Genomic DNA, 144,179 nt, shown 5'->3' on the forward strand with positions numbered 1-144,179 from the left:
GTTACCTCACTCAGAATAGTGTTTTCTATTTCCATCCATTTGCATGCAAAATTCAAGATGTCATTGTATTTTACCGCTGAGTAGTGTTCTAGCATGTATATATTCCACAGTTTCTTCATCCATTCTTCCACTGAAGGGCATCTAGGTTGTTTCCAGGATCTGGCTATTACAAATAATGCTGCTATGAACATAGATGAGCAAATGCTTTTGTAGTATGATTGGGCATCTCTTGGGTAGATTCCCAATAGTGGAATTGCTGGGTCCTGGGGTAGGTTGATCCCGAATTTCCTGAGAAACCGCCACACTGCTTTCCAAAGTGGTTGCAGAAGTGTGCATTCCCACCAGCAATGGATGAGTGTACCCCTTACCCCACAACCTCTCCAGCAAAGGTTATTATTGGTGTTTTGGATTTTAGCCAATCTGACAGGTGTAAGATGATATCTCAAAGGTGTTTTGATTTGCATTTCCCTGATAGCTAGGGAGGTTGAGCATGACCTTAAGTGTCTTTTGGCCATTTGAACTTCTTCTGTTGAGAATTCTCTGTTCAGTTCAGTGCATCATTTTTTAATTGGGTTAATTGGCATTTTACCGTCTAGTCTCTTGAGTTCCTTATATATTTTAGAGATCAGACCTTTGTCAGTTGCAGGGTTGGTGAAGATCTTTTCCCAGTCAGTAGGATGCCTTTGTGTCTTAGTGACAATGTCCTTTGCTTTACAGAAGCTGCTCAGCTTTAGGAGGTCCCATTTATTCAATGTTGCCCTTAATGTCTGTGCAGCTGGGGTTATGCGTAGGAAACGGTTCCCTGTGCCCATTTGCTGTAGAGTACATCCCACTTTCTCCTCTATCAAGCTCAATGTGTTCATATTAATATTGAGGTCTTTAATCCATTTGGACTTGAGATTTGTGCATGGTGATAGATATGGATCTACTTTCATTCTTCTACAGGTTGACATCCAGTTATGCCAGCATCATTTGTTGAAGATGCCCTCTTTCTTCCATTGTGTACTTTTGGCTCCTTTATCAAAAATCAGGTGTTCATAGGTTTGTGGTTTAAGATCCGGGTCTTCTATATGATTCCATTGGTCAACTTCTCTGTTTTTATGCCAATACCAAGCTGTTTTCAATACTGTAGCTCTGTAATAGAGTTTGAAGTCAGGGATGATAATGCCTCCAGAAGTACCTTTATTGTATAAGATTTTTTTGGCTATCCTGGGTTACTTGTTTTTCCATATAAAGTTGATTATTGTCCTCTCAATCTCTGTGAAGAATTTTAATGGGACCTTGACTGGGATTGCATTGAATCTATAGATTGCTTTTGGTAGAATTGCCATTTTTACTATGTTGATCCTCCCAATTAATGAGCAGGGGAGATCCTTCCATTTTCTGGTATCCTCTTCAATTTCTTTCTTCAAAGACTTAAAGTTCTTGTCAAATAAATCCTTCACTTCCTTGGTGAGAGATACTCCCAGATATCTTATGCTATTTGTGGCTATTTTGAAAGGTGATACTTCTCTGATTTCCCTCTCTGCTTCCTTATCCTTTGTGTATAGGACGGCGACTAATATTTTGGAGTTGATCTTGTAACCTGCCATGTTACTGAAGGAGTTCATCAGCTGTAGGAGTTCTTTGGTGGAGTTTTTGGGGTCGCTTATGTACACTATCATATCATCTGCAAATAATGAAAGTTTAACTTCTTCTTTCCAAATCGAATCCCCTTGATTCCCTTATGTTGTCTTATTGCTATTGCTAGAACTTCAAGCACTATATTGAAGAGATAAGGAGAGAGTGGACAGCCTTGTCGTGGTCCTGAATTTAGTGGGATAGTGTTGAGTTTCTCTCCGTTTAATTTGATGTTAGCTGTCAGCTTGCTGTAAATAGCTTTTATTATATTTAGGAATGACCCTTGTATCCCTAATCTCTCCAAGACCTTTATCATAAAAGGGTGCTGAATTTTGTCAAATGCTTTTTCTGCATCTAATGAGATGACCATATGGTTTATCTCCTTCAGTTTATTTATATGAAGGATTACATTGATAGATTTTCGTATGTTGAACCAGCCCTGAATCTCTGGGATGAAGCCTACTTGATCGTAATGGATAATTTTTCTAATGTGTTCTTGGATTCGGTTTACCAGTAATTTATTGAGAATTTTTGCATCAATGTTCATGAGTGAGATTGGCCTGTAATTCTCTTTCTTGCTTGAGTCTTTGTGTGGTTTAGGTATCAGGGTAACTGTAGCTTCATAGAAGGAATTTGGCAGTGACTCTTGTGTTTCTATATTATGAAATACCTTAAGGAGTATAGGTATTAGGTCTTCTTGGAAGTTCTGGTAGAATTCTGCATTGAAACCATCTGGTCCTGGGCTCTTTTTGGTAGGGAGATTTCTGATAACAGTTTCTAATTCTTCGCGACTAACAGGACGATTTAGAGCATTTACCTGGTACTGGTTTAACTTTGGTATATGGTATTTATCTAAAAAACTGTCCATTTCTTTTACATTTTCCAATTTTGTGGCATACGGGCTTTTTTAGTAAGATCTAATGATTCTTTGAATTTCCTCTGTGTCTGTGGTTATGTCCCCCTTTTCATTTCTGATCTTATTAATTTGTGTGTTCTCCCTCTGCTGTTTGATTAGTTTGCCTAAGGGTTTGTCAATCTTGTTGATTTTCTCCAAGAACCAGCTTCTTGTTTCATTGATTCTTTGGATTGTTTTCTGTGTTTCTATTTTGTTGATTTCTGCCCTCAGTTTGATAATTTCCAGTCTTCCACTTCTCCTAGGTGAGTGTGCTTCTTTTTTTTCCAGAGCTTTCAGGTGTGCTGTTAAGTCACCAATGAGTGCTTTCTCCATTTTCTTTAAGTGGGCACTTAGTGCTATGAACTTTCCTCTTAGCACTGCTTTCATTGTGTCCCATTGGTTTCAGTATGTTGTGTCTTTGTTTTCATTAAATTCAAGAAAGACTTTAATTTCTTTCTTTATTTCTTCCTTGACCCAGGTGTGGTTCAGAAGTTGACTGTTCAGTTTCCATGAGTTTGTGGGCTTTCTGGTGGTAGCATTGTTTTTGAATTCTAATTTTAATCCATGGTGATCTGACAGGACACAGGTGGTTACTAATATTTTTTTGTAACTGTGGAAGTTTGCTTTGTTACCAAGTATATGGTCAGTTTTCGAAAAGGTACCATGAGCCACAGAGAAGAAGTTATATTCTTTCCTATTTGGGTGGAATGTTCTACAGATGTCTGTTAAGTCCATTTGGTTCATTACCTCCATTAAGTCTTTCAATTCTCTGTTAAGTTTCTGTCTGATTGACCTGTCCATTGGTGAGAGAGGAGTGTTGAAGTCTCCAACTATTAGCGTGTGTAGTTTGATGGCTGCCTTGAGTTCTAGAAGTGTTTCTTTTACATAAGTGGGAGCTTTTTTATTAGGGGCATAGATATTCAGGATTGAGACTTCATTCTGATGGATTTTTCCTGTTATGAGTATGAAGTGTCCCTTTCCATCTCTTCTGATTGATTTTAGTTTGAAGTCAACTTTGTTGGAAATTAGTATGGCCACACCCGCTTCTTTCTTAGGGCCATTTGCTTGATAAACCTTTTCCCAACCCTTTACTCTGAGTAGGTGTCGGTCTTTGTGGTTGAGGTGTGTTTGTTGTAAACAGCAAAATGTTTGATCCTGTTTTCGTATCCAGTCTCTTAGCCTGTGCATTTTTATAGGTGAATTGAGTCCATTGATATTAAGTGATATTAATGACCAGTGGTTGTTAACTTCAGTCATTTTTTGTAGTAGAGTTTGTGTGTTTCCCTTCTTCTAGTTGTACTGGTGAAGGGTCGCTAGATGCCTGAGTTATTGTGGGCGTTGTTGGACTCCTTGGTTTGTGATTTTCCTTCTATTACTTTCTGCAAGGCTGGATTTGTGGCTACGTATTGTTTAAATCTGTTTTTGTCCTGGAATATCTTGTTTTCTCCATCAATGGTGAATGCAAGCTTTGCTGGGTATAGTAATCTAGGCTTGCATCCATGTTCCCTTCATGTCTGTAGCACATCTATCCAAGCTCTTCTAGCTTTCATGGTTTCCATTGAGAAATCAGGTGTAATTCTGATAGGTTTCCCTTTATATGTTACTTGACCTTTTTCCTTTGCAGCTCTTAATATCTGTGGCTGTTCACTCACATTTTAAGTTTTCTCAGTATAGGAGCAAGCTGTGTTTCAGAGTTCCACCAATGTTGCAGGATGATAGGTGGGTTTGGGGAATGTTTGTGGCTAGTCGTTTGGTCAGGCTTCTTGATGGGGTTGGATTTTGGGGCAGCCTACACACAGACAACTCCCTGCTGTCTGGCTAGAGATGCCTAGGAAGTTCAGGTAGAGACCTGAAGCTAGGGCCCACTGTGGAGTTCTAGAGTGCCCCACCAGCACAGATAGAGCCAAGTCTGAGGGAAAGATGTCAGGATGAATGGACTACACACTTTGGATTTTGCAGAATCAGAAGCCTTTATTTACATGACCAAGGGAGTTTATACCAAACCCAGACAGGTGGGCCAACAGGATGAAGACCTCATTACCAGATCCTCAGGTTAGGGCCAAGGCAATGCATACTCAGGAAGCAGCATTGGTAAACAACCACGAGAGCATGAAACTTGCAAGATTCTCAGAAACCCAGAACAACAATGGCAAGAAAGGTCACCAACAGGGGAGATGAATAGGAATGCCAGGACTGCATTAGGTCCCCACATCTCCCCCTAATTATTTTATAAAAGGCAGATCCTTCTGTCTTAGGTCATATCAGGAGAGCAGTCCCTTACCCATATTTGGGAGATCTCTTTCCTGTCTTAGGCAGCCCCCCTGTAGAAGTTGCCCATCTATGAATGTATCCTCAATGTTTCTGCATTTGTAGCCAGACTTGCTACAAATCCGGATTCCCAGATGATAGTCTTATCATAACTTGCTGAGTGACCATGTTTTGTGATCTCATGGATTGCATAAATTTACAGAGAATCCAGAGACAAATGCTCATGTCTATGAAACCTAGAATAGCCAGTGAGAGAGTCTAAGACCACTGCTGGACCCAGTCTTCCAACTGGGCCATAACATTTCATCACCCTTTGGCTGAAACAGGGGGCACCCGAGTATTATTTCAAAGACTTGATGTAACAATTGCAAACTAAAATTAAGGAAAGTAGAATTCCAGGGACTCCGCAAATATGCATTAAATTGTTTTACAATTTCAGAAGCATTGGTCACAACAGAGGATGTAACACAAGCCATATGATAAAAATGTGAGCAAGACATTTGTTCAATTGTCCATAATGAGTTTTCCTGCTCTTGCAATAAGGCAGTTTGCTGATTTAAATTAAAAGTCCAAATTTGATGTGAGAGTTCAAGACATTTTGTGTTTGAAGGACCTTGGTAACTTGTCCTGTGGTATAAGAGAATTGTTTGTATTCTGTCAATCATGTTTTAAATAAATGCTGATTGGCCAGGCAGGAAGTATAGGTGGGTAAACCAGACAGGAAGTAGAGGTGGGGTGATGAGAACAGGAGTATTCTGGGAAGAAGGAAGCTCCCTCCACACTCCTGCCAAGATCACTGAAGAAGCAGTATGTGACCTGTCCTGCTGAAAAAGCTACTGAGCCATGTAGCTAACATAGATAAGGATAATGGGTTAATATAAGTTACAAGAGCTAATAAGAAGCCTGAGCTAATGGGCCAATCAGTTTTATAACTTGTGTGGACTTCTGTGTGGTTTTTTGGGACCTAATGACTGTGGGAACTGGGTAGAACAGAAACCCCAACAAGCAGGTCCTCGTGTTACAGAATGGCACCCACATGGATAATTGCATCCACAGAAAGCCTGATAAAGCTTGGGAAAGAACAGAGTAAAGCATGTTTTCTTGGTAGCAGCAGTTTCTCGAGTCTGCTCTGCTTGCTAGAGGTGAGCAAGTGCTCTCATTTAAGAGAGGCTTCCTGACTCAGCTTTAGCTGCAAAAACCTGGAGCTCATTAAGAGGTCCTTCAATGAAACACTTAAATGGTGTTGATAAAAAGCTGACTACATGCTTTTTGGTTCTCAGCCATAGCAGGAAAAAAGCTGTGCTATTTTAAAATGCCCGCATTCTGGGCTGTTCTGCCAGAGCAAACTGACTCTTTCAGGCAGGCAATCTGGAGTATTAGAGTATTGTTTTTGGACACATTGTTGCAGCTTGCTTGCTGACAAGGACCTTGAAATGCCATAGAGTTGTGGCAAGAAACACAGCTCTAGCTGGTACCTCTGCCATGAGGCTGGAATTGCAGAAAGCTAAGGAATAGGCTGGATCCAGCCATCAAAGCCACAGCTTTAATTCTACCCATACTGCTTGGTAAATTAAAAACTCATGTAGTCTGAAAAAGAGAGATATGCAGTAAAATATTCAAAGTTGAAGAAACCTCTAAATGGTTTACAGTGTGTTAAAAAATGTTGTAGGCTAAAGGCTAAAATTAAAAAGTAAGAAAGAGAATCGTTGGGTGTGGTGGTACACACCTTTACTCCCAACACTTGGGAGGCAGAGGTAGAAGGACCTCTGTGAGTTCAAGGTATGGTGGCACAGGCCTTTAATCCCAATGCCTGGGAGGCAGAGGCAAACAGACCTCTGGGACTTCAAAATGTAGTAGCGTACACTTTTAATCACAGCACTTGGGAGGCCAAAACAGGCACATCTCTGTATGTTCCTGGTCTACAGAGTTATTCCAGGACAAAGATATACAGAGAAGCTGTCTCAAAAAGTAAAAGTAAAAATAAAAGAAATAGAGGTTAAAGTAAAGTCATATAAAGATGGAAAATAGACAGAGAATCTTGATACTGTTTGTTATTATGCTCTCTTTGAATTGTTTTGAAGGCATAAATCATAAACAATCCCATACCAGTTTGGAATTATGATTAATAGAATGGTTATTTATTTAAAGGGGAAAAACTTACAGATCACTGTTCCAGACAACAGCGCTCTGCGCAATCAGAAAGGGAGTTTAGTCACAGGAAGCCAGAGAGCGAGCCGAGGGCAGTTGCTCCTTTTTAAATTAAGGAGAGACCACTCCTCAGTGGGCTGGTATCTCAGCAGCTATTGGCTGAAGAAGCGGCAGGAACTCCTGCAACACCTCCCCCTTTTGTTTAAGTAAGAGAGTTCTAAACATACTACAAAATTATATACAATAAGTATAAATACCCTATTCAAACAGGCTTAAGTCTTGTATAATAAATAACTTGACCAAGACATGAGAGGAAAGTAACTACATTTATATAGTCTTCAACCCCATCGAAGATCTGAGAAGGGAAATAATATTACCTGAGTAATTAGGAAGTGCAATTAAACAACTGCCAAAACATGCAACAAATCACAGAGACAACTAGGTTCCTGGGCAATCACCCAAAGTCACATTTGCAGCATTGAAGCTACCAACTTTGGCTAAGGCCTAATGTAACTGACATACCATTTTCAAAGGCAAGAAACTTTTCAAAACTATCTTACCCCATCTTGGCAGGATATGACAGTCCTGTTTTGTCCATTTATGCATACTCTGTATCTGTCAGTGGTTGAGATATGGGCATTTCTTTGCCCAAAGGCCAGTTCTGCCAAGAAGAAAGGCTCCACGTGGAGTGTCTTTGGTGCTCAACATTCTTTTGGGAATAGATCGGTGTTGTCAGAAGCAATTGTATCTCACTACCACGGAACTCTGAGTTAAATTAAAGGCCATTTTCTACAGCTCTTTGAAAAGGTTGAAGATTATCTATCTATACTGAGTATAATCTTTATGTATCTAATGAACTTGATTAGTCTAATTATAAATAACAAATATAGATGACTATTGATCTATATAATTCTCAATACCTATCTAACTTAAAGACTAAGACAATAAACAACTGTGCAATGAGGACAATATGACCTTCAAAAATAAATAATGTACAAATATACAATGTAATATGGTAAATATATATCAATACATAAACAATATATAAGTATCTAAATCAGAGGTAGAAATGTACACTGTAATATGGTAAATATACATATATCAATATAATATATAACAATACATAAAAATGTTTTAAACAGAGGTAGAAACATGCATGCATACAATAGTCAATATAATTTAACTTTGTATCAATATACAAGTATCGATATCAATATATTTGTCTAAAAACAGTAACTCACAATTACAAATCTATTATCCCATCATCCAATTATCCCTCTTTTTTTTTTCAAAAAGATCCCTGAGCTTATAAAATTCCTCCCCCAACCCCCAAGCCCTCAGCCATATACTAATTATAATCAACCCTTAAATAATGTCCCTAAACCCAAGGACAAACTTTACTGGGAAAGGGGACATTGTCCTCTAGAATTACTTCCAGCTGTCATGGGGGTGACGTTCTTTCTGGCGGATCCTGTGAAAGTAAAATGATGGTTAAATTTCAAGATTAATGTCTTTTAAAATTGCAAATAGTCTCTGAGTATTTTGTGCAGGTCTGGCCAGAATGTTGTACAAGATGTGCCCCACTTCAGCTAACCAAGTTGGAACCATCTGTGCAGCTGGCACCCAAAACGGGTCTTGTAGTAGCACTATCAGGATCATGACATCATATCAACCAGGTGGAGTTGTTGTTTTGGGGCCCCATCTTCTCCCTGGAAACTTCAAATGTCACTGCAGGAAAAACTCATTGTTCATTATGGAAAACTTAAACATTAATCATATAGACATATACAGACATACATATATTCAATATCATAAATATGTCAATATATTCATGATAGATATATTCAATGAAAAGTATGAGAGATATTAAGAAAAGCAAAGATTTTTTCTAAACTCATATTTCTTTCTGTCCCATATCATGGCTCTTGACATGAGACAGAAACTCCAGAAACTCTGGGTTTTTCTCTTAACAACAGGCTTGGAATTAGAGAGGGACTGAGCTAGAGTCCAACTCCAAAACCAGCTCTGTAAATTTAGAAATACGATTTAGTATATTTTACTTATGGAACCTATTCAGTTTTCTTGATAATCCCTATTGGGCAGTTATTTTTCCATCTGTCAGTATTCAAACATCCAGGGTCCCTTGAATTTTTCAAAAATGAATGTTTACCTGTGGAGATAAGAACAGAACCCTGCCCTCATTCTATTTTTTTCTTACCACCTATATGAATATCATCATTGTGGATGAGCTGTCATTTCACTGTTCCAAGAGGTTTCTCCTCTTCAAATCGAACCTTTATTAATTTTGATGGTATCCACAATTTTTCTTCTCCTGTGGAAACAAGAGCAAAACCCCTTCCCCAATGTAGTACATCTCCTGGCTTCCATTGAGAGGTCAACACATCTTTGAAATAAATCGGTTGATTTAGCTCAGCAGACTTTTCCATTATCTAATGTCTTTCTGTGGCTGTTGTTCCTTTCTCATTAGCGTTAAGAAAATTCAAGGTAAATAAAGCATTATGCAATCTATTTCTTGGGGTATACTCCATCCCTTTCTGTTTGTTCAGCATATCCTTTATAGTACGATTTGATCTTTCTATAACTCCTTGACCTGTAGGTTTATTTGGTATACCTGCAATATGCTTTATATTATAATAATCAAAAAGTGTTTCATTTTCTCAGATAAATATTCTGGACCATTGTCTGTCTTTATTTGTGCAGGTATACCCATGACGGCCATAACTTCCAATAAATGTGTGATTGCTGAATCAGCCTTTTCTGAGCTCAGGGCAGTAGCCCATTGAAAACCTGAATATGTGTCTATGGTGTGGTGTATATATTTTAATTTACCAAATTCCATAAAGTGAAACACATCCATCTGCCAGATTTCATTCCTTTGAGTACCCTTTGGGTTACTCCCTGCAGGCAATGGTGTTTTATTACAGAAAGAACAAGTAGGGCATCTCTTTATAATGTCCTTAGCTTATTGCCATGTAATGGAAAACTCTTTCTTTAAGCCTTTGCTACTGACGTGATTTTTTTTATGAAATTCTGAGGCCTGCAACATGCTTCCAATCAATAATTGGTCAATTTCAGTGTTACCTTGTGTTAGAGGACCAGGCATACCCCTATGGGACCAGATGTGTGTTATGTACATTGGACAAAGCCTATTCCTAATTACGTCTTGTACCTGGATAAACAATGAAGTCAACTCTGTTATCTGAAATAAATTCAGCAGTTTCAATATGCAAGATAACTCTTTCTACATATTGTGAATCTGTAACTATATTAAGAAGTTCTTTAAAGTCCCATAGCACCATAAAAATGGCATATAATTCTGCCTTCTGGACAGAATAAGGGCTTTGTTCCACCTTACTCAATTTATCTGACTTATAACCTGCTTTCCCTGATTTATTTGCATCAGTATAAAATGTATGGGATCCTGTTATTAGAGCATCACGTACAATTCTAGGAAGAATCCAAGAGTTCTCTTTATGAGGTTAAGTCTATCACTTTTGGGATAGTTGCTATTAATTTCTCCCAAAAAATTAGCACAAGCTCTTTGCCACAGTTCATTGTCTTCACATAACATTTTTTATTTCCTCAGAAGTAAAAGGCACTATAATTTCTGCTGGGTCTATACCTGCTAGTTGATGAAGTCTCAGCTTACCTTTTATAATTAATTCAGAGACTTTTTCCACATAAGTTTTTAATTTTTACTTGGTTTATTAGGTATAAATATCCACTCTAAAATATTATCTTCCCTCTGCATTAAAATCCCTGTAGGAGAAATTCTGAGAGGCAATATGACTAGGATGCAGTTAAGATTTGGTCTCGAAAAACCAAAAAAAAAAAAAAATTTGGGTTCACGCTGGGCGGTGGTGGTGCACGCCTTTAATCCCAGCACTCAGGAAGCAGAGACAGGTGAATCTCTGAGTTCGAGGCCAGCCTGGTCTACAAGAGCTAGTTGCAGGACAGACTCTAGAAACTACAGGGAAACCCTGTCTCGAAAAAACAAAAACAAAATCAAAAAAAAAAGATTTGGGTTCACCCTATCCACATGTGCCTCCTGTAATTCTTCGTCAATCATTGTCAGTTCCTTTTCTGATTCAGCTGTCAGTTTTCTGGGACTATTCAAATCTTTATCACCATCTAAGGTTTTGTTTAAGTGAACTATTAGATCAGGTGTTATCCCAACAACTGGTCGTAGACTGGAAATGTCTCCTAACAATCTTTGGAAGTCATTAAGAGTCTGTAAGTGGTCTCTCCTAATTTGTGCCTTTTGCATTTTAATTTTCTCTAACCCTATTCTGTAACCTAGATAATTAATAGAATTTCCTCTTTGAATTTTTTCAGGGGCAATTTGTAATCCCCATTTAGGCAAGACTTTCATTACTTCTTCAAACATCCTTTCTAAACTATCTTTATTTGAATCAGATAACAAAATGTCATCCATTTAATGATAAAATATGGACTTGGGAAATTGCTTATGAATTATTTCCAATGGCTTACTTACAAAATATTGGCACAATGTAGGACTATTGAGCATCCCCTGTGGGAGGATAGTCTATTGATATCTCCTAGTAGGCTAAGAATTATTATAAGTAGGCACTGTGAAGGCAAATTTTTACTTGTAAAGGTATTGTGAAAAAACAATCTTTCAAATCAATAACTATAAGAGGCCATCCTTTTGGTAATAGAGAACGCAAAGGAATTCCAGATTGTAGTGGGCCCATAGGTGGAATTACCTTGTTGACAGCTCTTAGATCTGTCACCATTCTCCATTTACCAAATTTCTTTTTTACAACAAATACAGGAGAGTTCCAAGAGCTGGTTGATTCTTCAATATGGTGAGCATCTAGTTGCTCTTGTGCCAGCTGTTCCAAAGACTATAATTTATCTTCAGCTAGAGGCCACTGTTTGATCCATATTGGCTTTTCAGTTAGCCATTTTAAAGGTAGGGCTGCTGGTACCTCTAAAAGTTTGCTATTTTCTGTACGTTCTTGTACAGCCTGAGTGGGTGGTGACTTTTTCCCACAATACCTCATCATATCCTTCCCAGAATTATGAGTTCCTGGAACTACAGGAATGTTAATCTGGGTATTCCATTGCTGTAGAAGGTCACAGCCCCATAAATTTATTGCAATATTGGCTATATATGCCCTTAGTCTTCCTATTTGTCCTTCATTCCCTATGCACTCAACCCATCTTGTGCTTTGTTTTACACGAGATAGGGTTCCAATTCCCAAGAACTGAACGTCCACCTCTAGAAGAGGCCAATTTGGATGCCAAGATTCTGGAGTAATGATACTTACATCCGTACCTGTGTCTAATAAGCCTTCAATAAAAATGCCATTTATACAGACTCTTAGGTTTGGTCTTTAATTGTTAATAGAAGTCTGCCAAAATATACGTTTACTCTGTCCTATTGGATTTTTTGACTTGTTCTCCACATGTAATTCATCATTTAGACCAGTATTACTTTTTACAGCAGAAATTGGAGCTTTTAATTTTCTTGGTGAGGCACGTTCTCCACTGTGACTGGGAATGACTGGGCCACTGTTGGCTTGTGTCTTGCAAGAGGCCCCTCAAGGGGTTTCCCAATGGTATTAGGTTGCCTTCTTTGTCTGTTGCTGACCTGCATTCGTTGGAACAATGTCGGCCTTTACCGCATCTCCTACATATACCTGAAGGCTGAGGTCTCCTATTTTTGTCATTCCCAGAGGAGATATTATTCCTAGAATTTCTCTGTCTGCAATCCTTTTGCAGATGTCCTAATTTACCACAATTAAAACACCTGGCAGTTTGATGTCTCCTCATTGCTTTGGAAATTGCTTCTCCTACCCAAGATTCATCATTATAGCTAAATGTCTCAACATTCATCATATGCTGAATCCATTCATCCATAGGTGCTGATCTAGACTTTAAAGGCCCAATTATCTTTTTGCAATATATATTTGCATTTTCAAAAGCTAGAGATTCAAGAAGCATTTGTCTAGCTTTTGGGTCTGTTACTCCTATGTCCAGAGCCTTAATTAATCTTTGCAAAAAGTCAACAAAGGTTTCTCTCTGTCCCTGCCTAATCCTGGTATTTGATTCGACCCTTTTTGCTGGATCTTGTATCTTATTCCAAGCATTTAAGGCTGCTTGATGACATAGACACAATACTTCTTCGTCGTAAAGAGCTTGGACCTGTGGATCAGCATATGTTCCTACACTAAGAATTTGATCTTGGGAAACCACCACACCTTTTGCTCTTCCTTGCTGTTCCATATGTTTGGATTCTTCTCTGAAATAAATTCCAAACATCAAGGAAGGTCCATCATCTAAAACTGCAGACAATAACTGAGAGAAATCATGGGGGTAGCTATGACATTAGAAGCCCAAGTCCTTATCATTTCCTTAACAAATGCAGAGTTCAAGCCATAATTAACGACAGCTTGCTTAATTTCTTTTAGATCATTCAGTTCTATTGGCTTCCATATAGCTTCTTTGACTCCCTTTGAGCCTTTAGAAGTTGATGCTTTGTCAGAATAAATTACAGGGCATGTCACTAAAACCCTGGGTAAGCCAGTTCTAATAGCTGGTGGTGACATTGTATCCTGTCCTTCTGCCTCCTTACTCTGTTCACCAGCTCCAATACGTTCTTCAATCTTTTCAAATCTTTTTATCATTGTCTCTCTTAAATCCTGAATCTCCTGACCTGCATGAGTTTCTGGTAAAGATTGTATGGTTCTTAGGAGTGCCATATTCTTCCTTAATGATAGAATATTGAAAAGAATACTGAAACCTAGTAACCAGTAAATTAAGGTATCCCCATAGTCATATAAACCTTGCATGATATAATCCATTGTGTTAGTAAACAAAACAGGAAAATTTGCATTGGAAACGAAAACTGCCATATTACCTATTATCCAGGAGGTGGCACTGTTGCAGAGTCATGACTAGAACTGCTGCAAAGGTGATGAAAACGGGGTTCTGTTTCAGTGTCCGCCTTAGTATTTGTTAAAAACTGGAAAATGCGAGTTGCTCAACAAAGAAAATGTAATTAAATCAATTCCATATACGGAACCAGAAACCCAGAATCCAGGGGTAGAGAAGAGCAACCCAGAAGCCGCATATGGCCTCCACGTGACAGAGTCGCCCCAAGGGATTGCAGCTTTTGGCAACCGCTTGCGCTCTGGTTTGCGCCACTTAAGTGCTGCACTTGCAAGGGAGATTTAAAAATGTCTCAGAGCCGGGTGTCGGTTGGCGCATGCCTTTAATCACAGCACTCGGGAGGCAGAGGCAGGCGGATCTCTGTGAGTTTGAGACCAGCCTGGTCTACAAGAGCTAGTTCCAGGACAGGCTCCAAAAGCTACAGAGAAACCCTGTCTCGAAAAACAAAAAAAACCAAAAATGTCTCAGAAAAGAGTCGACCAGGAGGGCAAAGACTGTGCGGGTCTGTGGAGTTTAAATCCACATGGGGAGGCAAATGATAGGGTGTGTGGGGACTTGAAGTCAATCTGAGGTGTGTAAAGGGAAAATATAAAGAATTTCAGCAAGAAAAGCCAGTGCATGATAATTTATATTAAACTGCTGGCTCCACACACAAGGCACAGGCCGCGGCTGAGGGAGGGAAGGCTCACGCCAAGCTGAGCTGGCGGCAGGCAGCCGAGCGGGGAAAGGAGGGGTCCCAAAACCAAACGTTCGGGTGCCAGATGAAGGCATAAATCATAAACAATCCCACACCAGTTTGGAATTATGATTAATAGAATGGCTATTTATTTAAAGGGGAAAAACTTACAGATCACCGTTCCAGACAACAGCCCTCTGTGCAATCAGGAAGGGAGCCTAGTCACTGGAAGTGGAGCTGGAAGCCAGAGAGTGACTGGAGGGCAGTTGCTGCTTTTTTAAAGGAGAGACCATGCCTCAATGGGCTGGTATCTCAGCAGCTATTGGCTGAAGGAGCGGAAGGGGCTCCTGCAAAATTGCTTGAATGCTGAGGAAGGAGCAACAGCTGCTAAAAGATATTTGCTTATAAATGCTGCTAAATTAATCCAAGATAGGTATTTTGAAAATACCTCTACTTCAAAATTGAAGTCAAAGTGTATGTTACATTGGAGAGGAGATTTTGCTTTTGTTTCCACAGGAAGTAAGAAACTGTGGATTCATTCTGAGTTAAGAAAAATCAGGTTTGACAAGGAAGGTCACCTGAGAACTGAATGCCCAGATATCAGAGTTCTACATCCAGAACAGATTCAAGACTTCTGCCTGAGATGACCAAGACTCACAGGATACTCCAGTCAGGATTTGATCACATCTCTAAATTTTCTTTAGGTCCCCATAAGATTATCAACACCCACAACCAGCCAGAATTAGCCTGGAATACTATGCCCACATTCCCCAAAATGGACTATGGCTATTTTCCTTTGTTTAAAAAAAGGGGTGGAGGAGTGGTGCAGGAGAATTGTCTGTATTTTGTCAATCATGTTTTAAATAAACGCTGATTGGCCAGGCAGGAAGTATAGGCGGGTTAACCATAGGAAGTATGAGCTGGGGCAATGAGAACAGGAGTATTCTGGGAAGAAGGAAGCACCCTCTGCATTCCTACCCAGACCACTGGAGTAGCAGGATGTGACCTGCCCCAATGAAAAAGGTACTGAGCCAAGTGGTTATGATAGATAAGGATAATGGGTTAATATAAATTACAAGAGCTAATAGGAAGCCTGAGCTAATGAGCTAATCAGTTTATAAGTAATGCAGACCTCTGTGTGATTTTCTTTGGGGATTGCCAGCTGTGGGGAACAGGGAAAGACATAAACCCCAACAAGCAGCAGGCCCTTCATGTTACAGTCCTGCCAATCTATCCACAGTGTCTGCTACAAGAGATGTTTGGGCCTTTTGCCAGTTCAGCAACTGTCACAGTGGCTGCAGAGACCATAATGACCACAACCACAGCAGCTGTTATTCCAAAATCACGTTTTTCTTGATACAGGGTCACTTCTGCTCAAATGGCCTTCTATCAGACTGGCAAAGGAATGATTGCTGACACACGAGCCAACAAGACAGCTGAGGAGCTTCCATCCCAACAGCTTCTCAGGCTGCAGTATCTGGAAGAACAATCAAGAACAACATCTCCCTCCCCAAAAGTACTATTCCAAAGTCAGCAGGCCCATGGCCATACCACCACATCTTCTGGACTTTACACTCTCCCCAAAGCAAAGCTCCTTGCTGATCAAATTTGGCTACTGTAGGCCAGCAATGGGTAGCTGGGGTTGGTCCATGGTCATCTGTCACAGTACTTTTTAAATCCTCCCTATTCATGGAATACCAAATATTTCTTAGTTCAACAACCTTGCTAGATGTAGCATTTAGAGTAAAATCAGCCATGGAAGCATTACTGAGTATTACACAATGATGTAAAAACAAAAAAATTTAACAGTGATTCTGTGCCTTAACAAAACATAATGTATCCTGAAGAAAAAAAGCGGCATTAACAAGAGCTTGTTCTAAAAATTGGTGGAATAAAAAGATGGATTTAAAGGACTAGTCTGGCTCACTGGCATGACTACTGGGGGGGGGGTCCTTATCAGGCTACATACAGTTTACTCAGCTTGAGTGAGGCTCACTAGGATGCTGACTATCATCATTCCCATCCATAGCTTCATTATTGCTTCCTTTGAAGATGTGATCGACCAGTTGAACGTATCATTCCAGGATTGAAATAGGTTAGTCCTCATCTGGGGAAAAAAGATATACAGTCCTCCACACCCTAGCCAACAGGGGTGTGGGTTCCTTCCATTGGCTTAAGATAGTTAAGGGTGTATCCATTGCATGTTACCCAAAAAGCATTGCCAATCATGTGGGGTCTTAAAATGAGCACTATTAAACTGTAATGTCTGTGGTTTATCTTTTTTTGCAAAATGTGTCCAAGATAAAAATATGGGGGCATGGCTTGAGCCTTTTCTGGTGTGATAATCAATCCAGCAGCTGCTAGGGCTTGTTACATATCAGCGAATGCATCATGCACTTCTATATGTTTAGTGGCCAATAAAATATCATCCATATAATGAATCATATAAAGATTGTACTATTTCTGTCCCAACAGGGGATGTGAGTAGGAAGGCCAGGATTCCATTAGGTCCCAACAATTTCCAATCGTTTTTCCTCAAATTTTGTTGTCATCAACAAACAGAGTTATCATTTTATTCATTAATCCCATAACCCAATTTTAAAGAATCTAGAGGCATATGACAAGTTGTTCTCAGGCTGGTTGCTTCTGTGACTACAAGGACATTTGATCATTATCCTGGGCATGCTGTCATGTCCCAAGCAGTGTATTATTCACTCTTAATAATCAGAATGCTCAAGAAATATTCTCATATCAAAGCTGCTGCAGCTATTATTCAAATTAAGGCATAATATGATATCTATTTTTAATATCTTTATAGAATATGTTCATCATCTTTCTATATCATTATTTGCCTGTGAGTATGTCTCTGTGTAGGACAGGGGTAGATTCAGCTAGTTTAACTTTGTTGCTGTGTATGCCATGCAATTGCTTGAGTGGGACCAGGTTTGCAATCTAAACTGTGGCCAACTCCTCTAGAAAGTGACCTTTGAGATGCTGGACTACTTTGGGCATGGTTTTAGGTACTATGAAACAGATATATAGAAATGTGCACACTCTCTCTTGGCTTTGGATTCGGTTTCTGTTCCCCAGTTATACAGAGGACTATTGATCTCTGAGTCTACCCCTAAATAAAGAATACTTTATTATTACTTTCTAGTTAGTGTAGGACTACTTTATTTTAATCCACTATGTCTGGCACCCCACATGGATACTGACTCCACACCAACGTGGACTGGCCCAAAAATTCATGGCCCATAAGGACTCCCACCCTGCATGTATGTCACATTCCTCCCACCGGCCACTACAGCCTCTCCAACTGGTATCCAGGCCCCATTGACTACCCTGCCTTCCCAAGACCTGTCAGCCCACACACGCTTCTCCCTTCCCTCCACTCTAGCCACAGCCCACCAATGCTGTTCTATGAGGTGACTTGCATACCTCCCTACTGTCCAGGGGCACAGACTTCTCTGGTTTGTGTTTGTGGTTCACGAGCTCTAGATTCCCTGATAGTCTAGCCACCAAAAGATCCTCTCTATGTACTGAATAAAACTAATCACTCTCAATTTGTTAAATATATTTGTTGGCATTTAAAGCCACTGACAACACAGAATCAAACACTGCCACTGCAGAACTTAGTGGGCCTATTGCACCTCTCTGTCATGTGCACCCACAACCATGACAGCTGCTGACCAATAAGGATTATTACACCTACAATAATTTACTGAAATCTCATAATGGAGGTAAATACATTTTATAAATAAATAAATAAATAAATAAATAAATAAATAAATTTGAGCATTGCTCAATGGCAGACAATATCACCAACCAGAAATATTATACCATTTCGCTTATACTATGGATGCTATTCTGCAAGGCTTATGTGGTTTTTCTTATACATCCATTCTTGTGATATTGGGACTATGCTTTGTTCTTCATATTATATCATCATAAATGGTTAGATAGCAGAATTAAGAATGAGGCACTTTAAAAATGATACAGTCTTTACAGAAAAATGATGAACAACTAGCTAACAGGATTTATAGCATTAAAATAAAAAGGTAGCTGAAAAAATTAATACCATTGAAAAGGATAACAGCAATCTGACAAACAAAAATTCAGTCCGTGTCAATGGGTTATGAAACCTTACAAAAGGGTGTTGAGAAAGAACTCATACTCTCAAAATTGACAATCTAAACCTGTTAAATAGTTATAATAAGTTTGGAGATAGAGCATCTCTCATGGAAGGTACTCTGCTTAACATCCAAATAATATCCAAGGATGAGAAATCATCATTAATGGAAAAGTTTCATACCTTGGAATCATATGTACAAAATGAGGACTGGTAGTTATTTGAGTCGATGAAATAATTAGAAATATTTACAGGACAGGAGATTCAGGCTTTACAAAAGACAGTGGTAATAAGAATTGAACCTATTGAGGAAACTATTGGAACTGAGAAGCAGGGAGAGAAGATACAAGGAAAAGATTTAATATGGCCAGTACTTGTCAGAGTCAGAGATGACTTACTAAGCATTTTAGCTTCTTACCTGTATTCACCTCTAAAAAAACCACAAAGTACTAAATACCCAAAAGTATTCAAAGAATGTAAATGGAAAACTATAGGTATGAATGAATTAAATAAATTAAGCAAGCAGTAGTACCTTATGGCTGTGATGGAGGAGTGTCTATGTGTTACTTTCATTATTAATAAAGAAAACTGCCTTGGCCCTTTAAGAACAGAAAATTAGGTAGGTGGAGTAGACAGAACAGAATTGTGGGAACAAGGAAGTAGAGTGGGGGAGACGCTTCAGGCATTCGCCATAGTGAGTCTCCATGCTTCTCCTCTCTGAGATGGACGCAGGTTAAGATCTCTCCTGGTAAGCCACACCTCGTGGTGCTACACAGACTAAATATGGGTTAAGGAAGATGTGAGAATTAGCCAATAAGAGGCTGAAACTATGGGCCAGGCAGTGTTTTAAAAGAATACAGTTTCCGTGTAATTATTTCGGGTGTAAAGTTAGCCGGCAGCCGGGTGGCAGGACGCAGCCCCCGCCGCTTCCCACTACAGATTGGCGCTCCAACGTGGTCACTAAATCCACTTAAAAACCTTGCCCGCTTGGTATCGGAAAGAAAGTACTCTGAGACCATGCCAATGGCTCACTGCTCCCTGCCTGCACCTGGGCAGATGGCGGACGGAATCAGGCTTACGCGAGCGGGACAGCGTTTGCGGATTCCTGCCGCCATAGAGAGAGAGGTGTTTTCAGTCTGCGCAGTGCTCTGCGCATCTGATTTGGCTGTAACTTGGATTAAAAGAGTTTCTGTGCTGCACGCTCAGTATCAAAATTAAACTGCTGAGTGCAGCTCCAATGTGGACTGCTGTGTACTGAGGCAGTAGCAGCTCTGGCTCTGCTCCGCCATGCTGAATTGTGCTGAGCTCAGACAGGTCTATCGCAATTACCATAATAACAGCGCAGTTAAGGTTTAGACTTGGCTGTAAACAGGCGGTACGTATTACCTCTACCTGGCGCAACTTAAGATTTTAAGAAGTGGTTAACCTTTTAAGAAGTGCTCCTGGATAGTAAAAAATTACAGATTCACAATAGAAAAGATTCAGACATAGAAGGCCTTTAAATGGCTCACGTAGGCTTAAAAGAGAGAAAAAGAAAATATAGAGAATAAAGTTAATGCCTTAAAAAAAAAAGGTTAAAGTCTTTAAAGAGACAGAGTACAGATAGTTATAGATTAAAAGAAGTAAAGTGATAGAGTAAAAATAAGCCACGTAAAAATGGAAAATTCACAGAGAGTCTGGATTATGTATTTTGTTGTGTTTTCTTTGATTTTTTTGACTGTAAAGGAGCTAAGTACAGAGAGACATTTCATTATATGGGCTGCCAGGCTAGACCAGAATGGACATCTTAACGGTATGACTTCAGGATTTGGATCTAAGAACATGATGCTTTGGAAAAGAGTTTCTTCTTTTGTTTTCACAGAGGACGAGACTCTGTGGATTGCTTCTATCCCAATATGGTATGATAGACCACGCCCTCCTGAAAGGTTGCTATGAACATCTTCAAAAAATTACTTCACTCAACTGCCAACTGAGAGGAACCTAGCACACAGGTTACACCATAAAAGACCTAAATAACAGCGCCCCCATTCAGCAGGAAGCAGTTTGGAGAGAAAAAACTGCGCCCATTTTCCCAAATATTGTTTATAAATGTTCTTTTACATTTAAAGGGGGAGATGATATAGAGATGAATAATTTGCATTGGTATGGATTTTAAGGTCAATTTGTTATATGTATATGTATTTCTGATCTTGATTAAGGTATTGTAATTGTGTAGCTCATTTAAAAATGTAATGTATAATTAGGAAATATAGGTTGTTAATGGATAATCATTGATAATAGTTAAGCCTGTAGTCATGTTAGATTTTCTAGATATGTAGAGATATATTTCAGTTAGATAGACATTCTTCATATCTTTCAAAGACTGCAGAATATGGCATTTAATGTTTTAATAACTTAGGGTTTTTCATGACAATGAGACACGTCTGCTCCTGGCAGCACCAATCTACTTCGAGAGGAAGATGGGCATTGAAGAGGCTACTTATGGAGTTTGTTAGCCATTTGGGCAAGAAACTGCTCTTGCCTGGACTGTTGCATAAACTGGACACAAGGAACCCACAGAAAGAGGACTGCTGAACTTGCCTAAAGGTGAAATGGCCTTTTGGGGTTCCTGATTCATTAAAGAGTCTGCGAGACGTTCTGCAGGACACAGCAGAAAGTGACTGAACTGTCTTTGGAATTTCCTGCTTCATGGAAATGTCTGCTGGATACTTATGGGCCTGAAGGCCGAAGATGGATGCCCCAACGGTACAGAGGAACTTTGGGTGACTGTCCAGGCAGCGAATTGTCTCTGTCATTTCTACAGTTTGAAAGTTGCATATGACTTGTTTACTTAGGTAATATTATATCCTTCTGGAGTCTTTGATGGAGTTGAAGAATAAATAGATAGTTATAGCTTTCCTTAGTTATGATAAAAGATAAAATAGATCTAAATATTGTAACTGTAATTCTTGCTTGATAACTGTTTTGTTACATGTAATTTTACTATGTTAAAGCCTTTCTTTTTTGTTTAAACAGAAAAAGGGGAAATGATGGAGGAGTGTCTATGTGTTACTTTCATTATTAATAAAGAAAACTGCCTTGGCCCTTTAAGAACAGAAAATTAGGTAGGTGGAGTAGACAGAACAGAATTGTGGGAACAAGGAAGTAGAGTGGGGGAGACGCTTCAGGCATTCGCCATAGTGAGTCTCCATGCTTCTCCTCTCTGAGATGGACGCAGGTTAAGATCTCTCCTGGTAAGCCACACCTCGTGGTGCTACACAGACTAAATATGGGTTAAGGAAGATGTGAGAATTAGCCAATAAGAGGCTGAAACTATGGGCCAGGCAGTGTTTTAAAAGAATACAGTTTCCGTGTAATTATTTCGGGTGTAAAGTTAGCCGGCAGCCGGGTGGCAGGACGCAGCCCCCGCCGCTTCCCACTACAATGGCTGCATTCACCATTTGTTATTAAAATGGTAAACACATGCGCTTTAAGCCATAAGAAAACCTTACATGATTGGGTTCAATTAGTCTCAGTGGTTCTTGAAGATGGACTACAATTACCATGGAAGTGCTATTAGCCAGAGGAGGCAAATAATTAGAACAACAGGAAAAAAAACAAAGGAGTTGGGGCTTCCCAAGATCAAATTCTTGGTGAGGTCACTTATGCTGACCCACAGGATCAAGCTCTTTATGATGAACACACATTATCTCTATGTCATACAGCAGCCTAAAGTGCTTGGGACAAAATTAAAAAATCAGGAAAAATAAGTGACCTCACCAAGAATTTGATCTTGGGAAGCCCCAACTCCTTTGTTTTTTTTTTTTTCCTGTTGTTCTAATTATTTGCCTCCTCTCGCTAGTAGCACTTCCATAGTAATTGTAGTCCATCTTCAAGAATGAATCATATATTATGGTTAAACAGAGTCAAAGAAAACCCGTTAGTGACTTTTTACAAAGATTAGTTAAGATTGTACAAATAGTAATAACAGACCCAAGAGGCAGATGAGTACTTATTGAATCTCTGACTTTTGAAATGATAACTTAGAATACAAAAAGATACTTTAGAGGTTAGATCAGCACCAATGGATAAATGGATCCTATGTAGAAAGAACATTAAGACATTTGACTATAATACTGAGGCTTAGGTAGGAGAAGTGATTTACAAAGGTATGAAAAGATATCAAAATGCCAAATGTTTAATTGTGGTAGAATAGAACATCTGAGAAAGGATTGTAGACAAGCAATTCCTAGAAAAAAAGTCACCTCTGGGAATAAAAAAAAATAGATGGTCTCAATCTTCTGGATTATGTAGAAGATGTGGCAAAGGCCAACACAGGACCAATGAATGTAGATCAGCAAAAGACGGACAAAGCAACCTGATACTATCAAGAAACTCTTTGGCAGGCCTTTCACAGGCCCCCAAGTAAAATATGGTCAAGTCATTTCCAGCCACTGTAAAGGAGATGTCTCACCACAAAAATTAAATAATCCAATGCCTACTTTAAAAAGCACACTGTTAGAGATGATGGAATAAACATACAGCATGTATCAAAAATTCAAATAGGAAATGTATACTTTGGCAGGCTTCTATAAATGATCAAAGATCAAAGATAAGATTGCAAATAAAAAACATTGTAATTGAGGGGTTACAGCACATGGCAGCAGATGTGTCTATCATTACTCCAGAATCTTGGCATCAGAATTGGCCTCTTCAAAAGGCAGATGTTCAATTCCTAAGAATTAGAACCTTATCTCTAGTGAAACAAAGCGCGAGATTAGTTAAATGCATAGGGCCAATATTCTCTGAGTAGTCAATATGTTTTGTTTTGTTTTGTTTTTAATTTCTTACTTGAAGTTTTGGCCAGAACATTGTCAGAAGGTGCACCATTTCAGCTAACCAATTTAGAATCATCTTTAGCAGTTGCTACCCAAAACCAATCTTAAAGTAGCACTACTATCATCTTGACATCATATCAACCTTGTGAAATCATTGTTTGGGGTCCTATCTTCTTCCTTTGCTGGATCTTTGTCAAACAGCTGTGTTGTCTTTATGACATTTGCCATTCCCATCAGACATGGTTATGCCAAATAAACAAAACCAAAGCTGAGGAGACTCTGGAAATGAAGAATCTGAATGAAAGGGGAATTACAGGGGAAAACTTCATCAACAGAATAAAAGAAATGAAGGGAAGAATCTCAGGTATTGAAGGTATGATAAAAAAAAGTGATGGACATAGTTATGAAATAAAATGTTAAATTTTATATTTTCCTAAAATGAAACATCTAGTAAATATGAACCACCATGAAAAGATCAAATATAATAATAATAGGAACAGGGGAAGGATAAGAAATACTACTCAAAGACTCAGAAAATACTTTTTATGAAATGCCATAGAAGAAAATTTTCCTAACCTAAAAACAGAGATGCTTATAAATGCACAAAAAGGACATAGAAAACAAAATAGATTAGAATAAATAAGAAAGCGCTCAGATACAGAAAGTCAAAACACTAAACATACAGAGCAAAGAAATATATTAGTAGATGCAAGGGAAAAAGACCAATTTGCATATAAAGCCAGACCTATTAGAATTACACATGATTTCACAATGGAGAGCCTATAAACCAGAATGTCCTAGACAGATGAGCTGCAGACTATAAGAGATCACACATGCTAGCTGAGACTACAATATTCAACATAACATTTAATTATCATAGATGGAGAAAAGATAAAATCAAATTTAAGAAAAACTTATCTAAAAATTCAACTCTACAGAAGATGAGGGAGAAAAATTCCAACCTTAGGAGGGTTATTAGAACTATTAAAACACAGGGAAAAAGTGATCGTAGACCACCAAAATCAAACAAAGAAACACACACACACACACACACACACACACACACACACTCATCACATCACAAATACCACCACCACCGCCAAAATAACAGAAAACAAGAACCATTAGTCATTGTTATCTTTGAATATCAGTTCTCTTAATATACTAATAAAAAGATACAGATTAACAGAATGTATGGATAAAGATTATTTACCATTTTACTACATAAAAGAAACACACCTCAGCCTCAAAGATAGACACTACTATATGGTAAAGTGTTAGCAAAAGATACTTCAATTAAATGGACCTAAGAAACAATCTGGTAATCCATTTTAGTATCTAACAAAGTAGACTTCAAACCAAAACTAAGCAAAAAAGGTAGGAGTGGACATTCCATACTCATCAAAGGAAAATTTCACCATGAAGAATTTTTCCCCAAACATTAGGGCACTGACATTTGTAAAAGAAATATTACTACAGTAAAAATCACATATTGACATTCACACAGTGTTAGTGGGAGATTTAATACCCCGTTCATACCAGATCCTCTAGAGAAAAACTAAATAAAGAAAAGCTGGACCTATAAACCAAAATAGACCAAAGGATATTTATAGAACTTTTGATCCAAACACAAAAGAATATACCTTCTTAGTGCCTCTTGTAACTTTCTCTAAAATTGACCACATATTTGGTCACAAAGCAAATTCAACAGATACAAGAATTTTTAAATAATTCTCCACATCTTATCAGATCAGCATGGAAGAAAGCTGGACATCAACATCAAAAACAACATAAACAGCTTATGGAAAAATGACTTTCTTATTTTTAAGCCAAAACAAGCTTCATTAAAATAGCCTATTTGGCTGTATTGTGAAAGAAGGAATAACTATGCAGAGAGAAGGAACATTTGTGTGGGAGAAGAAGAGCGACTCTAAATGCATATAGGAGATGTGTGCCAAAAGTAACTATACAATGAGGAGCAACAGAAATCGGGAACACAAAGAATTGAAGAGAACATTCAGATAAATAACTGCTCCCAGAACAACCAGTTTCATCTCATTGACCTCTTTAAAAGTACCCATACCACTGTGCAGCTGCTGCTATGTGGGAATGTCTATTCCTCAGTAATATTCTCTTTAATAAAAAAAAATCGATTCCACTGTCTTACAAAACAAAACAAAACAACATAAAATTTATAAACTCATGGAAACTGAACAACTCTCTAATGAATGAAAAATTGATCAAGACAAAATGAAGCAATGAAGACTTTCTTGGATTTCATGAAAAGAAATACACATCAACACCCAATCATATTAGAAATAAGGAATGAAATTCTAAGAAACAAGTTCATACCACTAAGCATCCAAAAAAAAAAAAAAAACAGGAAAGATATCCTACTAGCAACTTAATAGCACACCTGAAAGTTCTAGAATGAACAGGAGTAACAACACTCAAAAAGAGTATACAACATGCAGTAAACTGAGGGCTAAGATCAATAAAATTGGAAACAGCGAGAATAATACAAAAAAAATGAAATAAAGAGTTGGATTTTTTTGAGAAAATTTACAAGAGCGACCCACCTTACCCACCTAACTAAAAGGCAGAGAGAGAATATCAAAGTAACAAAATTAGGAAGGGGACATAACAATATACACCCAGAAAATCCAGATAATCATCAGGACATATTTTTAAATTCTGTACTTCACAAAGTTGGAAAATCAAAAAGAAGCAGAAAGTAATCTAGCTATGTACCACTTACTAAAGTTAAGTCAAGATCAAATAAACAATTTAAAGAGACCTATAACCCTAGCTAAATAAAAGTCATTAAAAGATTTCCAACCAAAAATAGTCCAGGGCTAGATAATTTTAGTACAGAATTCTACCAGACTTTCAAAGAAGAAATTAATACATTAATTAATTATGTCACAAAATAGAAACAAGGAAAGCAAAGCCCTACTTAATTTTTGAGGCCACAGTTACCCTGACACCAAACTATACAATGACTCAACAAAGAATGAGATTTCAGTTGGTGTTATGCCAGTGGTTACATGTGCAGCCTGATGACCAGCATCTCCAGACCTCTGGAAAGGACTGTAGTGTCCTTGGCTTTCCTCAGGGACATCTCTAGAAATTATGTTTAAAATATACTAGTATTGCCTTTGTTTAAGACTGTAAAATAGGTGACAGATATTAAAAATTATTTTCTAATATATACCCTCCCATTCTTAGTGACAGATTCTATCATGGAATATGACTGAGAACTCGCTTCTGATAGCTTATGTGTTTTAGTCAGTGGAATATGGGTAGAAATATCTTTTTAGCCATTAGGTAAGTTCACTTTAAAAAGGAGAGAATTAACTACTTTTACTTCCCTTTACACATTCTGTAGTGTAGAGTTTAGAGATGATAGAATAAGAGCTTGAATTTTTACCTTATAAAATTAGATAGAAAATACGTTGATTATGGGATTGTAAAAAAGCTTGAAGAAGCTACTTCCTAGGTGTTCATAAACCCAACTTTTCACTGTCCATGTGTGTCTATGTATCTGTATATGTGTGTGTTTTTCTGTCTCTGTTACTCTGTGTGTATATTGTTTGTGTGTATGCGTGGGTATATGTGTTTGTGTGTTTCTATGTGACTCTGTGTGTGTATACACTTACCCAATGTGACAAATAGACAGCTACTTTGTTATACATCAGATTTTAAATTTTTCCTACAGTAAGCACAAATGTAACACATGTAATATGGCAATACTCCTGGTATTATCAAGCTGAAATAAACTTTTGTCCTTCTTGTTATGTCAGTATTAAACCCCGAGGGTTTTTGTTTTGTTTAACATAATTTTATTGATTCTTTGTGAATTTTATGTCATGCAACTAAATACCACTCATTTCCCAGTTCCTTCATATCTGCCCTTCACCCTTGTTTCATCACCCAAAAAGGAAAACTTAAAAAGCAATAAGTATGAAAAATAAAAAAATGAACAAAAGTATTAATGACACTTAAATAAACAAACAAAAGTCCCATTGCTCCGTTGTCTTTACTGCTTCTCCTTTGCCTCTTCATTCATCTTAGTACCACTGGGAGCTTCTGTGTATCATACAGCATGTCTGTTTGTTCAAAGAGTTTTACAGCAGTTCAAAGTTCATTGTGTACTTTGTTCTTCATTGCAATATGTAATGTGTTCTTTATTGTGTAAAGAGGTTCAAGGCCTCTGACATCTGGTACACCGTTAATACTAGATTCTCAATAAATTTGTTCTTGATTATCCTGTAGCTGCCCAGAGTAATGGAGATCCTGCAACTATAGTTACACAGGACAAGTCCCATCTCATGCTCTAGCAGGTCATAGATGGGGTAGATGTCAAGGAATGCCAACTCAAAATCCTGGATGTGTGTCTCAGTGAAAACCGAGCTGATCAGTCTGAGCTGCTTGACCCACTCTCCTCAGGTAAGGGACAGAGCCAGCTCTCCTACATCCATAGAGAGGAATGGAGACAGCTTTCCTAAGTGCTGGGGTCATCTCTCCTATCAGGGACAGGGCCAGCTCTCCTGTGCTGGGATCACTGGTTTCCACTATGCCTGGGCTGGTGAGGGGTAGGTTCTGCTATCCAGCGAAGCAGAAATGGCTCTACCTCAGCTAGTGAGGGGGTGGGGTCAGCTCATCATGAGCCTTTTACTTTGAAATTTGGTTCAACACATGGTTTGCAAGAGCCCTGTGCTAACATGGGCAATGGACATGACAAAGACACCAACTGCAGCAGAACTCCAGATTCAGACATAGCCATAAGTAGCAGCTTGGGCCCAGATATCAACATAGCCCTGGATGGAAGTACAGGGAGAAAATTAGAACATGGGCACAGCAGCAGTGTGGTACCCAGACTACACATGGCCCCAGGGTAGCTGTCAAGACCCCAGGCAGTCACAGGACCTTCAACGGTAACAGGAGCCACAGATATCAAGAAGACCCTCGGAGCTGTAGGGTCTTAGACTCAGAAATTACCCACAACCGCTGTTTTGTGACTTACTTCTCCATGGCCGTGAGTGGCAGGGCACTGAGAACTGTATGGCCTTGGTTGTAGCATGACCCTTGGAATCCAATATGTTCTAAGGTGTAGGCCCAGACTCCAGGCAAATGCATGGTTTTTAGTGATAACAGGAGCAACAGACATCAACACAGAACCTGGCTGTAATAGAACTATGGACCAAGACCCTGACATTTCCTTTGGCAGCTGCCCAGACCTGGATTTCACCATGGTCCCAGGTGTCAAATGCCACCTGTTATAGAAGATTGTTTTAAGGTATGTTATATTTGTTTATCCTCTGGAACATTTAGCGATGTAAAGATGTATTGTTTTTTATTTTTTTTTACTTTTGTTATTTTTATTATTAAAAATTTCCACCTCCCCCCCACCTCTCCTTTCCGTCCCTCTCCCTTAATTCCCCTCCCCCTCCCTTGCCAGTCCAAGGAACAGTCAGGGTTCCCTGCCCTGAGGGAAGTCCAAGGTCCAATCCACTCCATCTGGGTCCAGGAAGGTGAGCATCTAAACAGACTAGGCTCCCCAAAAGCTAGTACATGCAGTAGGATCAAAACCTAGTGCCACTGTTCTTGGCTTCTCAGTCAGCCTTCATTGTTCTACACGTTCAGAGAATCCGGTTTGATCCCATGTTTGTTCAGTCCAGGTCGTGCTGGCCTTGGTGAGCTGCCATTAGACCAGCCCCCGAGTCTCAGTGGGTGGGCACACTCCTCGTGGTCCTGACTTACTTGCTCATGTTCTCCCTCCTTCAGCTCCTCATTTGGGCCTTGGGAGCTCAGTCCTGCACTTCAGTGTGGGTCTCTGTCTCTGTCTCCCTCCATCGCCAGATGAAGCTTCTATGGTGATATGCAAGATATTCATCAGTATGGCTATAGGGAAGGGCCATTTCAGGCTCCCTCTCCTCAGCTGCCCAAGGAACTAGCTGTGGACATCTCCATGGATACCTGGGACCCCCTCTAGAGTGAAGTCTCTTGCTAACCCTAAAATGGCTTCCTTAATTAAGATATCTTCTTCCCTGCACCCCTATCCACCCTTCCTCCATCCCAACCATCCCATTCTCCCAGGGTCTCCCCTCCTCCCCTCCTCACTTTTCTATCCACATCTCCCCATCACCCCTTACTGCCCCCCCACCCCCACCCCCAAGATCCCAATTTTTGCCTGGCAATCTAGTCTACTTCCAATATCCAGGAGGATAACTATGTTTTCCTTTGGGTTCACCTTTTTATTTAGCTTCTCTAGGATCTGGAATTATAGGCTCACTGACCTTTATTTATGTCTAGAATCTACTGATGAGTGAGTACATACCAAATTCAATCTTTTGGGTCTGGGTTACCTCACTCAGAATAGTGTTTTCTGTTTCCATCCATTTGCATGCAAAGTTCAAGATATTGTTTTTTACCGCTGAGTAGTACTCTAATGTGTATATATTCCACACTTTCTGTATCCATTCTTCCATTGAAGGACATCTAGGCTGTTTCCAGGTTCTGGCTATTACAAATAATGCTTCTATGAACATAGTTGAACAAATGCTTTTGCAGTATGATAGGGCATCTCTTGGGTATATTCCCAGAAGTGATATTGCTGGATCCTGGGGTAGGTTGATTCCGAACTGCTTTTGTTTATACAGAATTTGTTTAGCTCTTTGAAGCTGTGATTCTTTCCCTGTCTAAATCACCTGGTGATCTAATAAAGAGCTTCATGAACAATAGTGAGAAAGAATAACTGTTCTGACAGTCATAGAGAATAAATAGGAGAAGAAATCTGTTGAAGAGAAGAAAAGACCAAGAAAACAAGGAAAGAAGGACACTAGAAGCCAGCTACCCAACCAACCAACCACCCAGCCACACAGCCACCCAGCCACCCAGCCACCCAGCCACCCAGCCAGTCACAGAATATAAAAGTAAAAGTAAGATACACAGAAGTAAGGGAAGGAAAAAGGGAGGTAAAGAGTAGCGGGGAAATTTAAGTTTAGAAAAGCTGGCTAGACACAAGACTGTGTTTGTGTTTATTGACAACTGGGTAACTGATCTCAAAGAGAAAAAAAGAGACAAGAGTATAGAGTGAAAGCAAATAAAAACAGACCCAGATACAGACATGGCCTTTGGCAGTATCTGAGGCCTGGATTTCTTCATGATCCAGAGTGGCAAACAGACCACCCATATCAGCTCATTCCTTATCACCTTTACCTTTTTAGATTTGCCTCTTTCCACAGGTCATGAAACAGTCTCTCTCTCTCTCTCTCTCTCTCTCTCTCTCTCTCTCTCTCTCTCTCTCTCTCTCTCTCTCTCGTTCTCTCTCTCTCTCTCTCTCCCCATACCTCATCATTTAAAGTTTTTTGAGACAGGGCTTCTCTGTAGCTTTGGAGTCAATCCTGGAACTCACTCTGTAGAACAGACTGGCCTGGCATGTGCCACTGTCACTATGAGCATCTGACTTTGAAAACTCCATTTTAAAGAAGGGGGATCATCTTAAGTCATGTAAAGAGCAGGGACCTATCTCAGCTCCAGAAATGTGCTGCGATGGTGACGTTGAATGAATACTCTGAAAACAGCCAATTAAAGAGTTAGGGAGCAGGGCCATGATATTTAATGAAATTCAGATGTTCCTAGGAGGCCTCCTGTCCTTGAGGATACCTTGATATTATTGGTGTTTTGCTGGGGCTTTCATGCCCCAAAACTGACCAATGGTTTCAGAAGCTGCCTTACCCTATGCCCTCCTTACCCAGTCCCAAGATGACAAGACTTGAACTCTCCTGGTTGTAGCACTTCCCCTTTAGTTCCCCTCACCCACTGCATCGGTGTGCTGGAGGTGTAGTTCAAACTCAAGTTTGAATATTAACAACCATCTTGTGCTTTACTTTGGAATCCTGATCTGTGGATTTATTTTTGACATGGGCATAATATCACCTGGCTCCCCACCACTTATTTGCTCACCATTTATCCACACAAAGAGCTATCAGCCTCAGGTGGGCATGTGGGTGTCCTTCACCAGAATCCCGAAGTTTTGAAACATGTGTGGGAGCCTTTGGGCTGTGTTCTTTAAAAAAATCTTTTTTCCCCTTTAATTAAACATAGCTTCTTTTCTCATACAATCTAATCTGAATACAGTTTCCCTTTTCTCTATTCCTCCTGATTCCTCTCCACCCCATCTCATATTTATATTCACTCCCTTTTGTTTCATTTAAAAAGAATAGCCTTCTAAGAGATGACAAAACATATTAAAATAAATTATACCAGGCATAAAACAAAAACCATCATATCAAAGTTGGATAAGACAAATCAACAGAAAAAGAGATGAGTTCCAGGGGAAGTCATAAGAATCAAAGACCCACTTGCTTATACATTCAGGATTCCTACAACAGTGCAACAATGACTGTTATGCTATGTAGTAGGGCCAGACCCATTGTACCTGGCTTGAATTCCAAAGTGATAGCATCGACGCTTTGAACTACTTTTTGTTTAAAGTCAGTGATTGTTACATTTTGTTTAAAGTCAATGTTTCTTATCTGAGTTCTTCCTGAAGGAATTTCAGACCCTTTGAAAAACAGTCTTAGAGGACACAGGCAAACCAGGATGTCTCATAGCTTAGAACTGCTTAGGCAAATGGTGTCTTCAGACAACTCCAGATAAAAGAGGATTTGCCATGCAGAAATTGACTTCTTAGGGTATAATTTGTGTAACAATAAAAATAGGCTTTTGCAAGCCATGTTGAGACTCATTCCTTCTGCTATTGTTAAAGTCTGAATTATAATCTGCAATTACCTTTTTTTTTCAACAGACTTGCACAAACAGCACATAGACAAACCCCTACCTGATACTAATTGGGTTAACAAGAATAAAAGTCTAGATAGGTCAGAGACCTTGGGTAAAACCAAATACTACTGGTTTAAAAAATGTAATACAGTCAGTCATAAGGATATTCTGCTATACTCATACACTAGTGCCTTATTCCACCATGATGAGAGAGGCTTGTTCCTGAAGCAGGTGGGAAAGAATACAGAGATCAAGACAAGATATTATGCAAAGAGAGTGACCTCAAAACACACATGCCTAAGCAATATGTCTCCCTAAAATTCCTCCCCTCAAAGCTTAGGGAATCCTGGTGAAGAGGAGCAGAAGGCATGAAAGATGACAAAAGGGAGGAAGGCTGCAGAAAAACAAGGCTCCCTAAACTAACAAAACAAATCTTGTATGTACTCACAGAGACTGAAGAGCATGTACAGGACCTAGAGGTCTGCATTATGTCCATTGCACACATACTTTTGCTGGTGTTCTCTTTTGTGAGGGTCCCTCAAAGAAAAGAAGTCAGTGCAGAATGTAATTCAGGTTTTAGCAACAGCAACTAGGGGAGCCAGTATCAGCGGACTGACTGACATGCCTTTGCAAAAACCTAGTTTTATAGTTACATAAGTTATATCTGCTTAATAAAAGTTATCTAAATTTGTCTGAAGAAACCATTTGCCTAAGCAATTCTCAGCTATGAAACCCCCTGGCTTGCTAGGTCCACTCAACTTACATTTGAAAAGTTCTGAAATTTTATAGGTGGCCATATCAGAGGAGTTGCAGACAGCAATGGAATTTATGGAATACAGCTGAGAGGACAAGAAAGCTACTTTGAGTGCACCGTTTGTTGAGTTTAGGGGCACAAAAATAATGGAGATTTACCACTAAAGTCAATAAAATCAGAAGCAAACTTTATTCCAAGAATCACTGCGGGGCACAAACAGTTAATCAGATAACTGGGAACACAGCCAGAATTTAGGTTTCTGAAACTGTGGCAAAGGGAGTGGGTACAGTGCCCCTTTTTTTATAGACATTAGGCATGAACAAAGGAAGTTTTACAATGTCAAGGTTAAGCTTACAGGCAGGCTACATTTTAAAGTTTTCAATTTTTGATAACAAGGTTTTAGCTAAATTATGTTTACATAAGCTTGCAGATTTCTTTTATAGTTAACAGTATTTGCAAGGAAATTTACATTTTTTTCTGGCACAAGTGATTTCCCATAACAGGGAAGGATACAAAACAATGCAAAGCCAAAAATCATGTAGAAATATTTGGTTAAAGTTTATGGGATGGGGGTTGTGCATGAACCATTATTAAAAGTTAACTTTGGTTCAAGGCAGTTGTCAGTTATAAGTGGCAGAGGAGTTACCATTAAAAAAAAATTAACCTGTATCTGCAGAAAGTAATTTTTAAAAGCTAATCTTTGGTCATAGCCAGAGCTGTCAGTCATGAGTAAAGAAAACACATTGTTAAAAGTTAATCCCTAGTTGCTAACAGAGTGGACTGCCAATTCTCATTTCTTTAGGCTTATGAATTTATACTTTTATTTCTACATTTATATTCCTGAACACTTCCCTTCATTCTCTCCCCTTGAATTATAACCAGAATCAAACCTTTGATTCCTCTGTATATATATAAGACCTGTCAAGGATTTAATCTGAATTTGGATTTAGATTTTGGTCAGAATTCCTAAATACCATGAATTGTAAGCAGAGAATCAAGAGTTATACTGAAGAAATGCATCTTCTTATAAATCTAATCAACACAATGATTACACATGGACCAACCATTAAGAGTATCCAAAGAATGAGCTACAGACCAGTAATAGCAGATATTAAAGTTGTTAACCATGGGGGAAAGTCAAAAGGCTATGGAGCCAGGAACATGATTGTAGTCTCTCTTTATTCTTTTCAAGGAGACCTACTTTGAGCTCCTGAGGACTGTTTTGAACAGGACCTGAGCAGTTAACATAAAAACAACCAGAATTGCCTAAGGTAGGACATAGCCCTACTTGTTTTAAGAGTAGCAAGCTTAATCCTCTTATGTTTTGTAGAACCATTTCTGCTAGAGTCTATTTGTTGTTCTAGATATGCAGTTGATGACTGGATGCAAAATAAGACTTTCTCTATGGCTTCAGAGAGGCTATTGTAACTGGCTTGATTAGTAATCAATACCGCTGCTCCTAAGGCAGCAGAACCTACAATACTTACTACTACCACTACCCACTACTGAAACAAGGATTTGTGTTGCTCTCTTATGTAGTCTCTCTAGGAAGGAGTGCAAATGTTCCCAGTCCGATGGGCCCTCATAGTAATGTATTTGTGAAATAATCTATACCAAGACACAGAGTTCATATTGGTTTCCTGGTGTAGGAGGTTCTTCTGTTCATGTGTTGCTTTCATTCGTTAATGAATAAAGAAACTGTTTTGGGCATGATAGGGCATAATTTAGGTAGGCGGAGAAGATAGAACTGAATGCTGGGAAGAAGGGCAAAATGAGAGATGCCATGGATCTTCTGTCTGAGACGGACACTGGTTAGAATCTTGCCATTAAGCCACAGTCATGTGGCGATACACAGATTAATAAAAATGGGTTAAATTAGATGTAAAAATTAGCAAATAAGAAACTAGAGCTAATGGGCCAAGCAGTGTTTTAATGAGTAAAGTTTCTGTGTGGTTATTCCAGGAGCTAAGCTAGGGGCAGGGATAAACAAGGGTCCCCACTTCTTGTAACAGTTTCCCATGGTGAAATGGCTGGTTGATACACAGGAATATAATCCCATGGTGACTAGCTAATGGGAGTTATTAAAGTTAAGAGTATTTAGCCGGGTGGTGGTGGTGCACGCCTTTAATCCCAGCACTCGGGAGGCAGAGGCAGGCGGATCTCTGTGAGTTCGAGGCTAACCTGGTCTACAAGAGCTAGTTCCAGGACAGGCTCTAAAAAAGCTGCAGAGAAACCCTGTCTTGAAAAAAAAAAAACAAAAAAACAAAAAAAAAAGTTAAGAGTATTTGCAGACCCTTAGGAAACATACACCTTTTTGCATATAGACAAATACATGGAGGATGGGGGTTTTAATGGTAAATATCATTCCATGGTCATTACTGGTTTCCCATATCTTAAATCCCAGGATCATCCTGAGTTCCAGGAATTATTAGCTTGTGGGGACACAGCATCACATTTCTTAATTTTGAATATGATAAGATTACAGTATATAGGCCAATGCGAATGCTCCCTGGCTCTTCAACAGAGTCCATAAACCAGATGATCCTGATAAATACTCCATTACCTAAATTTTCTCTTTGTTTTTGACTAGCATTTCACCTTTGTTAACTCTTGACAATGATGCCCAAAGACAGCTGGAAGCAGTTAAAAGAATACATCATTGTGTAATCCCTGGTTGAGATGCTAATTCAAAACAGGAAGACTCTGTGCAGGTTTAGGAAAGAAATTCTGTTTTTACAGAACTATGTTCCTCTTAATATAATAGAGAAAAGATATATTGCTCCCACTTGGCCCTAAGAGGAACCAAGATTGGTCCCCCAAGTTACAAGGGAAGTGGGAAATGTAAGGACATAATTTTTTTAAAGCTTTGCTTGCTCGGGATCTGGTTAAGACACTGGCTTTGAGCTCTTTTCAGCATTAAGAGTTAGCTGGAAACAGGAACCTTTACAAAAGTGCAGACCAACTGTCCCTAGCAGCTAGCTCCCTGTCAATACCCAGCTCTGTGGTTTAGACAAGAGCAGAAATAACTGGTTGGAGCGAGGGCTGGGAACATGCACAGAAGCAGAAGTAGTCCATACCTGTACTTAGCAAAACCAATCCCCTTGACCTTAAGTAACCCTGGCTTGCAGTTTTTGCCTATATATGTCAACTGCAAAAGAGGAATAGGAGCTGCTCTCCCTACTGCACTGTGTTGCATAGGAGAACTCCCAGCTAGCTGGAAAGAATAAACCTTGCTTTTGCATTCTGGACTTGACTGGATACTAGTGGTGGTCTCTCTGGTGGTCTCAACTTGGGCACAACACAATGACCCATTTCTTTGCAATATTCCCATTAATTATTTTGGGTGGGACACTCAAGGCACTTATCATCTCCCTAACCTTTGGATATTTGAGACCACCAGCATTCACTAAACCCATCAGGTCCCTGGCTCTTATCTGCTAGTAGGACCTTAACCGGTCCCCAGGTTTTCCTCTTTTTGGGTGCTTCTCTGATGTTATAGACTTTTGTGTCTATAGCAATCAATTCAGACAACTTTTCACCTTCATATCCACTGAGCTACTGAATTTTTCTTTTGATATCTGGGGCTGCATGGTCAAGGAAAGCCAGATAGACTGCCGTATGATTCTCTAGAGCCTCAGGAGTGTAAGTACAACAAACTTCAAACAAAGATTTAAGAAATGCTCCCCATGATTAATTCTTTTCCTGTACTCCCTGACTCCCTTTAGACAAATTTGTGGGCTGTCTAGAAGCTGCTGGAAGACCATCCACAAGAATCTGGTGAAAGACCTTTAGCCTGTCTCTGCCATCAGAGGTGATATAATCCCATCCTACTTAGGCCAAGAGGTGGGGAAGGCATTATTAGTAGTCACCTCATCATCCGTGGGGCAACCATCTTGTCCTGGAACCAGCTTGCAGCATGCTAGCTAGAGACTATTCCTCTCCTCAGTGGCAAATCAGATCTGTAAGAGTTGTTGATAGTCATCTCAGGTGGGCTGATTGGTGACCAAAACAGTATCGAGAATGACTATTAGAGCTTGTGGCTTCTTAGTAAAAGAAGGAGTTTGAAACTTCCAGTTATACAAATCAGTAGTAGCAAAGGGAAAGTAAATTAGGCATGGGTTGCTTTCCTTATCAGGGGGTCACAGAGTGTGGAGGGAGAGAACAATTGGGATTGCCATATGCAACTTTCCAGAACAACTATGGAATGCGGTTGACTCAGAAAGTGGACAGTGGGAAGAAGGAGGGGAAGAAGCACTCTACACAGGAATAGAAGGTTTAGGAGAAGGTGAGTCAGAAGGGAAATCAGCCTATCTATGAGGTTGACGAATATAGGGAGGAGTATGGGAGTCCATTTCAAGATCAGAAGACATGGGCAAGACTGCAGAAGTATCAGATCTTCTGAGTTATTCTTTTGATTTTCTTGGTGGAACAGGAGGAAATAATAAGGAATTTTAGTCTGGAAAGATGATGGATCAGAAGTAAGTGGGAGATTACAATGTAGGGAACATGGTCTGGGTGACCTGGGTGGCCAAAAACAATGTTCTGAACCCTAAGAATATGTTTAAGATCAGAAGAACTTCAACGATCCAGCTAACTTAAAAGACTAGCCATTCTAGTGAACAGAAGATCTTGAGCCACCCCAGCTTCACATAGGCAGTGGAGATTGCAGTAGCATCCTTGATGTCCTGAAAATGAGAAAGAACAAAGTCCAGGGTACTCTTAGGTTTAGAAGAAGTTTTTCCTATAGTGGAGATTAATTAACCAGTAAGCAGAGCAAAGAGACTGACAGCAAGCAGGACAGCAAGAAAATGAAAATGGAGAGGAAAAGCCAGCAGATCCAGATGGGAGAATACTGTGTGATAGGCTATATGGCCCCATTCCATTCCCAAAGGACCATCAATAAATAACCCAACGGCCAGAGGAGGAATCAGGTGCATCTATTAGGTCTCTGTTGAGCCCCAGTTTGTCCAGACACCAGATTAAAAAAAAAAAAAAAACAGGGAAAACCTACCAATTGGCCAAAACCAGTAGAATAAAGTTTTCCAGGGACTGGGGTACCCCAACCCCAAGAAGCAGAATCGCAAAAGTTCCCATATGGTCCACCAGGAATGTTAAATCCGATGATATGTAAATAATGGGGAACTAACCATAAAAGTCTATAAAACCAGAACCAAACTTTATTCCAAAAATCACCGTGGAGCACAAAAAGTTTACCAGATAACTAGGACCACAAACAAAGTTCATACTTCTGAAACTGGCTGTGGGGTTTGGTTTTGGATCCCATTTTTATTGTAAGCATTAGGCATGGACAAAAAGCTTTTACAATTTTAATGGTAAGCTTAGAGACAAACTGCATTTTAAGATTCACAATTTTCATTAACAAGGTTTTAGCTAAATTTTTCTTGAATATGCTTGAAAATTTCCTTTAATAGTGTTTGCAAAGAAATTTACAAGTTTTCTGGCACAAGTGATTTTCCATAGCAGGGAAGCATACAAAACAATTATTATTTTATAATTTTGAAACATTGGTTAAAGTTTATGGCATGGGGTTGTGCACAAATCATTATTAAAAGTTAACTTTGATCCACAGCAGTTTTCAGTTCCAAGTGGCAGGGGAGTTACAGGAAAAAAAAAAAAAAAACTAACCCGTAGCTGTAGAGAGACATTGGAAAATGCTAACCTTTGGTCACAGTCAGAACTGCTGGTCATGAGTAAAGAAAGCCCTTTGTTAAAAACTAATCCCTAGGTGCTGACAGAGTTGATGACTGTCTATCCCATTTATTTAGGTTTATAAATTCATATTTAATTTCTATATTTCTGTTTCTGTACCCTTCACCTGAAGAGTCAAAGCACTGGCAGGATGTTTCCAGAGTGCCCCTTCCTTTTGCTTTACTTCCTTTTCTTTGCTTCTGCCATGTTCGTGCTGTATCTGGCATGGTGTGATTACTATATGAAGGGATTGTATTGTATCTAGTGTTGTGTGATTGTTTATTGGGAAAATTCCACTTCTTACAGGGAAATTTACTTGTAGATCATAATGAAGATTATATATATATATATATATATATATATATATATATATATATATATATATAAAAGAGAAATGCTAAATAGTTAGATCTATGATTTAATTGGACTTTCAGAGTTAGTCTAACAGATGCATGTCATTAGGACAGTTAGTAAAGATGATTGGGGAAATGATTTAGGTTATTCTGTCAATTGCTCCAATAAGAGATACACAAAGAGTCAAAATTAGGCTAGAATTTACCTTCCCTAATGTTAGATATGAGATTTGGAGAATATGAAAAATAAAAAGTCAGAAGTTTCATGCATTATAGATCCATCTATTCTTCTTGCAGTAAAACAAATTGATGAGGAAAGAAAACAATTATGCTTCTATATTCAAGGTGAGACCTGAGTTCATTGGTCAAGTAGGTTACAGAATTAATCAAAGGCCCTTTAAAAAACAAGCTGTAAAAGGAAATTAAATGACCCTACTATGTATAAAGAAAATAGGTTAGATAACCACTTGTTTAAAGTTTCTCTAGAGTAAAATTAAGATTAGAAATCTGTTACACTAAAACTACAAACAGTTGCCTGCCAGTACAAAAGGAATTGGTTGAAATTTACGTAGTTTGCTTAAATCTTGGTTAATCGATTATAAAAGAATCATTTCTTTGGGTTGAAGGTGTTATTGTGGGAAAACCAATACAAAGAAAAAATTTTAACTACTCGTGGATATCTAAAGAAAGCATGCATCTTATGATCTTAATATGATTTCTTCCCATGTAAAGATTTTAATTTATTTTTAGAAAATATGTAACTTGAGTCATGGGATACTTGTTTCTTTGTCCTAGCTGGTAAAAAAGGGGGGGGGGATAAAAAATGTAAGACAAACAAAGAACACCCAGCAGAGAAAAAAATAAAATGAAGAATTAAAGTTATACTCTCAGAAAAAAGTATCCTGTGTGTATGCAGGTCTACCAATGTCACACCTGCTTTCCAGTTTCTCTGAGCTGCTGAAAGCTGATCTTCCAACAACTAACTTCCTTCAGAAAAGAACTTAGATAAAATCACTGATTGTAAATAAAAGAGAGCAATCACTGACTTAGTTTAAATCCTACCTGGTATCACTCTAGAATTCAAACCAGATAAAATAGCTCTGTGGACTCTCTCACTACAGTGTTCCATTTCATGGAGTGGGCCTGAAAGCAAATTAGCTGTTTTTTGATTACTACCACAAGGTTTGTGCTACTATTGCCCTAGCATATTTTCAGGGAGGAGACTGTAGATCAAAGGTTTTGTGGTTGAACTGGTGTTGATTTTTCTCTTTGTGTTGCCCACAGAATACTTTTTTGCTTCATAGACACTAGAACATGGTTGTGAAGATTCTATGCAGGCAACATCTTGACTTCCGCATATTCAAAAGGTTGTGTGGATGTTGTCTTCAACAAAGGGCATTGCTCAGTTTGTAGAGTGCAAATTATTTTTTTTTTGGCCGCAGTCTGGGTTGTGGGAGATTTCCATGGAACCCCTTTGGTCAACAACACAAATGGATGAAACCTAGTCTAGTCACTGGAAGCTTTGTTTACTGACAAGAGATGGCCATCTCCTTCCTTATTTTGAGACTTCATTAGGAACACCTTATTATGTTATAGCATTTTTCACAGCATTAAGCTTCCGTACTTCTCTGCAAATGCTCCTTGAATGTTCTTTAATTCTAACAATCGCCCCCCTCAATTGCATCTCCACCCCTTCCCTCTTTATACTCCTATTCTTGTACCTCCATGTTCTAGCTCTAGTTTACCCAATAATTTTGTTCTACGCCTCTCCTCTCCGAGACGGATGCAGGTTAAGATCTCTCCTGGTAAGCCACCCCTCGTGGTGCTACACAGATTATTGGAAATGGGTTAATCAAAATGTGAGAGTTAGCCAGTAAAAGGAGGCTAGAAACTAATGGGCCAGGCAATGTTTAAAAGAATACAATTGGGCTCCCTCTGCAGGCTTATCTCTGTTTCTCCCGTCCCTGCCTCTCCCAAGCCTTCCCTAGCGTTCTCAGGTGTCCTGCTCCTGTTCTAAGGCCATCCACCCAAAGGGGTCAGACTCTGGCCTCCAGGCAGGTCTGAGGATTCCTGCGGAGGGGTGCGGGCTCCTTCAGATTGTGCTGCCAGGTTCGCTGTGTGATATTCCATCCCGCCCTGCCCCCACCTTGGCCCTTTTGTCTGGGCAGCGCCCCTGGGCTGCCTGGAATCCCTGATCCTGTGCACTGACATTCCATCTGAACTGGTGAGTGAATGCGGACCCTGGGGCAACCTGCCCTGGAAGAGAGCACAGACCCCCCCTCCCCCCAGCTCCCTCTGCAGGCTTGTCTTTGTTTCTCCCGTCCCTGTCTCTCCCAAGCTTTCCCTAGTGTTCTCAGGTGTCCTGTTCCTGTTCTAAGGCCATCCACCCAAAGGGGTCAGACTCTGGCCTCCAGGCAGGTCTGAGGATTTCTGCAAGGGAGTGCGGGCTTCTTCAGATTGTGACACATGGAATAGGTCCTGCTCTGGCACTGGGGAGATCCAACCAGTTCCAGTCACAGCAAAGATTGGTCTAGGACATCAAGCGCCTCCGGGCTCCTTTTGAAGGAAGAGATGGGCAGGCGCCAATGCAGGAGCTCCTCCAACAACATGAAAGGCAACATGACATCACCAGAATCCAGACATCCTGAAACAACAAGAATTGAACACCCTACCCCAGAAGATATAGAAGAAACCGACCTTAAACAGTACTTTATGAAAATAATAGAGGACCTTAAACAGGAGGTAAAAAACTGCCATAAAGAAATGGAGATGACAAACAAAAAGGTAGACGAAATAAATAAATCTCTCAAAGATACCCAAGAAAAACAAGAAAAAGCAATCAAACAGGTAAGGGAAACAGTACAAGACCTGATAAATGAAATGGAGGTATTGAAGAAAACACAATCTGAGGGAAGACTGGAAATGGAAACTCTGAGTAAACGAACAGAAACTTCAGAGACAAGTATTTCCAACTGAATACAAGAGATGGAAGAAAGAATCTCGGACTCTGAAGATACTATAGAGGAAATAAATTCACAGATTAAAGAATTAAACAAATCTAACAAATTCTTAACATAAAACATTCAGGAAATCTGGGACACCATGAAAAGACCAAACCTAAGAATAATTGGGGTAGAAGAAGGAGAAGAATTACAACTCAAAGGCCCAGAAAACATATTCAACAAAATAATAGAAGAAAACTTCCCCAACCTAAAGAAGGATGTTCCTATGAAGGTACAAGAAGCCTACAGAACACCAAATAGACTGGATCAAAACAAAGCATCCCCACGCCATATAAAAATCAAAACACAAAACATACAGAATAAAGAACAGATATTAAGAGCTGCAAAGGAAAAAGGTCAAGTAACATATAAAGGGAAACCTATCAGAATTACCTGATTTCTCAATGGAAACCATGAAAGACAGAAGAGCTTGGATAGATGTGCTACAGACACTAAGGGAACATGGATGCAAGCCTAGACTACTATACCCAGCAAAGCTTGCATTCACCATTGATGGAGAAAATAACATATTCCAGGACAAAAACAGATTTAAACAATACGTAGCCACAAATCCAGCCTTGCAGAAAGTAATAGAAGGAAAATCACAAACCAAGGAGTCCAACAACGCCCACAATAACTCAGGCATCTAGCGACCCTTCACCAGCACAACTAGAAGAAGGGAAACACACAAACTCTACTACAAAAAATGACTGAAGTTAACAACCACTGGTCATTAATATCACTTAATATCAATGGACTCAATTCACCTATAAAAAGGCACAGGCTAAGAGACTGGATATGAAAACAGGATCCAACATTTTGCTCTTTACAAGAAACACACCTCAACCACAAAGACCGACACATACTCAGAGTAAAGGGTTGGGAAAAGGTTTATCAAGCAAATGGACCTAAGAAACAAGCGGGTATGGCCATACTAATTTCCAACAAAGTTGACTTCAAACTAAAATCAATCAGATGAGATGGAAAGGGTCATTTTATACTCATAACAGGAAAAATCTTTCAGAATGAAGTCTCAATCCTGAATATCTATGCCCCTCACATAAAAGCACCCACTTATATAACAGAAACATGACTAGAACTCAAGGCAGCCATCAAACCACACACATTAATAGTAGGAGACTTCAACACTACTCTCTCACCAATGGACAGGTCAACCAGACAGAAACCTAACAGAGAATTAAGAGACTTAATGGAGGTAATGAACCAAATGGACTTAACAGACATCTATAGAACATTCCACCCAAATAGGAAAGAATATACCTTCTTCTTTCCGCCTCATGGAACCTTTTTGAAAATTGATCAAATACTCGGTAACAAAGCAAATTTCCACTGTTACAAAAAAAATATTAGTATCCACCTGTGTCCTGTCAGATCACAATGGATTAAAATTAGAATTCAACAACAATGCTACCCCCAGAAAGCCTACAAACTCATGGAAACTGAACAGTCAACTACTGAACAGCACCTGCGTCAAGGAAGAAATAAAGAAAGAAATTAAAGTCTTTCCTGAATTTAATGAAAACAAAGACACAATATACTCAAACCTATGGGACACAATGAAAGCAGTGCTAAGAGGAAAGTTCATAGCACTAAGTGCCCACTTAAAGAAAACGGAGAAAGCACTCATTGGTGACTTAACAGCACACCTGAAAGCTCTGGAAAAAAAAGAAGCAGACTCACCTAGGAGAAGTAGAAGACTGGAAATAATCAAACTGAGGGCAGAAATCAACAAAATAGAAACACAGAAAACAATCCAAAGAATCAATGAAACAAGAAGCTGGTTCTTGGAGAAAATCAACAATATTGACAAACCCTTAGCCAAACTAATCAAACGGCAGAGGGAGAACACACAAAGTAATAAGATCCGAAATGAAAAGGGGGACATAACCACAGACACAGAGGAAATTCAGAGAATCATTAGATCTTACTACAAAAGCCTGTATGCCACAAAATTGGAAAATGTAAAAGAAATGGACAGTTTTTTAGATAAATACCATATACCAAAGTTAAACCAGGACCAGGTAAATGCTCTAAATCGTCCTGTTAGTTGCAAAGAATTAGAAACTGTTATCAGAAACCTCCCTACCAAAAAGAGCCCAGGACCAGATGGTTTCAATGCAGAATTCTACCAGAACTTCCAAGAAGACCTAATACCTATACTCCTTAAGGTATTTCATAATATAGAAACACAAGAGTCACTGCCAAATTCCTACTATGAAGCTACAGTTACCCTGATACCTAAACCACACAAAGACTCAAGCAAGAAAGAGAATTACAGGCCAATCTCACTCATGAACATTGACGCAAAAATTCTCAATAAAATACTGGCAAACCGAATCCAAGAACACATTAGAAAAATTATCCATTACGATCAAGTAGGCTTCATCCCAGTGATGCAGGGCTGGTTCAACATACGAAAATTTATCAATGTAATCCATCATATAAATAAACTGAAGGAAAAAAACCATATGGTCATCTCATTAGATGCTGAAAAAGCATTTGACAAAATTCAGCACCCTTTTATGATAAAAGTCTTGGAGAGATTATGGATACAAGGGTCATTCCTAAATATAATAAAAGCTATTTACAGGAAGCCGACAGCTAACATCAAATTAAACGGAGAGAAACTCAAGGCTATCCCACTAAATTCAGGAACACGACAAGGCTGTCCACTCTCTCCTTATCTCTTCAATATAGTGCTTGAAGTTCTAGCAATAGCAATAAGACAAAATAAGGGAATCAAGGGGATTCAATTTGGAAAGGAAGAAGTTAAACTTTCGTTATTTGCAGATGATATGATAGTATACATAAGCGACCCCAAAAACTCCACCAAAGAACTCCTACAGCTGATGAACTCCTTCTGTAATTTGGCAGGATACAAGATCAACTCCGAAAAATCAGTTGCCCTCCTATACACAAAGGATAAGGAAGCAGAGAGGGAAATCAGAGAAGCATCACCTTTCACAATAGCCACAAATAGCATAAGATATCTGGGAGTATCTCTCACCAAGGAAGTGAAGGATTTATTTGACAAGAACTTTAAGTCTTTGATGAAAGAAATTGAAGAGGATACCAGAAAATGGAAGGATTATCCCTGCTCGTGGATAGGGAGGATCAACATAGTAAAAATGGCAATTCTATCAAAAGCAATCTATAGATTCAATGCAATACCAATCAAGGCCCCATTAAAATTCTTCACAGGGATTGAGAGGACAATAATCAACTTTATATGGAAAAACAAGAAACCCAGGATAGCCAAAAAAAAAAAAAAATCTTATACAGTAAAGGAACTTCTGGAGGCATTACCATCCCTGACTTCAAACTCTATTACAGAGCTACAGTATTGAAAACAGCCTGGTACTGGCATAAAAACAGAGAAGTTGAACAATGGATTCATCTAGAAGACCCGGATCTTAAACCACAAACCTACGAATACCTGATTTTTGATAAAGGAGCCAAAAGTACACAATGGAAGAAAGAGGGCATCTTCAACAAATGATGCTGGCATAACTGGATGTCAACCTGTAGAAGAATGAAAGTAGATCCATATCTATCACCATGCACAAAACTCAAGTCCAAATGGATTAAAGACCTCAATATTAATCTGAACACATTGAGCTTGATAGAGGAGAAAGTGGGAAGTACTCTACAACAAATGGGCACAGGGAACCGTTTCCTACGCATAACCCCAGCTGCACAGACATTAAGGGCAACATTGAATAAATGGGACCTCCTGAAGTTGAGCAGCTTCTGTAAAGCAAAGGACATTGTCACTAAGACACAAAGGCAGCCTACTGACTGGGAAAAGATCTTCACCAACCCTGCAACTGACAAAGGTCTGATCTCTAAAATATATAAGGAACTCAAGAGACTAGACGGTAAAATGCCAATTAACCCAATTAAAAAATGGGGCGCTGAACTGAACAGAGAATTCTCAACAGAAGAAGTTCAAATGGCCAAAAGACCTTTAAGGTCATGCTCAACCTCCCTAGCTATCAGGGAAATGCAAATCAAAACAACTTTGAGATATCATCTTACACCTGTCAGATTGGCTAAATTCCAAAACACCAATAATAACCTTTGCTGGAGAGGTTGTGGGGTAAGGGCACACTCATCCATTGCTGGTGGGAATGCACACTTGTGCAACCACTTTGGAAAGCAGTGTGGCGGTTCCTCAGGAAATTCGGGATCAACCTACCCCAGGACCCAGCAATTCCACTATTAGGAATCTACCCAAGAGATGCCCAATCATACTACAAAAGCTTATGCTCATCTATGTTCATAGCAGCATTATTTGTAATAGCCAGATCCTGGAAACAACCTAGATGCCCTTCAGTGGAAGAATGGATGAAGAAACTGTGGAATATATACATGCTAGAATCCTACTCAGCGGTAAAAAACAATGACATCTTGAATTTTGCAGACAAATGTATGGAAATAGAAAACACTATTCTGAGTGAGGTAACCCAGACCCAAAAAGATGAACATGGGATGTACTCACTCATAATTGATTTCTAGCCATAATTAAAGGACATCGAGCCTATAAATTTGGGATCCTTGAGAAGATAATAAGAAGGTGAACTCCCAAAAAAAGATATAGTAATCCTTCTGGATATTGGAAGTAGACACGATCGCCAGGCAAAACTGGGAACTTGAGGGTTGGGCGAGACTGGGCCAAGGGAAGATGGGGAGAGAAAAGTGTGAAGGGGAGAATGTGGGGAGCTCGGAGGAACGGGATGCTTGGGATACAGGAAGGGTGGATATGGGAGCAGGGAAGCATATATCTTAATTAAAGGAGCCACCTGAGGGTTGTCAAGAGTCTTGACCCTAGAGGGGTTCAAAGGTTTCCAGGGAGATGCCCCCAGTTAGTTCCTTGGGCAGCTGAGGAGAGGGAGCCTGAAAAGGCCAGTTCCTATAGCCATACTGATGAATTTCTTGCATATCACCATAGAACCTCCACCTGGCGCTAGATGAAGAAAATGACAGAGCCCCACATTGGAGCACCGGACTGAGCTCCCAAGGTCCTGATTAGGAGCAGAAGGAGAGAGAACATGAGAAAGAAAGTCAGGACCGTGAGGGAACCTCCACCTGGCGATAGATGAAGAAAATGACTGAGCCCCACATTGGAGCACTGGACTGAGCTCCCAAGGTCCTGATGAGGAGCAGAAGGAGAGAGAACATGAGAAAGAAAGTCAGGAATGTTAGGGGTGCGTTAACTCATGGAGACGGTGGGACAGAACTAATGGGAGATCACCAACTCCAGTTGGAATGGGACTGATGGATCATGCGACCAAACCCATCTCTCTGAATATGGCCAACAGTGGGGGCTGACTTAGAAGCAAAGGACAATGGCGCTGGGCTCTGATTCTTCTGCATGGTCGGGCTCTGTGGGAGCCTTCTCAGCTTGGTCGATCACCTTCCTGGACTAGGGGGGAGTTGGGAGGACCTTGGTCTTAGCATAGAGTAGGGAACCCTGATGGCTCCTTGGCCTTGAGAGGGAGGGAGGGGAGGTATGGGTGGAGGGGAGGGAAGGGGGAGGGCGAGTGGAGGGAAGGGGGAGGAGGAGGGGAGGAGATGGAAATTTTTAAATATAAAAAAATAAACCATGAGAAAAAAAAAGAATACAATTGGTGTGTTGTTTTTTCGGGTGTAAAGCTAGCCGTGCAGGACCAGAGTGGGACGAAAAGCAGGCCTGCCTGTAGCTCCTCACTACAACTTCCCTTGGAGATACATGTATCTCAATTAGTCACTTACTGTATGGCTAACAACTCTGGGTCTATTGACTGCTTACAAATTACTTAATTGTAATATATATATATATATATATATAAACATATACACACCATATTTTTCTTTCTGGGTTTGGGTCACCTCACTCAGGATGATTTTTTTTCTAGTTCTGTTCACTTGCTTGCAAATTTCATGATATTGTTTTCCTTTCTTTTTTGTCTTTCTTCTTGCTTTTTTTCTTTTTATTCAAGCTGAGTAGTATTATGTTATGTAAATTACCATATTTTTAACTATTCTTTTATTGAGGGATATGTAAGTTGTTTACAATTTCTGTCTATTATAAATACAGTACCAAGTAACAAGAATAAGTAAGTGTCCTTATGGAGTGATGAAGCATCCTTTGGGCACATGCCCAAAAGTGGTATAGCTTGGTTTTGACTTAGATTGATACCCATATTTCTGAGGAAGCACAATACTAATTTCTATAGAAAAAATTACACTACCACTAGCGATGGAGGACTGTTTTCCTGACTGCACAACATCACCAGCATAAATTATCACTTGTATTATTGAACTTATAAACTCAAAAAGGAGTATGATGGAATCTCAAAGTGATTTTGATTTGCATTTCTCTGAGGGCTATGAAGATTGTACATATCTTTAAGTGTTTCTCAGCCATTTGAGTTTTCTATATTGATAATTCTCTGTTTATATCTGTATTCAAATTTTAAATCGGATTATTTGATCTTTGAAATCAAGTTTCTGATTTTTTTTTACATTGTGAATATTAGTTCTCTATCAGATGTTGACTTGGTAAAATTCTTCCTACTTTGTAGGCTGCAGCTTTGTCTACTTGATGGTGTTCCTTAACTTATAGAAACTTTTCAGTTTCATGAGGTCCCTGTTAATAATTGTTGACCTTAGTGTTTATATTAATAGTTTACTGTTCAGAAAGTCTCCTGTGATGATGCATCTATTCTATCAGATTCAGTGTATCTGGTTTTATTTTGAGGTCTTTGATCTATTTGGATTTGAGGTTTGTACAGGGTATTAATTATGGAAATATTTGCCTTCTTCTACATGCTGACATCCAATCTGATCAGCATCATTTGTTGAAGATTCTTTTTTCTTTGCAGTATGTATTCTTGGCTTCTTTATAAAAAGTCAAGTGCCCATATATATGTGGATTTATGTCTGGATCTTTAGTTCAATTTCTTTCATCATCATGTCTGTTTTTATGACAATACCATCCAGTTTTAACTTCTTTGATTGTATAGTGCCACTTGAAGTTAAACACATGAATACTTCCAGCAGTTCTCTCCTCACTCCATGCTGTTTTAGATATCCCAGGTTAACTCTGTGAGCTATCTCCTCCCATCATATATTCTTCTCTAGGGCTGGAATTAGAAGGCATGCACCACTGGGATTAAAGGCATGTACTGCTCAGCTTCTATGGCAAACTAAACTGGCTACTGGGATTAAAGGTGTGTGTTACCACTGCCTGGTCTGTAAGGCTGACCAGTGGTGCTGTTTTACTCTCTGATCTTCAGGCAAGCTTTATTTATTAAAATAATATGAAATGCCAGTACATTCAGGCATGTTCCTTTGTCCCTAATGTCTTCAGGACTTTTATCATAAAGGCATATTGACTATTGTCCAGTGCTTTTCCTGTATCTAATGAGATGACCAATGTTGGGTACCAGCCTCAACAAAAATCTCTTACCAGGATAGTGGCATAGAGGTTTAGAAATATTAGTAAAGAATAAGAAGATATGTGGAAATAAAAATTGAAAAAAAAAGCAACAGTAGAAAGTACTAGGAGGGCATGAAGGTCATTCCAGAGAATATTGAAATCACCCACATTTATTTTTCCATAAACTTTTATATCCAATTTAAAAGGGGGAAGAAGGTAACAAGAGACTTTATTAACACAATACAAAGGACAACTCCAACAGTTAATTACTTTAACACTTTAAGACAAAATCATTAGCATTTTGTTGTTCAGGCAGGGAAGCTACTCTAGACCACAGATCCTGAAGGCAGTCTCGCCCCAGGTAACCTCATAATTATAAAAAGAAGGAGCAGAAGTACATCTGTATATCCTGACCCTCTATCATGGTGGAATGGATCTACTTGTAAGAGCTATCTTAATGTCAAAAGAACCAAATAGTCACATCCTTATTTGAGACATTCAGCTACACTTGTCAAAAATTTTGAGCAACCTCTAAACACTCTGACCATCAGACAAGGTGGAAATAAGCTCATATTTTGGGCCTCCATAATTTCTTTATAAACTTAAAAGTAATGGACAATCTTTTGGATGCATGCTTGGATTAGGTTTGTAATAACTTTATTAAACATTTTTGAATACATATTCATAAGGAAATCAGTCTAAATTCTCTTTGTTGAGGATTTGTCTGGTTTGGTGGAAGGGTAACTGCGGCCACAAAAATGAATTGATGAATGTCTCTTTTGTTTCTATTTGTAGAATAATTTGAAGAGCATAAATGTTAACACTTCTTGGAATGTCTGTTAGTAATAAAATCATCTTGTCCTGGAAGCTTTTGATTGGGAGGCTTTTAATGACTTCTAGTTCACTAAGTTTAAGAATTTAAAGTTTAAATAGACTAAAGCTCTATAAATTTTTGTCTGATTTTGTTTTAATTTTGCAAGTAACACCTATCAAGAAGATTATTTCATACCTTTACATTTTCTAATGTAGTCAAATACAGGTTTTTAAAAGTATGTCCTTATGATTATCTGGAATTCACTGTCTGTTGTTCTGTTTTCCTTTTCATTTATCACTTTGTTTATTAGGATATTCTCTCTCCATCTCTTAGTTTGGATAAGGTGTTTGGATTTTTCATAAATTAACTTTTTATTTTATTCTGTGTTATTTCAATGATTTTTTTCATTTATTTCAATGCTATTTTTCTATTTTATTGGTTTTTGCACTGAGTTTGATTATTTCTTGCTGTCTACTCTTCTTGGGTATGATTGTTCCTTTATGTTCTATTACATTCAGGTGTGCTGTTAAGTTGCTAGTAGGATATCTTTCCAGTTTTTTTCTTTTATTTAGGCACTTAGTGGTATGAACCTACCCCTTAGAACTTCTTTTATTATGTCCCATAACAATGGGTACACTGTGTATTTATTTTCATTTAATTTAAGAAAGTGTCTAATTCATTTCTTTAATTTTGTTTGACTCATTTTGATTTAGAAGAGTGGTGTGCAGTTTCCAGGAGTTGGAAAGTTTTCTGTTGCTTTTGTTGCTGTTGATACATAACTTTAATCCATGATGGTTGGACAGGGTGCAGTTATTTCATTTTTCTTATATATATTTGAGTTGTGCTTTGTGTTCAAGTATGTGTTCAATAATGGACAAAGTTCCATGAGGTGCAGAATAGAAGGCATCTTCCTTTTATGTTTGGGTGAAATATTTTATTAGGTACATATGCTTTATAAAGACAAACATTTGTCTGGTTAAGTTTTCTTTGGATGTCCTGTTCACTGGTGAGAGTGGAGTATTGAATCTCCCACTATCAGTGTGTGGGGGTCAATATGTAATTTTAGCTGTAATAATATTCCTTGTGTAAACTTTGGGGACCTAATATTTGGGGCTTAAATATTAAAAACTGAATTATAATACTAGTGGATTTTCCTTTGATGAGTATACAGTCTTCTTCCCTACCTCTTTTGATTTGTTTTTGTTTAAAGTATATTTTAGATATTAAAATGGATACATTGGTTTGATTTTTAGGTGCATTTGCTTGTTATGCTTTTTTTCCTGAACCCTTACCTCTAATTTAATATCTACCTTTGTTGTTGAGTGTTTTTTTTTTGGTGAAACAAAGGGATGGATCCTGTTTTCTTTTCCATTCTGCTGGTCTTTTACATTTTATCTGGGAATTGATATCACTAATAACGAGAAATATCATTAGCCAATTGTTGTTGGTTGCTTTGTTGTTGTTGTTGGTGGTGGTGGTGTTGGTTGTGATTAAGTTGTATTTGTTCATGTAATTGTGTTTTCCTTTCTTTGATTTTGATTGTATTATTTATTTCTCATTTTTCATATTTGTGATTAATAGCCTCAGGTGGGAATCTTATTTCTAGGACTGTGTGTTGGTCTGTATTTGCAGATAAGTATTGTTTAACTTTAGTTTTATCATGGAATAACTTATTTTCTCCATCTACAGTGATTGAAGGTTTTGCTGGGTATAATAGTCTGGGCTGGCATTCAGTACATCTCTCCAAAATATTTTCTATTTTAGACTTCATTGAGAAGTCAGGTAAAATTCTAAAATGTTAGCATTTATATGTTACTTGTTCTTTTCTATTTGGAGCTTTAAATGTTATTTCTTTGTATTATAATGTTTATTGTTTTGATTATTATGTTCCTGAGGGACTTCCTTATGTATTTCAATCTATTTTCTAGTCTGTGTCCTTCCTGTGTCTTTATGGACATCTCTGTCTTTAGGTTAGGAAATTTTTCCTCATTGATCTTGACAAAAATATTTTCTGGACCTGTAAGCTGTGCTTCTTCTCCTTCTTCTTTTTCTATTATTCTTAGATTTGTTTTTTGTCAAACAATCCCAGATTTACTGGATGTTTCAAATCTCACAATAATATCAAGTCACTACTCTCTTGATTCCATTATCTCATCTCCAGGAGTCTGGAGTTCAAGTTCCATCATCTGTGTCAAGCAACTTGTATCCACCTACAACTACTACTTTCAGGGACCTGATACTTCTGGCTTTCACTCATATGCATATACCCATATACATACATATAATTGAAAGAATAATCTTAAAACAGGAGGAGAGGCTGTAGAGATGTGTCAGACATTAGGAGCATGGTTTCTCTACTAAAAGATACAGATTCTGTTTTCAGCACTCATATGGCACTCACCACCACCTGCCTTTTCATGGCTAGCCATCAAGGATGCATGATTCTTTCCAATTTATCTGGAATTGCATGTCAAAATGCAAGAACTCATCTTCATGAAAAAAATATGTTCTGGTACTGATATAGGTGACAAAAGAAATAAAATGTAGGGTTGATATGACTGTAAACTCATATGACCATTCTAGAACCATTGAGGAACTTTCACATCTAGAAGTACTGTAGCTTCTATCTTTATAACTCTTTGTTATAGACCCAAAGGATCTATGCAAGAATACTACATTTACACTTGCACATACATGTATGTTACTACCCTTATAATAGTTCAAACATTGAATTAGTCTGAGAATCACAAAAATATTAGAATAAAGAAAACATGGTGGATATATCAGAATTTTATTCAGTTTTAAGGAAGATTCAAATAATGAAAGAATGAGTAAAAATTATGAAACTGGGCATTGATGCTTTAAGTGGCATAAAGCAGAACAAGATAGAAAAATATCACATTTTCTATCATATGTACAGCCTTGATTAAGTGTATATATTTGTGAATATGAATGTATTGGACATCAAAGAATAAAGAAAACTATGAGAACGGTTAAAGAGGTCTGATATGAGTAAGGTGAGAGGAGAATAGGTGAGTAATAGTGTGACTATCATGAAATCAGAAGTGAGAACTGCTTTGCAGAAAGGTGAGAACTAGAAAGATGAGAGAGTATGGTGGGGACAATAAGAAAATTCTAAAGAAGAAATATGCATGTAGATGTCACAATAAATCTCAAAATATTGCTATTAAAAAGAAAATAAGAAACAATTGTGGAATATATATTTTAAAAATTTTAAATTTACCTCAATTTGTAGAAAGAATATTATAATCTGATAAATAATTACGTTTAATGTGATATAATCAGAGTAGTCAAAATTTCCCTTTGAAACATTTTTAAATATTTTGGTTAAGGAATCAATTACAATGATTATCAAGTCTGTATTTGTGTGTCTGTGCTGATCAAAACAGAGAAATTCACATTTCTTCCTCATATATCTTATATGTTAACTCATTGATAGTTTATGTTACACATTAAATATATTTTCACAGGACAGAAACCCAGTTTACTTTCCTTCTACTATATTGACAAGATACTATTTTGTCCCATTCAGTGATGTATGTTGCCATATCATACACCAAATGTGCATACACAAATACCTCATAAATTATAATAGACCATAAATCACTACTTGCTAAAATACTTAGCAAAACATTAGACATTAAGAATTGGTAACATTTTATGAAGAGTAAATAAGGTCATATTTTCAGCTGTGAAGGTTGTGGTGGTCTCTTTTACCACTGTTGAAGTCTGTCGATGTATGGTGAGAACAGCCAGTGAGGAATCACTGTGACTCTTTGGGTAGAGTACACTGATTCTTCTGTGCACACAGCACATTAAACAAACTTTCCCTGTTAGTGAAAATATGCTAAATTTGTTATAAAAGAATTCTACCTAAAAATGTTATGATTTGCTGTGAGGCAAAACATATTTGCCAGGATGCTGAAATGCCTTAGACACATATATCTCCCTTAATGAGAAATGAAATTTCCATATTCTTTTAGTTATTGTTTATTTGGAAAATTTAATCTCATTTCTATTCATTACTTACTGCATGATGACATTTAAGAAGTGAAAGTGAAACTGTTCAACAAATTTTTAGGGTAGACATAATATAAGCAAGAATATGTTTAATGGTGTTCACATCTAAAAAGCAAAGTTGCAATAAAATTGTACTCATATCTTAAAAATTATGTTATGCATTGTCTCAAATATATTTCTCCTTTAGTAAAGATTTTAGAAATTAATTAATTTATCTTGGTTTTCAGATGGTGAGACATTGAAAAATAATTGCCAATAGCAAGTGATTTTGTCAAAACAAACATTATATTTTTTAAGGTGAGTTTGAAGCCAGTAACACAGAAGGCCACAGAAAATAAAGGCAACCTGATAGACATGCTCAATATTAGGAGACTGAATCATTGGTGTGAAAATTAGAACAACTGATAAAGCCATAGATCCAAATATGAATGGCAGCCATACCTGAAAGAAGAAAGAAAATTAAGATTTGTGATGTCATGGCAAGTTCTTATGACAAAATAACATTAAATATGCTATAGAACCAAAAGAAAGTGAGTGCATACATATCTTCAAAAGTTTTAGAGTAGGCAGTCCTGGCATTAGCTATAGTAAATTAGTAAATAGTAAATAGTAAATATAATAAAAAGTAAATAGTAAAAATAGTAAATTAGATATTCTTTACCACAAAATGTCACTTCGAACTTACTTATTTACCTCTAGTATCCATTAATATCTATTCTATTAACAGAGTCATCATTCAGAAAAGACAGTGCTTTATTTTCAAACAGTATAGACACCATTTTCCATAAGCAAAAACAGCAGTATTATTCCACTTAATAATCATTACAATGATCTTTTACTGCATTAGGAAAACTACTTATATAGTTATAAACAGCGAAACTCTTCCCTTTTTTCTTCTTTGTTTCTTTATAATAAATTTTAGTTGACATAGTATAATGATGTGTTTATAGGTAAAATGAGTGTGTATATATGTTCATATATATATGTTTATATATATATATATGAAATTTTCATTTTATTTCTTGTTTATCTCTTTCCTTTCACAAAATTGTTTCCACTTATGCTTCCTGATATATGTTTGACTTTCTTGTCTTGTTCTCATAAGTCTCAGCCGTTTAGGCATTGTCATTTCTTGTGATCTCACTTCTGTGCTTATGTCTGATATGTGCATATGTACAAATACATATTTTAACAAAGAAATATGGTTTCTGACCTTGTCTAGTTGTGTGTAATATTACAATTACTGATTTAAATATGTTCAATTATCCTTTCATTCCTTTGATTAAGCCAAAGTTTCCTGTTGTGTTTGATTCCCCTTCTGCACTCTTAAACTCAGATGGGAAGTATTTTGTTAATAATTTTTCACCAGAAAAATTATTCTATAGTATTTTTTGTTTGTTGGGTTTTTATGTAGTTTTGATATTAGTGTACTGCTGGCTTTGTAGAATGATTTATTAGCATTCCTTCCCTTTTGTTTATGGAATTGTATGAGAAGCATTGGTGCCAGCTTTTAAAGGTTAGTTGATTTCAGTAGCTCCTTAAAACTGTTTCTTCCAGTACCAACAACACTACTCAGGGATGAAGGTTCTAATTAGGCATTAGCTCATCTCTGTTTTTAATGAGTTGTATGGGGATTTTCTACAATAGGGCTTTCTTTTCAGTTTGTTCAGAGCAACAAATATACTTGATAATAGCCTTGATTGTTTGGGAGCTTCAATGTGACCCCTTTGGCCAACAACTCTTTGTGATGTAACCCATACCTAGTCCTGGGAGCTTCATTTGGAGACAGATATCAGGTTTTGGCTCAATCTCCCTTATTATTTGGAAGCTTTATTGAGGTTGTTTATGCATATGTATATATTTCAAGAAGTGTCTACTTTATTAGTTTTTTCTCAAACGGCACTTAGCTTTAGGAGTCCCACCCATACTCCACATAAATGTACAGTTCCTCTTGCTAATACTTTCTAGTAATTTCTACCATGATCTGATCAAAGACAAATCATTATTGTAGGGATTTTTACATAAATTTATGGACTTTTAAGAGAAATATATAACCAGTGAATATTTTGAAGATACCCATAAAATCCATTTGATGTATAGTATAGTTTATCTGAAATTTTTTAATTTATTTTTGGTTTGAATGCTGTGTGGAATTCACTTACTGTCACTGCAGAAGGACTTATCTGATATTTTCTGTCCATTAGTGTTTAGCAATTTTAAAATGAAATTGGGAATTCCAATCATTTAGCAGGTATTTCCTGTTTATATATATATTCCTGGTTAATTGTTCATCTAATTTGTATGTAGTATTTTACTTACTATTTTTTCTTTAAAAAAAATCATCCTCCTTTCTTTGTTTATCAGTTCGTGGTCAATTTTGCTCATGAGGCCTGTTTCTTTTTTATTTATTTTTATTATTAAAAGTTTCCACCTCCTCCCCACCTACCCTTCCCTCCCCCTTCCTTAATTCCCCTTCCCTTCCCTTGCCAGTCTAAGGAGCAGTCAGGGTTCCCTGCCCTGAGGGAAGTCCAAGGTCCAATCCACTCCATCTGGGTCCAGGAAGGTGAGCATCTAAACAGACTAGGCTCCCCAAAAGCTAGTACATGCAGTAGGATCAAAACCTAGTGCCACTGTTCTTGGCTTCTCAGTCAGCCTTCATTGTTCGACACGTTCAGAGAATCCGGTTTGATCCCATGTTTGTTCAGTCCAGGTCGTGCTGGCCTTGGTGAGCTGCCATTAGACCAGCCCCCGAGTCTCAGTGGGTGGGCACACTCCTCGTGGTCCTGACTTACTTGCTCATGTTCTCCCTCCTTCAGCTCCTCATTTGGGCCTTGGGAGCTCAGTCCTGCACTCCAGTGTGGGTCTCTGTCTCTATCTCCCTCCATCGCCAGATGAAGCTTCTATGGTGATATGCAAGATATTCATCAGTATGGCTATAGGGAAGGGCCATTTCAGGCTCCCTCTCCTCAGCTGCCCAAGGAACTAGCTGTGGACATCTCCATGGATACCTGGGAACCCCTCTAGAGTGAAGTCTCTTGCTAACCCTAAAATGGCTTCCTTAATTAAGATATCTTCTTCCCTGCACCCCTATCCATCCTTCCTCCATCCCAAATATCCCATTCCCTCAGGGTCTCCCCATCCTCCCCTCCTCACTTTTCTATCCACATCTCCCCATCACCCCTTACTGCCCCCCCCCCCCCCCCCCCCCAAGATCCCAATTTTTGCCTGGCAATCTAGTCTACTTCCAATATCCAGGAGGATAACTATGTTTTCCTTTGGGTTCACCTTTTTATTTAGCTTCTCTAGGATCTGGAATTATAGGCTTACTGACCTTTATTTATGTCTAGAATCTACTGATGAGTGAGTACATACCAAATTCATCCTTTTGGGTCTGGGTTACCTCACTCAGAATAGTGTTTTCTGTTTCCATCCATTTGCATGCAAAGTTCAAGATATTGTTTTTTACCGCTGAGTAGTACTCTAATGTGTATATATTCCACACTTTCTGTATCCATTCTTCCATTGAAGGACATCTAGGCTGTTTCCAGGTTCTGGCTATTACAAATAATGCTTCTATGAACATAGTTGAACAAATGCTTTTGCAGTATGATAGGGCATCTCTTGGGTATATTCCCAGAAGTGATATTGCTGGATCCTGGGGTAGGTTGATACCGAATTTCCTGAGAAACTGCCACACTGATTTCCAAAGTGGTTGAACAAGTTTGCATTCCCACCAGCAGTGGATAAGTTTACCCCTTATTCCAAATCTTCTCCAGCAAAGGCTATCATTAGTGTTTTTTATTTTAGCCATTCTGACAGGTGTAAGATGGTATCTCAACGTTGTTTTGAGTTGCATTTCCCTGATTGCTAAGGAGGTTGAGCATGACCTTAAAGGTCTTTTGGCCATTTGAACTTCTTCTGTTGAGAATTCTCTGTTCAATTCAGTGCCCCATTTTTAATTGGGTTAATTAGCATTTTAAAGTCTAGTTTCTCGAGTTCTTTATATATTTTGGAGATCAGACCTTTGTCAGTTGTGGAGTTGGTGAAGATCTTCTCCCAGTCAGTAGGTAGCCCTTTTGTCTTAATGACAGTGTCCTTTGCTTTACAGAAGCTTCTCAGTTTCAGGAGGTCCCATTTATTCAATGTTGCCCTTACTGCCTGTGCTGCTAGGGTTGTACATAGGAAGTGGTCTCCTGTGCCCATGTGTTGTAGAGTACTTCCCATTTTCTCTTCTATCAGGTTCAGTCTGTTCAGATTAATATTGAGGTCTTAAAACCATTTGGACTTGAGTTTTCAGCGTGGTGATAGATATGGATCTATTTTCATTCTTCTACAGGTTGACATCCAGTTATGCCAGCACCATTTGTTGAAGATGCTATCTTTCTTCCATTGTATACTTTTAGCTGCTTTGTCGAAAATCAGTTGTTCATAGGTTTGTGGGTTAATATCCCGGTCTTCGATTCCATTGGTCAACCTCTCTGTTTTTATGCCAATACCAAGCTGTTTTCAATATTGTAGCTCTGTAATAGAGTTTGAATTCAGGGATGGCAATGCCTCCAGAAGTCCCTTTATCATATAAGATTGTTTTGGCTATTATGGGTTTTTTGGTTTTCCATATAAAGTTGATTATTGTTCTCTCAAGGTCTGTGAAGAATTTTGATGGGATTTTATTGGGGATTGCATTGAATCTATATTTTGCTTTTGGTAGAATTGCCATTTTTACTATTTTTACTATCTCCCAATCCAAGAGCAAGGGAGATCCTTCCATTTTCTGGTATACTTATCAATTTCTTTCTTCAAAGACTTAAAGTTCTTGTCAAATAGATCTTTCACTTCCTTGGTTAGAGTTACCCCAAGATATTTTATGCTATTTGTGGCTATCGTGAAAGGTGATGCTTCTCTGATTTCCCTCTCTGCTTCTTTATCCTTTGTGTATAGGAGGGCAACCGATTTTCTGGAGTTGATCTTGTAACCTGCCATGTTACTGAAGGAGTTTATCAGCTGTAGGAGTTCTTTGGTAAAGTTTTTGGGGTAGCTTATGTACACTATCATATCATCTGCAAATAACAAAAGTTTGACTTCTTCCTTTCCAATTCGAATCCCCTTGATCTCCTTATGCAGTCTTATTGCTATTGCAAGAACTTCAAGCACTATATTGAAGAGATATGGAGAGAGTGGACAGCCTTGTCATGTTCCTGATTTTAGTGGAATGGTTTGAGTTTCTCTACATTTAAATTGATGTTAGCTGTTGGCTTGCTATAAATAGCTTTTATTATATTTAGGTATGAACCTTGTATCCCTATTCTCTCCAAGACCTTTATCATAAAGGGGTGTTGAATTTTGTCAAATGCCTTTTCAGCATCTCATGAAATGATTATATGATTATATGGTTTTTTTCTTTCAGTTTATTTATATGATGGATTACATTGATTGATTTGCATATGTTGAACCAGCCCTGCATCTCTGGGATGAAGCCTACTTGATCATAGTGGATAATTTTTCTAATGTGTTCTTGGATTCGGTTTGCCAGAATTTTATTGAGAATTTTTGCGTCAATGTTCATGAGTGAGATTGGCCTGTAATTCTTTTTCTTCGTTGAGTCTTTGTGTGGTTTTGGTATCAGGGTAACTGTGGCTTCATAAAAGGAATTTGGCAATGACTCTTCTGTTTCTATATTGTGAAATACATTAAGGAGTATAGGTATTATGTCTTCATAGAAGTTCTGGTATAATTCTGGATAGAAACCATCTGGTCCTGGGCTTTTTTTGGTAGTGAGGTTTTTGATAACAGTTTCTAAATCTTCACGGCTATCAGGACTATTTAGATTGTTCACCTGGTCTTGGTTTAACTTTGGTATATGTTACTTATCTTAAAAATTGTCCATTTCTTTTACATTTTCCAATTTTGTGGCATACAGGCTTTTGTAGTAAGATCTAATAATTCTCTGAATTTCCTCTGTGTCTGTGGTTATGTCAACCTTTTCATTTCCAATCTTATTAATATGCGTGTTCTCTCTCTGCTGTTTGATTAGTTTGGCTAGGGGTTTGTCAATCTTGTTGATTTTCTCCAAGAACCAGCTTTTTGTTTCATTGATTCTTTGGATTGTTTTCTGTGTTTCTATTTTGTTGATTTCTGTCCTCAGTTTGATTATTTCCAGTCTTTTACTCCTCCTGGATGAGTCTGCTTCTTTTTTTTCTAGAGTTTTCAGGTGTGCTGTTAAGTCTCCAATGTGTGCTTTCTCCGTTTTCTTTAAGTGGGTACTTAGTGCTATGAACTTTCCTTTTAGCACTGTTTTCATAGTGTCCCATAAGTTTGAGTATGTTGTGTCTTTATTTTCATTAAATTCAAGGAAGACTTTGATTTCTTTCTTTATTTCTTCCTTGACCCAGCTGTGGTTCAGTAGTTGACTGTTCAGTTTCCATGAGTTTGTAGGCCCTCTGGGTGTAGTATTGTTGTTGAACTCTAGCTTTAATCCATGGTGATCTGACAAGACACAGGTGGTTATTAATATTTTTTGTATCTGTGAAAGTTTGCTTTGTTATAGAGTATACGGTCAATTTTCTAAAAAAGTTCCATGAGCAGCAGAGAAGAAGGTATATTCTTTCCTATTTGGGTGGAATGATCTATAGATGTCTCTTAAGTTCATTTGTTTCATTACCTCTATTAATTCTCTTATTTCTTTGTTAGGGTTCTGTCTGATTGACCTGTCCATTGGTCAGAGCGGTGTGTTTAAGTCTCCTACCATTAGTGTGTGTGGTTTGATGACTGCCTTGAGTTTTAGAATTGTTTCTTTTACATGAGTGGGTGCCTTTATATTAGGGGCATAAATATTCATGATTGAGTCTTCCTCCTGATGAATTATTCCTGTTATGAGCATAAAATGTCCATTTCTATCTCTTCTGATTGATTTTAGTTTGAAGTCAATTTTGTTAGAAATTAATGTGGCCACATTTGCTTGTTTCTTAGGTCCATTTGCTTGAAAAACCTTTTCCCAACCCTTTACTCTGAGTAGATGTCTGTCTGTCTTTGTGGTTGAGGTCTGTTTCTTGTAAGCAGCAGAATGTTGGATCCTGTTTTCATATCCAATCTTTTAGCCTGTGCCTTTTAATAGGTGAATTGAGTCCACTCATATTCAGTGAGATTAATGACAAGTGGTTGTTAACTCCAGTCATTTTTTGGTAGTAGAGTTTGTGTGTTACCTTTCTTTGAGTTGTGCTGGTGAGGGGTCACTAGATGACTGAGTTATTGTAGGCAGTGTTAGCATTGTTGGATTCCTTGTGTTGTTATTTTCCTTCTATTACTTTCTGTAAGGCTGGATTTGTGGTTACATATTGTTTAAATTTGTTTTTATCCTGAAATATTTTGTTTTCTCCATTGATAGTGAATGATAGCTTGGCTGGGTATAATAGTCTGCATCCATGGTCTCTTAGTTTATGCAGTACCTCTATCCAGGACCTTCTGGCTTTCAAGTTTTCCATAGAGAAGTCCGGGTTAAATCTGATAGGTTTACCTTTATAAGTTACTTGACCTTTTTCCTTTGCAGCTCTTAATATTCTTTCTTTGATCTGTATGTTTTTTGTTTTGATTATTATATGACGAGGGGAAGTTTTTTTTTTTTATCTAGTCTATTCAGTGTTCTGTATGCTTCTTGAACTTTCGTAGGAATATCTTTCTTTAGGTTGGGAAAGTTTTCTTCTACAATTTTGTTGAATATATTTTCTGGGCCTCGATTTGTAATTCTTCTCCTTCATCTACTCCTATTATTCTTAGGTTTGGTCTTTTTATTGTGTCCCAGATTTCCTGAATGTCTTGTGATAAGAATTTGTTGGATTTGCTGTTTTCTTTGATCAGTAAGTTTATTTTCCCTATGGTATCTTCAGAATCTGAGATTTTCTTCTGTCTCTTGTATTCTGTTGGTTATGCTTGTTTCTGTAGTCTCTCTTTGTTTACCTAGACTTTCCATATTCAGCCGGCCCTCAGTTTGTGTTTTCTCCATTGCCTCCATTTCAGTTTTCAAATTCCTGTTTCCATTACCTGTTTGATTGTTTTTTCTTGGTTTTCCAGGGTATCATTTACAGATTTACTCATTTCTTCTAACTTTTGTTATACTTCTCACCCATTTCTTTAAGGGAGTTTTTCATATCCAGTGTAAGGGTCTCTATGACTTTCATAATGTCAGTTTTTTCCATTTCTTCAAGATTAGGGTTTTCCAGTCCTTCTGTTGTAAGATCGCTATGTTCTGGTGTTTTCATGTTGATTTTCAGATTGTTGGAGGGATTCTTGCCTTGGCGCCTGCCCATCTCTTCCTTCAAATGCTCTCCTATAGTTCTTCTGGTACAGGATTATGGTCCCTTGTTGGCCAGGGACCCCTCCAATGGATCTTCTGTTACAGGATAAGGGCTCTTTGTTGGGCAGGTACACCTCCGATGGGTCTTCTGTTACTGGATATTGGCTCCTTGCTGGGCAGGTATCTCACAGACAAAAGGCCCAGCTGGCCACCAGCAAGCTGAGTGAAACAAAGGATATCCCACCACTTACTACCGGGTCCCAGCCCCAATACCAGCCGAGCAGGGCAGTTTTTTTTGGCCCTTAAGGAGTGGAGCAGTGCCTTAGGGACGCTGGGATGGGATAGGAAGAGAAGGACATAAGGCGCAGGGAGAAACCCCTGCAGAATGACCAGAAAAATTAAAGGGTCGAGGAATATCTGTGCTCTGTGACCCGGTCTTCTGCAGCCTGCTGTTCAGAAACACACTCACCCCTCCACTAGGTCTTCTGTTTCAGACTATTGGCTCCTTGCTGGGCAGGTATCACAGACAAAAAGCCCAGCTCGCCACCAGCAAGCTGAGTGAGACAAAGGATCTCCCGCCACTCACCACCGGGTCCCAGCCCCTGAGGCCTGTTTCTTAATGATGTCTGCCAGTTAGTTATTAATTCTCATCTCTTCAGTAGTCTTTGTCATTCTATTGTGATGTGAGTTTATTCGAAATTGATTTTATTATTGGGAGTGGTATAAAAGTCCTGTAATTTTCATTGATTTCCTGATGCTGATGTGTAGATTATTGTGCTTTCTTCTTTCTCCTCTATTTGTGAGCGTTTACTTGTAAAGAATGTTAGTAACAATGTATCCCTTTCTACTTCTCCATTAATCATCTACTCCTCTCATGAAGTTTATTCTTGGTGGTGGTTTCATGATAATTTCTTTCTTCATTCTTGATATACAGTATCATTTCAGTACATTCTGCACAAATGATTTGATGGCCATGGGTATTATAACATCTACCTACTTGTTTTTAACTGTCCTTATTTCCATATTAATTTTATAATATAGTTTTTGTAGATGTAGCAATCTTGTTTAGCTGTCATTTACCTTGAAACAAAAATTGGTTTGTTTTCTTTTCAGTTTTAAACAATGTACCATTATACAGAAGACTCAGTGTTTTCTTCAATAGGAGTGTTTTCTGTGTCCAATTCATAATGTCAGACACCAAGTCTGCCTTAAATATAGGTCTGAATATTGATTTATTTAAGATCTGTTGTTGCTGAGTCTTTACATTGTGATACATAAATAACCAGCACTTCAGTGACTTCACACTTTTAGATTGATAATGTTTTCAGCATGAACACTCATACTTCTGAAATACACCTACTTGCCATTTACTGTAACTAATGCTCAGGAAAGATAATAAAAATCAATAAACAGGAATCTGAAACGCATTGTTCAGGTATCTCACAGGTAATTGATCTTTTCATCCAATTTTTCCCTTTCAAGATGATATCTGATATGATTCTTATGAAGTTTATATGAAAATCAAATTCACTAGAATGTGCTCAAAAGTGAAATTTATTCATTAACTTTTACTGAAGTGTATATAATTTTTACACTTCCTCAACATAGTAAGAGTCTCAAAATATATTGACCTCAATTTTTCTGAATTACATACATGATTGTCTGAAATATAACAGAGAAACACAGTGTATTAAAGGTATCATTCACTTGGCTGACTTGGGATACATTTGAAGAAGAAGCAATTTCAAAAAAGAATTTGAAATATGACATAGCCTGATATTTCTCAAAATACAGTTAGTTTTCACCATATATTAGGATCATAAGATAAAAAGTATTAGTATACATTCCTGTGGTCCAGTAGACACTGAATAAGTCAGAATGCCTAGGGAAAAATTTATGAATGTGTAATTTATTAATGATGCTAATGTGCTTATTATAGTCACTGTCAAAAATACAGAATTGTTTTCATCATTTTCTGTTATGTCAGCAACCACTATACAGCTTAATTCTTTAGAATATTCATAGGGCTATTGAAAAGGAAGGCAAAGATAATGGAACATCTCTGGATTCATGTTATATAACTGTGATTTACATATTACCAAGACAATTTAAATGAAAACCCTACAACATAACTCTTTCCTTAAAATCTTAAATTAGATAAAATGTATACTAAGGAAATAAGCAAAAAAAGAGGAAGGTACTTCTACTACATAAAATTACGAGGTGAGGCAGCTCATTTGAGCATGGAAATTGTAATTTTCTCCATAGTATTATTGTTTACTCCCTGGAAGATAATGATGCCATCTGTTTTCCCTGCAGTATATCAGTTTTCATTTTTCACACAATGAAAAAATGAAGCCTGGCCAATATCACAAATTCTTGGTAGGAAGTTATTGCTTTATAAAGTGAGTTTTGTAACTGGTTAGAAGAATCTCACATTAATTAAACTTTCTAATTGAGAAAGGTTTAACAACAAACAAACTATATATTCAACATTATTTGCATATTGAATTACCTTATAAGGTCTTGGCATAGCAGGCTTCTGGTACCTTATTTTAAGCAATCCTATCATATTCAGCAAATTTATACACCATGCTCCTAGCCCCACATATTTCACTAAGTAAATTAAATTTGAAGTTATTATTGAAATAGAAGACAAAATGATAATCATGAAGACTGCTGCAACTGGAGAATGATGTTCATTAAGCATTGAGTAAATGAAAGGTAAATTTCCATCCTGACTTGCACAATAAAATATTCTTGATGCTGAAAGTATTCCACAAGAAATGGTGTTCATCAGCGAAGCTGAGATTCCCAAAGAAATAGCCCATTGTATCGAAGGGAAAACTCTGTTCATCCATGTGATAGCAATAGAATCTGAAAAATTAAATCAAAATTCAAAAATCCAAAGTATTTTTTTGCTTGAAAGGCAATAGAACAGCATTTTGTAATTGTTCCTGTATCCATGCATTATGTAATAGAATTTGTCAATTCATTATAAGAGAAGGGGTCTCTTACTGCTTAAATCTGTTGTTCCTTGTGGCTGGTTTTGTCCAGCATTAGATGTGCATATTTGAGAGCTGCAAGGCTGCTCAGTGGCAGGAATAATAGTTCTTGCTCTTGTGATTCTTAATATGTCTATCTCATGTGTTAACAATACACAACCTTTTTGCCAGGTAATAAGACAGTAAATTGCAGTACTAGCTGTGAAGCCCTGCACTGCATGATACATATCTCCCAGCAAAAGTGGCCTAAAACTTAGCTACTCTTGTGTAGAATACATTGTGAAGTTTGTGAGCTGTGATTTTTCCCTCATATCCTCCCCAAAATATCCCTACATTGCAGATATACTTAGAAACACTCCTGTACAATGTTCCCTTTGACATTGCCAAATATTGCTTATACTACTATGTCATTTTGTGACTATTCATATAAGACTGAAAATATCCTAAAGAAAGACTGTGTATGCCCTTTCTTTTTACCATGCTGTCTACTTTTTTTTTTGTTTGTTTGTTTTTCAAGACAGGGTTTCTCTGCAGCTTTTTTAGAGCCTGTCCTGGACCTAGCTCTTGTAGACCAGGCTGGCCTCGAACTCACAGAGATCCGCCTGCCTCTGCCTCCCGAGTGCTGGGATTAAAGGTGTGCGCCACCACCGCCCGGCTTACCATGCTGTTTAAAATCAGTGCTGCTGCCTATGCCTGGAATAGAAATTTTCCCATCTTTCATGTGGATAATGGGAATTTTGAAGTTCTAGTTCCAACCAGAATAAACATTTATCTCCACAAAAAAATCATGTTTTTGACAGCAAGTCCAGACAATAATGAATGAGTAGTGGTGGAGCCACACTTATTCCTAGTGATATTATGATATATATATATATATATATATATATATATATATATGTGTGTGTGTGTGTGTGTGTGTGTGTGTGTGTACACACATATATACATATATATATACATACATATATATGAGCCTATCATAAAAATTGCTCCTCACATTTATAAATAACTAGTAATATCCTAGAGAAGGACAGTGTTATAATATTCAAAATGTGGCTGAGAGCTGGATGTGACTTACATTTTGAATAATCTATGATGGATGCAAATAATAGCTTAATGAAAATCTTGGCACTGGGTTTTACATCTAGCAAAGTAAGAATATGGTGCCTATTTTGAACAGCCTCTTTCATTGTAAAGATAAAAATGTATATTGAAGGATGAAGCATCTGAGCATAGTATCTATACTTTGTGTTCTTCCTCTGCTTGCTCAGCTGTCTTGTCTTCATTTTCTTGTTTCTCTTTTCCTACTTTTTTTTCTTTTTCCTTTATTTTAGTTTCTGTTGGTACATGGCCTTCTGTATTTATAATTTACTTGTTAACATGTGATTGTTTATCTTATAATTTAAGCTCAGGTCATTATATTTTCCTTAAATTCCTTTAAAAGCCCAAAATATAAACATACAATTTTATATCATTTTGTGCATAAGCATATATATATATATATATATATATATATATATAATATAAAACTTGCCATCTTTAACTATGAGAACAGAGAGGCATCTATCTTATTTACTTCTACATCTTCATACCTGAAGAGATGATTTCTTGGGGTGTCAGAACTGTCAAGTATGATATATTAGTCAGCAAGTACATCACAATAACAATGGACAGGCCAGACATTAAAGATTTTGGAATTGTATTGGTAGGACTTCTTATTTCTCCTGTGGAAAATAGATAAATAAATACATTAGAAAATGACACATTAAACATCTGAACTTTTCATGTCCCATATTATGGAGACAATCAAATTAGATCTTCTTTAAAGTAATTCTTCCTGTCACTAGAGATTATATACTGTCTTCCTTTTACTGAGATAATATTATTGATGGCTTGGATATCTAACACATGTCTTCATGTATTTAGTGAACCTATTGAATATAAAGTAGTGCTTTGTTTCCTTCAGTGCTTCCTAAAGATAAGAATTTAGACATATTTACTCTTTTTAGGTAAATACTGCTGAACAAAATGTCTCATGAGACAACTAAGAAAGACACAATTTTGTTCATTCCCAATAACAAATCTTATTATAAAGTAACCCAAGTCAACAAATATGATATAGATTTACAGCGATGTTAATGTACTGTTGTCTGTAAGCTCAATTTCAGTCAGTACAATGTTTCTAAAGCTCAGTGTCTTAAATATTGGTTCACCTTCATATTTGGGGTCATTTAGCTTAAAGTGGATAAACATGAGAAATTGGCAACAATAATATCTTTTTATTGTGTAATACCAAATATTAATTCATAATCAAACTTGCAGCAAACTTGAAGTCTTTCTTTCAGTGCGCACCTCACTAAAGCTATAAATAAGAAGTCATATCATGTGCACATTACAAAAAGTATTGTTGTCTAACTGCAGAGATTAACAGATGCTACCCATAATACTTCTGCTCATATTTGAGAAATTTGGATGCTATAAATTTCACTACACACACACACACACAGTTTCTTCCAATAAATAATTTCAATTTTGCCAAGTGAATATTCTTGTGCTTTCCTACCATATTTCTAGGCACATATGTGCCAAATAGGTATATAATTTAACTGCATTAATGTTAAATTAATTAGTGTTAGAATGTTTGATATTTTAATATTGCTGATTGATGATGACTAAAGTTTCATAAAATTCGGGATGACTCCTACCATAATTGATATCCCAACTCAGAGGGTGATATTATCGAGCCCCATACATCGGTGAAGAACTATGAGCAATTAACAATTGGTAAGAAAGATAGAATAAGTCTTCTCAATGGATGAATACACTAATTGGAACCAGTCAGCCATAGAAACTTACATATGTATTTCCAATAAATTTGAACAATGTTATGATTTATTATCATTAAACATTTTATGTACATATATATATATATATATATGCGCACACACACGTGCATGCATACACCCACCCCCCCGCCCACCCACACCCCCCCCCACAGACACAGATCAAGTAAAATTAGCAAGTGGGAAGTAGCCATGAAAGAAAATGGTAAGAAGCCCTGTTGCCGAAATCTCGGTGGAGACCTCCAATTGTTAATATATATCTTGGTGGGGACCTCCAGTTGCCAGTATCTTGGTGGGAACCTCCAATTGCCGATACCTTGGTGGAGACCTCCAATTGCCGCGCACCTCGCCCCCATGTCTGCGCTCTGTGCGCTATTTCCCAGTTACCGGTCAGGAGGTTAAAATACACAAACACATACAGAGACACAGCGACATGGGTCATCCTTGAATTCCCCAAGAATGCCCCCTTTATTGTGTTCAGGGACAGATTATATAGAGATAGCCACGCCCCAGCCAAACCCACCAGAAATCACTCTGCCCTCAGGAACTCCTGAAGGTCTCATGCTCAGTACAGCTGTAGGCACACAGATCAGGGGATTACAAGAAATTCAGAATCTGGGGTCTCACTGCTCCCAACACCCTGTGATGGATGGAGCATCACCACTTTCTTCTATTCCTCCTTCTACACCATACACTGATCTGTTATCAAGTGAGGCAAACTTTGAACTAAAATGAGTGGCCTTTACCTGACAAGAAATGAGGGCTTTCTGATTCAATGCAAAGAGGTTGGTGATTCTTAAAGGAAAAAAAAATCCATCCCATCTATGACTGGACAGATATTCCAGTAGAGCAGTTAGCTGGTTTTCACACACAAGTTCATTAATAATGGTTTAGTTATAATTGCCTAGCCTTTAACTCACAGTGATCTCCCTGCCTCTACTTCCTGAGTACTGGGATTAAAGGCATGCACCACCACTGTCCAGTTTCCTGTGAACATTTTCACCTTGTAGCTTCTATGGCATCCCCACTCCTCTGTCCATCTATAAATACCTAGGAACACATTTCAGCCAGGAACACTAGGGAACATGTCAGCCAAGGTTCAGAAGCAATCCACAGCCGCCAAAATTCCTAAGATCCAGAAAGGACAGCAAAGGTAAAATGAAGGGTAGAAACTCCTATTCTTTAAAAACACAATAACAGATATAAACACAATTTTAACCATCTGGAAATCCAGAGTATGAGATGCCATCAGAAAAACACAGCCATTAACAGCAAAGAAATTATTCCTTCCCCAGAACCCAAAAACAATACTAGAGTAGGCCCAGATAAATTCAATATAGCTAAAGATTAAGAAAAAGACTTCAAAATATCTACTAGGCATATGCTCTAAGACCACAGAAAGGGTATGCATAAACTTATTAATTAAATCTGTGAAAACATGGCCAGTGGAATGGAATGATGAGAACAATTAAAGAAATAAAAATAGAAGCAGAATAACTAAAGGGAATCAATTCTACAGTACAACAGTTCTGGTAAATTTAAAAAATCAAACAAAAACCTCAGAGGTAAGTTTCACAGCCCAGTACATGAAATATAATAGACAATCTCAGACATTAAAGATAAGACAGAAGATACAGAAGTCTCAGTATAAAACACTAGCCACAAAACATCCAGGAAATATGGAACAATATGAAAAAACCAAACATATAAAAATAGAAATAAAGGCATGGAAAAATATTTTAACATTATCACAGGAGAAATATTTCCTAACCTAAAGAAGGATGTTTCTATCAAGGTACAAGAAGTATACAGACAGAAAACAGACTGGATGAGGTTAGAAATTTTCCAGGAATCATAATAATCAAAACACTGAATTTATAGATCAAAGAAAGAACATTAAAAGCTGCAATGTAAAAACATATTGTGTAAAACCAAATTCATTAGAATACCAATGACATCACAATGGAAACCTTAAAACCAAAAGAAGCTAGAAAGATTTTCTACAAGCTGTAGGAAACTAGAGATGCCAACCCAGACTACTATAACCAACACAATTTTCAGTCACAAAATTTGAAAAAAAACACACAACAATAAAACCAATTTAAGCAATGTTTATCTACAAATACAGTTATACAGAAGGGCCTAGAATGAAAATTTCAATGTGAAGTAGATAAAAATGCCCAATAAAACAAAAAGGAGAAATAGTCTCAGACCATTACTTTAAAATTAAGTGGGGAGAGGAGGAGTCCCCACACCACAACACACAGTAATGGGAATTAACAAACACTGGTTATTGATAATTCTCAATATAAATTCTTAGTTTTCCAAAAGAAAGACACAGACTATCAGATTAGATTAGAAAACAGGTTTCATCTTTATTCTGCATCCAAGAAATATACTTATCATCAAAGAAAGAAGTCCACCTTAGGGTAAAATGATGATATTCCAAGAAAAGGGACAAAGAATCAAGTTGGTATAGCCAATTTAAAATGTGACAAATACATTTCAAACCAAAACTAATAAAAAATAATACATAAGGAGACCATATATTCATCAAGGGAAAAACCACAATGAAGTAATTACCATTCTAAATATTTTTACACAAACCACAATTCAACCAAGTTCAAAACAGAAACAACACCATAACTAATATCATATATTGACACTCACACAATGATACTTGTGACTTTAAGATCCTACTCTTGCCAATTGGAAGATTATCCAAAGAAAAACTATAAAAGAGAAATGGTGACACTAAATGACATCTTTAATCAAATACATCAAGCAGATATTTACAGAACCTTATATTCTCATACAAAAGAATATACCTTCTTCTCTGTATCTCACATAACTTACTCTAAAATTGACCACATACTCATAACTTAAAGTCTCAACAGATGCAAGACAATTAATATAATACCCTGAACCCTGTCTGACCACTATGGAGTTAAGGTGAATATCAATAACTGAAATAAAATAAAACTCATGGAAACTGAACAACTCATTATTTACTGAGAAGTGGGTGAGGAAAAAAGTAAAATAAACTGATAACTCTATAGAATTAAATGACAATGAAAACGTAACACATCCAAAACTATGGGGAACAATGAACGCAGTTCTAAGAGACAAGTTCATATGATAAATTGCCCACCAAAAAACTAGAGTGATCTCATACTAACAACTTAATAGCACATCTGAAATGCCTGGGAAAAATAATAATTTACATTCAAAAAAGTAGGTAGCAGGAAATAATCATCTCATGCTGAAAAAGCATAAATTAAAAATATAAAGATTAACTGAAATAAAAGGGTTTTTATCAGCTGTAGGAATTCCCTGTTGGAATTTTTTTGGGTTGCCTATGCACACTATCATATCATCTACAAATAGCAATATGTTGACTTCTTCCTTTCCAATTTGTATCTTCTTTATCTCCTTTCATTGTTTTATTGCTCTAGCTAAAATTCCACTGCTATATTGAAAAGATATGGAAAGAGTGGACAGCCTTGTCTTGGTCATGATTTTTGTGGATTTGCTTTGAGTTTCTCTCCATTGAGGTTGACATTGGCTAAAGGTTTGCTGTCAATTGCCTTTGCTATGTTTAAGTATGTCCCTTGAAGCCCTAATTTTTCTAAGACTTTTATCTTGAATGGAGTGTTGGATTTGTTAAAGACTCTTTCAGTATCCAGTGAGATAATCATGTGTTTTTTGCTTTCAGTTTGTTTATATGGTGGATTACATTAACATATTTTCATATGTTCACCCTTCCCTGAATCTATGTGATAAAGCTTACTTGATCATGACAGACAAAAGGCAATGCTTCTCCATTTCTGGTAGGAATTGTAAACTTGTACAGCCACTTTGGGACTTAATTAGACAGTTTCTCGGAAAATAAGTTGGGATTCAATTGACTTCAGGTCCCACTATACCACTCCTATACCCAAATGACATACCATAGACCTTAAAGACGTTTGCTTAAATATGTTCCCATCAGCTTTACTCATTTTATAGCCGGAAACTTGAACCAACCTAGGTGACCCGCAATTGAAGAGTGGATAAATAAGATGTACATTTACATAATGGAATATTACACCTATATTTTTAAAAAGTCATTTTCAGGCAAATGGATGGAACTAGAAAAAAAAACATCCTGATGAGACAATCCAACCCAGAAAGACAAACATGGCATGTACTCACTTATAAATGGGTATTAGTTGCAAAGAAAATGATAGTCGTGCTATAATCCACAGACTCAGAGAGCCTAAGAAACAAGGAGGCCTCAAGAGGGGACACAAGAATCTCGCTGGGAAGGGGAAATAGAACAGATTTTCTTGATGGACTGAGGGAGATGATGGTGGGAACAGGAGGGAATCAGGTGTGGGGGATGGAGAAAAATAGTACTGGGGTTGGAATCTAGTATAAATATCAGAATGAAATAGTAGTGATTTTTTTTTACTGTATGTAGAATTATATAATAATAGAGTAACATTAGAATATAGTAGTTGTTTGTTAGAGGTATATAGACCTTAAAAAAATTATTGTAGGAAACAGTGCTTGCCTTCAAATCAAACAACTAGAGGGTTTTTTTTTTTTTGTTTTGGTTTTTTTTTCTTTTTTCTTTGAGAAAGTTTCCCATCTATTGCATGACTTTTGTCACAGGCCTATCCTGCACATCTGGAGCATCATGAATATTCGGTACTGCAATCAATACACAATAAAGAATAAATTTGTGTGTCTGTTTATGATTTCCTTCAGGGAACATATAGAATAGATCAAAAATTTAATATGAGAATTGTTTTACCTTTAAAAAAAGAAACAGCTTTATATAATAATCAAAAATAAGCATTTGCACAGTTCCTCAAGATGCAGCTCACAGAAACTCTTCGTCCTTAATGACAGTAAGCCTAAACTTATGATCTGGAGATGCTCCCCTTCTGAATGTCCTATGCAACAACAACAACAAATGACATTTGGCACCCAACATCATGAGGCTCAGAGAAGAGAGATGCCTGGATACTTAGGGACTGAATGTATACTACAGAACTGGATACACAATTATAGGTGAGACTCTAGATTTGGGCAGAGACCTAGGGAATTTGCCATCTCAGGATGAGGAATATGTGCAATTGCTAAAGTGTTCTTAAAAGGAAATGGAGTGAAAGTGAAAAAGAAATAGCCTACACAGCTTTTGATATAAGTTAAATGGTATTATTATTGGTTTCAGGCAACACCTCATATTCAATTAAATCTGATAGTATGGAAGCAGGAGTTGAAAGCTTTAAGGAGAATTCATCAGTGATGGAAACCTAAACTAGTAAAGAACTGATATTTGTGTAATTTGTTCTCTAATTCTCTGGATCCCATTGCAAAATGAGTAGTCACAGAGAGTCCACTAAGATATGGAACAAAAAATTAAAAAGGATAGCATTCTCGCTAGAAATTGTCAGTCAGCGGAGGAGAATGTTTTCTCACATGAAGATAGGGATGTTGTTTCAGAGGCAAAAGAAGTGAAAAAACATCAAACACTGGAGATGAATCTCCTTCTTCTTTAGAAGAAACAGACTTAGAAGGGAGAAAGACTGAGTCTTTACCTGCACATTGCAGGAATTATAAACAAATATTAAAAGAACTCTCAAGGCAAAAAATAAGAAAAGAAAAAAGTGTATTCCTGATAGAAAAGAGGGAAGGAAATAAAACCAAAAATTATTTTCCTCAGTAAAAACTTGAAAAATTAAAAGCTTTTAATAAAAGAACTATAATACTATTTTATTAAGAAAGAGAGGAATAGTTGCCTAAAATCATGAGGATGGGTGTTTCCAATCGCTATACAAGAATGCCCTAAAATAACCAATATTCTCCAGTTTGCAGATGTACATACATGACAGATTTAAAATGATTTAAGAAGAATTGGTGGTATATAGAATGCATTCAATTTATATAAGACATGTTTTAAATATTTGGGATTCTTAGAATATAATTATCCCACACAAATGGAAGTTGGTTCTCAATTAGAGTGGTTCACCTGGTAGAGAGACATGACAGCAGTGGAACAGCACAATAATGCTAGATGAGAGAATATACTGAAGGACTAATTTCTAGGTAAATATGCTGATTTACAAAGATAGGTACAGTTTGATGATGCTACTATCTTGTAATGACATTCAACAACATTAAGGCTCTGGAATAAAGTTTAAGAGAATTATCACACTTAGAAAATTTTCACTAAGTTAGGGGACTCTGACACTGAATTTTCTTTTTTAGAGTTTTCTTTTTATTATTTTATGTTTATATTTTAAAAGAAAACAAACTATTTTTTTCATTATATATACCAATCTGAGTTCCCACTCCCTTTCCTCCTCCCATTTCCTCCATTTATACCCCCACCCCACCTCCATCCACTCTTCAGAAAGGGTAAGACACATCGCTTTGGGGAAGGTCCAAGGGCCTCCCTACTCTAGCTAGGCTGAGTAAAGTATACATTCAAAGAGAATAGGTTCCCCAAAAGCCAGTACAAGCAGTAGTGATAAATTCCGGTGCCACTGCCTGTGGCCCCTCATTCTTCCCCAGGCATGCAGCTGTCAACCACATTCAGAGGGACTAGTTTGGACCTATGCTTGTTTCTTCCCTATCTGACTTGAGTTGGTAAGCTCCCATAAGGTCAGGTAGACTGTTTCAGTGGGTGTATCCATCATGGTCTTGACCTCTTTCCTCATAATCTTACTCCCCACACTCTTCAACTGGACATTGGGAGCTCAGTCCAGTGCTCCCATGAGGGTCTCTACCTCTTTTTCCATCAGCTGCTGAATGCAGGTTCTATGGTGACATTTAAGATATTCATCAATCTGTCTACAGGGCAAGGCCAAATTGGGCACCTTCTCCTCTATTGCTTAGGATCTTAATTGGGATCATCCTCGTGGATTCCTGGAAATTTCTCTAGAGACAGGTTTCTTGCTAGCCACATAATAATTTCTTTAATCAAGATATCTCTTACCTTGCTCTCATCGCTGTCCTTCCTCCATCTCTACTATACCATTCTCTCAAGTTCTCCTCTCTCCTCCCCTTTCCCCTTCTCTTCCCCTTCCACCCTCCCTTCTCCCCCACCCCATGCTCTCATTTCTGTCAGGTAATATTGTCTATTTTGTCTTTTTTGGTGGATCTACATATGTTTTTTTTTAGGGTTCACCTTGTTACTTAGCTTCTGTTGGATCCTGCATAATAAGCTCAATATTCTTTTTTTTGATAGCTAACTTCCACTTATGAGTGATTACATAACATGTTCATCTTTTTGTGCCTGGGTTGTGTCACTCAGGATGGTGTTCCATCCATTTACATGTAAATTTCAAGATGTCATTGTTTTTGTTTTTTTTTTTTTCCCCACTGAGTAATACTCTAATGAGTAAATTGCCATATTTTCTTTATCCATTCTTTGGTTGAGGGGCATTTAGGTTGTTTCCAGGTTCTGGCTATTACAAATAATGCTGCTATGAACACAGTTGAACAAATGTCTTTGTAGTATGATTGAGCATCTTTTAGGTATATTTCTGGATCCTGAGATTGGTTGATTCCCAATTTTCTGAGAAACCACTATACGAATTTCCAAAGTGCTTGTATAAGTTTGCATTGCTACCAGCAATGAATGAGTTTTCCACATACTACAAACCTTCTCCAGCATAAGCTGTTATTGGTGTTTTTGATCTTAGCCATTCTTACTGGTGTAAAATGGTATCTCAGAGTTGTTTCGACTTAATTTGCATTTTCCTAATGGCTAAGAATGTTGACTATTTCCTTAAGCTAACACTGAATTTTTTTTTTACAAAGATTAAGTTCAGCAGTGTGTAGAGCAACAGATAATTCAGATATTAGGAAGGGTTTATTTGAGTCTTTGGCATTTGAAAAATTTCAAAAAGAAATGCTTCTCCTGAGCATAATCAACAAAAAAGGCCTCAACCCTTGGAATTTGTAGGAGGCACAAAAAATTTAGACATTGTTCTAATGGATATAAATCTATCAGAGATGTGCAAGGCAAACTTACTGTCCAGAACCTGATGTAGACTTAGTTTGGGTCCCTAGAATAAACAATACAAGTCAATAATACTCTGTCAGCAATAGAATAGCTCATCAGAAAAGCAATAACAGGAACCAAATTACAAATTAGATATTTAATGTATGCTACTCCAGGAAGTGCTGTTTTAAATTTACCAGTACATAAACATTTAACATTATCCACACAAATTCCTTGTTACAAAATAATCACTGGAATGTACAGTTTTCTTCTGATAGTGACAGTTGCAATAATTAAGCAAAGAGGTAGTTTAAAATATCAAGGATTTATTATAAACCAGTGACTTCTAGATGAATAATAATGAAATAAATCCCCCAAATAAACAATTTCAATTAATAAAAAGAACTAAATGGATTCTTTCCTATGCAGTGAAAAGAGTACCTATTTCTGGTATGCTTATATTGTATAATGAAGGAAATGAATGGAAATAACTGATTATACAACAGAAAACATGAATATGTCCAAAGTCCCTATGCTTCTCTCTAAAAATCAATTTTACATACCATTCTAAAGGTTTTATAAGATTTTAATGAACTTCTTAATATGATTACTTATTCTCAATATGTAGAAGGTGTTGTATTATACCTAAAAATTGCTGGATTTATTTCTGGTTAACTTTATTATTTATACAACTGCAAGAGGTAATCTTGGACAGGAATTTCATACTATATACTATATATTATTCATATTTTGATCTCATATGGGATTGCCTTGACTATTAACGAAAGGAAATCAAAAAATTGCTCAACTACTAATAGAAAATGAATTAAAAGCTTCAGAATTTCATTAAAAATCATGTTCAGAGTAATGGTTTAAAGAAAATTTTTCATTACTTGTTAACAATTTAAAGAAGTTATAAAAATATTGTCCCACTTCTTCTTTGTGTAAGTATTGCCTGCAAAAAGTAGCCTTAGGGGCATTCAAAGAAATAGCATTTAGCACATGGTTGTATTTTACTTGGCAGAATTTGGAAAATTAAAATATGTTCATCATGCTGTTGATGCATACTCTGGATTTCAATGGGCATCTTCTCTAAATTGTGAAAAGTTGGTTTGCATAATTATACGTTTATTAGAGTAAATGGTATAATGAGTATAACAATACAAATTCAACCTCACAGTTCTCTTAATTATATTTTCAGTGAGAAGGAATAATTTTTGTACATTATAATGCAAATCACATTGGTAAAAGGATGCCATATAATTGTACAGACAAGCAATTGTTACCACATTTTAAAAGGGATGCTTATAAAATAAAAAGAGAATATGAGCACTCCTAGATATAACTTATATAATTCTCTATTAACTTTAAATTTTAATAGGTATTGAATCAGGGATAACAGCTGCTGAAAGGCACTAGAGCATGGAAAAAACTGCTGAGTTTATTCAGCATGTGCAGTACAAGGATCTTTTGACATCAAAATGGATACCATGAAATGTGTCACAATGGTGTTGAGGTTATGTTTCTGTTTCTGAAGAATATTGGAAATTGTAGATGCCATTGAAACAAATAAATCATCAACATGAACAAGAGAAGTCTCTTGGATGTCTTGGTGGTTGACATGGATATCATAACTTTAAGAAGAAAGAGTTATAGAAAGCCTTGATACAGATGACTGATCCTCCTACTTAGGGAGAGGTTAAGTAATTGTCTGAAAAAGGGGAAACAAGAATTTAGCTGGTTAGGAAACTTATAAATGCTACTACACCTTTGCTCTTTGCTGTGGTTTCTGTGGTAACTGAACAGGTAACAGGAACCAATCCATTTACTTGCATTATATTCCTAAGCCTTCAATTAACAAATGACTAAACTGGGGAGATATGGGTATTCCTGTTGAAGTCAATGAATCTTCTTGGCTACCTAACTGGTCTTTATGGCCCAAAGAAGAGGGTAACAAATTTAGAAATTACACTTTGGCAGTGCAAAGAATTCCTATTTATGTAGGTCAAGGGACTCACTGTTTAAGTGTAACCTTTCAAATTTACTTATGTATAGTTAAACTACCTAGAATTTTCATGATAAATTTTATATGCTTCACTCATCTGGTTTTAGAGGACAGGAGATAAATGTTATACTTTCCAAAATTCTGCTATTTTGTGAGATGTGGCTTACCAACAAGAAATCTGACTGACACCTTGACAACAATGTAAAAATGAGAACTCTTGTCTTTTTAATATCTCCTAAGTAGAAGTCAATGGTGCCCTTATAACTTCCCTCAGGAAAATTTTCTCACTCAGAATTCATATGGCAAAAATATTATTTGTATAGAACTTAGAGAATTAGTTCTAATGTTGATGAATCTATTCCATGTTACAGATTTGGATTTCATGTCCTATCTTGCAATTTGGAAATTTACATAAGAGGAATTTGGTAAATTAGCAAGTGTCTTACCCTTTCCCAAAGCACGGAAAGGAGGTTAAATGTTAATTATTGTAAATTTATTTTGTCCTTTAGATTAAATTGATGTAATAATTTTGTAGCATTTGTACCACCAAATATTATTGAAAGGGCCTATACAATGTCATCCTAATAACTATAGTATCACTTGTGAATGCTATACTCTTTATTCTTGTATTAATTCTAGTATAACATTAGATGTAACTTTAAAATCTTAGAGTAAGATTGGATTCCACTGAAGGTGTTGAGACCATTATAAAAATCACCTATGATGATTCTAGTCCAGGAACTCACTGAAAGAATATTAATAGGAGGAACTGGAATGATTGCTTGGAATGTTAAGACGGAGACAGCTGGATTGGCCTTTTATAAGGAAATTTAGATGACTGATTTTATAAAAACTGCCATAAGCATTCTTCAGAAATTTGGGCTCAGCAGAATAGAATAGATATTGTGGTAGTAAAAGAAAAAGTTAATTTGGGATAAACTGTAATCTTACTGGGAGATCAGTGAGAGACATTGGGACAGCAAATTAAATTAAAATGTGATTAGTATTTTTTACCTATTGAATTACATCTTCATGATATTATGAAAGCAAGTATGATCAAGAAAACGTTAAAATGCATTTGTTGAGTCACCATAATTCTTGTAAGATGATCTATAATTTACAACAAGAAATTAAGGGACCTTTTCACAATAAGTTACCAGATGTATCTGTGATAGATATTATGATAAGCATTACAGATACCTAGATTTATGAAATCTTATCCATCATTTAATACATTTCTAATTTAAGCAATTATTTATAGATTTTGCTTTAGTAATTTTACTGGATTTAAAATGTATTCTGGACTGAGCCAGCAACCTGATCCAGAGTTAGCAATCTGCACCAGAACAGGTACAGGGGAATAACTATGGAGAGACTGAGCCAGAACCAGAGACTGCTGTGGGTCCAGTCATGATTCTGGGACCTTCAAGTGAGTTGATGTGAATCTAGGACCTCCCATGAACTAGACCTTAGCAAAAATCTCTGCCAGTCTGGGCATGAATCTGGAACCTCCAAAAGGATATAGGCAGGAACCAGAAATCTCTGCAGGGCCAGGCATGAGTCTGGAACCTCAGAGGGAGTAGGCCTGAGCCAGGACCTTTGTGGGTCCAGAAATTGTCCTGGGACATCAGAGGGAATAGGCAAGAACATGGAACATAGGCCAAAGTAGGTGCTAAAGAGACAATAGAGGAAATAGACTTAAGAGTTAAAGAAAATATTACATAACAAAAACTTAACACAAAATATCCAAGAAATATAGGACATCATAAAAAGGCCAAATCTAAGAATAATAGGTATAGAAGAAGGAGAAAAGGTTCAACTCAAAAGCACAAAAAATATATTTAACAAAATTATAAAAGAAAACTTTTCCAACCTAAAGAAAGATATGCCGATGAAGATACAAGAAGCTTATAGAACACCAAATAGACTGGATCCAAAAAGTTCTCTAGCCACTTAATAATCAAAACAGTAATCATACAGAGTAAAGAAAGAATATTAAGAGCTACAAAGGAAAAAGGCCAAGTAACATATAAAGGTAGACCTATCACAATTATACCTGACTTCTCATTGGAGACAATGAAAGCCAGAAGGTCATGGTCAAACATAATGCAGATATTAAGAGATCATAGATGCCAGCCCAGACTACTATACCCAGCAAAACTTTCAATCATGATAGAAGGACAAAACAAGATATTCCATGACAAAATTAGATTTCACGAATACTTAGCCATAAACACATCCCTACACAAAATACTAGGAGGAAAACTCCAACACAACGAATTTGGCTACACCAAATTCACTACAAAAACACTACAATTGCCCTTTTGTCCTGGCAGCTTCACTGGGCTGCCTGGAATCCCTGATGCTGTGCAGTGGAGTTCCATCTGGACTGGTGAGTGAATGCAACCCTGGGGCAACCTGCCCTGGAAGAGAACACAGACACCCTCTCCCAGCTCCCTCTGCAGGGTTGTCTTTGTTTCTCACGTCCCTGCCTCTCCCAAGACTTCCTTAGTGTTTTCAGGTGTCCTTCTTCCTTACTAAGGCCATCCACCCAAAGGGGGTCAGACTCTGGCCTCCAGGCAGGTCTGAGGATGCCTGCAAGGGAGTGCAGGCTCCTTCAGATTGTGCTGCCAGGTTCCCTGTGTGATATTCCATCCCGCCCTGCGCCCACCTTGGCCCCTTTGTCCTGGTGGCTTCCCTGGGCTGCCTGGAATCCCTGATCCTGTGCAGTGGAGTTCCATCTTGACTGGTGAGTGAATGCGACCCTGGGGCAACCTGCCCTGGAAGAGAGCACAGACCCGCTCCCCCAGCTCCCTCTTCAGGCTTGTCTTTGTTTCTCACGTCCCTGCCTCTCCCAAGCCTTCCCTAGTGTTTTCAGGTGTCCCTTACTAAGGCCATCCACCCAAAGGGGTCAGACTCTGGCCTCCAGGCAGGTCTGAGGATTTCTGCAAGGGAGTGCGGGCTTCTTCAGATTGTGACACAAGGAATAGGTCCTCCTCTGGCACTGGGGAGATCCAACCAGTTCCAGTCACAGCAAAGATTGGTCTAAGACACCAAGCACCTCCCGGCTCCATTCGAAGGAAGAGATGGGCAGACGCCAATGCAAGAACTCCTCCAAAAACATGAAAGGCAACATGACATCACCAGAATCCAGACATCCTGAAACAACAAGAATTGAACACCCTACTCCAGAAGATATAGAAGAAACCTACCTTAAACAGTACTTTATTAAAATAATAGAGGACCAGCAGGGCGGTGGTGGCGCACGCCTTTAATCACAGCACTCGGGAGGCAGAGGCAGGAGGATCTCTGTGAGTTCGAGGCCAGCCTGGTCTACAAGAGCTAGTTCCAGGACAGGCCCTAAAAAAGCTGCAGAGAAACCCTGTCAGGAAAAACCAAAAAAAGAAAAAAGAAAATAATAGAGGACCTTAAATAGGAGGTAAAAAACTGCCATAAAGAAATGGAGATGACAAACAAAAAGGTAGACGAAATAAATAAATCTCTCAAAGATACCCAAGAAAAACAAGAAAAAAAAATCAAACAGGTAAGGGAAACAGTACAAGACCTGAAAAATGAAATGGAGGTAATGAAGAAAACACAGTATGAGGGAAGACTGGAAATGGAAACTCTGAGTAAACGAACAGAAACTTCAGAGACAAGTATTTCCAACAGAATACAAGAGATGGAAGAAAGAATCTTGGACTCTGAAGATACTATAGAGGAAATAAATTCACAGATTAAAGAACAAAACAAATCTAACAAATTCTTAACACAGAACATCCAAGAAATCTGGGACATCATGAAAAGACCAAACCTAAGAATAATTGGGGTAGAAGAAGGAGAAGAATTACAACTCAAAGGCCCAGAAAACATATTCAACAAAATTATAGAAGAAAACTTCCCCAACCTAAAGAAGGATATTCCTATGAAGGTACAAGAAGCCTACAGAACACCAAATAGACTGGATCAAAAGAAAGCATCCCCATGCAATATAATAATCAAAACACAAAACATACAGAATAAAGAACAGATATTAAGAGCTGCAAAGGAAAAAGGTCAAGTAACATATAAAGGGAAACCTATCAGAATTACACCTGACTTCTCACTGGAAACCATGAAAGCCACAAGGTCTTGGAGAGATGTGCTACAGACACTAAGGGAACATAGATGCAAGCCCAGACTACTATACCCAGCAAAACTTGCATTCACCATCAATGGAGAAAATAACATATTCCAGGACAAAAACGGATTTAAACAATATGTAGCCACAAATCCAGTCCTTCAGAAAGGAATAGAAGAAAAATCACAAACCAAGGAGTCCAACAATACCCACAATAACTCAGACATCTAGTGACCCTTCACCAACAAAACTAGAAGAAGGGAAACACACAAACTCTACTACAAAAAAAAATGTCCAGAGTCAACAACCACTGGTCATTAATATCACTTAATATCAATGGACTCAATTCACCTATAAAAAGGCACAGGCTAAGAGATTGGATACGAAAACAGGATCTAACATTATGCTGTTTACAAGAAACACACCTGAACCACAAAGACAGACACATACTCAGAGTAAAGTGTTGGGAAAAGGTTTATCAAGCAAATGGACCTAAGAAACAAGTAGGTGTGGCCATATTAATTTCTAACAAAGTTGACTTCAAACTAAAATCAATCAGATGAGATGGAAAGGGTCATTTTATACTCATAAAGGAAAAATCTTTCAGAATGAAGTCTCAATCCTGAATATCTATGCCCCTCACAAAAAAGCACCCACTTATGTAACAGAAACATGACTAGAACTCAAGGCAGCCATCAAACCACACACATTAATAGTAGGAGATTCAACACTCCTCTCTCACCAATGGACAGGTCAATCAGACAGAAACCTAACAGAGAATTAAAAGACTTAATGGAGGTAATGAACCAAATGGACTTAACAGACATCTATAGAACATTCCACCCAAATAGGAAAGAATATACCTTCTTCTCTGCGGCTCATGGAACCTTTTCGAAAATTGATCAAATACTCGGTAACAAAGCAAATTTCCGCTGTTACAAAAAAATATTAGTATCCACCTGTGTCCTGTCAGATCACCATGGATTAAAATTAGAATTCAACAACAATGCTACCCTCAGAAAGCCTACAAACTCATGGAAACTGAACAGTCAACTACTGAACCACACCTGCATCAAGGAAGAAATAAAGAAAGAAATTAAAGTCTTTCCTGAATTTAATGAAAACAAAGACACAATATACTCAAACCTATGGGACACAATAAAGGCAGTGCTCAGTGCCCACTTAAAGAAAACGGAGAAAGCACTCATTGGAGACTTAACAGCACACCTGAAAACTCTAGACTCATCCAGGACTCATCCAGGAGAAGTAGAAGTCTGGAAATAATCAAACTGAGTGCAGATATCAATAAAATAGAAACACAGAAAACAATCCAAAGAATCAATGAAACAAAAAGCTGGTTCTTGGAGAAAATCAACAAGACTGACAAACCCTTACCCAAACTAATCAAATGGCAGAGGGAGAACATGCAAATTAATAAGATCAGAAATGATAAGGGGGACATAGCCACAGACACAGAGGAAATTCAGAGAATCATTAGATCTTACTGCAAAAGCCTGTATACCACAAAATTGGAAAATGTAAAAGAAATGGACACTTTTTTAGATAAATACCATACACCAAAGTTAAACCAGGACCAGGTAAATGCTCTAAATAGCCCTCTTATTCGTGAAGAATTAGAAACTGTTATCAGAAACCTCCCTACCAAAAAAAGCCCAGGACCAGATGTTTTCAATGCAGAATTCTACCAGAACTTCCAAGAAGACCTAATACCTATACTCCTTAAGGTATTTCATAATATAGAAACACAAGAGTCACTGCCAAATTCCTTCTATGAAGCTATATTTACCCTGATACCTAAACCACACAAAGACTCAATCAAGAAAGAGAATTACAGGCCAATCTCACTCATGAACATTGATGCAAAATTTCACAATAAAATACTGGCAAACCGAATCCAAGAACACATTAGAAAAATTATCCACTATGATCAAGTAGGCTTCATCCCAGAGATGCAGGGCTGGTTCAACATATGAAAATCTATCAATGTAATCCATCATATAAATAAACTGAAGGAAAAAAACCATATGGTCATCTCATTAGATGCTGAAAAAGCATTTGACGAAGTTCAGCACCCCTTTATGATAAAGGTCTTGGAGAGAATAGGGATACAAGGGTCATTCCTAAATATAATAAAGGCTATTTACAGCAAGCCGACAGCTAACATCAAATTAAACGGAGAAAACTCAAGGCCATCCCACTAAATTCAGGAACACAACAAGGCTGTCCACTCTCTCCTTATCTCTTCAATATAGTGCTTGAAGTTCTAGCAATAGCAATTAGACAACATAAGGGAATCAAGGGGATTCAATTTGGAAAGGAAGAAGTTAAACTTTCATTATTTGCAGATGATATGATAGTATACATAAGCAACCCCAAAAACTCCACCAAAGAACTCCTACAGCTGATAAACTCCTTCAGTAACATGGCAGGTTACAAGATCAACTCCAAAATATCAGTCGCCCTCCTATACACAAAGGATAAGGAAGCAGAGAGGGAAATCAGAGAAGTATCACCTTTCACAATAGCCACAAATAGCATAAGATATCTGGAAGTAACTCTAACCAAGGAAGTGAAGGATTTATTTGACAAGAACTTTAAGTCTTTGAAGAAAGAAATTGAAGAGGATACCAGAAAATGGAAGGATCTCCCTTGCTCATGGATTGGGAGGATCAACATAGTAAAAATGGCAATTCTACCAAAAGCAATCTATAGATTCAATGCAATCCCCATCAAGGTCCCATCAAAATTATTCACAGATATTGAGAGGACAATAATCAACATTATATGGAAAAACAAGAAACCCAGGATAGCCAAAACAATCTTAAACAATAAAGGTACTTATGAAGGCATTACCATCCCTGACTTCAAACTCTATTACAAAGCTACAGTATTGAAAACAGCTTGGTATTGGCATAAAACCAGAGAAGTCGACCAATGGAATCTTATAGAAGACCCGGATCTTAACCGACAAACCTATGAACTCCTGATTTTCGATAAAGGAGCCAAAAGTACACAATGGAAGAAAGAGTGCATCTTCAACAAATGGTGCTAGCATGACTGGATATCAACCTGTAGAAGAATTAAAGTAGATCCATGTCTATGACCGTGCACAAAACTCAAGTCCAAATGGATTAGGGACCTCAGTATTAATCTGAACACACTGAGCTTGACAGAGGAGAAAGTAGGAAGTACTCTACAACAAATGGGCACAGGAGACCATTTCCTACGTATAACCCCAGCAACACAGACATTAAGGGCAACATTGAATAAATGGGACCTCCTGAAGCTGAGCAGCTTCTGTAAAGCAAAGGACACTGTCACTAAGACACAAAGGCAGCCTATTGACTGGGAAAAGTTCTTCACCAACCCTGCAACAGACAAAGGTCTGATCTCTAAAATATATAAGGAACTCAAGAGACTAGACTTTAAAATGCTAATTAACCCAATTAAAAAATGGGGCGCTGATCTGAACAGAGAATTCTCAACAGAAGAAGTTCAAATGGCCAAAAGACACTTAAGGTCATGCTCAACTTCCTCAGCTATCAGGGAAATGCAAATCAAATCAATTTTGAGATACCATCTTACACCTGTCAGATTTGCTAAAATCAAAAACACCAATGATAACCTTTGCTGGAGAGGTTGTGGGGTAAGGGGTACACTCATCCATTGCTGGTGGGAATGCACACTTGTGTAACCACTTTGGAAGGCAGTGTGGCAGTTTCTCAGGAATTTCGGGATCAACCTACCCCAGGACCTAGCAATTCCACTATTGGGAATCTACCCAAGAGATGCCCAATCATACTACAAAAGCATATGTTCAACTATGTTCATAGAAGCATTATTTGTAATAGCCAGATCCTGGAAACAACCTAGATACCCTTCAGTGGAAGAATGGATGAAGAAACTGTGGAATATATACATGTTAGAATACTACTCAGCGGTAAAAAACAATGACATCTTGAATTTTGCATGCAAATGTATGGAAATAGAAAACACTATTCTGAGTGAGGTAACCCAGACCCAAAAAGATGAACATGGGATGTACTCACTCATAATCAGTTTCTAGCCATAATTAAAGGACATCAAGCCTATAATCCGGGATACTTGAGAAGATAATAAGAAGGTGAACCCAAAGAAAAACATATAGTAATCCTTCTGGATATTGGAAGTAGACACGATCGCCAGGCAAAAATTGGGAACTTGAGGGTGGGGCGAGACGGAACCAAGGGAAGATGGGGAGAGAAACGTGTGAAGGGTAGAATTGGGGGAGCTCGGAGGAATGGGATGCTTGGGATACAGTAAGGGTGAATATGGGAGCAGGGAAGCATATATCTTAATTTAGGCAGCCATCTGAGGGTTGTCAAGAGACTTGAATCTAGAGGGGTTCCCGGGTTTCCAGGGAGATGCCCCCAGTTAGTTCCTTGGGCAGCTGAGGAGAGGGAGCCTGAAAAGGCCAGTTCCTATAGCCATACTGATGAATTTCTTGCTTATCACCATAGAACCTCCACCTGGCTGGCGATAGATGAAGAAAACGACTGAGCCCCACATTGGAGCATCGGACTGAGCTCCCAAGGTCATGATGAGGAGCAGGAGAGAGAACCTGAGAAAGAAAGTCAGGACCGTGAGGGGTGCGTTCACCCATGGAGACGGTGGGACCGAACTAACGGCAGATCACCAACTCCAGTTGGAATGGGACTGATGGAATATGAGACCAAACCGGACTCTCTGAATGTGGCCGATGGTGGAGGCTGACTGAGAAGCCAAGGACAAAGGCGCTGGGCTTTGATTCTTCTGCATGCACGGGCTCTGTGGGAGCCTTCTCAGCTTGGTTGTTCACCTTCCTGGACCTGGGGGAGTTGGGAGGACCTTGATCTTAACATAGAGTATGGAACCCTGATGGCTCTTTGGCCTGGAGTGGGAGGGAGGGGGGGGTATGGGTGGAGGGGAGGTGAGGGAAGGAGGAGGGATAGGGGAGGAGATGGAAATTTTTAAATATAAAAATAAACCAAAAAATGTTAAAAAAAAAAAAAAGCACGACAATTGATGGTCTCATAGCAGCAAATCCCAAAGAAGGGAAAAACACACAAGTATATATCACCAACAATGAAAACTAAATTAACAGGCGATAGCAATCACTGGTCATTAATATCCCTTAATGTAAATGACTTAACTCCCCTATAAAAAGGCATAAGCTAATAGATTGGATATGAAAACAGAATCTATCCTTCTGCATTCAAGAAACACACCTCAAACTCAAAGACAGACATCGTCTCAGAGTGAAGGATTTGGAAAAAAAATACCAACCACTTGGACCTAAGAAACAAGAAGGTGTAGCTATCCTAGTATCTAACAAAATAGACTTCAAGCTAAAATCATTCAAAAGAGACAAAGAAGGTCATTTCATATTAGGCACAAGAAAAATCCATCAAGAGGAAATGTCAATACTGAACATCTATGCCCAAAATACAAGGGTACCCTCATATATAAAAGAAATACTTCTAAAGCTTAAATTGTACATTAAACCCCACACACTAATAGTGGGAGACTTCAACACTCCCCTGTCACCAATTGACTGGTCAGTCAGACCAAAAAATTAACAGGGAAATAAGACAACTAACACATGTTATGACTCAGATGGACTTAACAGATATCTATAGAATATTCCATCCAAACAGAAAAGAATGTACCTTCTTCTCAGCACCTCATGGAAACTTCTCAAAAATTGACCACATACTCAGTAACAAAAAAAAAAAAACTCAACAAATACAAAATATTATAATAACCCAATATACCTTATGAGATCACCATGGTTTAAAACTAGAAGTCTACAACAATATTAATTCCAGAAAACCCACAAACACATGGAAATTAAACAATGCTCACCTAACTCATCAATGAGTCAAAGAAGAAATAAATAGAGAAATTAAAGACTTCCTAAAATTCAATGAAAATGATCACACAACATACCCAAATTTATGGGACACAATAAAAGCAGCATTAAGAGGAAAGTTAATAGCAATAAATGCCTACATAAAGGAGCTGAAAAAAATTCCACACTAGTGAATTAGCTGAACATTTGAAAACTAGAAGAAAAAGAAGCAAACTCACCTAAGGAAACTAGATGGCAGGAAATAATCAAATTGAGAGCTGAAGTCAACAAAGTAGAAACAAAGAAATCATTACAAAGAATCAATGAGACAAAGAGTTTGTTCTTCAAGAAAATCAACAAAATAGACAAACCTTTATCCAAACTAAGCAAAAGGCAGAGAGAAGATATCCAAATTAACAAAATCAAAAATGAAAAGGGGGAAATAACAACAGATACAGAGGAAATACAGAGAATCATGAGGTCATATTTCAAAAACCTATACTCCATACAATTGGAAAACTTAAAGGAAATGGACAACTTTTGGGGTAAATATCACTTACCAAAATTAAATCAAGACCAGATAAGAAAATTAAACAGACAAATAACTGCTGAAGAAATAGAAACAGTCATCAAAAATCTCCCAACCAAACGAGCCCAGGACCAGATGGTTGCAGCTCAGAATTCTACAAGAAGAACTATATATATATATATATATATATATATATATATATATATATATATATGAAGGGGAAGCCTAGCCCAAAACCTTGTTTTGTAAGGCGTGTCCCCCTTGGTCTAAAGGCGTGTCCCCCTTGGCCTAAAGGCGTGTCCCTCTTAGGCGTGTCCCTCTTAGGCGTGTCCCCCTTAGGCTAATATTGACTTATAAAATCTTGCGGGCCTGCGGCCTGCCTGCTCTTTGTTTTCCTGCCCTCCTCGCTGGAACCTTGGATTTGTAAGTTCCCTTTCCTTTCCTTTATTAAAACTGACTTATATATATTAAAGCTTGTCTGGTGAATAACTGCCGATCAACCACGCACCTTCATTTGGCGTCCAACTCGGGCATTTGGGAGCCTTCAGCTCCAGTTCCCACACTGCGTGGCAGGGATTCGGCCTTGGACTCTTGATTGCTTCAGAGCAGTTTCCCAGACTAGCCTGTCCCAGCCCCGCTTGTACGGTGCAAAGGACTTGTGTGTGCACGGGTGACTCAGTCCGAGCTCGCTAACCCCTCAGGCAGCACCAGTCCCGGCTGAGTTCGGCCTGGGCCCTGACCTGCCGGAGACTAGCGGTTACTGCCAGAGTCCCAACATTCGAGCTCCGCAGGTACTGCAGACTCGGTTTGGCCGAGCGGTTATTGCCCTAGCGACCTACTGGCAGGGAACGGTCATTTCAGGTAAAATTTCTTTTGATTAAAAAAAAAAAAATGTCTGACCATATCACCGTTGAAAGCTTCTGCAATCTATTTAATTATACTATGGTAGAAATATTACAGGATACATATGATATTCCCATAACTTGGATGTTTATAGGGCTTGCAATTTTTCTCGTATTTGGTTTCTCCCTTACATGGTTTGAAAATAGAAAAATGATAAAGTCCTTACAGAATGAAACCAGGATTCTTAGGACAGAGGTTGAATGCTTAAGAAAGGGCACAACTGTTTTGAGTGACAACTTTAAGTCGGTCGAGGTATTTGCAAAAACAATTCAGACTGACACCAAGAAAGAGTTTGAAGGTCTCAAGGAAGGGAATAGGGCTTTGTCTGATATGACTCGGTCAAATGAGCAAAATTTAGAAAAACTACAGTCTGATATTAAAGAGAGACTCATTGCTGCGGAGGAGAGAACAGCTGATTTGGATCGTAAACTTCAGTCCCTGTCTGAAACATTATCAGAGAGAATTAAAACTGCTGAATGTGAAAATCGGACTTTGTCTAAAGGATATGACAGATTGGCTGACAGATTGTCAATACAAGAAGGCACAATTCATGCCATGAAAATTCTATCCAAGGATGAGATACTAACTCTACTGGACAAACTTCATGTTTTGGAATCCTCTATGAAGGCCTTGGAGCATAATTCTGGACAGGAGATCCAGGCCTTACAGAAGGCAATAGTAAGCAGATTAGAAAAGATTGAGGAAATTATAGAACAGGAGCAAACGGTAGAAAGGCGAAATTTAACTCCGTCAATGAGTAAAACTCTCCGGGATAATTTCCATAAAGTTCTACCTGCCTTTCCAATAGTAACGTCAGAAAAGGTGACTGGTTCCAAAAACCCTAAAGTCATCAAGGAATATACATGGGAACCCGTCCGTATGAATGATCTCAAAGAAATTAAACAAGCCATTATGAACTTTGGGCTACATTCGTCCTTTGTTAGAGAGATGCTCAAAACTTGGTCTATAAGCAATAAGGCAATGCCCCATGATTGGGTACAATTAGTATCAGCTGTTCTAGAGAGTGGGTCACAATTAAATTGGAAATGCATGTTCAGACAAGAGGCTAAACTTTTAGAACAGCAGGAAAGAGCAAAGGGAATTGAGATCTCCCTAGATCAAATTCTAGGTGAAGGACTTTTCTCCGATCCTCTGGAACAAGCGAATTATGATGAACACACCTTATCCATATGTACTACAGCAGCCTTAAAGGCTTGGGACAGGGTTCAAGACCCAGGACAGAGACTGGAATCATATATCAGAGTTAAACAGGGTCAGAGAGAACCCTTTAGTGATTTTTTACAAAGGCTAACTAAAGCTGTACAGATAGGGATATCTGACCCAGAAGCAAGACGTATAATAATTGAATCTTTGGCTTATGAGAATGCCAATGTGGAGTGTAAAAGGATCCTGGGGCCTTTAAAGATGAGATCAGCGCCCTTGGACGAATGGGTCTTACATACAATGAATGTTGAATCATTTGACTATGGCACTGAAGCATGGGTAGAAGAAGCAATTTCTAATGCAAAAAGGAGACATCAAGTTACCAAATGTTTTAATTGTGGCAAGATGGGACATATTAAAAGGAATTGCAGACAACGGATTTTCAGAAATAATAATAATAATAATAACAACAACAATAATAATAACAATAATAATAATAATAATAATAATAATAATGCCTCTTCTAGAAATAACAGACGTAGGAGGACTCAGCCTTCAGGTATATGTAGGAGATGTGGAAAAGGCAGACACTGGACAAATGAGTGCAGGTCAACAAGAGATAGACAAGGCAACCTGTTGCCACTGGGAAACTCAATGGGGGGCCTCTCGCAGGCCCCCATGGTGAATGTGGTCCAGTCATTTCCGGTTACTGCCGAGAACATGCCTCGTCAAGAAAATTAGAAAGCCCCATGCCTGCTGTTAAAAGCAAAAATGGCCTGAAAGATGAGTTACGTGTATTTTGGCAGACTTTTATAAATGAACAAAGACCAAAGTTAAGAGTGTGTGTAAATGGCGTTTTTATTACTGGCCTACTGGACACAGGTGCGGATGTAAGTATCATTACTCCAGAATCTTGGCATCCTTATTGGCCTCTTCAGGATGTAAATGTTCAGTTCCTGGGAATTGGAACCCTATCTCAAGTAAGGCAGAGCACGAGATGGGTTGAATGCATAGGGCCAGAAGGACAAATAGGAAAATTAAGGCCATATGTAGCCAATATTGCAGTGAATTTATGGGGCCGTGACCTGTTGCAGCAATGGAATACCCAAATTAACATTCCTGCTGCTTCTAGAGCCTATATCACCGAGGGAAATATTAAAAGATATTACAGAAGGCAGAAACCGGCTGTTCGGGCTGTACAAGAATGCAAAGCAATTGATGGCCCTTCAGAGATACGAACAGCACTGCCTCTAAAATGGTTGACTGAGAAACCAATATGGACAAAGCAATGGCCTTTAGCTGAGGAAAAGTTGCAGGCTTTAGAACAGCTGGTACAAGAGCAATTAGATGCTCGACATATAGAAGAATCTACCAGCCCTTGGAATTCTCCTGTATTTGTTGTTAAGAAAAAATCTGGTAAGTGGAGAATGGTGACAGATCTCAGGGCTATCAATAAGGTTATTCAACCTATGGGCTCTCTGCAATCTGGAATTCCTCTGCCATCTTTATTACCAAAAGGATGGCCTCTCATAGTAATTGATTTAAAGGATTGTTTCTTCACTATACCTTTACAAGAAAAAGACAGAGAAAAGTTTGCCTTCACAGTGCCTACTTATAATAACTCTCAACCTACAAGGAGATACCAGTGGACCGTCCTCCCACAGGGCATGTTGAACTCTCCCACCCTGTGCCAATATTTTGTAAATCAACCATTGCAAATAATACGCAAGCAATTTCCCAAGTCGATAATTTATCATTACATGGATGATATTCTGTTATCTGATTCAAACATGGCTACTTTAGAAAGACTGTTTGAAGAAGTAAAAATACTTTTACCTAAATGGGGATTGCAGATTGCTCCTGAAAAAATTCAGAGAGGAGATTCTGTTAATTATCTAGGTTATAAAATAGGTTTACAAAAAATTAAGACACAAAAAGCACAAATTAGGAGAGATCGGTTACGGACTCTCAATGACTTTCAAAGGTTGTTAGGAGACATTTCCAGCTTACGACCAGCTGTTGGCATAACACCTGATATGATAATTCATTTAAATAAAACCTTGGATGGTGAAAAAGACTTAAACAGTTCCAGAGAATTAACAGCTGAAGCAGAAAAGGAGCTGAGAATGATTGAGGAGAAATTACAAGAGACACATGTGGACAGGGTGAATCCAGAGCTCAGTTGTATTCTAGTCATATTGCCTTCCAAAATTTCTCCTACAGGAATTTTAATGCAGAGAGATGATATTATCTTAGAGTGGATCTTTTTACCACATAAACCAAGTAAGAAAATAAAAACTTATGTGGAAAAAGTCTCTGAATTAATTATAAAAGGCAAATTGAGACTTCGTCAACTAGCAGGCATAGACCCAGCAGAAATTATAGTGCCTTTCACTGCTGATGAACTAAAAAAGTTGTGGGAAGATAACGAACCATGGCAAAGAGCTTGCGCTAATTTTTTGGGAGAAATCAATAACAACTATCCGAAAAGCAAGAGGCTTAACTTTATAAAGAGAACTTCTTGGATTCTCCCTCGAATCATCCGTGATGCTCCGATAACTGGAGCACGTACATTTTATACTGATGCTAATAAATCAGGGAAAGCAGGTTACAAATCAGAAGATTTGAGTAAGGTGGAACAAAGCCCTTATGATTCTGTCCAGAAGGCAGAATTATATGCCATTCTTATGGTGGTAAGGGATTTTAAAGAACCGCTTAATATAGTTACTGATTCACAATATGCAGAAAGAGTAATCTTACATATTGAAACTGCTGAATTTATACCTGATGATACAGAACTAACCTCATTGTTTATCCAGGTACAAGACATGATCAGGAAAAGGCTTTGCCCTATGTATATAACACACATCAGATCCCATACGGGTCTGCCAGGTCCTCTAGCAAAAGGTAATGCAGAAATTGATCAATTGTTGATTGGTAGTGTGCTGCAGGCCTCTGAATTTCATAAAAAACATCATGTCAATAGCAAAGGCTTGAAGAAAGAGTTTTCTATTACATGGCAACAAGCTAAGGAAATTGTAAAGAAATGCCCTACTTGCTCTTTTTATAACCAAACACCACTGCCTGCAGGGGCTAATCCAAAGGGCACTCAAAGGAATGAAATCTGGCAGATGGATGTGTTTCACTTTGCAGAATTTGGCAAATTAAAATATGTACACCACACCATTGACACTTATTCAGGTTTTCAATGGGCAACTGCTTTAAGCTCAGAAAAAGCTGATTCAGTAATCACTCATTTATTAGAAGTTATGGCCATCATGGGTATACCTACACAAATAAAGACGGATAATGGTCCAGCTTATGTCTCTAGGAAAATGAAACAGTTTTTTGCTTATTACAATATTAAGCATGTTACAGGTATACCATACAATCCTACAGGTCAAGCAGTCATAGAAAGATCAAATAGAACTCTAAAGGATATGTTAAACAAACAGAAAGGGGTGGAAAATACCCCTAGAAATAGGTTACATAGTGCTTTATTAACCTTGAATTTTCTCAACGCTAATGAGAAGGGGACAATGGCTGCAGAAAGACATTGGATAATGGAAAAGTCTGCTGAATTAAATCAACCAGTTTATTTCAAGGATGTGCTGACCTCGCAGTGGAAGCCAGGAGATGTGCTGCGTTGGGGAAGGGGTTTTGCTCTTGTCTCCACAGGAGAGGAAAAATTGTGGATACCGTCAAAATTAATAAAGGTTCGGTGAAGAGAAGAAGCCTCTTGGAAAAGAAAAATAATTCATTCACAAGGATGATGATCATACTGATGGTAAGAAAAGCATATAGGTTGGGGGCAGGGTTCTTTTCTTATCTCCACAGGAAACCACTCATCTTCAAAGAACTTAAGGGACCCTGGATATTTAAATACTGATTCATGGACACTAGTTACAACCTAATATGGATCAACACAGAACCCGAATATGTTTAGTAAGTATAAAACATTTTTTTACATATATACTGTGCCTTTATTTATATGTATATAGAGCTGGTTTTGGAGTTGGACTATGGCTCAGTCCTTCTTCAATTCCAAGCCTGTTTATAAGAGATATCTCAGAGTTTCTGTCTCAGGTCAGGAGCCATGAAATGGGACAGAATAATAATAGTAATAATAATAATGATGATGATGATGATGATGATGATGATACTTGATAAACTTTCTTTGCCTTTCCTCATATCTGTGTCTGTCTTTATTATACCTTCCATCGAATATATATGTCTGTATATGTCTTTGTAGATAATGTTTACCTTTCCTGTAACAAACAACAAATTTTCCTTCAGTAATCTTTGAAGTTTCCAGGATGAAGATGGGGCCCCACAACATCAATTTCACCTGGTTACTATGACGTCATGTTTTTAATAGCGCTAAAATTAGACCTTTTTTTTGTTTTTTTTTTGATACCAACTACACAAGACAGTTTCAAATGGTGTACAATTTTGACAACACTCTGGCCAGACCTCCTCAAAACACTCAGAGGCTAGTTACAATTTCCTCGACCAAATGTTATTCTGGGAATTTTACCATCATTTGCTTTCACGGGACCCCCTGAGAAGAACGTCGCCCCCATGTCAGCTGGAAGCAATCTTAGAGGACGACGCCCCCTCTCCCAACAGAGTTTGCCCTCTGGTTTAAGGACATCATTTAGTAGTTGGTATAGGGTTGAGGGGATGGGGGAGGTATTATATGGACTCAAGGGTGTTTATAAAAAAAAAGGGGGGGGATTACCTGGTTTGATGAGATGATTAGTATTTGTGAATTATTGTTATTAGAAAATTGCATTGGTGTTGATTCTTGTATATTGAACATTGTATATGAGTATGCTTCTACCTCTATTGTATGAGAGTATGCTTCTACCTCTGTTTAAAACAATTGTTATATTGAGATATTTATCATATTGCAATGTACCTTTCTACCTCTGATATTATTTGTATAATGACATTGTTTACGTTTGGGGATATTGTCCTCATTTATTGCACAGTTGTTTTTCAGGTTTTTTAGATACATAGAAATTATATTTAGTATAGATAGTATAATCTTCGACCTCTTTGAAGAGCTGTAGAACATGGCCTTTAATCTAACCTAGAGTTTGGTACTTATGAGACACAATCACTCCTGGCAACACCACTCTACTCCCGAAAGAATGTTGAGCACCAAAGACACTCCACTGGGAGCTTGTCTTCTTCTTGGCAGAAGTGGCCTTTAGGCAAAGAAAAAGCCCATACCTCGACCACTGACAGAGCTTCAGAGTATCCGTAAATGGATAAAAACAGGATTGTCTTATCTTGCCAAGACAGGGTTGGACAGTTCTACAAAAAGTTCCTTGCCTTTGAAAAATGTTATGTCAGTTGTGTTAGGCCTTAGCCAAAGTTGGTTGCCTCAACATTGCAAAACGAAACTTTGGGTGACTGCCCAGGTAGTTAGTTGTCTCTGTCATTTGTTGCACATTTTGGAAGTTTCTTGTTTGTACTTCCTGGTTGCTTAAGTAATATTACTTCCCTTCTCAGATCTTTGATGGGGTTGAAGATTAGATAATTGTAGTTACCCTCTACATTATTTAGACTCCTTGAAATAGAATGCTTAGTAAAACTTTTGTTATATGTTTCTTCTTAATATTGTTTGTAATTTTATATTTATTATTTGTTCCTATTGAATATAGTTGTATTTGGTTTGGTTCTGTCTTATTTAGACAAAAGGGGGAGATGAAGGGGAAGCCTAGCCCAAAACCTTGTTTTGTAAGGCGTGTCCCCCTTGGTCTAAAGGCGTGTCCCCCTTGGCCTAAAGGCGTGTCCCTCTTAGGCGTGTCCCTCTTAGGCGTGTCCCCCTTAGGCTAATATTGACTTATAAAATCTTGCGGGCCTGCGGCCTGCCTGCTCTTTGTTTTCCTGCCCTCCTCGCTGGAACCTTGGATTTGTAAGTTCCCTTTCCTTTCCTTTATTAAAACTGACTTATATATATTAAAGCTTGTCTGGTGAATCATAACTGCCGATCAACCACGCACCTTCATATATATATATATATATATATATATATATATATATATATTCCTCAAATCCTCAAATTATTCCACACAATAGCAACAGAAAGAACAATGACAAACTCTTTTATGAGGCTACAATTACCCTGATACCCAAACCTCAGAGAGACATTATTAAAAAAGAGAATTGCAGACTAATCTCACTCATGAACATTGATGCAAAAATACTAAATAAAATCTTGGCAAATCGAATTTAAGAACACATCATAACGATCATTCACCATGATCAAGTCAGCTTCATTTCAGAGATGTAGGAATGGTTTAACATACAAAAATCTGTCAACGTAATCCACCATATAAACAAACTGAAAAATAAAAACCACATGATCATCTCATTAGATGCCGAAAAAGCTTTTGACAAAATACAACATTCCTTCATGTAAAGGTCTTGGAGAGAGCAGGGATACAAGGAACATACCTAAACACAATAAAGGCATTATTCAGCAAGCCAGCAGCCAACATCAAACTAAATGGAGAGAAACTACCAGGAATTCTACTGAAATCAGGAACAAGACAAGATTGTCCACTCTCTCCATAACTATTCAATATAGTTCTTGAGGTCCTAGCTAGAGCAATAAAATACCAAAAGGAGACAAAGAGAATACAAATCAGAAAAGAAGTCAAACTTTCACTGTTTGCTGATGATATGCTAATTTACATAAGTGGTCCCAAAGATTCTACCAGGGAACTTCTATAACTCATAAACACTTTCAGCAATGTGGCAGGATACAAGATTAACTAAAAAAATCAGTAGCACTCCTGTACATAGATGATAAAAGATCTGGGAAAGAAATCAGAGAAACAACACTTTCACAATAGCCACAAATAGCATAAAATATTTTGTAGTAACTCTAAACAAACAAGTAGAAGACTTGTATGACAAGAACTTTAAATCTTTGTAGAAAGAAATTAAAGAAGACACCAGAAAGTGGAAAGATCACCCATGCTCTTGGGTAGGTAAAAATGGCAATCTTACCAAAAGCAATTTGCAGTTTCAATAGAATGCCCATGAAAATCCCAGAAAAATTCTTCACAGAACTTGAAAGAAGGGTACTCAACTTCATATGGAAAAGCAAAAAACCCATCATAGCCAAAACAATTTTGTACAATAAAAGAACTTCTGGAGGCATCACAATCCCTGACTTCAAACTCTACTACAGTACTGAAAAAAGTCTGGTGCTGGCAGAGGAACAGACAAGAAGACCAATGACACAGAATAGAAGACCCAGATATCAATCCACATACCTTCAAACACCTGATTTTTGACAAAGAAGCAAAAATTATCAGATGAAATATGAAAGCATATTTAACAAGTGGTGCTGGCATAACTGGATATCAACATGTAGAAGAATGGAAATAGACCCATATCTATCACCATGCACAATACTCAAGTCCAAATGGATCAAAGACCTCAAAATAAAGCCAGCCACACTAAACCTTATTAAAGAGAAAGTGGGAAGTAAACTTTAATGCATTGGCAGAGGGAACCACTTCCTAAATATAACCCCAGCAACACAGACACTGAGAGAATTAATTAATAAATGGGATCTTCTAAAACCAAAACGCTTCTGTAAAGCAAAGGATATGGTCAAGGCAAAACTACAGCCTACAGAATGGGAAAATATCTTCACTAACCCCACATAAGACAGAGGGATGATCTCCAAAATATACAAAGAACACAATAGATTGGTTATCAAAAGAATACATAATCCAATAATTAAATGGAGTACAGACATAAAAGAGAACTCTCTACAGAGGAATCTAAAATGGCTGAAATACACTTAAAGAAATGTCCCAACAATCTTAGTCATCAGAGAAATATAAATCAAAACAACTCTGAGATTTTATCTTACACCTGTAAGAATGACCAAGATCAAAAATACTGATGACAACTTATGCTGCAGAGGTTGTGGGGAAAAGGAAACACTTGTGCAGATGGAGCGGCAGGGCTGCATCCCGCCACCCGGCTAGCTTTACACCTGAAATAATTACACGGAAACTGTATTCTTTTAAACACTGCTTGGCCCATTAGCTCTAGCCTCTTACTAGCTATCTCTCACTTCTTGATTAACCCATTTCTAATAATCTGTGTAATACCATGAGTGGTGTCTTACCAGGAAAGATTCAGCATGTCTGACCTGGCGGCTGGCTCCTTCGTGTCTCTTCCAGAGAGGAGAGGCATAGCGATTGCCTAACTTCCCTTCTTCCCAGCATTCTGTTCTGTCTACTCCACCTATCTAAATCCTGCCCTATCAAAAAGCCAAGGCACTTTCTTTATTAACCAATGAGAGTCCTCCATCACACTTGTGCATTTCTGGTAGGAATGCAAGCTTGTTCAGCCCCTTTGGATGTCAGTGTGGCAATTTCTCAGAAAATTAGGAAACAACCTTCCTCAAGACCCAGTAATACCACTTTAGTATATATATCCAAAGGATGCTCAATAATGCCACAAGGACATGTGCTCAACTATATTAATAGCAGCATTGTTTGTCATAGCTAGAACCTGGAAACAACCTAAATGCTCCTTGACTGATAAATGGATAAAAAATGTGTTACATTTGCACAATGGAGTACTACACAGAAGGAAACAATAACGGCATCTTGAATTTTGCAGGAAAATGGAAGGAGGTATCTTTTGGCCATTCAAACTTCTTCTGTTGAGAATTCTCTGTTCAGTTCAGTGCCCCATTTTTAATTTGGTTAATTAGCATTTTAAAGTCTAGTCTCTTGAGTTCCTTATATATTTTGGAGATCAGACCTTTGTCTGTTGCAGGGTTGGTAAAGATCTTTTCCCAGTCAGTAGGCTGCCTTTTTGTCTTAGTGACAGTGTCCTTTGCTTTACAGAAGCTGCTCAGCTTCAGGAGGTCCCATTTATTCAATGTTGCCCTTAATGTCTGTGTTGCTGGGGATATACGTAGGAAGCTGTCTCCTGTGCCCATTTGTTGTAGAGTACTTCCCACTTTCTCCTCTAACAGGTTCACTGTGTTCAGATTGATATTGAGGTCTTTAATACATTTGGACTTGAGTTTTGTGCATGGTGATAGATATGGATCTACTTTCATTCTTCTACAGGTTGATATCCAGTTATGCCAGCACCTGGCGATTGATGGAGAAAATGACAGAGCCCCACACTGGAGCACCAGACTGAGCCCCTAAGGTCCTGATGAGGAGCAAAAGGAGGGAGATCATGAGCAAGGAAGTCAGGACCGTGAGGGGTGCGTTCACCCATTGAGACAGTGGGACAGAACTAATGGGAGATCACAAAGTCCAGTTGGAATGGGACTGATGGAACAGGAGACCAAACCAGACTCTCTGAATGTGGCTGATGGTGGAGGAGGACTGAGAAACCAAGGACAATGGCAATGGGCTTGGACTCTACAGCATGGTCAGGCTCACTCTGAGCCTTGTCAGTTGGGGTTGCTCACCTTCCTTAGGTAGCAACTCCTTAGGGGGAGTTGAGAGGACCTTGGACTTAACATAGTGATGGGAACCCTGATGGCTCTTTGGCCTGGAGAGGGAGGGAATGGAGGTATGGGTGGAAGGGAGGGGAGGGAAGAGGGAGGAAGAGGGGAGGAGATGGAAATTTTTAATAAAAAAAAATGAGGAGAAAAAAAGAAAATGGAAGGAGGTAGAAAACATTATTTTGAGTGAGGTAATCCAAACAACAAAAGATAACTATCACATGTACTCACTCGTAGGTGGTTTTTTAAACATAAAGCAAAGAAAACCAGCCTACAAACCACAATCCCAGAGAACCTAAACAACAATGAGGATACCAAGAGAGACATACATAGATCTAATGTGCATGGGAACGTAGAAAAAGACAAGATTTCCTGAGTAAATCAGGAGCATGGGGGCCTTGTGGAGGGTTGAAAGGGGGAGGGGAGAGGAAGGCAGAGGAGCAGAGAAAAATTTAGAGCTCAATAAAAATCAAAAAAATGGCCAGAAGGTGAGAAAATTTTATTCTGATTTATCTATATAAGACTATGTGTCTACACAATACATAGGAGGCTGTCTTCATGGTGTGACTGCATAATCTTCAATATAATTAATATGGCCTAAACAAATGGGATAAATGTAGTACAAATCTAGTAGATTCATTGAATCAAGGGTAAACACTAAAATGAAATAGTTTTTTCTCATAGTATCTAGGGTAACATTAGAATGCAATAGTTGTTGGAGGTACATAGACCTTGAAGAAATTTTAGCAACCAGTGATTGTTTTCTGTGATTTGTAGGGTTGCTTTTCTTAGGAAGCTTTCCATCTTTTGCATGGCTATGGTCACAATACTATCTTGGCACACCTGGAGCACCTTAAATTATTAGGCACTACAAACAATACACAATAAAGACTAGAATAAAAAGGATGTGGTGATTTCCTTCAGACAACATATATAATAGATCAAAAGGATTTTAGTATGAGAAACTTGTTCGAGACAGAGTTTCTCTGTGGCTTTTTGGAGCCTGTCCTGGAACTAGCTCTTGTAGACCAGGCTGGCCTCGAACTCACAGAGATCCATCTGCCTCTCTCCCCAGTGCTGGGATTAAAGGCATCTACCACCACCGCCTGATGAGAAACTTGTTTTATCCCCCCAATAAAACTTTGCTTAACACCTTTGTCTGCAAGCTTCCTGGCCAGCAAGGAGACCTGAGTCTCTACCAGAAGATCCATCAGTGGGGTGAGTGCCTGACCCATGAGAGCTGCCCGTAGACAGAGCACAGACATTCCTCAACCCCCTATACTTCCTGGTTTTCCTGCAGGGGATATTCTCCCTGGCTACTGCCTTTCTCTTCCTATCCCATCCCAGCTTGCATTCAGAAATCCCCCCTTTATCCTCCCCTCTTTGGGGCCATAAAATCCCCCAGCTCAGCCTGTTTGGGCACTGGGACTGAGTACTGAGTACATCCGGGCAGGTGGGAGCTCCTTTGTTTCAATAGGCTGCCTGCAGCAAGTTAGGCCTTTTGTCTGTGAGCTCCCTGGCCAGCAAGGAGAACTGAACCTGTAAAAGAAGATCCATAGGGGAGTAGTCGAAGGAAGAGATGGGCAGGCGCCAATGCAAGAATTCCTCCAACAATTTGAAAAACAACATGAAAGAACCAGAACCCAGCAAACTTTTAACAGGAGGACTTAATCATAAAGAACACCTTAATCATGAAGAAGTAGAAAAAATTGACTTTATGAAAGTGATAGACTCCCTTAAACAGGAGGTGAAAAACTCCCTTAAAGAAATGGATGAGCCGGGCGGTGGTGGTGCACGCCTTTAATCCCAGCACTCAGGAGGCAGAGGCAGGCGGATCTCTGAGTTTGAGGCCAGCCTGGTCTACAAGAGCTAGCTCCAGGACAGGCTCTAGAAACTACAGGGAAACCCTGTCTCGAAAAACCAAAAAAAAAAAAAAAAAAAAAAAAAGAGAAATGGATGAGAAGAATAACAAAAAGTTTAAAGAACTGAGTAGATCCGTAAATGATATCCAAAAAAAAAAAAATAGGAAAAATAATCAAACAGATAATGGAAACAGTTCAAGACTTGAAAATTGAAATGGAGGTAAGGAAGAAACACAAACCAAGGGCTGGCTGGATATGGAAAATTGAGGTAAATGAATAGAGACTACAGAAACAAGCATAACCAACAGAATACAAGAGATAGAAGGAAGAATCTAAGATACCATAGAGAAAATAAATGCAGTGATCAAAGAAAACAGCAAATCCAACAAATTCTCATCACAGAACATTCAGGAAATCTGGGACACAATAAAAAGACCAAACCTAAGAATAATAGGAGTAGATGAAGGAGAAAAATTTCAGCTCAAAGGCCCAGAAAATATATTCAACAAAATTATAGAAGAAAACGTTCCCAACCTAAAGAAAGATATTCCTATGAAGGTTCAAGAAGCATACAGAACACTGAATAGACTAGGTCAAAAAAAATCCCCTCACCATATAATAATCAAAACACAATCATACAGAATAAAGAAAGAATGTTAAGAGCTGCAAAGGTAAAAGGTCAAGTAACTTATAAAGGTAAACCTATCAGACTTACATCTAACTTCTTTATGAAAAACATGAAAGCCAGAAGGTCCTGGATAGATGTACTGCAGAAAATAAAAGACCATGGATGAAAGCAAAGGATACCCAGCCAAGCTTTCGATCAATATAAATGGAGAAAACAAAATATTCCAGGATAAAAACAAATTTAAACAATATGCAGCCACAAATCCAGCCTTACAGAAAGTAATAGAAGGAAAATTACAAACCAAGGAGTCCAACAATGCCCACAATAACACAGACATCTATCGAACCTTCAGCAGCACAACTCAAAGAAGGGAAACACACAAACTCTACTACAAAAAAATGATAACTGGAGTTAACAACCACTGGTCATTAGTATCACTTAATATCAATGGACTCAATTCACCTATAAAAAGGCACAGGCTAAGAGACTGGATATGAAAACAGGATCCAACATTCTGCTGTTTACAAGAAACACACCTCAACCACAAAGACAGACATCTACTCAGAGTAAAGGGTTGGGAAAAGGTTTATCAAGCAAATGGACCTAAGAAACAAACCGGTGTGGCCACATTAATTTCTAACAAAGTTGACTTCAAACAAAAATCAATCAGAAGAGATGGAAAGGGACACTTTATACTCATAACAGGAAAAATCCTTCAGAATGAATTCTCAATCCTGAATATCTATGTCCCTAATATAAAGACACCCACATATGTAAAAGAAACACTTCTAGAACTCAAGGCAGCCATCAAACCACACACACATTAATAGTAGGAGACTTCAACACTCCTCTCGCACCAATGGACAGGTCAATCAGACAGAAACCTAACAGAGAATTCAAAGACTTAATGGAGATAATGAACCAAATGGACTTAACAGACATCTATAGAACATTCCACCCAAATAGAAAAGTATATACCTTCTTCTCTGAGCCTCATGGAACCTTTTAGAAAATTGACCATATACTTGGTAACAAAGCAAACTTCCACAGTTACAAAAAATTATTAGTTACCATCTATGTCTTATCAGATCACCACGGAATAAAGTTAGAATTTAACAATAATTCTACCACCAGAAAGCCTAAAAACTCTTGGAAATTGAACAGTCAACTACTGAACTACCCCTGGGTCAGGGAAGAAATAAAGAAAGAAATCAAAGTATTCCTTGAATTTAATGAAAATAAAGAAACAACATACCCAAACCTATGGGACATTATGAAAGCAGTGCTAGGAGGAAAGTTCATAGTTCTAAGTGCCCACATTAAAAAAACGGACAAAGTTCACATTAGAGACTTAACAGCACAGCTGAAAGTTCTAGAAAAAAGGAGCAGACTCACCCAGGAGGAGTAGAAGATAGGAAATAATCAAACTGAGGGCTGAGATCAACAAAATAGAAACACAGAAAACAATCCAAAGAATCAATAAAACAAAGAGCTGCTTCTTTGAGAAAGTCAAGAAGATTGACAAACACTTATCGAAATTAATCAGAAGGCAGAGAGATAACATGCAAATTAACAAGTTCAGAAATGAAAAGGGGGACATAACAATAGACACTGAGGAAATTCAGAGAATCATTAGGTCTTACTACAAAAACATATGCCACAAAATTGGAAAATGTAAAAGAAAAGGACTTGTTTTTAGATAAGTACCACTTACCAAAATTAAATCAAAACCAGGTGAACAATTTAAACAGAACTATAAGTCTTGAGGAAATAGAAGCTGTCATAAAAAACCTTCCAACCAACAAAAGCCCAGGATCCAATGATTTTAATGCAGAATTTTATCAGAACTTCCAAGAAGAGCTGATACCTATCCTCCTTAATGAATTTCACATAATAGAAACAGAAGAGTTATTGCCAAACTCTTTGTATGACGCTACAGTCACTTTGATTCCAATACCACACAAAGACCCAACCAAGAAAGAGAATTACAGACCAATCTCACTCATGAACATCGATGCAAAAATTCTCAATAAAATTCTGGCAAACAGAATCCAAGAATACATTAAAATATCATCCATTATGATCAAGTAGGCTTCATCCCAAAGATGCAGGGCTGGTTAAACATATGAAAATCTATCAATGTAATCCATCATATAAATAAACTGAAAAAAAAACCATATGATCATTTCATTAGATGCAGAAAAAGCATTTGACAAAGTTCAACACCCCTTTATGATAAAGGTTTTGGAGAGGTTAGGGATACAGGATCATACCTAAATATAATAAAAGCAATATATAGCAAGCCAACAGCTAATATCAAATTAAATGGAGAAAAAACTCAAAGCCATTCCACTAAAATCAGGAACAAGACAAGGCTGTCCACTCTCACCATATTTCTTCAACATAGTTTTTGAAGTTCTAGCAATAGCAATAAGACAGCATAAGGATATCAAGGGGATTTAAATTGGAAATGAAGAAGTCAAATTTCATTATTTGCAGACGATATTGATAGTGTACATTTGTGACCCACAGACCTCTACCAAAGAACTCCTATGGCTGGTAAATACCTTCAGTGAAGTGGCAGGTTACAACATCAACTTAAAAAAATCAGTAGCCCTCCTATACACAAAGGACAGAGAAGCAGAGAGGGAATTCAGAGAAACTTACCTTTTAAGATAGCCACAAATAGCATAAAGTAACTTGGGGTAACTCTATCCAAGGAAGTGAAAGATCTATTTGACAAGAACTTTAAGTCTTTGAAGAAAGAAATTGAAGAGGACACCAGAGAACAGAAAGACCTCCCATGCTCTTGGATGGGTAGGATCAACATAGTAAAAACGGCAATTCTACCAAAGGCAATCTATAAATTCAATGCAATCCCCATTAAAATCCCAACAAAATTCTTTACAGATCTTGAGAGAACAATAATCAAATTTATATGGAAAAACAAAAATCCAGGATAGCCAAAACAATCTTATACAAGAAAGGAACTTCTGGAGGCATTACCATCCCTGACCTCAAACTCTATTACAGAGTTACAGTAATGAAAACAGCCTGGTACTGGCATAAAAACCGAGAAGTTGACCGATGTAATCGAATAGAAGACCCGGATATTAACCCACAAACCTATGAACACCTGATTTTTGATAAAGGAGCTAAAGTATACAATGGAAGAAAGAAAGCATCTTCAACAAATGGTTCTGGCAAAACTGGATGTCAACCTGTCGAAGAATGAAAATAGATCCATATCTATCACCATGCACAAAACTCAAGTCCAGGTGAATTAAAGACCCCAATATCAATCTGAACACACTGAGCCTGATAGAAGAGAAAGTGGGAAAGAGTCTACAACATATAGGCACAGAAAACCATTTCCTACTTATAACCCCAGTAGCACAGACAATAAGGGAAACATTGAATAAATGGGACTTCCTAAAACTGAGAAGCTTCTGTAAAGCAAAGGACATGATCAATAAGACAAAAAGGCAACTTACTGATTGGGAAAAGATCTTCACCAACCCTGCAACAGTCAAATATCTGATATCCAAAATATATAAAGAACTCAAGAGACTAGACTTTAAAATGCTAATTAACCTAATTAAAAAATGGGTACTAATCTGAACAGAGAATTCTCAACTAAAGAAGTTCAAATGGTCAAAAGACACTTAAGGGCATGCTCAACCTCCTTAGCCATTAGAGAAATGCAAATCAAAACAACAATCTTACACCTTCAGAATGGCTAAAATAAAAAACATTAATGATAGCCTTTGCTGGGGAGGATGTGGAGTAAGAGGAACACTCATGCATTGCTGGTGGGAATGCAAACTTGTGCAACCACTTTGGAGATCAGTGTGGCAGTTTCTCAGGAAATTTGGGATCAACCTACCCCAGGATCCAGCAATACCACGCCTGGGAATATGCCCAAGAGATCCCCTATCATACTACAAAAGCATTTGTTCAACTATGTTCATAGCAGCATTATTTATAATAGCCGGAACCTGGAAAGAACCTAGATGCCCCTCAATGGAATAATGGATAAATAAAGTGTGTAATATATACGCATTAGAGTACTACTCAGTGGTAAAAAACAATGACATCTTGAATTTTGCATACAAATGGATAGAAATAGAAAACATCATTCTGTGAGGTAAATCAGACCCAAAAGATGAATATGGTATATACTCACTCATTAGTGGATTCTAGCCATAGAACTGAGCCTATATTACATGATCCTCGAGAAGCTAGATAGGAAGGTGAACCCAAAGAAAAACGTGCAGTTATCCTCCTGGATTTTGGAAGTAGACAAGATTGTCAGGCAAAATTTGAGAGCTTGGGGTGGGGGCAGGATGGGGGTAAGGGGAGATGGGGAGAGAGAAGTTAGGAGGGGATTATGGGGAGAGCTTGGGGGAATGGGACAGTTGGGATGGAGGAAGTGTGGATATGGAATCAGGGAAGTATATATCTTAATTAAGAGAGCCATTTGATGGTAGGCAAGAGATTGGACTCTAGAGGGGTTCCAAGGTGTCCATGGATATGTCCCCAGCTTGCTCCTTGAGCAGCTGAGGAGAGGGGCCCTTTACTATAGCCACACTGATGATTATCTTGCATATCACCATAGAACCTTAATCTGATGTTGGATGGAGATAGAGACAGTGACCTATTTTGGAGCACTGGACTGAGCTCCCAAGGTCCAAATGAGGAGCAGAAGGAGTGAGAACATGAGCAAGGAAGACAGGACCATGAGGGGTGCATCCATTCACCAAGACAATGGGACTGATCTAATGGGAGGTCACCAAGGCCAACTGGACTGGGACGGATGGAGCAAGTGATCAAACTGGACTCTTTGAACGTGGCTGATGAGGAGGGCTGACTGAGAAGCCAAGGACAATCGCACTGTGTTTTGATTCTACCTTATGTACTGTCTTCGTGGGAATTTGCCCACCAACCAGAACGGCTGATAACAGCATACCCCAAAATCAATAATTTTAGAGGTCTGGCTCTCCCCCTTGTCTTTACAGCTTATGTGTGTACTCCAGACCTGTAGGTCCATAGAGATTTCAGAGTCTGGTGTATCTGTTATCAGATCAAGAGCCATGGCTCCTACTTGACTATTCATGCAGAGTGCTTGGTTACCTGATTCTATGTGTGCTGGGAAAGGAAAACAAGAGGCTCACTAGAAATAAACTTTTAGCCCTTTACTAACCACCTAAAAATGTAGTATAGCACAGTAACCTTCTCCTCCAGAATTCTGTGATGATTTAGTTCCTTTCCTAATAAACTTTCTCTATTAAGGAGTTCACTGGATGTATACCAGGCATTCCTGAAGATCTCTCTCTCTATGTGTTTGTGTGTATGTGTGGAAACACTTATCTGATTTTTTATGGGGCAAAAAGGAATTCCCACCCTGGAACCAGCTAGGGCTGGGGGAACTACTGGTTTTAAGGATATACACATGACTGGGTACATTTGTAATGGGTAGAATGATGTGGAACTAAGAACTATGAACAATGTAGAATGAGAGAGAATAAGGAAGAATAGAATTGAAGAGAGAAGAACAAAGAAACACTGATAGGTGATTGTGTTGTGAGTATATTTCTTATCCCTCAGGTCTTTATGCTCAAACTTTTATCTCCCTTTTAGCTATTTAAACTAATAGCTAAAATAAATGTTTATTAATTGAACTCTGAAAAGGAGTCTTAAAGAATAAAACCTTTAAGATTCTCTAAAACTTTTCCTCCTACTGGCTTGTTTTGTCCAGCCTTGATATGAGGGTTTTGCCTAGTCTTGACTGTTTCTTGTTATTCCTTGCTTGATTGATATCCCTGGGAGGCCTGCCTTTTTCCAAAGGGAAACAGAGGAGTAGATCTCAGGGAGAGAGAAGGAAAGTACCTGTTGGGACATGGAAGAGTTTAGGGAGGGAAAACTTCAGTCATGATGTAATATATTAGAGACGAGTATATAAAAATAAAAACAAAATTGTTTTTGAGAGAATATATAAGATTGATAAAACTTTCAATTAGCTAAAAGCCAGATAGAGAAAATCCAAATACACAAAATTAGAGACAAAATGGGATATTAAAAACAGATGACAAGAAAATCCAGAGAGGCATAAAAACATATTTTAAAAATCTGTACTCCATCATATTAAAAAAACCTACAAAATATTGAGTAATTTACTGATATATATTATTTACCAAAGGTAAATCCATAACAGATAAGTAAAAGAAGCAAAATTATAACCCATAGTATAATAGAAGTAGTAATTATACATTTTCCAACTCTCAATACCACAGGCTGGATTGACTCAGTGATGAATTCTACCAGATGTTAAAGAATAGTTGAAAAAAGATAAGACCTCCTGTGTAAATTAGAAGGATGGAGACATTGGGAGAGGGTTGAAGAGGAGGGGAGAGCAGGGAGGGGAGCAAAGAAAAATGCAAAGCTCAACAAAAATCTATTTTAAAAAAGAATAATTAAGGCCAATACTGTAATTTTTCTGCGCAATAACAACAGAAATAAAAATATGTAATGCTTAGTATGGGGTCATAATTACCCTAGTACCTAAACAAACATGAAAGTGAATGGCAGGACGATTTTCTTTACAAAAATAAATGCAAATTTTTCCAATTATTTTTATCAGGCCACAATTACCCAGACATTCAAGCCACATAAAACCAAAGACCAAAATATAGACCAAAATTCCTATCAAACATAGATGCAAAACTTTTCAATAAAATACTCACAAACTATATACAAAAAGGTATCATAAAGATCATCCACCGTCATCAGGTATCGTTCATCCCAAACATGCCGTCATTACTCAAAGTATGTAAGTACATAGACATAATCCACCACATAAGCACACTGAAGGAGAAAAGAGATGATTCCACATTCCTTCCATGATAAAAATTTTTGAGAGACTAGGCATAAATTAACCTACTTCAACAAAATAAAGGAAATTTAAGCAAGTTCACAGCCAGCATCCAGCTAAATATGGAGAAAGTCAAAGAATTCACTAATATGAGGAAAACTACAAGGTTATTCACTTCCTCCATACCTATTCTTTACAGTATATGGATACTTAGCCAGAGCTGTAAGAAAATTGATATAGATCAAGGGAATACAAGCAGAAAATGAAGAAATCAAAATATCATTACTTTCAGTTGATCTGATTGTATACATAAATGATCCCAAAAACTCTACCTTGGGATGCCTACAACTCATAAACACTTTCAACCATGTTGTAGGATTTTAAATTAATGCACAAACATCAGTAACTTTCTTATGTACAAATGCCAAATGGGCTGAGAAAGAAGTCAAGCAAACAATACCTAAACAATAGTCTAAAAATATCTTGTGGTAACTGTAACCAAGCTAGTGAAAGATTGTTTGATACAAACTGTAAGAAATTGAAGAAAGAAATTGAAGAAAGTATCAGAAGATGGAACTATCTCAAAATATTATTGACTGGTAAGATTAATGTAGTAAAAATTGTAGGGCCCCGGTCTGCCCTTGTTCCTGGGGCTCATCTTGAGGACAGTTTCTGGTCAGATGACTAAGCATCCTGTTTGTTCCTGTGCTCCCTCTGCCCCACCTGGTGATTAGCTGTAGGGCATTTTTGACTCTATTGTTGGTATGGTAATTTCCCACCTGCCTGGGCGGAAGTCCTTGTGCAGCAGTTAGATATAGTAATTTCCCACCTGCCTGGGTGGAATTCCTTGGGCAGCAGTGGGACATATAAGATTTTCCCCAAGGTTAAATAAACGGCATTCGGCTGATCTCCTTTCGAATGACCCAGGTCTCTTTGTGTGTTCTTTCAATCTCCAGGCCCTTGCTCAACTCGCCTAAGGTACAGTGGCACGAACTGTACCGAGGGGGTAACACAGAATCTGGTGTTACAAAAATGGCTATCTTACCAAAAGCAATCTACAGATTATACACAATCCATTGAAATTCCAGCACAATTCTATAAGACATTAAAAGGACAATATTCAATTCTATGTATTAAAAACAAATGCTCAAAATAGCTAAAGCAATCCTGAGCAAGAAAATAATTTCTGGATGTATCACTAATCCTGTTTTCAAACTGTACTACAGAGCTATAGCAATAAAAAATTCAGATGGTGTTGATCAATGGAATTGATAGAGAAATAGATATTAGTGCACACCTGCTTTTTGATTAAGAATTCAGAAAGACACATGGAAAGAAAGAAGGGAGCCGAGAGTAGAGTTTCAGTGCAATGGGGATAGTAGAATATAGGTGGCATACATGGGGAAGCAGTATGTCTAATGGAGCAAAGATGGTAAAGTTAGACACAGGATGGCTGAAAATGTGAGAGGAAAAAGGAAAGAGTAAAGATAATCAATAGTAATTTTTTGAAAAACCCATATTGAACATAACTGTAGAAGCTTCTTAAATATATAAATGTATATCGATATTAAACAGTTTTAATGGAGTTATCATTTTCAAGGGGATAATCCCTTTCCTAGATGTCAAAGACTATTAAACAAAACCCTTTTTTTTTTCAGTTGCGGAATGCTTTCTTTAAAGTTGTTGATCAGTAAGTTCTCTTAGAGTCCTTAAAAAATTCAGGCTACTATTATTACTCCTGGTTACTCTCTGGTACTTGGTGGTAAGATTATATTGCTGAAGACACAATATGTTTGAGTCACATGTCACAGTACAAGAAATCAAGCTTGTACTAACTTAAAAACATTATTCTCACTCTATATTTTTCCACTGCAGAATATGCTAATCATTCTAGCAGAGGCCAAAAATAATCATCAATTTTATTTAGTTGTATGCCCATGCCAGTTATAATAATAGTCCTGGAAGGAGAGGACCATTGGTAAAACAATAACACAAATGTTTTGAGAGTAACCAATTACTTTATAATTGTATATAAGGCTCACATCACAGGATGAAATTTGTGCCTCATACTGTTTGTTAACTAGGCCAAGAGTTAATGTTAAGGTACAATCGTAAGTTTAGATGAGACCTTTTTCCTATTATTCAAATAAATGGACATAGTATTATGGTGAATCTTATACCATTATAAATACATATTAGTGTCACTCTAAACCTTTATAATGAAAACATTTTGTTGCAATATATGGTGTTTAGTACAGTGACCCACATTTATCAAAGAGTAGAGAGTAAGAGATTATGATAAGTTTTGCCATAAATAAGATATCCATATTAGACCCCCCTCAATGTTTTAGGGATCATCATGGAAGTGGGTAGAGAAAGAAAGAGTGTAACAGTCAGAGATAGTAGAGGTAAAAGTATTTTCAAGTCATGAGAGAAACCTAGAAACATGAACATTCAGCAACTGTTTCTATGTACACAAGACCTACATAAGATTCTATATGAATTGATGTGTGTGAATATCAGGAAACACTGCCTCTATCAGAAGAGCTATTAACAATTCTTGCTGGAGGAAGATTTCATAACTGTACTTTGTAGATGGACCATTATAGGCTGACAATGTTTCTATGTAGGGCCTTATGTACACATTGGAAGTACTACTAAAATGAATTTGTAGTGGGTTGAGAAACAAATTACATGAAGTTGAACTAAAATTATTGGTATGATTGTGAAAGAGTTTGAGTAGATGGAGTTGGAGTGGACTTCATTTGAAATTTAAAAAAATATATTGTGTCCCAATGATGAAAAGTCCATGACAAAATGTATTCATTGTCAAATTTTATAGACTCATTAAAAAAATAACATCAATGATCCTCACAACGTTGCAGTCTATGAAATGAAAAACAAAACACAAAAATCTCATTCCCTTAAGTCAGCTTTACCATATTCACATCATCAGCAGAAATAGATCAGCAGGTTGTATTTACATATAAACATATTCATAAATATTTTTTCATAAAATAATAATTATAGAAAAAGAGGCTATCATGTCAGAGTTTGAGAAAACATTTGAAAGGTTTGGTGGGAGGCTATCTGAGAGGGACTGGAGGGAGGAAACTATGGGCAAAACTGAGATAATTACACCTCAATTAAAAGAAAAATTTTATATGTGTGTGTGTGTGTGTGTGTGTGTGTGTGTGTGTGTGTGTGTGTATGTGTGTGTGTTTATAGGTCATAAACCTAGAAACATTTATGACAGGAAGTATGCCAAGAGAGAATATTAAGAATATATGTGATAGAAAAATAATGGTCAAGAAGAAGGGGAAATATCCAAAAGGTGAAAGAGAGAATGGAAGAAAGGTAGTGGAGAAAAGACCAATTGATGATAAAATATGAGACATATAGTGCTCGCTAATGTAATGTCAACTTGATAGCAAGCTAGAATCACTTTAGAAGAGGGAACCTTAATTGAGAGATTGACATGTGACAAGTCTGTGGTGCATTGTCTTGATTGATGGTTGATATGGAAGGTCACCAACTGTGGCTAGTGCCACCCTTGGCCTTGTGTTCATGTGCTGAGTAAGAAAACATGATGAGGAAGCAATGAAGGAAAAGGTATGAAGTAGCATTCCTCCATGGTCTCTGAATTAATTTGTGTTTGTAGGTTCCTGCCCTGACTTCCATGGATGATGGATTACAAACTGTAAGATGAAATAAACCCTTTCCTTCTTGAGTTGCTTTATTGTTCATGGTTTTTATATCACAATAATAAAAACCCTAACTAAGACAAACAGGTATTAAAATGTCACAATGAAACTCTGTATCTTAAACAATTATTGAAAAATTAATAAAACTTTATATGATAAGTAATTAATTATCTTCTTTAAATCTTTTTGATATTGCAGGCAGATTTGTGGGCAAATATTATCAAATTCCCTTGGTACCTTAAAATCTGGATGAGAATTATAGTTCTACAAAACATAATATTACATTCTCAAAAATGTTCATTATAGCACTGTGTCTTGTATGAACATATCAGAGACACTTAACATGCTCACAATAGTGCGAAGTGTCATTTCAGAATGTTTAAGTAATTATACTAGTGTAGTGGAATAAAATTTATTTGACATTTTACTATTCATATATATGTATACATATATGAAGGTGTATTATACTTTTCAATGCACATATACAAGGAGTGATGGCTACTCATGAAGAACTTCATAGTGTTGATAGTGGGTATTTCAGGGAAGAGAAGAACATTTTGAGTTGAAGTAAAGTATATTAGTATCTAAGACTTGTGTTAACTGTATAAGTGTGAGTTTACTAATACAGTTCCTTGTAATCATTAGTTAGTTCTAGATAATGGAATCACATGCAATAAAACTAAGTATAGAAAAATCTCAATACTTTTTTAAAAATTCTTAACTTTCCCAGGTTTATATAAAAGGCATGAATGGAGGAAAACTATATTTATATGTCTACATTAATGAATATCCATGGGTACATTTATTATAACCCCATATTATAGAGAAGATTGCATTTCCTTACAAAGCATGAAACAATAATATTAAGTTTTTCCATTTAAATTCTAGACACACTCTTATGGCATAGTGTCAGATATTATGGATAGATTTACCTGCTATGTTGATCAGGAGTGATGCTCCTAAATATGAATAGTACACTTGGAGAAAGGCTTCTACAATCTGTGAGGCATCAGGAAATTCAAAATCCAAAACATTCTCAAACCTGGACACATTCTCATTTTTTCCAATTACTAACAGAACAATTCCAGTTAGAGAAATGAGACAAAGAATAGCTATCTTCATCAGACTGCTGATAGTCTGAACTTGAACCACTGTTTTCATCTGCCGAGCACTGAGAATACCAAATGACCACAAAGCAGCCAAAGCCAGACATTTCTTTGGGAGCTCTGGAGCAGGACACCCAGAATAGAAAGGTTGGATGAGATAACTAGCTATTAGTAGGCTTTGAGCACCAATGCCAAGTAAATGAACAAAAAGTTTTATCCAAAGACTCAGAAAAGCAGCAGAGGATCCAAGAGTTTTCTTGAGGAAATAATAAGATGCTCCACTCACAGGGAAGGTGGTTGCCAGCTCTGCAAGACAAAGAGCATTCATCATGCTCAGCAAGCCACCCAAGGCCCAAATATTCAGACAAACAGGGATGTTCAGTGAGGAGTATATTAATACTCCTTTAGGAGTCACAAAAATCCCTGCCCCTATGGTGGAACTAAGCAAAAGCATGTTTCCATGGATGAATCCTACCACTCTCAAGAGTTGCATGATTTTGCCTTTTTCTCTCTTTCAAATCTTCAAAATCGGGCTCCCTTGTATAATTTTTCTGTCAGTAACTTCAAAATCCAAGGGTGTTTCATTGACTAAAGCATCTTCTTTGTAAGTGCTTTTTAAGTTTGAACTTAATTTGGGATTGAAAATCATTAACTTTTAGCTGGGTGATGGTAGTACATGCCTTTAATTCCAACACATTGAAGGTTGAGGAAGGCAAATTTCTGACTTCAGAGTCAATCTGTTGTACAAAGCAAGTTCCAGGACAGCTAGAACTGTTATATTGAGAAACCCTGTCTCAACAAATTAAAACAAACAAAAAAGAAAGAACAATAGCAAAACCTTAATTTTAACTTCCTTCTAAGACCACAGATAACATATTTCCTTTTCATAATATTTAAAATATTACATATGACAAGGACCAAGTTACTATATGCAAGAGAAGTATTTTCAGTCATTGTGTAAGATATTTTTGTTGGTAAAACACTACACTCTCTATATAACCTGTTTGCTTGCTGCACTAAAACCAATAAATGGGAAGTAATTGGTGGAAAAGAAAAAGAAGTTTTCCAGTAAAAGACACTGGAAAGATTAGGGACATCTAATATCAATTACTTCAAAAACCATACATACATACATACATACATACATATCAAAACAAATAAATAAAAACAAAAGCACACAGTGACAACACTTATGAAAGGAAAACATATAAAGGAGATTTTATAAGACAGTGCAAGGCACAGCAACATGAACATGCTGGAAAAGTCTCATCATGCAAGTGTATTCCAACTTTTTTTTGGTCCCTTTCAAGAACAATGTCATCCATATTGACCTCCTGGAAGTAGTTCCTGGAATTTGTCAGTGAAGCACATTATTTTTCTACTAGTTAGACATTATGATGACTTGCCTTCTTTCTCTCCTTTGTTATACATGACTGAGAAGTGAAGAGCCTTTACTATTCTAAAGTAAATTTGTTACAAATGTGCTGGTTCCTGCCAAGAAAACAGGATTATTCATAGTGAAACTTCTAGTCAGGTATACTTGCTTTTTTCATAGCAGAATACAGTGAAGAGAGGCAGTTTAATCTCAAAGAAGAATTCTGAAGGAAACAGCTACTGCTGTAATATACAGCACTGTATATAACAGTGATATACTACTTAACAAATTTACATTAAGACAATACCTTATAGCTGTTGTATATATTATTTACTTTGACAAAGATTTGAACTTCACCCTGCCATTTAGCAGTTTTTAGTAAGATGCTATTGTTTCATTTTCAAGAATTCAATCCCCATTTTCTTATAGGTATTAGTGTACATTACTCTTACTCATCACTGCATTTCAATTGTGGTAGTTTGGCACATGAATGTATTGTGCTTTTTTTTTCCAGAGATGGTATCAGTGGTATCCCATTGAAGTAAATTCTGGTTCTTTGTAACTTGAAAAAAATGAGAAAACTATGAATTTCTAACACAGAAAATGTAACTTTTTGAAAGGTAAAAGTAAAAGCATGAAGTAATTCCAAACAATGGGTCAGGCTTGTATAAGCATGCCACTTCAAAACCTACTTCTCTTGATTAAGGGACTTTTATTCATCAAAATGTTAAAGAAGAGTGTTAGAAGGGGCTATCTTTTTAGGTTGTTGCAGATGACCGTCTGGCTTTATGGTGCCAGTGGGGTTTTATAATTCTTAGGATGGTCCAAAGTAAATTTATGACTATTTTTTGATTGTTGAGTCCTTAAATTAACTTATTTATGGCTCATATACATGTATGGGTTTATTTTTCTACCTTGTTTTTCCATGAGAGACATGAGCCTTGAAAATAAAATCTTCATGAGAAGCCGAGGCAAAGAAGACCTGATATTCAGTAACTGCTACCAATTACAAAGATATGTGTTCTCTATTTATAGGGGATCATGAACTCTAACCCCAGATGATCCAGTAGAGACAGGGAGAATTGAATTGTGTTCTAAGATTGATCATAAACACTGAAGTAATAGAGTTCATGGTCTCTAGGAAAGACGAAACATATTTCTGAACAGTAGACTATGAGAAACAAAGAATGGCATTGCTAAGGGTAAGAATCAAAATATCTGATGTCAAGTTTTAGACTAGTAGTCATATGGTTCATATAGGTGCTGAATTTTGTTGACATGGCCTATCAATTTATGTTCAGCATTTCTGACCAATCATGACTGATTAGAAGGGAATAACAATCTTCTTTAAGGAAGAGATGCAATATCACTTTCAACACTTCAGTGCTATAAGCCCCTTCAATTTTGAAAGCCCCTGTCTCTAGTGAATATATTTGGTTTTGAAGAGTATACTCTATAATACTCTGAGCCAGGTCTTCTAAGCTCTCAGAGGCAACTTTAAATAATTCTCTGATAATATGAAAGGAAACAAGTCACCCACAGCCCTATGTATTCTGGTAGTGACTTGACTCCCATTCATACACGAAAGAGAATGAATTACCTGACAAGTACTTCCAAAGGAACAGCTAAAATGGTTTTTTTTAGGGGTTATGTCCATATTATGGGTTAAATAAATCAGCATGAATCTTTCTACCCAATTGACTGAGAGGCAAAGTTTAAGGCTATTTTGGAATATTATTTTTAGTTGTGTTACATTCCTTTATGTGGAGCATTTGTTTTAATGATTCAGAGATGTGTTACATTCTTTTAAGTTTCATTTGTTTAAGTCTGTGAAGCTTGATACTTTGCCTGTCTAAATCCTGATTGATCTAATAAAGATGAATGACCAATAGCAAATCAAGAGAGAGAAATAGGCAGGAGTTTCCAAAATATGTATTAATTGATGGTAATTTCAACCCACCAACTCTATAAATTACTTCCATCCTAATCTAGAGAAGAAAGGTAGAATTTGTCATTCTTCCTGTTTTGAATAATCTCCCAGCATACCAGTCACAAACCAATTATAATACCTCAGAGACTGCTCCTTTCAGATGAAACTATGACATTTATATCCTCAAAATTATTAATTGAGTGATAATGAGATGACTTGACTCAGGATTGACAGGCACAGAGAATAAATGGTAGGAAAAATCTTGAAAAAAAGTAGAAGAAATGATAAAGAAGGAGAGTAGGATGTCAAGGGCCAGCCACCCAGCTATGCTATATAGCCATTTACAGAGGAAGAAGTAAAGAAAGGTGTATGAGAAACAGAGAAAGAAAAAAGTGCAAGAGCAAAAAGTAAATGGTAAAATTTAAATTAAGAAATGCTAGTTAGAAGTAAGCAACACTAAGGCTATGCATTTGTAAGTAATTACACCCTCCATGTGTGATTTATTTGGGAGCTGGATGGTACTCCCCCAAAGAGCAAAGAGCTAAGAGAAAGATAAAACCCAACAACATTTGAGAGGATTTTATACATGATTCAAATATCCTAATTTTCAAGAGAAAAGGTGCCATTAATTGTGAACATTCGGGTGAAGTCATCAAATTAATTTTCCAAAGTAAATAAAGTTATCAATAGTATAACCTTAATAAAAGCTTTAACTTTTTTGGTTTATTGGATCAAATGTTTCTAATGGTTATGTCACAGCCAAGTGGAGACATGTGGCATTGTGGAAGATTTTCCTGATAATGTTCTACAATTCAGAAAAGGACAAGGAAACTAGAGGTCCATGTTCCTCTAGGACCTATATCTGAACCTTACCATTACTCCTTTGAGATTTCCATTCTGTGACTCACCTTTGAGTAATCAAATGGCTCTATTACTTGTGTAGTTTCTGATCCTATGTGGAGCAACCTCAGTAGGGTATACTTTTTCTACACTTCAGTGTCTGACTTGAGACCTTAACATTGTGCCAATTCTAATATATTATCTCCAACCAAGATTTCTAAAAGATAAGTCTTTTATCTGCAGTTATAACCATAATAAGGAGAGGATCATTTTTGGAAAGACTTAATAGCATATCCCCATTTTATTACATAAAAAGTAAGTCTACAGTGATTCTGGGAGACAATATTTATTAGAAGTTTCTCTCTAGAATTTTTACTATGCTTAAGTCTAATATCCACATATGAGTGTATACAGTGTTGGTCTTCCTTGGTCCAGGTTACATCATTCAGGATGTTTTCGTCTTGTTCCTGATTTTAGTGTAATCATTTTGAGCTTCTTGCTATTTAATTTGATGTTTTAGCTTGCTGTAAATTGCTTTTTTATGTTGAGATACATTTCTTGATTCCAGTATCTCTCCAAGATCTTTATCATGAAGGGGTATTGGATTTTGTCAAATGCTTTTTAAATCATCTAATAAGATAATCTTATGTTTTTTATTTCAGTTTATTTATATTGATAGATTTTCATGTATTGAACCAACTCTGAGTCTCTGGGATAAAGCCAACTTGATTATGGTTGATTTTTTTTTTTTTTTTTGGTTTTTCAAGACAGGGTTTCTCTGTGGCTTTGGAGCCTATCCTGGAACTAGCTCTTGTAGACCAGGCTGGTCTCGAACTCACAGAGATCCGCCTGCCTCTGCCTCCCGAGTGCTGGGATTAAAGGCGTGCGCCACCACCGCCCGGCTATGGTTGATTTTTTGATGTGCTCTTGGATTCAGTTTGCTAGTACTTTATTGAGTATTTTTGTATTGTCAATGTACATGAGCGATATTGGTCTGCAATTTTCTTTCTTTTTTTTGGTTGAATCTTTATGTGGCTTCATTATTGGGTGTAACTCCTGTGTTATTCTCAGTACAGTTTGTATGCTACTGTACCATTCACAAGCTCGGCAATGGCCTGGAGATTGAAAGAACACACAAGAGACCTGGATCATTTGAAAGGAGATCAGCCAAATGTCATTTATTCAGTGTTTTAGGACAAGCGGTTGGCTGTGTCCCACCGCCCAGTTCCCGACCATCTGGCTAGCTTATACCCTGAAATAACAACACACCAATTGTATTCATTTAAACACTGCCTGTTTCATTAGTTCTAGCCTCTTATTGGCTAACTCTCACATCTTTATTAGCCCATTTTCATTTTTTAATGTGTATTGCCACTTGACTGTGGCTTACTGGCATGAGTCTATCCAGGGTCCGTCTCGGGCAGAAGAATCATGGTGTCTGCCTGACATTGCTCCTCTTCCCAGTATTCTGTTCTGCATACTCTGCCCACCTAATTTTCTGCCCTATCAAAAGGCCAAGGCAGTCTCTTTATTTATCCAATGAAAGTAACACATAGACAGAAGATCCTCCTACACCAATTCAAGCTTAGGAAAATTTTTATATACCTAGCTGCTGCACAATGGAATTCTCTCCCAGGCAGGTGGGAAATTACCATGGTTAAGGTGGAGTAAATGATGGCCCTATAGCCAACCACCAGGCAAGGCAGAGGGAGCACAGAAATAAACAGGATGTTTAGCTGGTTGGCCAGAAACTGTCTTCACGATGAACCCTGGGAGTAGGGGTTGATCCATGGGCCCTACAGGTCCCCCTTTTATAAAAATTATATGACTAGGCCTGTCTTAGGTGGCATTGTACGTCAGGCAGTACCCCTTACCCATCATGGGAAAGCAACCAAGTCAAAACACATTTCCTGTCTTAGGTTGGGACAGCCCTCCAAAAACGTTTCCCATCATTGGCTCACTAGTCACCTACCACCGAGTTCAGCTAGATTTGCACTGAAAGATCATCCAGGGCAATAGTTAAGAAAACTCACTAAGTGGTGATATTGACCTGAGCTTGCCTTTGGCTCTGGCACCATGAATGAAAACATGATGGTGCTCCAGCACATATAAGCACTTTTAAAGGAGGGTGTGCATGCTCAATCCTTAATAAGTCTGTCCACAAATTGGAGCCCTTTAAGTAAGGTCTCAGCACTGGTGGGAGGAAACCTGGTATAGTTAACTAGAATAATCTCAAGAACCAATTTGTAAATTGTGCATTCCAGGGTCCATTAATAAGAGATTAAGCCTATAACTGTATAACCTAGCAATGGTCTTTAACCAAAACCAAATACAAATTTAACTGTAATATTCATTTGTAAATTTAGCTCAATTTGAGTGGTCAAGACATTTACGACCTGCCCTGATAAGGTATCCTTTGTGCTAGCAGAAGCATCTGACTGACTATTGGAAAATTCAGCAGTTGTAGCCACTCTGGCAGCCACAACAATGGCTGTCATTATCATGGGATGAGTTGATAGGTAGAGGAACAATCCTTGGCACTTGGACCACCACAGCCAGCTCCTCAGGATCCCAGCAACTCTTGAGTTGACAAACCAGTGTCTATTCGATCTCTTGGCTCTGTCCTCTCTTCAGGCTTCTGGACAGGAAAATCCACAGCACAGACCAGATGCTCAGATACCTATACTGGACTGTCAGCATCCTGTGGGAAAACATCAACAGTCCCTCTTCCCCACACCAGTATAGGATCTGGACCACACCAAGTGCCATATGCTAGATTCTTCCATTTGACATGAGGCATCTCAGAAGAAACTGGCTACCAATGCTGATCAGCAACAGAACAAGATTGACCATCAACAGTCAAAAATTTTTAAATGTATAAAATAAAAGATAAATGGTCTCTGTGGGTAGAACCATATTACCCCTTTTTTGTTCTATGCAAAATAGGCTTTGGGCATATGATGTACATGCTCCACTATTGCTTTTCCTTGAGAAATATAAGGTATTCCTGTATTATGAGAAATAGAGAACTTAGAGCAAAAATTTAGCAAAGCCAATGCTGGTGTAGGCTGGCCCATTGTCAGTTTTAACAGATTTGGAACTTCCATGTAGGCAAAAGCCTGGAGACAGTGACTTTTAACATCCTGTAATTTTTCTTCTGTATTGGCTCTGGCAAAAATAAAATGAGAATATGTATCCATAGTTATGTGAACATATTGCATATTCCCAAAAGAAGGAGCATGGGTAGCATCCATTTGCCATAAATGATTAGGAGCAAGCCCACCAGGATTAACTCCAAAATGGGGAACAGCTGAAAGTTCTGTACACAGGGAGCATTTATTAAACAATATCGTGGCCTGTTCTTGAGATATCTTAAAATGAAATCATAGAACCAGCATTGAGATGAAAACAATTATGAGCTTTTCCTGCAGCTTCATAAGATTTTTTACAAACTGCACAAATTTGGTGAGTAAGCTGATCAGCCAAAGCATTCCCCTCTCTCAAGGGATTAGGAAGGTCAGTATCAGCCCACAAATGCCCTACATAAATGGGAACAGATCAGGCCCAAAACAGTGTTTGAATATCCAATAACTGCATCTGGATTTAAGTTACAGAGGCAATATAAGCTGCAGTTTCCAAAGGTGCAAGAATTTTGCTTACATATTAACTTTCAATAAAATGATTAAATAGAATATCAGCATATTTCTCTAGGTCTATTTGTACAGAGATCAATTCAGCCACCTGAGCAGATTTAGCATCAACAGGCTGAATAACAAAATCAGGAGAGGTGGCCACCACACCTGTCCTAGAGGAAGAGCCATCAGTAAACCCATTCTGTGCCCCTGCCAGAGGTTGCAAAGAAATAACTTTAGGAAAGTATATCAGAAGACTTTTGAAAAAGGTGACCAACTTATCAGAAGGATAATGATTATCAAACTTGCAGGGATTAGTACATAAAAAACAAGGCCCAATCTTTAGCAAAATTTTGCACCCAAGTTATTTCTGCCTGGGTATGTGGTGTAATAACCTTATCAGGTAACATTCCAAAGGTTTGCAAACTAAGTTTGTACCCTTTCTGAATAATACGTACCACAGCTGATGGATATAAGATAACAATTTTTGCAAGTGACACATGTTCATGTACCCTTAGGATGGGTCCTTGTTTCAAAAAAAAAAAAAAAAAAAAAACTCCAGTAGGACTATACTGAGAGGGAAAAATTATCAACAGAAAAGTCTTACTATAGTCAATATATTGAATATGAGCAGAGGCAAGCTTTTCTTCAATTAAAGTTATACATTGCCTTGCCTGAGGTGTCAACATACAGAAGAAGGTTGGATCTGGATTCCCCTGCAGAGTTTCAAAAAGTGGTTTTAAGACTCTCATAGAAATTCCTAGACTGGACCGAACCTAATTGAGGTCTCCAAGCAATTTTTGAATATCATTCAAAGTTTGTAGTTTATCTAAGCGAAGAGTAACTCTCTATGGTTTCACTCCTATCTGCAACAGCTGATGTCCCAACTGTTGTTGTACCTTTTCAGAGGCAATCATCAATTTTGCATGTGTTAGGCATTCTTGCAAGTGGGTAAAAGCCTCAAGAACTATATCTGGGTCCTGTCCAGCTAATAGGATGCCATCCATATAATGAATAATATACAGTTGAGAATATTTATACCTTATCGAGGCAATAACCCAGGCCACAAACATTTGGCAGATGACAGGACTATTAGCCATTCCCTGGGGGTAATGTTACCAATTGGTAGCATCTATATGGTTCTTTGAAATTTATAGATGGTTCACTGAAACAAATTTATCAGAACATTTTGGGTGCAAAGGAGTGGTGAAAAAACAATCTTTCAGGTCAATAACTAAAAGATGGTATGCTGAGGCAACCCAGGTTGGGTTGCCCCCATTATTTCCATACAATCATTTACTGCTCTAACATCTTGCAGCAGCCTCCATTTATCAGACTTTTTCTTAATAACAAAGATAGGAGTATTCCAGGAGAAGAGGATGGCATTATGCATTCTGCCTCTAGCTTTTCCTGGACCAGGATATGAGCAGCCTGTAATATTTCTTATTTAGGGGCCATTGTTCTATCCATATAGTTTTTTCAATTTTCTATTTTATAGGTACACTTTCTGGCTGCTCTGCAATGGCCCCTAAGAAAAATTTCTAACTCTGCACACTGTCCAGGTAACTGTTGTATTATTTTTTGTCTGCTAAAATTTATGTTCCTCCATGCAGATCTTTGCCCAATCCCTGACTAGGGCAAATTCCTGGTTTGTTAACATGCACTTCACAGGTTCAGTGGTCAGAACTGTTCCCATAGCTTGCAAAACATCTCTTCCCCACAAATTCAGAGGAAGGTGTTCCAGGACAAATGGTTTAAAATGCCCTTATGGCCTTCATCATCCTTCTAATCTAAATATTGGGTACTGTACTCTGGAGAACTGGCCATTCCTACCCCCTGTAATGCCATAGAGGCTGGCTGTAGAGAACAGGCTGCAGGCCAGTGTTTTTTAGTAATCACAGAACTATCAACCTCTGTATCTGGAAGGCCTTGAAACATTTTACCATTAATTGTTAATGTAAGTGTGTGATGGTTCTCTAAACTAGAAACCCCAATAGTTCCAGGGAATCCCATGAAGCCAAACCCCTTGTCCCCCCATTCTTGTTTTAAAAAGTGGATTAGTAGAGTAAAACATGGGCAAAAGCACTAGTTGAGCTATTCTCGCTCTTTGAGGGATGACAAAGACTCCCAACTCAGCTTCAGTAATAACTTTAATTTTTCCAGTATAATTATGGTCTATAATTTCTGGTAAAATTTTAATTTCTATAAATGTTGAACTACTTCTACCCAAGACAATAACTATTGAACCCTCTGGAATAGGTTCATATACTCTAGTCCCCAAAGCCTGCACACCCATTTGTGGGGTCAATACTACCAGGTGGAGGTACAGAGGTCAAGTCCTGCAATTCCTGGGGTGCCTCTAACAAGCTCATAGACAGTGAGGCATTTCTTTGAAGAATGAATCTGATGGGAACAGCTGGTCCACTCATGGCTCTATTCACTTGTGTTTTGGGGGCTGAGGGCAGGTCTCTCCTCCCATTTCTTGACATGGAAATAAGATTTCCTTGAATGTCAGTTTTAGAGGGAGTATCATTAGCCCAATGAGCCCCCTTTTGACATTTTAGGCAAACAACTGAATTTCCCCTGGGGCTGATTAATTATTCCTTTACCCACAGGACAATTCCTTTTTATGTGTACCAATTGTTTGCATTGAAAACAATTCCTTGACCTAGCTACAACTTGATTCTCCCTAAGGGCAGAAACAATTACCTGTCCCATCACATGTGTGCCATCAATGTCTCTGCATAACAAGACATAGTCATTTAAACTCCTATTTCTATGGGGGGCATATAGCTTCTTGACAGTATTTGCTAGTATTTTCATTGGCCAGTTGCTTTATGACAGGCATAGCTGTGTCCACATCTCCAAAAACATGACTACCCAGCTGTAGCAGGTGGTCACCAAGCTCAGGATAAGGTACTGAGGGTCCTTGAAGGACCTTAGACAGTTGTTCCCCTGCTCCTTTATTAAGTAAAGCTATCCAAACATTACAGCAGATATCTGAGCATAAACAGCAGGGTCATAAGCAATTTGTGGTGCTAAACCATTAACATGTCACAGTCATGCTGGGGGAAACTCTCAGCATCTTCAGAATCCTCCTGTGTTTCACCTATCCACAACAAACAGTTTTCTCTGGAAAGGCAGGCTCTGCAAAGCTACCTTTCTTCCTTTTCTAACTTGTTTTTTATCAGTGCAATCTTTTTTTTTTCCTAAAATTTCTTTTCCTCTTCTATATCCCTTTTAGTACTCTTAACTTCCCTTTCCTCAAAGCTCTAAATAGAACTCACAGATTCTACCTCCTGAATCTCCTCAAAGGTTTGGTCAAATTCTCTAATTGCTCTTTTACTTTTACATCATCACTGAGAAGAACATCTATGACTAAGAACCACAGTGAAAACATCACTATGGAAATTCTTCTGGGCATTGCTCTTTCAATGATTTTTGAAGGTCAGCATTTTCCTGCTCCCAATCAGTAATAGTAAAGCCCCTATGTGTAGAAACCAGGGACTAAACTCTAAAACTGTCTTAATGATCTCTTATGCTGTCTCAATTTTAATACTGGTGCCTTGTTTATCTAAAAGAAATATCAATTTTGTGTTCAGTTCAGTGCCACATTTTTAATTAGGTAAATTAACATTTTAAAGTCTAGTTTCTTGAGTTCTTTATATATTTTGGAAATCAGACTTTTGTCTGTTGTGAGGTTGATGAATATCTTCTCCCAGTCAGTAGGTTGCCTTTTTGTCTTAATGACAGTTTCCTTTGTTTTACAGAAGCTTATCAGTTTCAGGAGGTCCCATTTATTCAATGTTGCCCTTATTGTCTGTGCTACTGGGGTTATACATAGGAAGTGGTCTCCAGTGCCCATGTGTGTAGAGTACTTTCCACTTTCTCTTCTATCATCTTCAGTGTGTTCAGATTGATATTAAGGTCTTTAAACCATTTGAACTTGAGTTTTGTGCATGGTGATAGATATGGATCTATTTTCATTCTTCTACAGGTTGACATCCAGTTATGCCAGCACCATGTGTTGAAGATGCTTTCTTTCTTCCATTGTATACTTTTAGCTCCTTTGTTGAAAATCAGGTGTTCATAGGTTTGTGGGTTAAAATCTGGGTCTTTGATTCGATTCCATTGGTCAACATCACTGTTTTTATGCCAATACCAAGCTGTTTTCAATACTGTAGCTCTGTAATAGAGTTTGAAGTCAGGGATGGTAATGCCTCCAGAGTACCTTTATTTTATAAATTGTTTTGGCTATCTTTTTTTTGTTTTTGTTTTTCCATATAAAGTTGATTATTATTCTCTCAAGGTCTGTGAAGAATTTTGTTGGGAGTTTGATGGGGATTGTACTGAATTTATAGATTGCTTTTGGTAGAATTGTCATTTTTACTTATGTTGATCCTCCCAACCCAAGAGCAAGGGGGATCCTTCCATTTTCTGGTATCCTCTTCAATTTCTTTCTTCAAAGACTTAAAGTTCTTGTCAAATAGATCTTTCACTTCTTTAGTTGGAGTTATCCAAAAATATGTTAAGCTATTTGTGGCTATCGTAAAAAGTGATGCTTCTCTGATTTTCCTCTCTGCTTCTTTGTCCTTTGTGTTTAGGAGGGCAACTAATTTTTTGGAGTTGACCTTGTATCCTGCCACATTACTAAAGGTGTTTATCAGCTGTAGGAGTTCTTTGGTAGGGGGTCGCTTATGTACACTATCATATCATCTGCAAATAATGAAAGTTTAACGTCTTTCCAATTTGAATCCTCTTGACGCCCTTATGCTTATTGCTATTGCTAGAACTTCAAGCATTATATTGAAGAGGTATGGAGAGAGTGCACAGCCTGATTCTAGTGGAATGGCTTTGAGTTTCTCAGAAGTTTAAATGGCCAAAAGATACTTAAGGTCATGCTCAACCTCCTTAGCCATTAGGGAAATGCAAATCAAAACAACTTTGAGATACAATCTTACACCTGTCAGAATGGCTAAAATAAAAAACACCAATGATAGCCTTTGCTGGAGAGGATGTGGAGTAAGGGGAACACTCATCCATTGCTGGTGGGAATGAAAACTTGTGCAACCACTTTGGAAAGCAGTGTGTTGGTTTCTCAGGAAATTATGGATCAACCTACACCAGGATCCAGCAATACCACTGTTGGGAATATACCCAAGAGATTCCTAATCATACTACAAAAGCATTTGTTCAACTATGTTCATAGAAGCATTATTTGTAATAGCCAGAACCCAGAAACAATCTAGATGCCCCTCAATGGAAGAATGAATAAAGAAAGTGTGGAAAATGTATGCATTAGAGTACTACTCAACAGAAAAAACAATGACATCTTGAATTTTGCATGCAAATGGATGGAAATAGAAAACACTATTCTGAGTGAGGTAACCTAGACTCAAAAAGATAAATATGGTGTGTACTCACTCATAAGTAGATTCTAGTCATAAATAAAGAATATTGAGCCTATAATTTGGGATCCTAGGGAAGCTAAATAAGAAGGTGAACCCAAAGAAAAATGTATAGTTATCCTCCTGGATATTGGAAGTAGACAAGATTGCCAGGCAAAAATTGGGAACTGGGGGTGGGGTTGAGGAAAGAAAAGTGAGAAGGGGATGATGGGGAGAGCTTGGGTGAATGGGATGGTTGGGATGGAGGAATGGTGGATACAGGAGCAGGGAAGTATATATCTTAATTAAGGGAGCCATTTTAGGGTTGGCAAGAGACTTGACTCTAGAGGTGTTCCCAGGTCTCCATGAAGATGTTCCCAGCTAGTTCCTTGGGCAACTGTGGAGAGGGAGCCTGAAATGACCCTTTCCTATAACCATACTGATGAATATCTTGCATATCACCATAGAACCTTCATCTGGCAACAGATGGAGATAGAGAGAGAGACCCACACTGGAGCACTGGACTGAAGTCCCAAAGTCCAAATGAGGAGCAGAAGGAGGGAGAACATGAGCAAGGAAGACAGGACCATGAGGGGTGTACCCACCCACTAAGATTGTGGGACTGATCTAATGGGAGCTCACCAAGGCCAGCTAGACTGGGACTGATGGAGCATGTGATCAAACCGGAGTCTCTGAACATGGCAGACAATGAGGACTGAGAAGCCAAGGAAAATGGCACTGGGTTTTGATCCTACTGCATGTACTGGCTTTGTGGTAGCCTAGTCTGTTTGGATGCTCACATTCCTCAACCTGGATGGAGGGGGTAAGACCTTGGACATCCCACAGGGCAGGGAACCCTAACTGTTCTTTGGACTGGAGAGGGAGGGGGAGGAGAGTAGGGGTTTTAGAGGAAAATGGGAGGAGGAAAGGAGGTGGAAATTTAAAAAAAATAAATTATCAATTGACCCATTAATTGGCCTGTCAATACTGGAACAGAATTACACCCATTTCAATTCACCCTCACCATTAATTTCTTACCTGCTGGCCAGCATAGGAAGGCAATCTCTCAGCGGTCCCCTACTTCTCAGTCTCATTGATGGACCTCCACCTTTAACTCCTGCGTTATTCTCAGTACAATTCACATGGCACTGTAGTGTTTGTGAGACAGGCAATTGCATGGAGATTGAAAGAACACATAAGAGACCTGGGTCATTTGAGAGGAGATCAGCTGAATGCCATTTATTCAAGCTTAGGAAAATCCTTATATACCTAGCTGCTACACAAGGGAATTCCCCAGGCAGGTGGGAAATTACTATGCCTATGGTGGACTAAACAATGGCCCTATAGCTAACCACCAGGCTAGGCAGAGGGAGCACAGGAACAAACAGGATGTTAGCTGGCTGGCCAAAAACTGTACTCAAGATGAACCCTGAGAGCAGGGGTAAACCCCTGGGCCCTACAAACAGGGTAATTGTAGCCTCATAAAAAGTGTGATAATTTTTCTTCTGTTTCTCTTGTGTGCAACAAATTGAGGAGTATAGGTATTGCTCTTCTTTGAAATTCTGGTAGAATTCTACACTGAAACCATCTGGTCCTTGGTATGTGAGGTCCTTCTGTCTATGTGTCGCTTATATTGTTTAATGAATAAAGAACTGGCTTGGTCTATAGCATGGGAGGAGGAAGGTAGAGTTAGACAGACACCATGTAGCCACAGCTGGAGATAGACCTGCTGAAGCTTTGCTGGTAGGCCATGTCCTTATGGTGATGCAAGATTAATAGAAATGGGTTAAATTAATATGTAAGAGTTAGCTAATAAATGGGCCAAACAGTAATTTAATTAATTCAGTTTCTATGTGATTACTTTGGGACTTAGTTAGCCAGGCAGCCAGGAAGAACAAGTGGCCTCTCCTCCTACAGATTGGTGCCAACAAGGGCAACTACATCCATGTAAAACTTGAGAGTTCTTGAAAAGGAATTCTGACAAAAAATTACAGAGTTCACCACAACTTCTTTCTGTTTGCCTGTGGCGTGATGCAAATCCTTGAAGAGGGGTTTTCCTGACTTGGCAGCAGCAGCAGAAAAAAGCTGTGCCATTTTGAAATGTAGGCTTTCTGGGATGTGCTGCCAGCATGACTTCTGGCCCTTTTGGTAGACCAAATGTTTGGATAGGGTTTGTGAGCATACTGCTGCAGCTTGCTTAATGGTGATGTGGATTGGCTGTGTGCCTGAGAATAGGACTATCAGATGTGCAAGTGACTCTGTCATGTTGGAATGGGTGGAACAAGTAGGAAGTACCATATAAAGTTATGGCACAGCTTAAGTTTTAGACTGAGTGGGGCAAGCAGGAAGTATCGTATGTACCCTAGAAATGTCAGAGGTTAGATTCTTAAGCATTTAGCATTTTAAGAAATACTTCTGGTCAGAAAAGAATTACATATAGGCAATAAAGACAAATCCAGATGGAAAAAAAGAACTTATAAATGGGTTATAGTGTTGGATAAAGAGATTAAAAAAAGTATAGAAAGTTGGGAAAGAAGTAAATGTTTTTTAAAGGGTAAAGCCTTTTAAAGAGACAGATTACAGGCAGTCATAGATTAAAGGAATAAAGATAATAAAATAATTATTAAAAGTAATAGATTAAAAACAAGCTACATGAAGAAGAAATATGTACAGGGAGTCTGGATTATGTATATTACTGTATTTTCTTTGAATTTTTTTTACTGTGAAGGAACTAAGTACAGAGAGATATTTCATTGTATGAACTGCTAATTTAAACCACCATAAAGGTTTCTTGATTCCAAAATTTGTGTCTAAGGATATGTGCTTTGAAAAAGAGAATATTCTAGCCAGGCGGTGGTGGCTCACACCTTTAATCCCAGCACTCGGGAGGCAGAGGCAGGCGGATCTCTGTGAGTTCGAGACCAGCCTGGTCTACAAGAGCTAGTTCCAGGACAGGCTCCAAAGCCACAGAGAAACCCTGTCTCGAAAAACCAAAAAAAAAAAAAAAAAGAGAATATTCTTTTGTTTTTACAGAAGATGAGAACCTATGGATTGCTTCCAGACCAATATGGAAAAAGACCCCCTGAAAGGTCACTGTGAACAACCCCCCCAAAAGTTACTTTACCAAATTGCTGAATGAGATGAACCTAGCACACAGGATATACCATGAAAGACTTAATTAACAGCATCCCCAAACAGCATGAAGCAGTTTGGTTTAAACTACATCCATATTTCCAAATATTGTATATAAATGTTTATTTATATTTAAAGAGGCATATAAAATATATATGAATAAATTGCATTGGTATGGATCTTGGTTTATTGATACAAATTTAAGGTCAATCTTCTTATATGTGTATTTCTAATCTTGATTAAGATATTGCATTTGTGTATCTCATTAAACAATGTAATGTATAATTAAGAAATATAGGTTAATAGATAGTCATTTATAATAGTCAAGCTTGTAGTCATGTTAGATTTTCTAGATATACAGAGATGTGTTTCAGATAGGAAGGCATTCTTCAAATCTTTCAGAGACCTTCAGAATATGGCATTTAAAATGTTTAAAAACTTAAGACTTTTCATGACAGGGAGACACATCTGCTCCTGGCGGCACCAATCTACTTCAAGAGGAAAATGGGCATTGAAGATGCTCCTTAAGGAGTTGGTGAGCCATTTGGGCAAGAAACTGCTCTTTCCTGAACTGCTTAACTAGACATGCAGGACCCACAGAGAAATGACTGCTGAACTTGCCTAAAGGTGAGATGGTCCTTTGGGGTTCCTGCTACATGAAAACATCTGCTAGACATTCTGCAGGACACAGAAGAAAGTGACTGGCAAACTGCCAATATAGGCAGAACTGTCTTTAAAATTTCCTGCTTCATGGAAAAGTCTGCCAGATATTATGGGACTGTAGGCTGAAGATGGATTCCCCAATGGTACAGAAGAACTTTGGTTGACTGTACAGGTTGCAAAATGTCTCTGTCAATTCTAGAGTTTTGAAAATTGCTTATAAGACACTTTTTGTTTACTTAGATAATATCATATCCCTCTGGTGTCTTTGATAGAATTGAAGAATTTATAGTTATAGTTTTCCCTAGCTATGATAAAAGAGAAAATAGATATAAAAATTGTAACTTTAATTCTTATTTGATATCTGTTTTTTTTATATGGAATTCTACTATGTTAAAGTTAAAGCCTTTCTTTTTGCTTAAACAGAAAAGGGGAAATGGTGTGGGAGGTCCTTTTGTCTATGTGTTGTTTTTATTGGTTAATGAATAAAGAACTGGCTTGGTCTATAGCATGGGAGGAAGAAGGCAGAGTTAGAGGGACACCATGGAGCCACAGCTGGAGATGGACATGCTGAAACTGCTCGTAGGCCAAGACCTCATGGTGATGCACTTAGACATGGTCTCTTTTGCTTTAAAAAGCAATCATAACCTTTCACTCACTCTCTTGCTTCTGGCTGCTAGACTCTCTTTTCTGGTTGTGCTGAGGGCTGTTTTCTGGGACAGTGATATGTACGTTTTCCCCCTTAAATGAATAACCCTTTTATTAGTCATAATTCCTAACTGGTGTGGGATTGTTTTGTGACTTACACCTTCAACCTATGACATTGCTAACTTGTCTGAGTGCCTATATAAAATAAAAACCTTGTGGAGAATGGCCCTTTCTCTTCCCTTCTCTTCTTTTTTCTTTCCTTCTTCTTCTGCCAAGGAATAAAGAAACATGCAGGAGAAAGTTGCACAAATCAATCAGTTAGATCTACCCCTCATCCATTTCCCAAGCCAGATTTCACTTGCCATAAACGTCCAGCTCTGAACCACGGAGGAGTCCTGGGGTTGGTACTCAGTAGCTCCCAATATATTTCAATACGTACTTTAATCCTTTCCCTGAAAACATTTTGATTTTAGTAAATAAATGGGTAAATTTATTAATAGTGGAAGAATATATAAAAATTTCAGAGTACAGATATAGATTCAATTCCACAGTTTTAGAACTAGCCGGTTGAGAAGTAAATATAGTTCCAATAGCATAATACTGAAATTGTACTCATCCTAACCCCTTATTTAAAAATTTAATTTATTCTTTCTGTAATAAAATCAAAACACACCTACTACATTCTCTGTTACTGATGTAGGAGGGTCTTCTGTCTATGTGTGACTTTCATTGGTTAATAAAGAAACTGCCTTGGCTTTTTGATAGGGAAGAATTTAGATAGGTGGAGTAGATAGAACAAAATGCTGGGAAAAAGAAGTAGAGTCAGGCAGACGCCATGAAGCTCTGGCTTGAGATGAACGTAGGTTAAGTTCTTTCCCAGTAAGTCACAGCCTTGTGGTGTTAGACAGATTTAATGGAAATGGGTTAATCAAGATGTGAGAGTTAGCCAATAAGAGGCTAGAAACAATGGGCCAGGCAGTGTTTAAAAGAATACAATTTGTGTGTTGTTATGTCGGGGTATAAGCTAGCTAGCTAGGCAGCTGAGAGCCAGGCTGTGGGAAGCAGCCCACTTGCCACTCCTTTTGCTACATGTTACAATTAATATGGAATGGTGAGGACCAAGGGGAGGTGAGAGGAAGGGAGGGCAACTGTGAAAATATATAGCTCAATAAAAACAAAAAAGAATACTTAGTGCATATAATAATGATTGACAGGAAACAAGAGATTCTTCTTTACTACTCACACTATCTCCAAATATGTTAGCATCTGGAATAGGCTACTTTGATACCATTTTATACCATGAATAAGGCATCAAGGAAAAACCTTATAGATTTTCTGTCTTTAATTATGAAAAACATTATAAATTTTCTGTCTTTCATTACACAAAGATAAACAAAGAGACATAAAGATCTGAGTAAAAGAAAAAATAGGGGAAACTAAGGAAATATGGAAAAGAAGAAATTTTGATCATAAAAATGCTTGCCACTGCAGTGTTTTATGGATGCTGAATGTAGCCACCACAAGCCAAAAGCAAATAATTACTTCTTGAGAGGCACACATGAACATATACTTGGTACTGAGATCAGAAAACAAAATAAACATCCAATAGATTCATTAAAGAATATTCATCACAATAGCAAATAAATAGTCTCTGATATCAGAAAGCCTTGCTCCTTCTTTTAGATAGGGTGATCCAAGTTAACCTCATAGTTGCCTTGAAATAAATTTACTTAATATAATTTATGATGGGTGTTAGACTTCATATATGCATGTTTTTTCTCACTCATATTTTACAGAGTTTTCAATACTATTCTTTAACATAAGAACTTGTTTTCTTTTGCTCTATTTTACTGCTTGCATATTTTATCTTGTAATTATGTAGCCATTTCAATGGCAAATGTTGTTTAAATTCTTACTATATTCTGGTCACAAAGATCTTCACCTGGACTCAGTGACACATTTTCCCAGTGGAAGGTGTCCTTAAAATACAGTGTTAGGCACTTGTTTAGAGTGTTTGTATCACTAGGTTCACTCCTTAGTATCAACAAAAATATGTATGTATTTTATATTCATAAATATTTATAATATTTTATTATAATTATATGATATTTATATATTTCTGTATAATATATAATAAATATAAAATAGCTACATATTTTATATAGGCTGCTTAACTAACCTATACTAATAATTTTGTCTGTTAGTTAAATTTAAATTTAAAATGCTATTATAGTCACTGAAGTTGAGGTTTATCAACATCTTATAGAAATTTGATATGTTCTTTAGGACATTAGCCAAAATATAAAGTTATAGTGTCTCTGATAGATTGGTAACAGAGAATTTAGTTTTGTCTAGTACCAGTATTCAAGTACTCAATTAATAAAACATTGGCTAGTTCCTAAATCATGATGAAAAAAACATATATTCATATGAAAAATAAATTTTGAGCTTTTGCATATTAAAAACAAAATCAAAACTTTGAACTGAAGCTATCACAAAATTGTGAACTAGAGAGAAAGTTAGATGTATCATAGATTAAGTTTGGAATTGTTTAGAACTATACACAGATGTTAAAATGCATTTTAACTAATTCAATATTATTTATCTAGTGTCAGTAGAAACTTAATTTTATCAATTTGATTTACTTGATAAGTTTTAGCAGTATCTGGGTCCTAGTACTTCAGTATAAAGGTATCATGCTTAGCTCATTGTTGATAATGAATATTAACTCTAAATACTTTATTAAATAGTTTTAATCTGAAAGCATTATTAAAAGTAAAGAGAGAATGACAATTTGCATGACAGCTACAATGGGAGGGTGGTTCTCTTTCATCATAGAGTAGATAAAGTCATCTATCATTGCTGACTCAGCATAGAAATCTAATGCCAAAAGGACCATACAGCCAGCATTGTCCAATGATGAGATGGAGATCCCCAGATGTAGTCAGAGACAATTGTTCACTTCCCGGCCACCCAGACCCAAAACTATAGTAATTACAACACTGCTTGGCCAATAGCATAGACTTCTTATTAACTATCTCTTATATCTTATATTATCCTATTTTTATTAATATGTGTATTGCCATGTGGCTGTGGCCTACTTGTAATGTTCCACCCAGCATCTGTCTCCTTTGTCAACTACCAGGCATCTCTCTGACTCTACCTTTTTTTCTATCTCTGTTTGGAATTCCCGCCTTACTCTATTTTGTGCTGCCATAAGACCAAAGCAGCTTCTTTATTAACCAATGGTAATAAACATTTACAGCATACAGATAGGAATCCCCAAAATACCTCCCCCTTTTGTCTAAATAAAAAGGAAGTTTTTTGACTTTAATATAGCAAGATTATATACAGCAATATAGTTGTTAAGCAAGAATTACAATTATAATTTTTAGTCCATTTACATTTGGCAAATCAAGTAAAATACTCTCTCAGATATCTATATTATCTTTGTGAGTCTAAAGTTCTGCATCCAATGTATTTTTTATAATTATTTCTACCTTTTTCTAATACCATCAAAGACTCCAACAAGTATATATTACCTAAGTAAACCAGAAATGTATTGTAAGCAACTTCCAATGTTCTCAAACTGACAGACAACTCCCTACCTGGGCAGTCATTCAAAGTTCTTCTGTAACACTGGGGCATCCATCTTCAGCCTGCCGGTCCATAATATCTGGCAGACATTTTCATGAAACAGAACATTTTAAAGAAAGTTTTGCCTATTTTGGAAGTTTGTCAGTCACTTTGTTTTGTGTCCTGCAGAATGTCTGGCGACGATTTTACAAACCAGTAACCCTGACTGACTGTGTCACCTTCTTTAGATAACTTCTGCAGTCAATTTTTGTGGGTTATACAGCCATTTTATGCCCAGTTTATACAGCGTACAATCAAGCAGTCAAGGAAAGATCAGTTTCTTGCCAAATGGCTAGCCTTGTCACATTGAAGGCAAATTTTATAATTAGTTTTTATCAATGCCTGTCATCCTCTCAGAAGTAATTGGTGCTGCCAGAAGAAGACATGTCTCCTTGTCATGAAAAAAATTAAATTCTTAAAGCACTTTAAATGCCATATTCTGTATTTGTGAAAGATTTGAAGAATATTTATCCATCTGAAATACATCTTTGTACATCTACAAAACTTACCTAACATGACTACAAGCTTGACTATTTATTAACCTGTATTTATTAATTATACATTGCAGTTTTAAATGAGGTGTACAAACACAATACCTTAATCAAGAGCAGAAATATGCATATAACAAAATTGATCTTAAATATGTATCAATGAACTAAGAACTTTATCAATGCAAAGTAATCATCGCTATAGCATATCTCCATTTAAATGTAAATAAACACTTATAAACAATCATTTAGGGACTTTGGGTGTTGTTCTCTAGACTACATTTTGGTGTTGGGCATACTGTTAATCAGGTCGTTTATAGGGGTATCCTGTGTGGCAGCTCCATATTAGCCAGCAGTCCTGAAGCAGTCATGGATGTTGAACCATCTGGGCCATTGCATCACATGTCTTATTTGATCAAACCATATCAGCCAATAAGGAATCCACAGCTTTTTATCCTCTGTGGAAACAAAAGCAAAACCTCTTTTCCAAAGGAACATATCCTTAGACCTAAATTTTGGAGTCAAGATACCTTTAACACATATATGTTGGTGTAGCTTTGCAGCCCCCACTGTCAAATGTCTCTCTGCAGTTAAAAATTCCAAAAAGCACAATAATATACATTGCAGAAGGAACGGCGGCGCCACCCAGCCGCTGGCTAGCTTTACACCCGAAATAATTACACGGAAACTGTATTCTTTTAAAATACTGCCTGGCCCATAGTTTTAGCCTCTTATTGGCTAATTCTCACATCTTCCTTTAACCCATAGTTAGTAATCTGTGTAGCACCACGAGGTGTGGCTTATCAGGAGAGATCTTAACCTGCATCCATCTTGGAGAGGAGAAGCATGGCAACTCCTTATGGTGACTGCCTGAAGCGTCTCCCCACTCCTGCTACCCAGCATTCTGTTCTGTCTACTCCGCCTACCTAATTTTCTGTTCTCTTAAAGGGCCAAGGCAGTTTTCTTTATTAATTAACCAATGAAAGTAACATAGACAGATAACTCTCCTCCATCATTTCCCCTTTTTCTGTTTAAACAAAAAAGAAAGGCTTTAACTTTAACATAGCAAAATTACATATAACAAAACAGTTATCAAGCAAGTATAACAGTTACAATATTTAGATCTATTTTATCTTTTATCATAACTAAGGAAAGCTATAACTATCTATTTTTCAACTCCATCAAAGACTCCAGAAGGATATAATATTACCTAAGTAAACAAGTCATATGTAACTTTCAAACTCTAGAAATGACAGAGACAACTCGCTGCCTGGACAGTCAACCAAAGTTCTTCTGTACCGTTGGGGCATCCATCTTTGGCCTTTAGTCCCATAGAGTCCAGTAGACATTTCCATGAAGCAGATAATTCCAAAGACAGTTTAGTCACTTTCTGTTGTGTCCTGCGGAACGTCTCGCAGACTCTTTCACAAATCAGGAACCCCAAAAAACCATTCACCTTTAGGCAAGTTCAGCAGTCCTCTCTCTGTAGGTTCTTTGTGTGAAGTTTATGCAACAGTCCAGGCAAGAGCAGTTTCTTGCCCAAATGGCTAACAAACTCCATAAGTAGCCTCTTCGATGCCCATCTTTCTCTTGAAGTAGATTGGTGCTGCCAGGAGCAGACGTGTCTCATTATTATGAAAAACCCTAAGTTATTAAAAACATTAAATGCCATATTTTGTAGTCTTTGAAAGATATCAAGAATGTCTATCTAACTGAAATATATCTCTACATATCTAGAAAATCTAATAACATGAGTACAAGCTTAACTATTATCAATGATTATCCATTAACAACCTATATTTTTTAAGTATACATTACATTTTTAAATGAACTATACAATTACAATACCTTAATCAAGATCAGAAATATATATACATAGAACAAATTGACCTTAAAATCCATACCAATGTAAATTATTTATCTCTATATCATATCCCCCTTTAAATGTAAAAGGACATTTATAAACAATATTTGGGAAAATGGGAGCAGTTTTTTTTTTCTCTAAACTGCTTTTTGTTGAATGGGGGCGCTGTTATTTAGGTCTTTTATGGTGTAACCTGTCTGTCAGGTTTATCTCAGTCGGTAGTTGAGTGAAGTAATTTTTTGAGGGTGTTTACAGCAACCTTTTTGGAGGGTGTGGTCTATCATACCATACTGGGATAGAAGCAATCCACAGGGTGTCATCCTCTGTAAAAACAAAAGAAGAAACTCTTTTTTAAAGCATCATGTTCTTAGATCCAAATCCTGAAGTCATACCATTAAGATGTCCATTTTGGTCTAGCCTGGCAGCCCATATAATGAAATGTCTGTCTGTATTTAGCTCCTTTATAGTCAAAAAAATTCAAAGAAAACACAACAAAATACATAATCCAGACTCTCTGTGAATTTTTTATTTTTACGTGGCTTATTTTTACTTTATCGTTTTATTTTTTTAATCTATAATTATCTGTACTCTGTCTCTTTAAAGATTTTACCCTTTTTAAGGCATTAACTTTATTTTTTATATTTTTTTTCTTAAGCCTACGTACATTTATCCAACATTGTGACCCATATGGGGGTCTTTTATGTCTGAATCTGTCCCATTGTGAATCTGTAATTTTTTTACTATCCAGGAGCAATTTTTAAAAGGTTAAGCACTTTTTAAAAACTTAAGTTGTACCATGTAGAGGTAATATGGTACCACCTGTATTTAGCCAAGTCTAAACTTTAACTGTGCTGTTATCATGGTAATTACGATAGTTTTTGCCTGAGGTCAGCACAGTTTAGCATGGTGGAGCAGAGCCAGAGCTGCTCTTACCTCAGTTATTTGGTGTCCCTGAGCCGCACTCAGAAGTTTAATTTTGAGACTGAGCGTGTAGCACAGAATTTTTTTTTATCCAAGTTACAGCCAAATCTGAGACACAGAGCACTGTGCAGTCTGAAATCATCTCTCTGTACTGTTTCAGGAATCCGCCATGATTTTCCGCCTGCCTAAGCCTGATTTTGTCATCTGTCCAGATGCAGGCGGGGAGCGCTGAGCCATTAGAGTACTTCCCCCCCCCCCCCCCCCCCCCCCCCCCCCCGATCCCGATCCCGAGTGGGCACACAAGCATCCACTCCGATAAAAGCCATTGAAATGCGTTAAAGCCAGAATTTGCATTGGCGGCACAGGGCAGGAAGCTGCGTTTTTAAAATGACTCAGTTTTTTTTTTTTGGTCACTATTGTCGAAACAGGAAATCTCTCTACGGCACGTCCAGGCAAACAGCAAAAAGCTGTGTTACACTCTTTCTCTCCTTTATTTAAAACCCTCTCAGGTTTTTTAAGTGGATTTAGTCACCACTTTGGAGTACCAATCTGTATAAGGAATGGCAGGGCTGCGTCCCGCCACCCAGCCGCTGGCTAGCTTTACACCTGAAATAATTACACGGAAACTGTATTCTTTTAAAACACTGCCTGGATCCTCCCATCTTTGAGGCCACAAAATCCAAAACAGCCCACCCTGTTTGGGCGCCTGGACTGGGAATTGAGTGCACCCAGGCCAGTGGGAGGTCCCCTGCTTCATTAGCCTGCTTGCAGCAAGGTAGGCGCTTTGTCAGCTAGCTGCTTGGCCTGCAAGGAGACCTGATAGTCTGCCAGAGGATCCATCATTCATTGGGGTGAGTGAGTGCCTGAACCGCGGCAGCTGCCCGGAGAGGGACCACTGACATTCCCCAACCAGCCTCCCCCCCACACACACTTCCTGCTCTTCCTGCAGGGGTTATTCTCCCCAGATACTGCCTCTCTCTTCCTGTCCCTTCCCAGCTTCCACCCAGAACCCCCCGCCCTCATCCTCCCATCTTTGGGGCCACAAAATCCCACAGCTCAGCCTGTTTGGGAGCCGGGGACCTGGAATTGAGTGCACCCAGGCCGGTCGGAGGTCCCCTGTTTCAATGGACTGCATGCAGCAAGGTAGGCCCTTTGTCAGTGAGCTGCTTGGCCTGCAAGGAGACCTGACTGTCTACCAGAAGATCCATTATTCATTGGGGTGAGTGAATTGAATTCATTGGGGTGAATTGAACTTCTAAAAGAAGACCCAAAGGGGATTATTCAGAGGAAGAAATGGGCAGGCGCCAATGCAAGAATTCCTCCAACAATTTGAAAAACAACATGAAAGCACCAGAACCCAGCGAACTTATAACAGGAAGACTTGAACACACTAATCAAGAAGAAGTAGAAAAAATTGACTTTATGAAAGTAATAGAGTCCCTTAAACAGGAGGTGAAAAACTCCCTTAAGGAAATGGACAAGAAGAATAACAAAAAGTTTGAAGAATTGAGTAAATCCGTAAATGATATCCTAGGATACCAAGAAAAAACAATCAAACAGATAATGGAAACAGTTCAAGATTTGAAAACTGAAATGGAGGCAAGGAAGAAAACACAAACAGAGGGCCAGCTGGATATGGAAAATCTATGTAAATGAACAGAGACTACAGAAACAAGCATAACCAACAGAATACAAGAGATAGAAGAAAGAATCTCAGATTCTGAAGATACCATAGAGAAAATAAACACACTGATCAATGAAAACAGCAAATCCAACAAATTCTCATCACAAAACATTCAGGAAATCTGGGACACAATAAAAAGACCAAACCTAAGAATAATAGGCATAGAAGAAGGAGAAGAATTACAGCTCAATGGTGCAGAAATTATATTTAAAAAATTATAGAAGAAAACTTCCCAAACCTAAAGAAAGATATTCCTATTAAGGTTCAAGAAGCTTACAGAACACCAAATAGACTGGATCAAAAAAAAAACTATCCCCTCGCCATATTATAATCAAAACACAAAACATACAGAATAAAGAAAGAATATTAAGAGCTGCAAAGGAAAAAAGTCAAGTAACATATAAAGGTAAACCTGTCAGACTAACACCTGACTTCTCTAGGGAAACCATGAAAGCCAGAAGGCCCTGGATAGATGTACTGCAGAAACTAAGTGACCATGGATGCAAACCCAGATTACTTTATCCAGCAAAGCTTTTATTCACTATAAATGGAGAAAACAAAATATTCCAGGATAAAAACAAATTTAAACAATACATAGCCACAAATCGAGCCTTACAGAAAGTAATAGAAGGAAACTCACAAACAAAGGAGTCCAGCATTGACCAAAATAACCCAGACATCTAGGGACCCTTCACCAGCACATCTCAAATAAAGGAAACACACAATCTCTACTACCAAAAAAAAAAAATGACAACCGGAGTTAACATCTACTGGACATTAATATCACTTAATATCAATGGACTCAATTCACCTATAAAAAGGCACAGGCTAAGAGATTGGATATGAAAACAGGATCCAACATTCTGCTGTTTATAAGAAACACACCTCAACCACAAACCAGACATCTACTCAGAGTAAAGGGTTGGGAAAAGGTTTATCAAGCAAATGGACCTAAGAAACAAGCGGGTGTGGCCATACTAATTTCTAACAAAGTTGACTTCAAACTAAAATCAATCAGAAGAGATGGAAAGGGACACTTTATACTCATAACATGAAAAGTCCTTCAGAATGAAGTCTCAATCCTGAATATCTATGCCCCTAATACAAAAGCACCCACTTATGTAAAAGAAACATTACTAGAACTCAAGGCAGCCATCAAACCAAACACACTGATAGTGGGAGACTTCAACACACCTCTCACCAATGGACAGGTCAATCAGACAGAAACCTAACAGAGAATTAAGAGACTTAATAGAGGTAATGAACCAAATGGACTTAACAGACATCTATAGAACATTCCACCCAAACAGGAAAGAATATACCTTCTTCTCTGCGATCATGGAACCTTTTCCAAAATTGACCACATACTCGGTAACAAAGCAAACTTCCACAGTTACAAAAACATATTAGTAACCACCTGCATCTTATCAGATCACCATGGATTAAAATTAGAATTCAACAAGAATGCTACCCCCAGAAATCCTACAAACTCATGGAAACTGAAAAGTCAAGTACTGAACCACACCTGGGTCAAGGAAGAAATAAAGAAAGAAATTAAAGTATCTCTTGAATTTAATGAAAATAAAGACACAACATACTCAAACTTATGGGACACTATGAAAGCAGTGCTAAGAGGAAAATTCATAGCACTAAGTGCCCACTTAAAAAAAATGGAGAAAGCACACATTGGAGACTTAACAGCACACCTGAAAGCTTTAGAAAAGAAAGAAGCAGACTCACCTAGGAGGAGTAGAAGACTGGAAATTATCAAACTAAAGGCAGAAATCAACAAAATAGAAACACAGAAAACAATCCAATGAATCAATGAAACAAAAAGCTGGTTCTTGGAGAAAATCAACAAGATTGATAAACCCCTAGACAAACTAATCAAACGGCAGAGAGAGGACACACAAATTAATAAGATCAGAAATGAAAAGGGGGACATAAACACAGACACAGAGGAAATTCAGAGAATCATTAGATCTTACTACAAGAGCCTGCATGCCACCAAATTGGAAAATGTTAAAGAAATGGACACTTTTTTAGATAAGTACCATATACCAAAGTTAAACCAGGACCAGGTAAATGCTCTAAATAATCCTGTTAGTCGCGAAGAATTAGAAACTGTTACCAGAAACCTCCCTACCAAAAAAAGCCCAGGATCAGATGGGTTCAATGCAGAATTCTACCAGAACTTCCTAGAAGACCTAATACCTATACTCCTTAATGCATTTCATAATATAGAAACAGAAGAGTCATTGCCAAATTCCTTTTATGAAGCTACAATTACCCTGATACCTAAACCACACAAAGACTCAACCAAGAAAGAGAATTACAGGCCGATCTCACTCATGAATATCAATGCAAAAATTCTCAATAAAATACTGGCAAACAGAATCCAAGAACACATTAGAAAAATTATTCACTATGATCAAGTAGGCTTCATCCCAGAGATGAAGGGCTGGTTCAACATACGAAAATCTATCAATGTAATCCATCATATAAATAAACTGAAGGATAAAAACCATATGATCATCTCATTAGATGCAGAAAAAGAATTTGACAAAATTCAGCACCCCTTTATGATAAAGGTCTTGGAGAGAATAGGGATACAGGGGTCATTCCTAAATATAATAAAGGCTATTTACAGCAATACGACAGCTAACATCAAATTAAATGGAGAAAACTCAAGGTCATCCCACTAAATTCAGGTACGCGACAAGGCTGTCCACTCTCTCCTTATCTCTTCAATATAGTGCTTGAAGTTCTAGCAATAGCAATAAGACAACATAAGGGAATCAAGGGGATTCGATTTGGAAAGGAAGAAGTTAAACTTTCGTTATTTGCAGATGATATGATAGTGTACATATGTGAAAACTCCACCATAAACTCCACAGCTCATAAACTCCTTTAGTATCGTGGCAGGATACAAGATAATCTCCAAAAAATCAGTCGCCCTCCTATATACAAAGGATAAGGAAGCAGAGAAAGAAATCAGAGAAGCGTCACCTTTCACGATAGCCACATATAGCATAAAATATCTTGGGGTAACTCTAACCAAGGAAGTGAAAGTCCTATTTGACAAGAACTTTAAGTCTTTGAAGAAAGAAATTGAAGAGGATACCAGAAAATGGAAGGATCTACCTTGCTCTTGGATAGGGA

General features: G+C 37.7%; 1 protein-coding gene across 1 annotated transcript; it reads right to left on the reverse strand.

Annotated features, from left to right (window-relative positions):
• Nucleotides 1-54,591: 54,591 nt before the first annotated feature.
• Nucleotides 54,592-115,313, reverse strand: LOC119826105 (solute carrier family 7 member 13-like). Its single transcript, XM_038347121.2, has 4 exons — nucleotides 114,647-115,313; nucleotides 67,278-67,409; nucleotides 65,199-65,560; nucleotides 54,592-54,837 (listed from the first exon to the last, which is right to left on the reverse strand). Exons 1-4 carry the CDS (start codon nucleotides 115,311-115,313, stop codon nucleotides 54,592-54,594), a joined length of 1,407 nt encoding a protein of 468 aa, XP_038203049.2.
• Nucleotides 115,314-144,179: the final 28,866 nt, after the last annotated feature.

This window comes from Arvicola amphibius, chromosome 11, assembly GCF_903992535.2.
Source record: "Arvicola amphibius chromosome 11, mArvAmp1.2, whole genome shotgun sequence".
Classification (NCBI taxonomy): Eukaryota; Metazoa; Chordata; class Mammalia; order Rodentia; family Cricetidae; genus Arvicola; species Arvicola amphibius.

Coding starts and splice junctions, on each gene's coding strand:
- LOC119826105 (XM_038347121.2), bottom strand. CDS start 115,313: ATGCAACTCTTGAGAGTGGTAGGATTCATCCATGGAAACATGCTTTTG. Junction 67,410..114,646: donor ACTCCTGATCAACATAGCAG/GTAAATCTATCC, acceptor TATTTTCCACAG/GAGAAATAAGAAGTCCTACC. Junction 54,838..65,198: donor CTATGCCAAGACCTTATAAG/GTAATTCAATAT, acceptor TTCTTCTTTCAG/GTATGGCTGCCATTCATATT.